This window comes from Bicyclus anynana, chromosome 14 (genome assembly GCF_947172395.1).
Source record: "Bicyclus anynana chromosome 14, ilBicAnyn1.1, whole genome shotgun sequence".
Lineage (NCBI taxonomy): Eukaryota > Metazoa > Arthropoda > Insecta > Lepidoptera > Nymphalidae > Bicyclus > Bicyclus anynana.
In genome coordinates this window covers 14,948,006-15,069,901 of record NC_069096.1, presented here as the reverse complement: position 1 = coordinate 15,069,901, position 121,896 = coordinate 14,948,006, and the positions used below count along the sequence as shown (strand labels likewise).

Sequence of the window (121,896 nt, the reverse complement as noted above, 5' to 3'; positions counted from 1 at the left end):
CTCATTAGATTGAGGAAGGATTTTTTTATTTTGTACGATTTTTACATATAGTGCATACCCTAGTTAAAATCTTTGCACAAGCCACTGGCTTCGTGGTACGTCTGTGCCGTTAGGGTAGTAACTAGACACGGCCGATGTCTACCAGCAGACCAGACCGGAGCTAATTAAAAAAAAAAAAAAATCCTAAACTATTTCGAGCTGGGAATAACACCCAGGACTCCTCTGTTAAGAACCACAACACTACTCACAGCGTCAAAGAGGTCGTTTAATTTCTTGTTAAAAGCTCGGATTATTTGTTCATTGTTTATCTAAATAAAAGTAAGGGCTTACGCCACATTAACGGAAAAATCACTTGTTTATTGGTTGGAGCTTTGTCGTATGCAGCTAAAAAAAACTGAAGTTTGTGCTAAGGTAACTAATAAATTAGGTATAGATACATTGTGTATAGGGCTTATTGGATAAATAATTTTTATTATTAATCTCCTTTAAAGAAGGACAGTCAGGATTCTAACCCATGACGAATCACATAGCCTAACCACTAGACCAACGTGACAGTTATTTATAATAGCATACTCTTACTAGTAAGTGTTCGTAGTAAGAACCAATTTAATATGCGTGTATTATATCTCTAAGTCTATTTATGTATCAAGGAGATTTGATATCACCTCTATTGTTCATCTTGTTTGAGAATACTCACGGACAAATGGACGTCACTGGACCCGATCGAACGCTGCTAATAAGACAACACTATTATAACACAGAGATTGTTATTTTTAGCTTTTTAACCGAAGTCAAACAAGAAGTGGTTTCTATTGCAAGAGGACAATGACGGGACGCCTTGGTTAGTATGGTATCACGTATGGGTTACTTTTTATCCCGGTATTTCCAAGGGTTCAACGTACATGCAAAGGTATGTACCACCCACCTTAACTCAAGGCTTAAATGAAAATTTTATGGAAGAAAAAACACATATAAGAGTAGGTTATCACATAAGAGTAGGTTAACACCACTCTACGCGTATAAAAAGCATAACATACATACATCATCATTATCAACCCATATTCGGCTCACTGTTGAGCTCGAGTCTCCTCCTTGGCTGACTTCACACACGAAGAGAATTAAGACAATTCTCTGGTATGCAGGTTTCCTCACGATGTTTTCCTTCACCGTTTGAGACACGTGATATTTAATTTCTTAAAATGCACACAACTGAAAAGTTGTAAGTGCATTTCCCGGACCGGATTCGAACCCACACCCTACGGAATCGGAGGCAGAGGTCATATCCACTGGGCTATCACGGCTCATACATGCATCATACATAAACATTATAAATTGCTTGGGCAGAGCTCCTTGCCTGTGGGAAAGTAATTAATCATAACTGAAGCTACTCAACTTGAGCCAAATTAATTCATTTATCGATTTATTCGTTAAGAATACACAGATAATATAATCATGCATTCGACCATTTCTGGCATAGAACTATTTATAACTAAATAATTAAAAAGTCAATAGAAATTAATTAACTAAATCAAACTTAATTGTGAAGGTATGTATAAAAATTAAATTTTAAATATCACAAATAAAAGTATTGCTTATCAAAATGTAATAATTAAATTAAAAAAAAATCATAAATATTGTGTTGGTACTTACAACACAATATTTATGAATTTTTTATGAAATTAATACTAATTAAAAAAAAATTCAATAACAATATATTAAAACAAACTTTAATCTTTAGTTTAAATAAAATAAAATGATACACTTGACAAAATATAAACGCTCAAAATTGAACCTAAATCGTTTTCCGTTATAAATTAAGATGAGACAATCCCAAGTATCCCAAAACGATTACGCAATAGCATAATATCTCTGTATTCCATTAAACAGAACTGAACAATGAGTTATCCAAGCGAAACTCGTTTTAGTTATTAACTATACTGAAAAGTTAATTAATCCTGGAACAACACTTAGTTGAAACTAAACCGGTGAAATGAGATAGAACAAACGCTGTACAAACGGAATGATGTTCTTTCGTTACTACATGTTTTTGACAAGATGTTAATATTATATAGTCGTAGAAGTGGGTGCGAGAGGAATACCAGTAATATTTGACGGCCTCCGTGTTTTCTAAATTGGCCCAGGTCTAGCTGATGGGATATTCCCGTGGCTTAGTCATCAGGTGGCGAGTCGGAAAACCGTGGGGTTTTAGTCGGTTGAACTCCGACATAACCTTCTTGCCTCCCCGTGGCGAGAAGATATCCATGAGGATTTCCCCACGTTAAAAAAAAAGTCTAGCTGATGGGAGACTTGCTAGCCGTGGCTAGTTAGCACCCTACCGACAAAGACGTACCGCCAAGCGATTTACCGTTTCAGTACGATGTCGTGCAGAAATCGAAAGGGGTGTGATTATCATCCTAAGAACGTTTTCATTGCATCATCACTTACCATCACGTAAGTTTTTAGTCAAGGGCTTGTAAAGAAAATAAATAAATATGCTATTCCTGCTTCAAAACCTTGACTCGCATTGCAACAGCATTGTAGGATCTTTATTCCTCTTCTTTATAGTAGAACACCTGGTCTTTAAATGAGTAAAGTGACATAAAACATAATATAATTATGACGATCCAAAGATTTTCTGGCGCAGTTTATGTTGCTGCGGTTCTCAAGAGGTCCTGGATTCGATTCCCAGCTCGGGTCAGTAGATTTTATTATTTTCATGGCTCAGGTGGTAGACATCGGCCGTGGCTAGATAGTAGTTAATTTATTTACCGGCAAAGCGTACCGCCGAACGATTTAGCGTTCCAGTACGATGCTACGCAGAAATCGTTAGAGGTATGGGTAGAATAAACTTGTACCTTTTCCAAATATGCCCGCTCTCGCCTTAGATTGCATTGTCACTTAACATCAAGTGAGACGGCAAGGGCAAACTTGTCCTAAAATAAAAAAAAATTGCAATCGTCAAAATTATAAGTGTAGTAAGGAAACTACAGCCTTATAAGGATTTTCTAGGGTTGAGCAAACGAGGCGCGCACTCTGCGATGATATAATCCCCGTCTAATAAAAACAAAGAAAGCTTTTTGAAAATTAAAACCCGGGTTTTAGACGTTTTCCGTTTAAACGTAGGATGCCAGAAGAATGCTCCTTATTAACTGAATATTTTCCGTACGCCAGAGAGTTTTTATATTTAGTACAATTTCAGACACTCCCAAACTTTTTATCCTTTCGACTGCCATTTTATTTGATACTAGCGGACGCCCGCAACTTCATCCGGCCTCAGACCTCTTCAATTCGGCCCTGTCGCAAAATCGGTTCTTAACAGACGTATACTAACTATAAACTACCTCCTGCTACGCGAACGCACAAGATTTCACCCATCCAAAAATTGTCTAAGACGCACAGCACAGCATGTTGGTGACGCAAACGCACGAGATTTTCTCCTATCAAAAGTGCCCAATGCAGCTGCAGATTGTACTTCAAAAGTACAATCATCCATAATTTCGCAATTATGATATTAGTTAGATATTGATCTTTGCTACTAATATATCCACAAAACACTTTTTTCTTAATCTACTCAATATAAAACCTCAAACCATATCACAAAGCTACTCATCGACAATGGTATGCCACTGCACGTAATTAGCCATTATATCACAGTAGCATAAAACAACTCCTTGTGCGTCAAAAGCAAACATTCAGAGGAACAATGCACAAAGATCCCGGAATCCAATTTTTCGCACCAACTCCGGTGGCTGCGAAGCGAAATCAACAGTTTTGCGCGCGCTTCAAGCACTATCTCACCCCTCAGTCATACTCAGCCCGACGCGACGGGAGTACGCCTTTACCCTCGCGTCCGATGTACGCACACGATTCGAAATTCGAATCTTAGAACGCGTATTCTATTTAATTTTTATTTCGATCGCGTTCGTTCTATTTTTGAATAATATAAAAACATTTTTATAATTTTATAGTAAAAACTTTTTTGTGTAATTTAAGTGTTGTGTTTCGTGGACATATGTGGTATTTCAATGATGCTGGATAGATATGGACATTATGGTATCGGTATGCGAGAGAATGGTGATGACGATATGATTAATAAGGACCCGATACGGCACTGAGCAAGTAGCGGCCAGGTTAGTTGTTTTTTTTTTATTAGATTTAATATTAGAAAATCCGATGATTAAGTAATCAATTGGTAAAGTGCGGTGAAATTTCATGTAGGTGTCTGATGTTCTATAATTTATATTTATACCACAATTATAATTGTAAGTAAGTCGTGGGTTTTCGTGCGTGGGTAAGGAAAAGAATTATTCAAATTTTTTATTTGAGTCCGCGATTTTTTCTATAACAATTGATCGTTTTAAAGAAAATCGCGAGCATACAAACATAATATTATAATTATTATACTATACCTACTGTTTGAATTCAGAACCTCGATAAAAAATGGGTAATTTAATAGTTTATACAAATTTTTTTTTGGTTTGCGGTATCTTACGTAATAAGCACTACTTAACAAATTTTAACGATGTATTTAAAAATGTAATAATTAGTAGAACTAGTTAAAAACCATAAGTATAAAGCAAAGTACAAAATAAATACCTTAGCTCATTGAAAAAATTATAAAAAAATCATAGAATTTACCTTAAAATAAAACACAATCTTAAGTAATGCCCTTGTTATAATTTTTCAGTAAATTCTTGTTAACGATAAAATTGTAGTAACAAAACTGCCTCTCTATTAAAATGCTCAAATGTTAATTACTCAATTAACAGACAGATAAGCACGCTTTCGTTATAATTGTAATTTGTAATGTTATTCTAAAGGTCAACAGAATGAAACGAAAATATAACAATTCACAATTATAGAACAAGAGCCTACGCTCGCCAGACCTCCCATAGAATACCTCATTTTATGTACAAACGAAAAGGAGATCTAAACACCCTTCGTCTTACTAGATACGGGCCTACGTTATTTTAACCGCACGTCTTCAAAGAGTAAAAAAAATCTTTCGAAAGATTGGGTGATTGGGCTCTTTTACGACAAGATCCCCAAGACAGTAACGTACCTGCCAATGCATAAGTTTAAGCAATGTGTTAAAAAAACATTTACTTAGTCGCGGTTACTACTCAATTGATGAGTTCCTTAATGATAAAGATGCTTGAAGGCCGTTGGATCAGCATCTAGATTTACACAGGAAGTAAAACTAAAATAAATTTTGATTATGTTGACATTGTAAATGGTTATAATATTGTATGATTTATTTGAAAAGAGTAATTGTTGAGTTTCTTGTCGGTTCTTCTCAGCAGAATCTTCATTCCGGACCGGTACGGGATTCTTTACAAATAGTTAATCTTAACGTTTAAAAAGCGCTTTAAACTAAGCCTATTTGAAATAAATGAATTTCGAATTTTATGAAGGCTGAAATTTTGACAACTTAAGCTTCTAAAAAAATACCATATTTCTACGGTACCCAAAAATAGAGCTTGGGCCGTGGTTGTGCTAGAAGATAGCTCAAGGATACAGATTTTCAATATTCAAATATGTATTTTTTTTTTATATTTTCTACAGAATATCATGTCTTCAGTCCCCAGTCACTTGGGCAACCCTTCAAAAAACACCATTAAAGTTTTTTTTTAAGAAAAGGGTCTTCGCGAAAGGTTGTCCGAAGCTAACGGTTTAGTGACTGGAGGCGTCATGATTTCTCATTTTCCGTAGAAAATATGAAACCATTACGTTTAACTTTTCTGGATCAGAAGCCTCGAAATGGTCATCTTTAATCAGCTATCGTAATTACTAAAGGTTTGAGCATAAGTTGACAAAGTTACAGTCTTAATTCAATGAGGTATGTGTGACTATGACAGGCTCTAGTGCTTAAACAAGAGTATAACAAATTATAACAAGAAAAATGAGTCGGTGCTACCCAATTCTGTTAAATATGATCGACCGATTAAAGTGATTAATGATTGAGTACTTTGTCAAAGATAATTTTTCTTATAGAACAAGACCGTTATAGCCTGATCTTTTTCATTTAATAAAAACTGAAAATTGATTACTATTGATGATTATAGTAATCAACTATAACTATTTTCCATAAGATAAATAATAAACTGATTAAATACAACCTTACTAACGAGATTACCTTTAAGTGGATTATTGAGTCAAATGTAAATGTTTCGTCGATGTCGTCTTAATAAATGGTCTTAAAGAAAATCTTCAACCAACACCATAGAAAGCTTTTGCTTTGCTGTTAGATTAAATCTTAATCCCTTGGTATTTAATACGGCGTTTTCCTCACTTTGAAGTAAAATCGCTGTTTGCTTCAAAAACAAAATAATTAAATCAATTAGATGGTCTTGTCTACAAGTTGGTATCGCTTTTTTTATTAATTTTAAAACATATATAAATGTAGGTAATATATAAATGTACCAGAGGTACGGTACGGTAAATCGGGGTACCTTTTAAAAATTCACGAGTTTTACGGATACAAATACATACGAGTAATTTAACGTACTCAAATAAACATTAGGACTAAAAAACCACATGAACGGGTTACCTACGAGTAAATTTCAGTCTTTTCTACTGAAATAAAACAAATGCAAGAAATGAACGTCAGCGAATAAATATGCATGTTAATAGAACCAAGCATTAATTACTTATTGAAATAATAGGACATTATGATATAAGTGCGGTAAGTTAATAATTACAGCAGAGGCGATATTGCAATAAAGAAACAGAGGCTGTAATTATCCAAGCTCACGTATGTCATATGATCTTTTATAACACATTTTCGCGTTAACACACTTTCTGAAATTAATTTGCATCTATGCCTGTTTTTTATTTGATGACATTTTGACACGATTGTCATTTTTACAAAAAGCGAAGTGCGAGCACCAGCGTCTTTTTTAACCAAAAAACAGCCAGTATTACTTATAAAGTAAAGTATTATTTTTGTGTTTCTGTAACAGATAAATGGTTGCCATTTGTCAAAATTTAATAATTTTGACAAATGACAACAATGAAATTAAAGAATTAAATGTTTATTTATTGTATTTTATCTCACAAAATTAATTTTATTCATAAAATCTTGAGAACTTTTCTTACATAAAGACTTTTTGCTAAGATTTAAAAAGTACCGTTTGTTTTTAGGCGGATGATAAAGGTTTTATATTATATTACAGCACATGTGCATTTTACTTTTCATTACGGCACATGTACGTAATGAGATACATTACAATATTGAAATTGTTGAAATAACAGATACTTTACGAGCAAATGTGTTATAAACTAACATATAAAAAACATAAAGCACTTAACTCATCCTGGAATCTATGTTCAGGATATTTTCTTGATATGACATATTCAGAAGATAATTGTAGAGAAGAATACTGACATCTTATTTATTTCTTTTTTCTTTCTTATATTTAATAGTTTCGATAGAAGTAGGCGTTATTTTGCGTAAATTATAAAGTACTAGCGGACGCCCGCGACTTCGTTCGCGTGGAATTCAGTTTTTCACAAATCCCGCGGGAACCATGGATTTTTCCGGGATGAAAAGTAGCCTATGTGTTAATCTAGAGTAAAATGTATTTCCATTCCAAATTTCAGCCAAATCGCTTCAGTAACTGCAGCGTAAAAGAGGAACAAACTTACTTACACACTTACATACTTGCACACAAACTTTTGCCTTTATAATATTAGTGTGACTAGCTGACGCCACGCAGTTTTACCCGCGTGGTACCCGTACCGTCTTTTCCGAATACGGGGATAATAATAGCCTTCCTCGATGAATGGGCTATCTAACACTAAAAGATTTTTTCAAATCAGACCAGTAGTTCCTGAGATTAGCGCGTTCAATCAATCAATCAAACAAACAAACTCTTCAGTTTTAAAATATTAGTGTAGATGGGAGTTTGAAGAGGAAAATTGCATTCGTGAACCCAGCACCTAGTGATCCGAAGACATTTAACTAACCACTGGGCTATATACGAAGCAGTTATATACAGGATGTCCCGTGAATATTACGACATACCTTACAGGGTGACAGCTAACATCAAGGCCTATTAAAATAACGCAATATACAAAAGTAAGCTGAAAATTTACGGCTTTTAAGTTATATTGGTTTTTGTACAAAATACACAAATCCCTACCTACCTTCAGTGCAGTTTAGTCTTATCATGTGCTGAAAAATTACTTAAGTGTTATATTTACAAAATAGCGTAATATTTACGGGACACCCTGTATATTATTATTATCAACCCAAATAATATGCGGCTCAATGCTTAGCTCGAGTCTCCTCTCAGAATAAGAAGGGTTAGGCCAATAGTTCACCCCGCTGGCCCAATGCGGATTGGCAGACTTCATATACGCAGAGAATTAAGTAAATTCTCTGGTATACAGGTTTCCTCAGGATGTTTTTCCTTCATCGTTATATTTAATTTATTAAAATGCACACAACTGAAAAGTTTGTGGTGCATGCCCCGGACCGGATTCGAACCCAAACCCTCCGGAATCGGAGGCAGAGGTCATATCCACTGGCTGGGTCATATCACGACCCTGTAAGATAGAGATAAATATGTGTCTAATGTAATATTATTTCATGCATCTCTCTCACACACAAACTTATTATGTAGCTTTAATTCTCACATAGTACAGCATCTGCACTTTCTCAAAGCTTGGAGTTGCTAAAAGCTAATGAATGTTTAAATTCATTAAGGAATAATGGTTGCTTGCACGCTCTACATACTACTTAGATAATAATTGTTACATTTAATTACGCCACGTTATGTGAACAAGCTTATAACTAAGGGGCCCGTATGTGATCGAATAAAGTTAATTATCACGCCTATATAAAAAGGCGAAAGTTTGTGTGTGTGTATGTTTGTTACTCTTTCACTCCTCTACTATTTTAACAGAAATTTCGAATAGAGATCAATGATCCTGCTAAGGTTATTGAGCATGGTACTGAAGTCATCCAGAGATCCAATGTCATCTCTGCGTGATCGAATCAGGAATGAGGAGATCCGCAGAAGAACCAAAGTCACCGACATAGCTCAACGAGTTGTGAAGCTGAAGTGGCAATGGGCGGGGCACATAGTTCGAAGAGCCGATGGACGTTGGGGTTCCAAAGTGCTGGAATGGCGACCCTGCACTAGAAAGTGTTGGTCGACCCCCACCAGATGGACTGACGACATCAAGCGAGTCGCAGGGATTCGCTGGATGCACTTGGCCCCTGTATCGTGATGTTTGGAAGTACAAACGGCCTATGTCCAGCAGTGGACGTCCATCGGCCAATATGATGTTGATGATGATGATGGATGATCCTTATGACAATATTTTTTACGACAACATTTCGGAAATACTTGTAGTTTCTGAGAGATTTGTGAAAAATAAAAATTCTCACATGCAAAATCGCTAGTTATAGGTAAACTAGTACTACTACTATTTATACTAATATTATAAAGCTGAAGAGTTTGTTATTTGTTTGATTGAACGCGCTAATCTCAGGAACTACAAGTCCGATTTGAAAAAATATTTCAGTGTTAGATAGCCTATTATCGAGGAAGGCTATATATTATCCCCGTATTCCTACGGGAACGGGAACCACGCGCGTGAAACCGCGCGGCGTCGGCTAGTTATAAATAAACTTACTTTTTCTAAACATCTCTAAAATAAAAATTTAATAAAAAATACCATTTGTATTTTTTATTAACACACAAATTATTTTATCCAATTCAACGTGTAACCACGTTAAAGTTTTTTTTTTTTCATTCTTTACAAGTTAGCCCTTGACTACAATCTCACCTGATGGTAAGTGATGATGTAATCTAAGATGGAAGCGGGCTAACTTGTTAGGAGGAGGATGAAAATCCACACCCCTTTCGGTTTCTACATAACATCGTACCGGAACGCTAAATCGCTTGGCGGTACGTCTTTGTCGGTAGGGTGGTAACTAGCCACGGCCGAAGCCTCCCACAGGCTAGACCTGGAACAATTCGGAAAACCTCAATCGGCCCAGCCGGGGATCGAACCCAAGACCTCCGTCATTAAATCCACCGCGCATACCACTGCGCCACGGAGGCCGTTGAGATCAGTAAGATACAAATTATTTATTTAAAACGTGTAACGTTAATACATGAGTTACTTATTAACAAAATACGTACGTACTTTTAAGTAACGCTAGACCGCGACTTAGGCAACTTATTTCCACAGGTGCTGTAAAGTCTTGACTTAATGAAGCACACCGTAACATTCACTTAATAATAATTAAATTATTAATTATTATCTTTTTTTTTTATTCTTTACAAGTTAGTCCTTGACTACAATCTCACCTGATGGTAAGTGATGATGTAATCTAAGATGGAAGCGGGCTAACTTGTTAGGAGGAGGATTAAAATCCACACTCCTTTCGGTTTCTACACGACATTGTACCGGAACGCTAAATCGCTTGGCGGTACGTCTTTGTCGGTAGGGTGGTAACTAGCCACGGCCGAAGCCTCCCACAGGCTAGACCTGGACCAATTCAGAAAACCTCAATCGGCCCAGCCGGGGATTGAACCCAGGACCTCCGTCATTAAATCCACTGTACATTGCGCCACGGAGGCCGTTGAGATCAGTAAGATACAAATTATTTATTTAAAACGTGTAACGTTAAGACATGAGTTACTTATTAACAAAATACGTACGTACTTTTAAGTAACGATAGACCGCGACTTAGGCAACTTATTTCCACAGGTGCTGTAAAGTCTTGACTTAATTAAGCACACCGTAACATTCACTTAATAATAATTAAATTATTATCACACAAGTTTAGCATCTACACCTCCATTAGAACTAATGTGAGCTTAATTTCATCAACCGGTAATGGATTGCTTGCACGAACGACGTAAAATTCACGAGATTACGTATAAGTGGATTGTTTGATACGTCGTACATCATTGCTTAAATCATTTAATTACTCAGAAATGGCTTGACTTTGAATTTTGTATTTTTGAAAGAAAAAAGAAAATAAATTTATTCAAATCTAAAAGTTACAGACAGTCAGTACCCTATCCTTATGACAGCATGTCTGTCTGTAACCCTTAAAAAGAAAGGGTGTACAGCTCAGCTTATGCCGTGCACTACATACAAGCATAACACACGGCGCTGATTTTCAGCTTTTGGCGCTGATTTTGAGTAACGGACGAGGTTTAACTCGACGTAATTTTATGGAAATGTCTGAGAAATGTTTCATATTATTTCTACTTTTTTATAAGTTACTAGTATACTATACTATACTACAGCCTTTCTTGATCTGTTTACCAACGAATAAATTAAAAATGAAGGTAGAAAACGTATATCATTTCATAACTTATTTATTTTAAATTAAGTATAGCTTATAAAATAATATATCAAATATATTAACCATATCTAATTGTTATAGATTATTAATCAAATTTTAAAAAAGTTAATAATTATTATTAGGTGTAAAATGACTAGTGATTTATACCCTTATTTTTATTTTTTTTGTCGATAAACGGTACTCACCAAGAAAGGCTTTAGTATAGTTACTAGAACATTTCCATCATAACGTAAGATGGAAAACATTGAGTTGAAAAAGTTAGTAATGAGTGTAGGAAAGAAAGTAATAATTTCACAAACTACTATTAAGAATCCAAACTATCGTGAGTATCATAAATTAATATGAGTCAATCAAAATATGAATTAATTTATGTTAAAACACGGTTAAAACTCACGAGACACAACGTCGGAGTATGCCCGACGAGTTTCGAACCCATAAGGGGTCCTTAGTCATGAACTAGTTGCGCTTTGCAAAACGTTATATCACATGAAAGTTTCAGACTGAGTCTTTAATTCACAAACAGTAATAATCTCTTTATTCAAACAACACTACTCATACCTCATCATCATCACTACCATCCCATATTCGGCTGAGGTCGAGTTTCCTATCACAATGAGAGGGGTTAGCAGACTTCACACACGCATATAATTAAGAAAATTCTCTGGTATGCAGGTTTCCTCAGGATGTTTTCCTTCACCGTTTTAGACACGTGATATTTAATTTCTTTAAATGCACACAACTGAAAAGTTGGAGGTGCATGCTCCAGACCGGATTCGAACCTCCACCCTCCGGAATCCGAGGCAGAGGTCATATCCACAGGGCTATCACGTCTTTTACTCACACCTACCTGCTTTATATTAATTGAGTATTTACGCAAATACATGTTTTAAATAGGTAAAAAAGAAATTTGATATGAAAAGGTGGTCATATAACTTCAGCGATCTCTATAATTTTCACAAAACAGCGGTTGTTATAATATCTATGCTTCCATTAACGCTGAAGTGAGCTTTTACTCATTAAGCAGTAATGGGAGCTTCCACGAACGGCGTGATGTTCAGGAGATTACGTATCCGCAGGCTATTCCCTGTAAGCAGAGATATTATAAATTAATTATTAACTTCTGCCGTCGGCTTAGAATGCATGAATAGCTCAAGCTATGAGTATAATCATCATTATTGGCTTATTTAAACGACTTGCGACTGGATCTGCTACGTAGATACAGTCATTAGTTTGTGTCGCTTAGGTCAGGAGGCCCTGGGTTCGTGAAATATTTTCTGAGCTTTTTTTCTTTTAAGTAAATTTCCCTTCGAGGCACGGAGTATAATAACAACGTGAATAAAAATAAAAATTAATAACTATAACCCGACTACCTAAAAAGCTGTATAAAAGGACGAAATGAGAAAATGTATCAGATAGAAGTCGAGAAATGCATAGGCACCAAAATAGTGAAGATAGAGCCATGGTCGCGCCCATTATACAGAAGTATAATGAACCGACTACGTAAAAAGCTGCCTAAAAAAGACGTAATGAGAAAATGTAAAAAAGTCGAGAAATGCATAGGCACAAAAATAGTGAAGGTAGAGCCATGGTCGCGCCCATTATACAGAAGTATAATGAAATTAAAAGAAAAAATATCACTTCTTAAAATTTAAAAGATTAATCAATGAAAAACAATCATTCTCAGTCGCCATTGTTGACGTAGAACTGCGGAACACTATACCACGGACACGCATAAATACATGGACTTCCAAAATTACATAAATTACATAAATCCAAAATTAATTAAATTACTTATCTTCCTTTTGGCTTCTAAAATTGTATACCCTATATTTAGAATATAGGCTATACAATTTTAGACTATGGATTTTCCCCTAACCCGCACGACTACGTCAGAAGAATAAGCTGGAATCCGTCAAGAATCACAACCCCCGCGAGGATGTAATTAATCTTTGATAAAGAAACCCATTAATCAGCCCATGGGCCTTGATAACCCTAATTCCACGCAATGTTGAAGATTTCCGAGCGGTATCGGATATAAGGCTCGCCTTTTATCTTGAAAGGAACACTTCCCTAATAAATATTACTGACGTCACGAACACCATAGAAACAGTAAGATTTTGGGTGCTATTTTTTGATATAGAATGGGGATGATGACTAGGTTTGAATATATTGATTTTTATGATACAGTCGGGTAAATAGGGTCAATGTTAACTAATTTATACATAAAAAGCAAAGATTGTCTGGATATTTGCAAAATAAATGAGATTATAAAATTTCAAAATCTATTAAAAATATTTTATCGTAATTAGATGAAAATTCATACAGTTTTAGCTTCCTTACATTAAATGTGACATTTTTTAATATATAAACTATAAGCATAAACGCACAAATAACAAAGATATTAGTAATTTTGTTTGAACGCGCATACAAATCTAACGATCACTACATTGCCTATGACGTCATTATTTGAAGCCATTTTGTATGGGGCGTTTTTCAGGGACCCGCGGCAGCGCCGCAAATCTGACCCTTTAAATCCCTGTAGCTTCGAAAGTAATGATCGCAGATACCCTGTTCCTTTTACAAAATTGCTTTACTATTAGTATACTTTTAATTTATATACAATTTAAAAAACTGTCATCATCCCTATTGCAGATTTCGTAATAAATTTATATTTTTTATACAACTAAAATGTTTTCGTTTTATTAATATCCATTACACATGATAAACTATGGAATGGTAAAACCTTCTACCTTCTTCTACTCTAAGCATCATTATCAATCAAAATTCGGCTAACTGTTGAGCTAGAGTCTCCGCTCAGACTGAGAGGGGTTAGGCTAGGTAGTCAACCACGCTGGCCAAATGCGGATTGGCAGACTTCACACACGTAGAATATTCTCAGGTATGCAGGTTTCCCCATGATGTTTTGCCTTCACCGTTTGAGACATGTGATATTTAATTTCTTAAAATGCACGAACTGAAAAGTTAGAGGAGGACCTCCATAAGTTTATAAAAGCTGAATGTCAGCTACCATTGATAAAGTGCCTATAAAGTTTGCACCATGGTACCAACTAACCCTGTGAATTAAAGTCAAATGCGTTTAGACTCGTTTATAGTCCGACCGAAACTGGTTCTCTGGCCGAAACCGAAACCAAATATTCGGCCGTGGCTGCATTTTCGGCCGAAACCGAAACCGAAACTCACGTGATGAAGCATAAAATTCCTTAAAATACTGAAGTTTGGTGCATTTTACCTATTATTCTACTATAATTAGGACATAAATGGAACCACAGTATATTAAGTTTGTTCTAATCATGTATGTAGCGGACGCCCGTGACTTCGTCCGCTCTTAGGCTCTCTTTAATCCAGACCTTACAGTAGTATCGCTGTAAAAATGGAGTAACTTCTCCCGTTTTCCCAACATTTTCCTTCACTGCTCTGCTCCTATTGATTGTAGCGTGATGAAAAGTATATAACCTGCCCACGAGTATGAAAAATAATTGTACCAAGTTTTGTTAAAATCCGTCGAGTAGTTTTTGTTTCTGTAACGAACATACAGACAGAAATTTTACTGATTGCATTTTTAGCATCAGTATCGATCACCCGCTGATAGTTATTTTGGAAATATTCAGAGTTAACCTTTCTACAGATTTGTTATAAGTATAGATAATATAAGAAAATATTAATTATATTTTTATTATTTTTAAATGAAGTTCTCATAGCAAAATGTTTATCAGTTATCAATAATCAAATCACTAATTGTTATTGTTTCATTAATTACTAAGTATTGGTATTTTGAAATCTTATTAATTAATAATTTGCTTTGTAGGTATTTATAAAAAAAATCAGTTAATTAAAAAAATCAGTTCCATCAAAACATAACCTTAATTTTCGCGTCGGACGATAACGCTCTAACTAAGTTTTGTTGTGCTTGCTACATACATAGCTATCTATCCGAACGGCACACTACTTCCGAAATCAGTTTCAGTTTCGGCAAAAGTTTCGGCCTATTTTAGCCCAAACTGAAACTGCCGCCAAAACTTGAGTTTTGGCCGAAATTCGGCCGAAACCGAAACCGAACTTTCGGTCAGACACTAGTTTACAGTCAACATTCAAAAAGTAGATCGTTTACCAACATGAATTCCAGTTAAAATCAAAACAAAAACAAACATGTCTGTTCTTACCTTGTTCTAGTAGCTTTGTGCTATTTATTATTGTTTCTTGTTAAAATACTGTCCCTCGTTTCATAATATTATTTGTACGTGATATTGACTTTATAACTGATCTTGGTACGTCAACTTGGACTACTGTTTCATCAAGTTATACGTAATATTGACTCTTCAGCATCGATTTAATAAGTCTTAGAAAACTTCGTCGTCATCAACCCATATTCGGCTCACTGCTGAGCTCGAGTCTCTTCTCAGAATAAGAGGGGTTAGGCCAATAGTCCACCACGCTGGCCCAATGCGGATTGGCAGACTTCACACACACAGAGAATTAAGATAATTCTCTGGTATGCAGGTTTCCTCACGATGTTTTCCTTCACCGATTGAGACACGTGATATTTAATTTCTTAAAATGCACACAACTGAAAAGTTGGAGATGCATGCCTCGGACCGGATTCGAACCCACACCCTCCGGAATCGGAGGCAGAGGTCATATCAACTGGGCTATCACGGCTTAAAAAACTTACAAGGGATAAATTTACTAAAAAAAATAAAGATTTTTTCATTTTCCTATCATTTCCATTTACCATTAGGTGGGCTTTCTACTCTGTTTATTACAGACTAGCTGACGCCGCGCGGTTTCACCCGCGTAGTTCTCGTTCCCGTAAGAGTACGGGGACAATATATAGATTATAGCCTTCCTCGATAAATGGGCTATCTAACACTGAAAGAATTTTTTAAATCGGACCAGTAGTTCCTGAGATTAGCGCGATCAATCAAACACACAAATTCTTCAGCTTTATAATATTAGTATAGATATAATGGTATTAGAACTTTAGCGATAATACATACAAGTTATTACATCATAAAGGATATGGAAATAGCTACCGTAAAACAAATAAATTCCCAACATATTGAATTAGAGGTCTATGAGTAGTAAGGGTACTACAATAGCATCATAAATAGCAGAATACTATAAATAGTTTACCCTATCATAGTTTCAGAGTTTTGACTATGGCCATCAGATTAATTTTACAACATGTAATCGGCTACGCGATGGCATGGTAATCGACAACAAGTTGGGTAATCGATTAATTATACTACATGTAATCGATTACACGATGGATAATCGATTATCCTCTCGACCGCTCCCGAATCCCGTAAACCTCTTTATTTGCAATCAATCAAGGATAACCGGGGTAACTCCGTTAACAATGGGCCTGATGCCGTTATCTTAGCTCAGTCTATTGTAGCGTTGTCTGGTGAAACAAAACAAGGGAGCCCAGCGCAAACTTGAACATAAGCCAGCCATTTTTGTTTTATATATTGTGTTACGCGCGAGAAAATTGGGATTCTTTTGAAAAATATTTTTTGTTACTGAAAGAACGTATGGTATTTTATTTATGAGAGAGAAAATCCATTGCATACATCTGGAAGGGCAAGCAAGGAACAAGAGCAACTCACGTCTTCTATATTCTTCTACTCCGCACTGCAATGCATGCATTCTACAGAATAAATCCCCGTATGACGTACCTGCTCCTTAAAATAAATAAAATTGTAACAGTTAATACGTCGGAAAAAAACGTCTTACAAATGCAAATGAGCCGAGAAAGGTGAATTTTGCATAGAAAAGCTTAACTTTAAATTCTCCTATTGCACTGAACTGGACTAGTTATGAATTCTGCTTATAAATGACTGTTTCGCCAATAAAAATGTAGTCTCATAGGTAACAAACTGTAAGACAGAAACTGCTTCATACAAAATGTATGTAACGTACTTGTACATAATATGTATTCTGTAACGTTTCAAATCTGTGCCCCGCCCGGACCATATTTACGACACGGCCCGGTCTATATAAATCATCCCTAAAAGAACTTCGTTCCAAAAACATATTATACAAAAACACGAGCTTCCGCTAGTGCTATAATAAGCTCTAATAGCATTTTAACTCGTGTATAATGCTTGGAACTAGGTAGTTCGGTACCTCAATAGGCCGACATTGGGCGAAGTTAATAAAATCCGTTCCATTGTGATCCAAAGAACGGCGTTGACTGATTGATCGCTAATAAATGGGCCTCTAAGCGTCTCTCGGGAGATCTGGGGAGATTTTTCGATTACTCGCCGTACAACCAAAACTCTGAGTACTTTGTATGTATTGTATTTCAATTATATCACATTTAATACCAAAAATTGTTTGTACATGATGATTGTTTCAAATAAACCCAACAATACAAAAATAAGTCTGGAAGTCTGGACTTTATAAAATACAGATAGCATGGTTACAAGCGATAAATAACATTGTGGCTATGACCTGTCTACTGATTGGTTTGAAGGCGGTGCCAAGCCAATTTGGCTAGTAAGTTTTATTTTATTTATTGTGCTGTGCTATTTTGGCTTTTAAACTAAACTTCTTTTACTGAACCTATTTTCGTAAAAATATTAATTACAAAACGACGAAATTATCTCCTTTATTTACGGAGAATTGCCTCTTGCCTTTCCATTTCACGTTTTTTTCACTTATAAAGATTTAAAACAAACAAACACAACTGCTACTAATATATTATTAGTCAAGATTTCACTACAACTGAATGGTCAGCGACCTCGCAGTATTCAGCAAATAAAGAAATTGAATTTACAACGAACTACAAATTTATTTTCCCATTTTCCAATACTGAAACATTCTCAGGAGATGCTGACTCGGCAATGTATTGGACATACATTACACATACAACAATGCCAAAAGACTGACTCTGCAACTGAAAACTGTGGAGTCAATATTTGATAATGATCCAGTATCAGAGTGAAACAAACGTTTAGAATATCCCATAAAGCTTTCCTGAAACTATTATATATAAAACCTACATCCATACTAGTTTTTATACAATGTGTTTGAGTGACTATGCCTATGCGAATATTCCTACGAGTTTTTCAACAGTTTCTTTTCATTTATCTTAATACTATTTATTTTTAATCCTCTCCTATATAAGAGTGAACACAATAAAAAAAACGTTCAGATGTATTCAGCCGTTCTCTATCTTAGATTTACAAATTATTTATTTGCATACCTATTCTTTAGTTTTGTTCTATAAATAATAATTATTAATAGCAGTATGAAATGTTTCATACATGAAACTAACATCATTGACTAGGCTACACTTTAATTTTTGTTCTGCTCTTCCGCTTTATAACAATGGCAGTTGATACACTGGTTTAAAATGTTAACATCTTTTGTACGTGTATCTTGTAATTAATGAATACATTTGAATTTTGGAATATAATAATCATATACGTATAAATGCAAGTAGTTAAAAGCAAAAGAAATTGCCCATTTCAGATCCACTCTAGGTCCACTATGTCATTAAAATTTAAAAAATACAAGGATTTTATTAAACTACATTAAAATAAATAAATAAAATTAAAACCCAAGGTTTCGATTAAAACAAGATGGCGCCCCTAAAGCAACTATGACATGACAATTGACAGCAAACGTCAAATCGACTACTGCATTGAAAACGTCATCAATCCGCCATTATTACCCATAATAGTGTTGCATTTCTTGGGAGATAATGAATATTTATTTCCGCCAGGGTACAATAACTGATCCTGGGCTCCATACACTTTAGGACCATCTCCTTTCTTCTATTAATAATTGAATTGTAATAAATAGAAATGTTACAATACCTTACTGTAATTGATCGATTACCCAAGGGGACTCACATTAAGCATCGCTCAGTATCACTAGAGATAATCGATGATACGCCGCGCCAGCAAAACTATACGGCCATTAGCACCCTCACAGACTCTGAGGAGACGCAAGTGGCTGCTCGAAACTTGGATTGGGCCGAGCAAAAAAAGTTTGCCACCAACTTTTACTGCCACCTAGGTAAATGATCCTTTTTAATGCTACGTCACTTTTTAACCCGACTTACAAAGAATGCTATACTAAAGCCATACTCGATTAAAAATAAGGGGATAAATAGCTAGTTATTTCATACCTAGTAATTAACTTGTTCTTAAATTAATTACAATAAATTGGCTTATTAGCTTAGAACAATTAGATTTAATCGTACTTAATGTCTCGAATAACATTATACATAATTGTTGACGGCCTCGGTGGCGCAGTAATATGCGCCGTGGATTTAGAATACGGAGTTCCTGGGTTCGATCCCCGGCTGGTCTTATTGAGGGTTTCTTCCTCATTCCTTCCTCAAGAAAACCTCATTAATTAATAATTTATTATTTTATTTTAATTAATTTGAATTTGTTTATGTTTCTTTATATTAGCTGTGGCGTCACAAGGGTCTCAGCTGAAAATCAGGCCGTGTATTATACTTGTACGTAGTGCACGGCATATGCTGAGCTGTACATCCTTTATTTTTTACAGCCAGGCATGCTGTCTATAGGGTAAGGTATTGCCTGTAACTTTTAAATCTGAATATTTTATTTCTTTCTTTTCTTTGAATTGGTCCAGGTCTGGCTGGTGGGAAGCTCCGGCCATGGCTAGTTTAGACCGCCAAGCTATTTAGCATTCCGGTACGATGTCGTGTAGAAACCGAAAGGAGTGTGAATTTTCATCCTACTTCTAACAAGTTAGCCCACTTCCATCTTAGATCACTTACCATTAGGTGAGACTGTAGTCTAGGGCTAACTTGTAAAGAAAAAAAAAATATAGGTAGGGAATGACATGTGTTTTATTTCTAGTTGTTTGTCTGTAAACAGTGCACGTGTGACTTTAGTATAATGTTACGAGTATAAGCATACGCCTCAACTCAATGGTAAAGAGACCGGGCTTATCACCGAGAGGTGGTGGTTCGATCGCTGCCCTGGACTATTGTCGTACTCACTCCAAACGAAGCCTTTTCCGACTAATTGGTGGGAATGTATGTCACATTAAAAAAAACGTAAGTTTTTTTTGTGTTTCGCGTCTGCTGCATCAGTGGCTAGCTAATAACACCTGGTACAAGGTAATCAGCTGAAAATCAGAGCTGTACGTCCAATATTTGCTTGGTACATTCAGCACAATGCTGAGCTGGATTATTTTTCATGGTTGGGCCAAATATGACATAGTGATGTTCAGATTCTTAGGCTACTTTTGGTTTTTGACTAGCCTAAGTGGTCTGGGTATCAGGCATTACAATAGTGTTAAGGTCTTAAGTGTGGCACAATTTTAAAAATAAATGTTTTTTCTTTCTTTTCTTTTTTCTTTTTAATGTATCTACGGATGACGTGGTCCAAGAATTACGTTTATTATAATAATGTATGATTAAACTGTTGTTGTTTTAACTAATAGTCAAACTACGTTTCAAAAGTACAAACGTCACCTTAATGGCTCCACGGAAGATCAGCGCGGTGTCCTCACGGACAGAGCATTATGCTGAGTGGAGACCCTTTTAGGATCACATCATGCTAGTTTAATATATTTTAATTATTGTTTTTCTCTCTTTCCTTCGTATGATGTGTATTCTGAATAAACTTTTCTTTCTTTCTTAAAGTGCTTATAAACTATAATTTTGATTTTGATTGATGATTTTGAAGTTTCATTAGCGGGTGCAGGCTTCGTCTAATTTAGACTGGATGTAGTTCAATAAATTCTACGCTTTCAAAGTCGCCAACGTCCGTATACTAGCATAGTACAGTATAGTATAATGTAAGTCACGTAGACTCAACCCCCCACCCCCTCCTTCTCACCCGCATGTGACGCAATACGTGAATGGATCCTTATCTGGAACAGAGAAGATATTGCAATCAAAACGAGTATTGGGCTACCATTTTGTACCTAATATACATCATTTGGTATGATTTTACTTATTTCAGAACTTCGTACAAAGATCGTGCAAAAGAAACCAAATTCCTAAACAACGAATAATGGGTATTAAAAAAACCGGACAAGTGCGAGTCGGAATCGCCCACCGAGGGTTCCGTTCGTAGGACCATTTTTTATAATTCAGGAGTCGAATTGCGCAAGTTTTGCTGAGCTTTGCCGAATTTCAATAAATGTTTTTTAAGATTTAACTACAAATGTATAGTTTTGAGATTTTTTTCTTGTACAGTATTGTCAACTTGTGATGTTACTTCCAAAATTAGTTCTAGGTCAACAGGAAGTACGAAATATGCGGTTATGAATAAAATTTAAATTTCTATTTGATATTTCTACGCATTCCGCTAATAAAGGATCTTGACAGACAGACAAACAGACAGAGAGACGGAGAACAAAGTGATCTTATACGGGTTCCGTTTTTTCCTTTTGTGATAGGGAATCCTAAAAAACAGAATTTTAGAATCGAGGAACTAATGACGTCTGAGGTTTCTTAGGGTCTTGGTTTTTTAAGCGATCTAATAGGGATCATAGGTAGTAGAAGCTATTTAGAAGTTTTTTATATACGAGTAAGTTATTACGCGATTTATTTGAAAATTACGAATGAAAAAAGGCAATTGCGGCTACGCGGCTCCGATTTGAAAGTCATGAACTGCTTACTTACATTAAATATTCAAATGAATGAATGTTTTATTGAATCTGAATCAAATATTATTGAATCGTCATTTTGAAATCATATTAAGATAAAGTTTGTTCACTCAATGGCTTTCTTTGATTTTTTGACTTATTGTTTTATTATAATTATTACTATCAAGTACTTTTATTAATTTATGTAATTAATTTTTTTTAAACTGAAAATATTAACAACTTTGTCTGTGCTGGTAATACAGGATGTCTGTATGGTGGTTAGTGTCAAACTGCAGCCGCGTTAGTTGACGTTCTGACGGCTTCCGTGGCGCAGTGGTATGCGCGGTGGATTTACAAAACGGAGGTCCTCGGTTCGATCCCCGGCTGGGCCGATTGAGATTTTCTTAATTGGTCCAGGTCTGGCCGGTGGGAGGCTTCGTTCGTGGCTAGTTACCACCCTATCGGCAAAGACGTACCGCCAAGCGATTCGCCGGTACGATGCCGTGTAGAAACCGAAAGGAGTGTGGATTTTCATCCTCCACCTAACAAGTTAGCCCGCTTCCATCTTAGATTTTATCATCACTTACCATCAGGTGAGATTGTAGTCAAGGGCTAACTTGTAATGAATAAACAAAAAAAGTTGCAGTTTTCGCCACCGGGTCAGAAAACTTTGTGGCGCTATAAAGTCATACCACGGCAAAAACCACCGTAATACTTCAGCACACACAGTATTATTCATTTAGGCAACTTTATGGTCCAGCGACGGATCTCCAATAGACACAAGAAAAAGAAAAATTAATAAAGAATTTAGTCATTTAATATTTAATAAATATATAAATCCCGTAAATTCCCCAAATCTCCCAGGGCACGTATGAGCTATTCTGCCCTGCGGCGAATTTTTTGGCACAACGTGCTAAAACTTTGCATAATATTTCACACGGGCCTTTGTTTGTGGATTTTATAGGTTCCGCGGCGTAGATTTAAGGATTATTCGACTCATAAAATGATATATGTAAGTTGGCGCGTAATGTTTCTCTTGCAAATTTTCCAAAACTCAAATTGTAATGGACTAAACTGTTGGCCATAGATTTTACTGCCTTTATCCGTTATAAATACATTAGCATTTAGGTTATTTGAGACGGACATTAATTACGGGACACCCTGTTTAAAATTCTCGAGTAGCGGTGTTTGCTATCAATTTTCTCCGAAACGGAGAACATTTTTTATGAAATCTTGTGTGCATGTCGGGTAGATCTTAAAATCGGCCAACATGTATTGTTCATACTTCTTAATGATAAGAGTGACCCACCCCAAAATTTATTAGGCAAAAAATTTGCTGAGTCAGTTAGTATACCTATATTGTAGATATTTAAGTACCAACTCGTATTTTGTAAATACTAATTATGAATTTAGTTCTTGAAAAACGAATCCGCCCAAAAAAGGTACGTTTCACACTTTTTATAATTATTTATTGTTTCACAATAATTCATTGTTTGTAATCTCAGACCATCTACCATTTACGACCAGTATCGCACTCAAATTCACCAACAAAATTGTCTGCCGTTTTTTGTGGGGGACGAGGTAAACTCACACATCGAAAATATTTAACACCAATAAATATATCTAGTGTCCTTACACTACACACAACTATAAATTTTAAATCGTTTACACGTGTAGTTTTAACACAATGAAACGTCAATTCTATAGCTGCAGTTTGTATGAACGCGTTAGATCATGATCATATTTGAGTTTGCAATGTTCTTCCGTCAAGTAACGCTTCTACTTACGCCCCGCGGTTTTACCCGTGTCCCTTTATAACCTATTGTTACATGTTCCTCGATTACAGGTGGTATTAACATTAATTATATATGTTATTGTGGACGGAAGGTATCAGTGTTGGTATAAATAAGAGGGTATTTGATGACTTGATCTCAGACCTCAGTTTTTTGTTAGGCAGCGTAGACGCTGTCATGCTGCCAGTAGCGTTAGTGATTTTGTGCAATAATGTTTTGTGTTTTAATTATTGATAATGTTTTGTGATGTAAATATTGTTTTTGATAAATTGTTTAGGAAGGTGACTATTAATGCATTCTTTAAGAATCCTTTAAACTAAAAAGAGCCTGTTCTGGTCAGGTCACAAGTCCTGGGGCCTGCTCGAGGTGTTTCCTCTACCACAAAATAATGGTACAATCACTGTCGCTGCTACCCGTCACGTTATACTATATTATTAAGTAAAAATGCTATGGCTTATAATGTTGAAAGTTTTAAAATCGGCAGAGTACTTTTTGATTTAAATAGTATCAAACAATCAAATTTTACAACTTTAGATACATAAAGATTTAGATTTATTTATTTTATTTGTCGTTTGTTCCAAATAGATCAAGAACAAACATACCTTGAAATAGTAAACTATAACATTATTCTGTTTAAAATGTATGTACTGTCCGATTATACCTACTCGTATACATATACGAGTAGGTATAATCGGACCCAAAGGCCGACATATAGAACGGTGTCAAGGTTAAAATAAACCTTTATTTTAGTTAATGAGGGAGGACAGCGTAGTGTTTGGCAAAAATTTTCGCTAAGTAATTTATAGTATAGTTGTAAAACTGCCTCATAAACTGGAATAGTAGGTATGTTCGAACGACAATATCAACTTATCATGAATATTCGTGCGTTCTGGGCTCGGTGTCGGTCTTTTGACGCGAGTCAAAGGCCACAGGTGGATAATATTGCAAAGGATTAATCGCAGTATTGCCAACTTTGTTTTTACGAGTCCACAAATTATGGTATCGTAAGCTATCAGCATTATAAATATGAAAAATTATAATTTATTTGACTAAGTAAAAAAAAAGAAAAGCCAAGTATATTATAATCCAGTGCCTTTGTAGATTTCCGTTAATGAATTCAAACAAAAATAACTTTAAATAGTTTAAAAAACTAAAAAACACGCTTTTAGCATGCACTAAAAATTACAAATATTGGATTTAAGTCACGTGACAATTTTTTCCGTATTCTTGACAGCAAACCTTTTCATTTGATATCCATATCATGGGGTGGATATCAACCAGCCAGTCCACCATCTTGGGGACGCCGCCATATTGGATTTGTAATGACGTATCTTAGCTAGTCATGTATTGTCATCAGAACTCAGAGCGTGTGTAAAATTTCATCCTAATCGAAGACCGGGAAGTGGATCAAATTAAGATTCCAAGATTTGATTTTCTTACATAGTTACAAGTAATTAGGGAGGCCGCTATATTGGATTTGTATTGACGTTTCTTAGCTAGTCATGTATTGTCTTCAGAACTCAGAGCGTGTGCAAAATCATCCTAAGCGAAGACCAGGAAGTGGGTCAAATTAAGATTCAAAGATAGGAAGAGAATAATAAACTTTATATATATATTTACTAAGTAGATACAATCCGTAGGCTGCAACAACGTCAATGGGGTTCCATTAATTTGCTGGTCTGCGGTCCTCAGCCCTCGGTAATTTAATTAAAATGTTCAATTTAGCCGTGTCGTTTTACAAGTGCGGGATCAATCAATGTTGACATCCGTTTTGGACGCTCTTTTTCAACTATACAATTCATCTCATTATTTAACGCGTTTACCAGAATTGCAAGCATTCATTCTGTGGCCGATTTTATTGGTTGAGTTTAAAGCCTTTAATTAATTCCATTTAAAAGAAATTCTTTTGACATTTTTAATGGATTGACCTGTAAACGTTGAAATTCATTAATTTTAAAAGGGAAATAAATGAAATACGATAAAGAATTTATTTGCAATTTTTGGAGAAACCCTATGCGAAGGTGATTACTGTCCTTTTAATTCATGTCTTTACCTATTAATGCAATCACTATTTTCTTTTTAATAATACTTTGAGATGGTTTCGACGTGGCATTACCGGAACGCTAAGTCGCTTTGCGATATATCTTTGCTAAGTAAGCTGGCAATGAAAACTATCCTTGGCCGGTGCCTACCATAAGACCAGACCTGAGCTAATTTAGAAAATATAAATAGCCAACCAAGACTTATATATTGAAATTCACAGCATTTCTAACTGCATCAGGAATTTTGAATTGGGGCATCATAAATTTCGTGATTGAAAAAATTTTATTTAAAATTCAAATTCATTAATTTCAACTAATGAATAACAAGCACTTTTGAAACATCAAGTTCAACGGTTTGTCGACAACCAATATAACGAAAAAAATGCCCAAAAAAAAATACAAAAAAATGTGACTGAAGATTACCACGGGAACTCACAAGAACACATCAGAGAACGGCAAAAAGTAACGCTTACACAAAATATGAGTTAAAATAAAGTATGTCCTTTTATTCCGGCTTATGGGATTACATCGTCCTATTAAGTTGAGCCTGAAACATTACGCCACTCTTGAGCCGGGCGCGGGCAAAAAACGGAATTAACCAGAAAGATGGTGTGCCCATAAATAAGGTGCTGTCAGAATCACATCGGCGGTACATAAATTTGCGTTAATTAAAGATCAGGCCGCGATAGAAGGGGCAATTATGGTACGCGTTGATTTTTAATAGGCCCACAGATGCCCCAAGTTGGGGCAAGAGATTATATTTTAAGGAATTTTTAACCGACGTAAAAACGGCGAAGTATCCATTCGACACGTATACCTATATTTACTCGTATGATTCTTATTTTGTTTGATTGATAGTTTCTTTGCTGTCGGATCTGTATTATTAAGTTACTAACTGGTGCATTTCGTAGTGATGTGATCCTCAAGGTCCTGGATTCGATTAAAATCCTTAAAATCTAGGACCTTAGTAGGCACGGGCCATAAATAGTTACCATTGCCATTGCCGTTCCGATATGAGTAGGTATTTCACCGAGTCATAACCGGCAGAAGTATGGGTAGAATAAAGTTCATGTACATATTCCAAATAGTCCAGAAATAGTTCTAGACTGTATTGTCACTTAACACTAACTTGTCAAGTGAAATTGTTAAGCCATATTCTTTAAGTAATTACATCGGCAACTCTTTAGTCCAGAACAAAATAATGCTGCATGGCTGATATAAGAAAGGCTTTAGTTCCTAGAACAATAGTTAAATTAGTACCCCTTAGACTAAAATGCAACAATGCTACTTGGTGGCAGACATAATTATACGGGGTACAATTACCCAAACATTCAGTAAAATTAGCACTACTATATACGAACACCTATTTATATAAACTCACTAATGGCAGGTACGTACTGGATTCACCAGACTTAATTAAAATATTTCTTTTTTTACATTTTCCTATCTTTCTTATCTTTCCATTCTTCTGTACTTGTTATCTAATTTAAAAACAGCTTTAATTTTCCCCGTGGAAGACGTTTATTTTCTGCGAATGGCACATTCCATTTGGAGTACACATTGTTGCATGTACAATAAGCATTGTTGCTTTGGATGCCGTCTCTTGCATTCATTCCCAGATTATTTTGTAAGTTCTTGTTAGACTGTGAGTTGAAACTGGAGACAATGACTTGAAAGGCTTATACTAAGAGACGGTGGACGAATCACCATTGTTGTTGATGCTGTACCGCTTCTCTTGGCTAAAAGTACTTTGGGTATTCTTTTGAAACGAAGTTCTTCTATGCGGCTTACAGTAGAGTGAACTGGCAGAAATTGTCTCATAACACGCATCAGTTCCCATTCCCGCCCATAGCCCGAGATGGCATGGCGATGTAAGTGGTGAAAGAATTATTAAAATCCATCGAGTAGTTCTTGTGTTAAATCGTAACAAACAAACAAAAACTTTAAATTATACAGTAGAAATTATTAGATGAAATCGTGATTTTAAAAACACACAACCGAATTGTTTTGAACACAGCCGAATTATTGTACATGAATACGTAGTTGATACATTACGAGTACCTGATTGATACATGATTGAAATCCCCAGCCAAAGCCCGGGTAGGCATAGTCGCGGCCGGAGGACAATAACGCGCGCGGCCGGAGGCTGCACATATATTTCTAGCGCTTCCCTCTCCATTGCATATGACTTATCATAATTTTAACCTAACGTTTATAAATATTTTATTCTTCAGCTATTCAATGGTGTAATTTTGGATAGATATAATTGTTACGTAGCTACAATAGTAAATTTTATCCCACGATTTTCGTACATTATTTTTTTTGGAATGACGCCCCAATTTAAAAGACGGATTCACGTAAAAAGTACTGTTTTTTACTAAATTGTAAAATTTCTTAGGATGAAAATACAAACTATATCACGATCACTTTTATATATCAATGACTGGGTCTCTGACGTCTTAAAGTTCTCTCTTCTTCTCTTCTCAGTTGACATGACATAACCTTACACGTGAAATAACAGAAAAATAGTGGTCTTTAATGTTAATAAACATAAACCAGATTTGTATGTGTAAACATAGGTGTATTGTATTAGTATACATGAGTGCAAAAATGCCTACCCTGAGAACTCAATACGAATCTGTATTAGAGAACTTGTTTCCATTTTGTAATTTTTACGATGGCTAACCTTATTTAAGAACTTTATGCACACCACTATAGCCACAAGGTGCAGAGGTGAAGCTTTGATTATTACGAACGTTACTTGCTTAGCCATTCTTGTTGGCGTGTATTGTGTTTTTGACGCGTATGGAGCGAACGGCCCGTACTCTATTGTGCAGTGGGTAATTGACGGCTACCGGCATTTCAATGGCAAGGAGAACGTTTTCAATGGGAGCTAATAATAGCAATAACCACTTAGAAACTTTTGAATGTATGTGCAATAATTTAAAACAAATAAATACATTTTTGAAGTGAAAATTTAATAACGATAATTTCAATAAATTTTAATACACTAAAAATTAGAAGAATGCGCGTTTTTTCGAGGATTCAATCATGAAATCCTGTCCTGATGAATTCGAAAACAGCCTGAAAAGTATACCCTAAAAATATTTTTTTAAATCGGGTAACATCTATAAGTAATCGGAGAATATACTTACCTAAATAAAAAAAGAAAAATAAAATATTGCAACAAATTAAGAACCATCTCGTTTTTTTAAGTCGATTAAGGTAGATGTCTACGACCTCAGTTGGTAGTATTCTGATTCTTAACGAAGAGGTCCTGGGTTCGATTTTCAGCTCGGTTAAGACTAAGAATTTACCCCTACGGACGTATCGCCAGGCTATTAAGCAGTCAGGTACGATACCGTGTAGAAACCGTCAAAGATAGAATTAACGAGTACTTCTTTCAAGTTAACCCGTTAACCATCTTAGACTGCATCGTCACTGAAGATCAGGGGCCATAACCATGTGGCAAGTCGATTCTCTTTCTACAAACGCTAACGCTTCGAAAACTAATAAAATGTATGAGAATGACAGATGATCACGTGACCTATCGATAGTAAATGACATTTTCATACATTTTATAATTTTCGAAGCGTTTGCGTTTGTAGAAATAGGATCGCTGTGTCATATGGCAACAGTCTTAGGCGAGATAACATACAAGAGCTAACTTAGCACTAATCAAAAAAAAATCCGTGACGTACGTTCAATAAAGGATAGGTCATATTTTAATAATGACAGCTACTTTAAAAAAAAACATTGCAATCTGAACAACACCTAAATTCATCAGAAAGATCTTTATCCGTTATCTAGGGTAGGTAGAACAAAAAGCTGGCTTGAAATATCGCCAAAATACCCGTTTCAATTCTGCATTCCTGTATCTCAATAAATTCGCCCGTCCTCGGCGATCTCCAGCAATTAATCCGTTTCATTCCCCAATAAGAGTTATGGGATATTTAGACTTCACGATTCCATGGGTAAACTTTACGGAGATTACCTTTGCAATTGTTCGAAACGGTTTGAAATCACATAAATTCGTCTTTTACGATCGGATTAGGTGAGTTTAACGGGATATTTTCAGGTAATTTATATTAATTATACGTACCTTTTGATATCTATAACCCTGATAATTATATATATATTTGTAGAACCCTTTTAGAAAGAAATCTATATTAAAAATTTACATGTCAAATTGCGTATTATATGTTCAATAATGTTATCAATTTTAATGAAATTTGGTATGGATTGATGACATTCATCAAAGTCGGTTTCACGGTTAAACCGGAACGAGGTACAACTTTCGCATATTTTATAATATTAGGCGTTTGGATATTATTAAAACTACCTAAGAAATTTGAATATTGTACACAGACAGTTTGCAAAATTTCAATATTTTAACCCATTTTCATATTACGTAAACAATCCCATTAAACGTATTATAAGATATTTTTATCAAAGTATTCATCAAATTCTATAAGACATAGGTAAAAAATAATATAAAAGAAGCTTATAAAGTCCACACCATCAATCTTCTAGGACACTATCTGTTATAAAATAAATAAAAAACCTTGCTTACTTCTATTTCAATTAAAACAGTAAAACTTTTTACATAAATTTACACTACACTACTTCTAACTGTTGAATACCCTCCTACCTAATTTACATAATAATGACCGGAAGTTTTCACTTTTAGCGGTAAGCTGAAAAGTTTACGTTTCCGTTTCCGGAAGGTTGCTAGGGGACTAGTTTTTCAACTAATTTATTTGTTTACACAAAAAGAAGGTTTTACGAAAATAAAGCAGAACGCAGAAAATTTGTGAATTAAATAAAATAAAGTAAACAATTCATCATCATCATCATCATTAACAACCCATATTCGGCTCACTGTTGAACACAAGTCTCCTCTCAGAATGAAAGAGACCAAGAGGATGCCTTGGTCCATCACGCCAGCCAAATGCGGATTGGCAGACTTCACATAGAGAATTAAGAAAATACTCATGCAAGCAGGTTTCCTCACTATGTTTTTATCAGCCTATTTTTAACCCGACAAGGCTGTCGTCAATTTAAAATAAAATATAGCCTATGACTCTCACAATTAACGTGGTTTTCTAGTGATACAAGAATTTTCAAAATCGATTCAGTAGATCCAGGGATAACCCCCTACAGCACCATAAACTTTATCTCTCTACAATATAGTACAAATATGCGTCTTCGTATTATTATCAATTTTTGTTTTGTTTGATCTGAGGTTTAATTATGAAAAAAGGAATATTTTGTATGCGAATTATATGTAGCAAAAACTAGGTACACCAATTCAGCTAGCATATATATTTCCTAAGTATACGTACTAACACTCCGTTTCTACATTTTCGTTGTACGTACGAATATATTGTACATATATATATGAAGATACTTTCTCTATATCAGTCCCATTTTTATATTATTTTATGTTCTTAGAAAAGCTTTGTACTAGTTTTGTAATACAGTCATGATATAAATATAATAAATTTCTTCGCCGTGGATAATTTTTCAATGAATATCGAAACAGTACATTGTAATGTACATAATACGACATACTTTTACGTGTTCATACATAAAGGTGGTGTTCCATTGCTGCGAAGGTGTCTTCGAGTTCTATTCTCACTCACTCACGACAGATAGTTCTATGGCGGACGTCTGCGACTTCATCCATATACGATGCGGAGTTTATTCGTTTCTGTATATCGGTTTATATACTTGAATTTCATTAATTATTTCGGTTTTAACTGAAGTAATATGGCAGACAGAAGAAAGCAAGAAAGAAAAAGTAAATTGGCTATTTAATTTAAAAATGTACCGCTTTATCTAAGTACTAGCTGACGCCGCGCGGTTTTACCCGCGTGGTTCCCGTTCCCGTAGGAATGCGGAGATAATATATAGCCTATAGCCTTCCTCGGTGAATGGGCTATCTAACACTGACAGAATTTTTGAAATCGGACCAGTAGTTCCTGAGATTAGCGCGTTCAATCAAAAACAAACAAACAAACTCTCCAGCTTTATAATATTAGTATAGATAACTCTCCTAGATTAATAGCAAATGAATGATTTTTATTATTCATTTGCTATAATATTTCAATAAAAACCACGAAACATTTCCCCATACTTCCATAACATACATATCAGTGGCATAACTATAGTGTGGCAGCTCATAAAATGTCACGGGCCCTCGTCTGTAAGGGAATCTCACCTGATGGTAAGTGATGATGCAATCTAAGATGGAAGCGGGCTATCTCGTTAGGAGGAGGATGAAAATCCACACCCCTTTCGATTTCTACACGGCATCGTATCGGAACGCTAAATCGCTTAGCGGAACATCTTTATAGGATCGGATCAGGATAGTAACTAGCACGGCTGAAGCCTCCCACCAGCCAGACCTGGACCAATTAAGTAAACCTTAATCGGCCAAGCCGGGAATCGAACCCAGGATCTCCGATTTGCAAATCCACCGCGCATACCACTGCGCCACGGAGGTCGTCAAATTTCGTCAAAAAAAATTCTGGGGCCTCATCTAACTCACAAATGGAACTCGTGGTACAGTTACGCCACTCATTCAGGTATACATTATTATTAGTATGCCTTTGAAGGTTACATTCGCAGCAGTGGAGAAGTCGCTTTACGTTATCTACATTACCTTACATGGCAGCAATGTCTGAAGGGAATACCGTTATTTCGCGACACAAGAGTTTCGGGGAAAATAAACGAGAGAGAAAATTCTTTGTGCGTCGATCGCGCCGGGAAGCTGTCTGAAGGAAAGCCTTTTGACATCCTTTCAATTTCGACACCGGCTTGGGGAATTATGTGTGCCTACTCACCTACTTATTACAAACATTAAGTAATTCGGTATATTACATAGGTACCTACTTTTATAGAAGACATATTTAATATTTAAACCTTCATTAGAATATTTTGTAGGTACCTACTTAATCATATTTATCAGCATATTCTTGACTCTATCTATTCTCTCTCTATTTTGCTAATTTTGGTGGCCCAGTAAAAAAGAGCGTCTCTAGAGCAATCGAATGATACCAACTAAACACCATTTGAGCGAACGAAACAGTATCAGCTGGCCTATTTCCTATTTTGGTTTTTATTAACAACCCATCAAAATAAAAAAAAAAACAAATTAACTGACAAAATTTCATCCACATAGTATGATACAAATTACAAATGTCATCCGGTACTTACCGTTATGATACTTTGTTGTCCACTTCAATAAGTTGATAACAAAGACCAAAATAGTGAATTAGGCCACAGAAATGACAAACAATGAATGCTGCCGAGCGGAATTATTACGACACGACATTGTACAAACCACGTACGACATTGTCTTACTAAGTGTCGCCGCACACGGGCCACACGCGACAGCCACAAACGCCGCTACAAATAGCAAGAAGGGGCCACAAAAGTAGCAGAAGCGCGCGACAGCCACTTGTTGCCAGTGGTCGACACTTGTAGTCTGTGGCTGCTTTTTAACCCATACATGCAGTATCATAATCGCGCGATTTGCGTGTTGCGGCGTTTTGTGTCGTTGTTTAATGACCGATGCGCGCCACAAGAAGCGAGCAGCGACGATTGTAGCGTATGGCGGCCACTAGCGTCGACCGTATGCGGCGAGTGTATATAAAATGTATGAAAACTACAGGAAATATCAGCGGCGTTTTGTGGTTGTAGCCAGTGGACCGTGTGCGGGAGCCCTAATTCATATAAAAATAATTATTGTTCATCATCATCATCATCATCATCATCATTATCAGCCGATGGACGTCCACTGCTGGACATAGGCCTCTTGCATCGACTTCCAAACAAAACGGTCTCGAGTAGCCAGCATCCAGCGGCTCCCTGCAATCCGCTTGATGTCTTCTGTCCACCTAGTGGGGGGTCGACCAACACTGCGCTTTCCGGTGCGGGGTCGCCATTCCAGCACCTTGGGATCCCAACACCCTTCGGCTCTTCGAACAATGTGGCCTGCCTATTGCCATTTCAGCTTCGCGACTCGCTGAGCTATATCAGTGACTTTAATTCGTCTGCGGATCTTCTCATTTATGATTCGATCACGCAGAGAAACCCCAAGCATAACTCGCTCCATCGCCCGCTGAGTGACTTTGAGCCTTTTTATAAGGCCCATAGTTATTTCGCTAACTATAGCTGACTATAGTTATTGTTTCGTACAAGAAATATGGCCAAATCCATGACACAGCCACACCCTAATTGTTTTATAAACTTGCACACGATATAGTTCTAAAATGTATCTCGTTTAAAATAAAAAAAAAAACTTTGAACATTGAACAAAACATAAAACCAACCCAACCCGTCGAGAGTGGAAAATTTACGGTGAAAAAGTTTTTCACAAAAGCGCAAACTTGAGGACAGTATTATCCAAATTAGGTTAATAGTATTCAAGGGTTAAGTGTAGTGTAAATTTATGTAAAAAGTTTACCGACCCTAATTAAAATTAGCCTGGAGGGGCTCTTCTATTTTATCTCGGAACAATTATAATTGTCATTGAAATGGCTATCGAATTACTCTTGAATTTTGGAAAATGTCTTCTATTTCACATTAAATAAGGCTCACATTTCAATGCTTAGCTTTGAATTTAGTTTGTATTAAGTTGCTTTAAACTTACACGCCAAACTATGGACTTGAAAGCTATGTAAAGTGAAAATAAATGTCTTTCTAAAGTCTCTTTACCTGTTACTTAGTAACGCGACTAGAAAAGGTTAATGTATAAATATATTATCCTTTGTTTAAAAGTGAAAAAAGTGACTCATTTTCAGCTTAACTTAAAAAATTAAGATATTCTGGGAACCAAAGCCAGACTCGGAATTCGGAATATTCTAAATATTCCGAAATATTTCGGAAATTCCGAAATATTCCGAAACATCAGATGAAAAAGGTCCAGTGGTATTGTGTTGAATCTATCGATTGAAATGGCCGAAACACGCAGCGTAGTAATACATTCTTCTAATCAGGTAATAGTAGATATTATAGGGAAACTGATAAATATGCATCCATGTCTTTACCTAATGGCTTTTTCAATGGCGCATTCAATATTAGCTTTACCCTAATAGTGGGGTTGTCACGAAAAATTTTACCAAAAATGCCGTTATAGAATTTGTGAGTGCCGTTTAGTTCAATATCAATTTTTGCAAGACCTCCCAGGTTTGATTCCCAGGTCAATTTAGGATTTTATACTTTCTAAATTTAATGAAGTCATCGTCATCATCATTAACCACCCATGTTTGACTTATTGTAGAGCACGAGTCTCCTCTCAGAATGGGAAGGGTTAGACCAAATAGTCACCACCCAATGCGGATTGACAGACTTCAGACACCTAAAGAATTAGGAAAATTATCAGGTATGCAGATTTTCTCACGATTTTTTTTTTTTTTTTTTCACGATGTTTTTCCTTCACCGTTTGAGACACGTCATATTTAATTTCTTAAAATGCACACAACTGAAAAGTTGGAGGTGCATGCCCCGGACCGGATTCGAACCCACACCCAAAAATCAGAGGCAGAGATTATATCCACTGGGCTATCACGGCTCTAAACAATAAGTATAGTTAAGTTAAAATAAGACCTTATTCACATTTTTCAAACTACAAGGCCCAAGCACAAGGTCTGTAGGTCGGTAGGTAATAAATCTACCAGTGTCCACTAGCTTTATAATTTATTTTCATTATATAGCCTTTTTCAGACAAGGACAGAAGGCGTCTGAGCTCAAACATCTCACGTGACACGGTCATTTATATTGACTTCGGCTCATTTAACCGGCTTATCGGTAAACACACAAATAGGTTAATATCTACAGTATCCATTACAGGAGTAGGTACATACATAATACTAGTGGGCGACCTCCTTAAATAGGCTCTCTTTCAAAATTCGTTCATAACGGATGTCTACTAACTATTAATTATGAAATACGTCTAAAGGTCGTGGCTCATTAGACTCAGCTGGGACCCACCCGGGACCCGACCCGCACCGCCTCGTCGCTAGGCGTCCACTTGTCGTCGACAGATGGACCACGGGTGGACGCCGCGTTGTCCACCCGTGAACTTCGCGTGGTCAACGAATTTCCGAAAGTCGACAGGTAGCCCACGGGTAGACGCAGGCAAGCATGTCAACAGCGAGCTATCATCGAGTGGTCCACTCGAGGTTGGCGCGTGGACACCTGGCGTTCGAGGCGATCCGGTGATGAACCGGAGTTGATGTGTGAGCGCATGCCCATACAAATTCATACGAAGAATACTAACCACTCGAGGCGAGGTGGTGTGAGTCAGGTCTCGAGTGGGTCTAATGAGCTATGACCTTAAAACTCTAAACCACGTTAGCCGGCCAATACCGGCCAAATGCGTGTCTGGTCACGACCAGTGTATGGTTCCGTAGTGGTATGTCACCAATGCCTACTTAAAATAATGGCTTTTTGTTCATATACGTCTATGCTACTTTGGTGATTTTTTACGTATCCATAAATAACGATTTATCTGGCAGGTGTGATGTGGTCACTTGCGTCAAACGAAAATTAGGATTTGACTCGAAAATTTGTGAAAATTATACAGATCCAATGTGTTGCTACCAAGTTGAATTAAAGTATGATTTTTCGCAAACAACTTTAAAGACAGATTTATTTGGTATTGAATTTGTCTATTAACCAAAGTAGTAAAATTCTTGAAAAAAAATTAAATCGTTGATTTATCATAACATTAAGTCTGAACTGATTTTTTTCGTCAACCTACTTACAATATATTTATTGATAAGTTATAAAAATCTTTTCATCCAATCTTCCAATCGAACCAGCTCGGCGAAGGGAACATCTACCATGACGTGTGTGATATGTTGTGTTGTATGTGTAAATACTCGATGTTTCCCGTTGGATGCATATTAGGTATCCCGCGGATCTTTTGTCTTCGTCATGATCCTGGCATCTTAAGACAGGTGACGTCACGTCTAATTTGAATACAACAAGCCATTACGTTAATATATTACAAACATTTTACACAAGTTGCAGGTGTTATCTTGCGGAAGTTCATTATGAGCAAATATTTTGGTATATTCGCCAAACTCAGTAGGTAATTAATAGTCGAAACGCTAAATCGCTTGGCGGTACGTCTAGGTAGTGCCGGTAGGTTAAATGGCCATGGCCGAAGCCTACCATACCAAATATTTAAGTGGCAACTTCTGTAAGCCTGCTATATTCATCATTAACAGCCCATATTCGGCTCACTGTTGAGCACGAGTTTCCTCAGAACTAGAGGGGGGGTTAGGCTAGTAGTGCACCTCGCTGGCCCAATGCGGATTGGCAGACTTCATACACGAGAATATTTTCCTTCGAATCAATGACAGAGGTCAATCCACTCAGATATCACGACTCCGTGCTCTCTTATGAATATAGTGTTATTAATATTACTAGTGGACACCCGCGACTTCAGCTTCGTGACTCGCTGAGCTATATCAGTGACTTTGATTCTTCTGCGGATCTCCTCATTTCTGATTCAATCACACAGAGAAACCCCAAGCATAGCTCGCTCCATCGACTGCTGAGTGACTTTGAGCTTTTTTATAAGGGCCGCAGTTAGCGACCAGGTCTCAGATCCGTGAGTCATCACTGACAACACGCACTGTTCGAAGACTTTCGTCTTCAGGCACTAAGGAATTTCGAAAATTTCGAAATTTGACCTGTGTGCCTAGTGGGAGATTTCAATATTTTCATACTGTTACTATCACGTTGACGTTTTCGCAAATTTTATATGGAAGTGAAACAGTTTTGCAGTAGTGCCACTAGATGGCGCTGTTTCAATTCCTTAGAAATTCGCGTTTACGTTACGTGACAGTAACAGTATCAAACTGCCACTAGGCCCTCTGTTACAGTTTTATTATAAGTATAGTTATAAAAGTTTACACAGTGAGGCAGTCATATGAAATCATAGATTTCTTTACAGCACATATTCGAAAAATCCATTCAGCAGGAAATGGGTCATACGGCCCTCAAACGGATGGAATATTTTGGTAAAAATATACGTAACATTTACAACATTTATTGTACATGCACATTTCTCTCCGTATCGCGCCTCGTTTGTCTTCGTCAGCGGGATGATGATCTCGGTGCCGTCGGACAGGCCACGTCGCCTGCAATTTGGAAGTAAACAACCATTATATTGATATATTACGAGTATATGGGTTGTATAAATATTTAAACACACAATTTAACGTATACCTACTATATAACAATTTAGATAGCAGGATACGGTAAACAAAAATTAGCAGCGGCGTCCATACAGATTTGGAGATTTGGGAGGGATTGGCAGACTTCACATACGCAGATAATTAAAAAAAACTCTGGTATGCAGATTTCCGCGCGATGTTTTCCTTCACCGTTTACGTCACATTATTTTATTTACTTACAATGCACACAACTGAAAAGTTAGAGGTGCATGCCCCGGACCGGAGAGATAGAGAGCCGTGATAGCCCAGTGGACCTCTGCCTCCGATTACGTAGATTAGTCGATAAACTATTGATTAAAAGTTTCTAAAATTAATTTATTATGAAAACGGCTAAAACTCACGTGATATAACGTCGGATGTAACACTCAACATTACAAGCTCGAGTCTCCGCTCAGAATGAGAGGGGTTAGGCTAAAAGTCCACCACGTAGAGAATTCAGAAAATTCTCAGCTATGCAATTTCCTCGTGTTTTTCCTTCACCGTTTGAGACACGTGGTATTTAATTTCATAGCACATAATTGAAAAGTTGGAAGGGCATGTGCCGAACCGGATTTGAACCTTCGACTGACCTAAAATAAAGACTCTCTAAAACAATTTTGAAAAGCTGCCTTCCTTCTGGATGAGTTATCTACAACGCGATGGAATGTTTACGCTAAAATCATAATTTTATTATTTCGGTATGGACGGATTAGTGAATCGTGCCAAAATTGTTAATGCGCGATAGCAGAGATTTGCGCGATAGGTTCCGTCAGATCCAGAATTTGTGATAATCATGTACTTTTCACAGGATGTATTTTTTTTAATAAGCCAGCAACTTTTTTTCAGTGTCAATAAAATGTAAATTAAACAAATTAAACAATAAAAATATACCAACTTGAAATTTTAAAAATTTAAAATATACCTAAACAAAACATTGTTAAAAAATCAAGAACCTAGAGCTCTAACTGTGCTGAGTAAAAAAGTTATACTGTAACAAACTTTCCATACAAAGAAAAGAAAATTGTTATAATGTAATTTTTTAATTTATTACAATATGCATGTGAATAATCTATACCATTATAATATATTTTTTATTTCATAATTGGAATATTATGACACGAGATTATATAAAGATTGTTAAACGTCAGGGAGTGTGAATGCCGCCTGAAAAAGTACGACCAACATAGTACAGTAATATAAACTCATTCCTGGAGGGACGCTATATCAGTGGATGTGGAGAGCCAGAAACAACATTCTAAACAGTCATCTGATCGGATTAGGGTCCAGAGACTGATCTCTGATAGACAAAGGAACAAGAAAAATTAAAGCAGTCTTCGACACGGCGATTAGACGTATTGTACGACTCTACGAAACTCGCCCGAATCGAGACGAGCTGCTCCGAAATCGGACGAATACATAAGCAGCTGTTTATGAGAAAGTATATAGGTGTAAAAGTATTTATGTACAACAGTGAATATCTGTACTTGTAAAATTTGTGTATAAAGTGTTTTGAATATGAATGAAAAAAGTGCATTTATTATTAATGAAGAAAGTCACGAAAAAATAGTTAAAGAAAATGAGTGTGTACTCTATATACATACATTTTATTATTATCACAAATGCATTATTAATTTTGAATTGAAAATATGAAAAAAAAAAATTATAATTGCATAAGTTGATACAAAATGCTATGCAATAGCTTTACCGCGGCAGTCCCCGAGTGCCACACGTCCTTTTTTTAATCTTTTAATAATCTCATCTTCTTCCATATCACGGCTACAAAAATTCAGGCTTATTATAAGAGACAAAACTGGAAGGCCACGCCAAGGCCAAATCTGGGAGGCCACGAAAATCGAGTAGCTCAACGCCATATACATATATAATTTTCAATTTTTTTTTCAATACTCTTATTTCTTTGATCATGATCTTAGAAAAGTATTGTATGCCACTGCACCTAATTAGCGATTGAAGCACTCGTGCAACTAAGGCGCCCATTACATGACAGTGGCACAATAACTATTTTGTAATCCATACTATAGTTAACAGTTTGATAATTATGATAATTACATAACAAATAACTAACAAAACAAGTAAAACTAACATTACATATACCTATCGAGTAAAGTGACCTTATCGTAGAATGGGAAAGGTTGAGGGAACGTTTGTTCTAATCAAAGGGTCAAAGGTCACGTTAATCTTAATAACTCCTTTATTCGCAACATTGTTGGTTTTTCTTCATTGCTTAAGTAAATCGAGCACAGTCTAAGAGCTAACAATTGTTTTATGAAAACTCCAAGTCAACTGATTAAAACATACTTTTAAGGGTGCGCAGAAAAACTTTAACAAGTTTATGTCTGCACCTTTTAATTTTTATCATTGCAATTATTATATATAATTAAATAAAAATAAAAAAAAACAAAACAAAAAAGCCTGATTTTATTGAAACACAAACTAGAGCCTGACTAAGTAGTATCTACACACATAAACTAAATCAACCACTTTGCTTATGAGCGATACTTAAACTAATTTAGACAAAACATTTAATTTCATTTTTTTTAGAAGCTAAGATCATACCAAGATTACAAAAGGGGTACCTATATATCTAGTTTCAAATTTAAAACTACCCCGTCTACAGCGGTATGACCTGCAGTTTCCAGGTCAAGTTAAGTTAGCAAAGACTTTCACTAATTAAGTCCTGAACTTCCTGAACTGAAACTCCTGGGCCATCCATATAACACGTAGATTCTCTTTTTACAAACGCTAACGCATCGAAAATGAAAAAAGTGTGGGAATGACATTCGCTATCGAAAACTTGATCACGTGACCTGTCGATAGTGAATATCATTCCCACACTTTTTTCATTTTCGATGCGTTAGCGTTTGTAGAAAGAAAATGCCACATGGCTTTAGGCCCTGACTTGTATAGCCAATTGTGCAGCCAAGCACTACATGCTTACAACATGCATCCTCGCTTATTGTCGTAAACTAATTTGTTATAATGACGTCATGAAACAGTTGAAATATAGACCATCATGACCGTCAGGCGTTTTGGTTCGTATTGTCAAAAACATATTTAAAAACTAAAATTTTCATGTAATCTCGAAAAAATATGTTTTTTTTTGTCTATTTAGTACAATAATGAACTATTTAAAACCATTTTAAAACTATCAACTAGCCTATAGACACCTTGTAGACAAGCGTTCTATCGTATACTGAAACTTCGTATCAAGCTTAATTAGTTATATCCAAGCGCTAACAAACATAGTATTAAAAAAACCTCCTTTAATCCAATTATAGTTGAAAAAAAATCTCTAAAACAGGGCAACATAATACAGTGGGGTACACAAATCTCACGAGATTGGAATTGCTTAAAAATTCTAATTTGCCAGCAACGTCGTCGGTGAATTCATAATAGGTAACCACTGCGGGCGACGAGGTCGTAATTAGATTTTCAATTTAAATATGCGATGACGTAACGATGCATTTTTCAAAAATTTTAACCATGAAATAAAAAGCTTCAAATACTAAATAATCGAATACGGCTACGTTGTTACTAACCAGATGTTTTTTTACTGTTGATTAATTAATAATTGTACAACTTAACAGCCACAATGTCCTACAATCGAGATGAAGCTACTCACTAAAAATTAAGTTGTTGTAATCAGTTGTAAAAAATGTTGTACGGATCCTTGACTAGTAGTCTTATTCTTATTATTTTGATATTATTTATGCGGGCTACAGACTTGCAGTTTTAACTCTATAGTCGAACTGTTCAGTTCAAACGTCCGAGTGTATCAAAACTGTTATTTGTACAGTTAATAATTTTAATTGAAATATCGATTAAGTAAAATTGTTCAGTTAAATCTGCGCAATTAAAACTGAAGGTTTCTAACCCGCATTATAGACCCCGTAAAGGATCAAACTTTTCTACAAATCAAACGTGTTTGTCAAATAAGTTCCGTCATTCCTCAACTCCTCATTCCTTAAGTGGTGTAGGCAAAACTGAGATCTGTAGCCGTCATACATAGATAGAAGATAGAATGAACTCGCATTTCCTTCCTTCCTGCCGGTCGAAATTCGGTCAAGACATTTTTGTTCTAAATTCAAATATATTCAGATTTTTTTTTATTTATTTTATCAAATTTATAATCACAGTCGGTCATCATGTTTCCGGTCTAATAACTTTATTATCATTACATTAGGCTTAGCTGAAAGGCGTAATCTTAGAATATATAAAAATCCGCCAAAATTTGAATGGATTATTTTTCCGCATAATTTAACCGGCGAGATGTGAAAACTTGAAACATTACGTTAGAACAAAGAATCTTCAACTTAAACCGAAGGCGGGCTTTTCGAAGTTTTTCCCAATTATAAGGCTGCGAAATTGTAAAGGCTATTATAGTCATCGTCTTCGTTATTAACCCATATTCGGTTCACTGCTGAGCATGAATCTTCTTTTAGAATGAGGGGTTAGGCCAATAGTCCACCACGCTGGCCCAATGCGGATTGGCAGACTTCACACACACTACTTCACATAGTACTTACTTGTAATTTATGAATATTATTTAAGCTGGTACATACCACGATAAAACGAATGAATTTTGACTTTGACTTTGAACAACTACGAAATAAGTTTAAAATCATTACTTGTAATTTTAAAAAGCCTCAACTGCTCCACAGCAAAAGTGACGGACTTATCACCCAGGGGTGGTGGTTCGATTCCCGCTCGCTGGTCTATTAACGCCCACTAACTCGAGGAGAAAAACATCATTAACATTAACAGCCCAAAAACGTCAACTGATCAACATGCATGGACTTTCAAAGAAAATTGTCTCGAGGCGCCATCATCCAGCGGCGTCCTGAAACCCACTTGATGTCCTCAGTCCACGTAGCCTATGTCAACCAACACTGCGCTTTCTGGTGCGGTGTCGCCATTCCAGCACCTTGGGACCCCATATTTAAATATACACGGGAAAACTTGGAAAATAAAGTCCCAACAAAAGAGGTTGTGTGTTCTTCTTCTTCTTCTGTTCATGGTCATAATGCTTGTCGATGTCCGTAGATCCGCTACAGCTACTTAAAGTTTTGGCTACACGTATCAATTAGGACGAGTAGATGTAACTAAAACATTAGGTTTTCTACACATTGATTTGACATTGACAATGTCGGGAGCGCCGTTCCTATAAATACTTTGCCTTGAGGACTGAGGTTAACTCATACCTACTTGTTAACTGGACCGCACCAACTATCATTTGATATCGACACGACAGTTTATATGTTTGACCGTATCTTATATTACGTTACATTTTTAATTGAATACAAATTCATCAGTGATTCCCAAAGTGGTCAATATTGACTCCTAGAGGTCTATGACAAACTGCAAGGGGTCTATGTCAGCGAAAAAAATTTGGGGGTCCAATAAATAAAAATGGTTCCCACGATAGTGGATCATAACACATACACTGATAGTACCTATTTTTTACATCATATTATCTTATAATATCAAAACATATACATTATTTTAAAAGTAACTATGAAGTAAAAAAATATTATATAATTATGTTTATAAAATTGTGGGATACAGAAAATCAATATGAAATAAGTAGGGGGTCTACCCAACACGGACAAACATGGCAAGGGGTCTACGACACAAAAAAAAGTTTGGGAAACTCTGGTCTACATGATAGTTTAAAAATTTACCGCTTGACTGCGACGTAACCTGCTGGCCTATTTACTAATTAACAAGCTACTAAAATAAACATCAAAGCAACTGAGAAATGTCATTTACCTACTGTATGTTGTATGTTGTATGTGTACCTACCGGATGACAATTGTTACAGAGAATCTCAATTTCGTGTAATGTCAACTAACATACGTCAAAGAGAATTCGCCTGCTGATATTAAGCTGGGTACAGATTGGTGCAATGCAACATGCAATGTAATATTCTGCCTTACATTGTGTAGTGTTTGTGTATATATACACCGGTAGTGGGCGAGAGCGGGAAGTCTGTCTCTGGCATCGAGAGGAGGCGGACGTGTGCTGTTGGCCATTATAGTGCAGTGGTGAGACGGTGACTTACTGCTATTACAGTAAGGACAAGGATCCTTACAAATTGTATGTGCCCTGCTGCCTTGGATGTGTGGCGCGCGCGGTACGCGCATTGACTACGAATCCGAATCAGAATCATGAAGCTGAGTCCTGCGCACACTGCACGCCCCTTTGTGTATCATAAACTGACAAATCTCGGATCGAACCGCGCACGAGGTGTAACGCTCGAAGCGTGACGCGCGACCGCAAGGCCTCCAAAATATGAGCATTTGTGATACATTGCAGCAATGTGGACGTCAAATTCTTGCATTGCATGTTGCATTGCACCAGTCTGTACCCAGCTTTAAGTGACAATATAGTAGCGAACTAACTTAGAAAGGTCACAAGTTATGCAATGACAAGTTACCCCTTGACTGCCATCCCACCTGATGTGAGTGACGATGCAGACTAAGATGGTATCTAACCAAGGCCCATGCCTATCACCAGACCAGACATGAGCCAAATCAGAAAATATCAACAATCTCGAATTGCCTTAAGCTGGAAATCAATACAGGGGAAACGCAGTTTCTATACAAACTTGGGCCCAAATTATACGAATGATACAGAGCTGAAAATTAGCTATAAATTAGGACAATTAAAGGAACTCATTAGGCCAACTTTCAAATAAATCTACATTTGCCGATTCAGTTAAATTACTTGTTACAGGTGGGCAATAATTTGTATTTCTTTGACATATAGCTCATTGCATTATCTGTAACTGACAAGTGACAGCTTAAATATCGGCATTGGATTTGGCACAAACTTGACACTTATAATCAAACTCTATTAATAATGATATTTGACATTGACATCTCATTCATTGACTGACTTTGACATTGATAGCCCGCGTTTGCCGATTCCGGAGGGTGTGGGTTAGAATCCGGTCTGGGGCATGTTCCTACAACTTTTCAGTTGTGTGCATTTTAAGAAATTAAATATCACATGTCTCAAACGGTAAAGGAAAACTTCGTGAGGAAACCTGCATACCTGACAATTTTCTTAATTCTCTGCATATGTGAAGTCTGCCAATCCACATTGGGCCAGCGTGGTGGACTATTGGCCTAGCCCCTCTAATTCTGAGAGGAGACTCGAGCTCAGCATTGATTCGAATATGGGTTGATAATGATGATCATGATGAATTTATAGTTTAAAGATAAAATGTATTTTTCTAAACATAAGACAGAGAGAGAACAAATCTATTGTTGATAAATTTTATTGTTAACTGTAATGAATTGTTGTAAAATTCATTCCGTTTTAAATGCGCTATGTAGTAAATATTATTCAATTTTCTTCAGCAAATTAAGAGCTCGTCCGCATTCAATCAAGCAACTCAATTAAGATAACCCGATTACCCTGTTCCGTCTCTGTTTCAATATCTAATATTTGAGTCACTTTATAACATTACCAATATTTCTACAACTCAATTTGTCTATTTGTCTATTATCATTGTCAGCCTATCTAAACGGCTCACTACAGGACCAGGCTATCTAGGAAATTTAAAAGAAAATATGGAGTTTAGATCAACCACGCTGCACCAATGCGGCATATTGGGTTTATGGCTACCTATAATGTTTTAGTTTTTAACGACCACTCATCATAATCATTATCAGCCTACTAATATAGCCCACTATAGGGTCAGGCCCCGCTCCTTTTACGAAATGGGTTATGTATAGTCCGCCGACCGGCACTTAACCAGCGTGGTGGGCTTAAACTCCATGTCTAGGAGGATGGCCTGGCCCTAAACAAAATGATGATGATTATTTTTAAGCCTCAAAAGTCATGATTCATTTATTTCAATTAGGCTTAGTTTACAAGCATTTTTGAAAGGTCAAGATTATGTCATAATTTAATTTAATTTAATGGTGGTAATAATAGTCGAAAACTTAAAACTAAAGTTACGAGGGTTCCAAACGCGCCTTGCTCCGAGAAGAGCCCACAACAAACTCAGCCAAGGTTTTTTTTTGTTTACCCCCATTTTAAAAACTTATTTAAAACTAAGCACACAGTCGTATATTACAGTTTAACGCCAAGATTTTTTATCATTAATATAATCATTAACACTATAATAAGCCTTTCCTTCCTTTCTCAAGTTTTCTTCTGTTCTACTCAGCTGATAGTGGTTAACATTTTCAGCAGTAGAATCGTGGGTGTAAGAGTCATAAATCCCCTCTTCTAGGCCATGTAGTGAGCTAAAATAGGCTGATATTAAAGACGCCTCTAAAGCACAATTACGCAATAACTCGTACAAAGTCGTTCGTACGTTATAAACCATTTGTCTCGACGTCAGTATGATTGTCTTTTGTTGTAATTCCTGTCGCATTACTTGCGACCCGACGAACACTATTTGTTCAAGGGTTAGTTATTTACAAGTTATTACAAGCTTTTTTAACACATTCACAGTGTACATTTCAAGTATTAGTTCAAGTTTAACCTTACTAGAATTTCAAAGCATATTTTTAAACAATTAAACTGACAGCTGCTATATATTACAGACTTCTTTACCGCCTTCGAAATGATTTTGACAGGTTCTTTATTTTATAAGCGGCTTAAAACTCTGATTATCGCCGGCAGCTTTCTTGTGATTAGTTACTTGCGTAACTGTCAAAGCGAAGCTTAACTGCATGTGCTACTAATTATATAAACTACTTCGTTTTTATTTTGTTTTAGATCTAAATACCTTGGTCTGTAGCCATGTTGCACGTCAATTCTCTTACTACAAACGCTAACGCTTCGAAAAGTAATAAAATGTATTGAAATCACAGATCCGATCGACAACTTGGTATCGTGATCTATCAATAGTGAATATCATTCCTAACATTTTGTTAGTTTTCGAAGCGTTAGCGTTTGTAGAAAAAGAATCGATAAGCCACATGGCTACACGCCCAAGTAACTGTATTCAAACGATAAGTATATAGGTACTAAATAAATATATAAGTACTTCATGGTCATCTCTCTACTATGACTTTGTACACGGCAGCCATTATTAAAAAATATTGTATCTTAAAATTATATCTATACTTTTATATAATAAAGCTGAAGAGTTTGTTTGTTTGAACGCGCTAATCTCAGGAACTACTAGTCCGATTTGAAAAAAATCTTTCAGTGTTAGATAGCCTATTTATCGATGAAGGCTACAGGCTATATTTTATCCCCGTATTTTTACGGGAACGGAAAGCACGCGGGTGAAACAGCGCGGCGTCTACTAGTACTGTTTAATTGTATATGCATTACACGTGTTGTTACAAGATATAGGTACAACTTTGTCACACTAACGTGCGGTAGGTAATTTGTGTTTAGATAGTCTCCCGTTTGATGCGACAGATAAATACGCACATTATATTAATAACTTTATCCAAATTATATACTAAGTAACGATAAATACTTTATTTGTATGTTTGACTGAATTATAATTAGATATTATATAAAGTTAGCTCGACCGCAATGGAAAGAAATTGCCCAAGATATAGAGAAATGGCAATCCTTGGAAGAGGCCTTCACCAGAGAGGGGTATAAATATGATTATAAACCAAAAATGGTACATTGTAAACAATTTTCGTTTTTGTTAGTTTAAATTTTATTTTTAGTTTAAGGTACCTGGTATGGTAATGGTAAGATTTATTTAGTAAATAAAAGGCTTTTTTATTTTTATTTTTTATTTATTTATTTTCATTATGATGCATATTATATAAACTCCTCCATGATATCTGACAAAACATTAAGACGACCTGAATACCTCGAAACTAACTGTACATACTTCATTGCCATCTCGTTACAATTTTTTTTTTTTTTTTAAAGAATATTTGCCATATCTTTTATAATATGACCAATATTCCCATTCCCCTCCAACTAGTCGGGAAAGACTGTGCTAGGAGTGGGTACGACAATAGACCAACGGGGCGGGGAACCGAACCTATGAACATGTCATCCATACAACAGATCTATATTCAATGTTTTATTATATACAGTATACGCATTACACGTGTTGTTACAAGATATACAACTTTGTCGCAGTAACATGCGGTAGGTAATTTGTGTTTAGATAGTGTACCGTTTGATGTGCGCCAGAATTTTGATGGCGGCAGATAAATACAGTAGTGGCGGAGGCACCATTATTGTTCGCTGTAATTGATGACATGTTATCCTTAAGAACAGCTTATATACGTGTACATTGAAAGCCTGTCATCGACAGACCTTCTGCATTTTATAGAAGCAGGGGTGCGATTCCGCTATTTTTTAGTCGTTGACGAACTTTTCGCTTATAAAACATCTTATTCGAATTTAAACTTACTGTTTATAGGATGCCGATACAGATCATTATCTAGCCCCAAATTGCGTAGAATTGCCTACCAATACTCTATGGTAGTAAGGTGACTAACTTTCATCTACCTATACTATTCAAAAGATGAAAGATTTGTTTGTTTATTTGAATTGAACAGGCTCCAAAACTCATGGATTGATTCGAAAAATCCTTACATCATTAGAATGCTACATTATTCCTGATGATCATAGGCTATATTTAATCCCCAAATTCCCACGTGAATGGGTGCTATGCCGATGAAACCGCGGAGCGTCTACTAGTCTTAACTAATATTATAAAAAGGTAAAGTATGTAGGGGATAATCTCTGGATCTACTGAACCGATTTTGAAATTTCTATTACCACTAGAAAGCGACGTTATTTGTGAGTATCACATGCTATATGTTACGTCTGATCTCACAAGAAGAAGAAGAAGTACAAGAGTGAACCCGTGGGGCTTGTCTTTTATAAAGGAGGAAGATCTAGCTAGTGCACGCTCATTAGTCCACGAGTATAAGTGGTATGATAGTTGTTTGATGTAATGGATGATATGTTTTGTTTTCGAATGACATAGAAATCGTCGGTAAATAGCTCTTATTGAGAAAGCTACAGTCGACTAATGATAAAATAATGATGATTACATTTTCTTTTTTATTTACAAGATAGCCCTTGACTACAATCTCACCTGATGGTAAGTGATGATGCAGTCTAAGATGGAAGCGGGCTAACTTGTTAGGAGGAGGATGAAAATCCATACCCCTTTCGGTTTCTACACGGCATCGTACCGAAACGCAAAATCGCTTGGCGGTACGTCTTTGCCGGTAGGGTGGTAACTAGCCGCGGCCGAAGCCTCCCACCAGCCAGACCTGGACAAATTAATAAAATCTCAATCTGCCCAGCCGGGGATCGAACCCAGGACTTCCGTTTTGTAAATCCACCGCGCCACCATGGAGGCCATAAATGTTGAATTTAGAGCAAATTATCGGCGGATACTACACTTGAATATAATAAGTAGTCATTGAATTTTGTTACGAGTATAATTTACCTACTAGCGGACGCCCGCGACTTCGTCCGCGTGGGAATTCAGTTTTTCACAAATCCCGCGGGAACCAAGGATTTTTCCAGAATGAAAAGTAGCCTATATGTTAACTCTACTCTAACTCTAACGCTCATGGTATCATCTGCGTATTTCTTCCCTGATATGGGAATGAAAATATGGCCTGTCTATTTCTAAAAGACTTTTTTAAAATCGGTTCAGTAGATTTAGATATTAACCCTTTTCAACCTCGCAAACATTCGAACTGGCTAAACATTGTATTTGGATGGATTAAGATAGGGGATTAATTTCTAAATCATATTTAATTTAAATTGTATGCGAAGATCAATATTAATTTAATTGAACTCAAGACGTCAGTATTGAGCGTCAGTTCATGCACAATACGCGGAAGAGGATGCGGGAGCGGATATAGTAGCGGGTGTTTGTTGTTGATGGTTGATTGAACAAGAAAATGACCCACTTGGCTTGGGTTTGTAAGTATATTTATTGAAAAACTGTCACATATTTCTAAAATTTCTCCAAATCAGATAACGCTGCAGCTGTCGCTTCCGCTTCTGCCACCGCACCCACTTTTATATGTGAACCTACTAAGACATCGTAACAAATAGGTCAGAGCTTAGAGTAGTAACTACTATTTAGGTAACTTACTGCCTCAAATTGATTGCTACGAATGAGTTCACTATAACAATTAGTAAGAAATAGAAATCCCCATCGCTTACGCTTTCGCCCCCGCTACCGCCACCACACCTGCTCGTGTACCTGAACGTAGACATCGCAAATATTGACTCAAATTGATTCCTAACAATGAATTCACAGTGTACACAATTAGTTAGAAATCGCCATCGCTTCCGCCCTCGTTCCCGCTACCGCTACCGCACTCGCTAGTATACGTGAACTTACTTAGACATCGTAGCTAGGCTAGAGCCGGGAGTAGTATTAAATGTACTGCCTCAAATTATTTTCCTAACTATGAATTCACAATGTACACAATTAGCAAGAAATAGAAATCGCCATCGCTTTCGCTCTCGCTTCCGCTACCGCTACCGCACTCGCTAGTATACGTGAACTTAGACATCGTAACTAGGCCAGAGCCGGGAGTAGTATCAAATGTACTGCCTCAAATTGATTCCTCCCAGTCGGTGAGATCGGACGATTTAATTACACGGCGCGATTAAGTTGTTCTCAGTTTCAAAAGAGATTTTATTAGTTTACATTATTCGCCTCGCTCCTTGTTCGCTGACAGTAAATACTCAGTTAGGATTCGTTGATTCAGGTCTGTTGAATTATCTTCTATAGACTGTCCAATCGATTTCGAATCAAAACCCTTTTAAATTATGTCCGTTGAGGTAATATATTTGATTTTATTTTTGCAAGCTCGGTCAATTTTTTTAATATTTTTTTATTTTTAGGGTTCCTTACCTCAAAAGAATAAAAAAACGGAACCATTATGTTTATCTCTCAAGACCTTTTATTTAGGGCGTATTTTAATTAGAAATAAATAAAATATGGCCAACTTGTCATCTCTATAGCTATTGAGGACTTGGAAAGTTAGTAGCACCCTCATGTCTAAAAATGTCTAGTGATATGGGCGGTGGATTTACAAGACGGAAGTCCTCGGTTCGAACCCCAGCTGACTGAGGTTTACTTAATTGGTCCAGGCCTCGCTGGTGGAAGGCTTCGGTCGTAGCTAAATACCCTACCGGCAAAGATTCCGGTACCCGTAGAAACCGAAAGGGGTGTGGTTTTCATCCTCCTCCTAACAAGTTAGCCCGCTTCTATCTTAGATTGCATCATCACTTACCATCGAGTGAGATTGTAGTCAAGGGCTAACTTGTAAAGAATAATAAAAAACTATCCGTCTCGGTCATTGCTCATTGAACTACATTGGGCATTAAAATAGACTGATAATTTATCATTTTAATTAAGGATCTACTTTATCACAGACACATTCACACAATCCACATACACATAGACACAGACATACAGGTGATAGACACACACTAAAATGAAAATGAAATCAAATGAAATTTGTTCTCAAAACAAAGCACCATTGTAAAAGACTTAATTTAACAATAAATTTCATTTTATTTCATTTCACACAAATTATAACACCTCTCTTTTTGTCAGAGGTTGAAAATAATTGCAAACAAAGGCAGCTCGTTGCCTTCTATTAAATAATTTGTTTATTTTATTGACACAATTGCTCCTGCGAGGTTTTCGCAAGCCGGCATTTTGCGCCGAGCGTTTAATAGGACGCAATCAAGGTGCTACACTTGGCACGATCGCGTGATTTCACACTTTATTTGTATACAGGGTGATGAATTTATGAACTAGAAATTGAAACAAATAGATTATAATTTATGTATTTGTTAATTCGCTTACTACTGTACTGGCAGACCTTGACGTGCTTCGCTTTAACTTTCCCATTGGCTAGTTGATAGTTACGCATCAACCAATCGCAAGAAAGCTTTCGGCCACAAACAATCCGCTTATATTATAATATGTAATGCCATCGTACTGGTACGTACATTATATATTTCGATGATAGACGTAGATGATGTCATAAAACATATTTTTTTATATCGTAACAAAGTAATCAGAACCTAATCTAAACATTAATTTTATCTGAATAGTCAATAATTATTTTCAAGATACACACATAATCCTACTTTTATTATTTAATTTATAAATCATAAAAAATAGTAAAGAAATACTTTATGAATTACAAAGTAAATTAAGAATCATATCTTTATATTTAAATTAAATGTAAACCCGGATTCGGCTGCAGCGAGGCATATTTGTTTTTTTTCCTTTAATCTCCTCCCAACCTTTCTCATACCGCAGTATGCATTACTTCAGAAAATGGTAGTCTATTACGCTTTGTTATTCGCCTTCTGGCCTAATAATTGATAGGTTACCCGACGTTAAGTAGAAGACTTACTATAAATATCACGTGTCTCAAACGGTGAAGGAAAAACACCGTGAGGAAACCTGCATACCAGAGAATTTTCTTAATTCTCTGCGTGGATAAAGCCTGCCAATCCGCATTGGTAGAATATAGGCCTAACACCTCTTATTCTAAGAGGAGACGCAAGCTCAGTAGTGAGCCGAATATGGGTTGATATAAAAAATAACGTGTTTAAATTATGGAAAGTTCACCCCTATGTGGTGAATAAGGATTGAAAGGTTACACGAAAGAATATAGAACTACAAAGAATATAAGCTCGAAACGAAAATTGTTACACCCTGTATAGCTAAACAGCTTTTAATTTGCGCCCCCACTTGGAAACAAGTTTCACGCATATTAAGCATTTTATGGTTTAAAGTTAGCAAACATAAGCAATTACCCACTCTCACAAAAGTATAATTAATTACATAATAGTCAATAGGGAATAATTGATTTGATTTATTTTTCTATTCATTGCGAAACACCGAAAGTCTTATAGTAGGGGAACCGAAGAGGGCATTTTTGCAGTTACTTGAGCGCGGCAGATGAACTTATGGGAGTATACCTTGCACGTTGTTCAGTACCTCCACCAAGTATGAGCTCATAATATTGGTGGGTGCGATTAGGGCAACCAAAAAAAAACCTAACTTCAGAAATACTCGACCAGCACGTCAGATTAAGATAAGGTAGGTGAGTTGATAGCTAAAAGGTGTCCATTTCGAAAATCTGATAATTTGAGCGTACCGTAATGGAATGGGAGGGTTTCAAAGGTGCAATAAAAAATCCTTATATTTTTGTTGCGGTTAATTTTTTACTTATTTAGAATGAAATAATCTCATGAATGATCGCTCATGTTTTCTAATGATCTCTAGCTCTCTGGCGCAGTTGGCAGTACTTTGGTTCTCGAAAGAGAGGTCCTGGGTTCGACACCCATAAGTCAGTTCAGAATTTTATATTTACGAAATTGACTCATGTCTGGTCTGCACCCTACCAGCAAAGACCGTAAGTTCCGGTACGATGTCGTGTAGAAACCGAAAGGGGTATGTATTTTTATCCTACTCCTAACAAGTTAGCCCGTTTACATATTAAATTGCGTCATCACTTACCATCAGGTGAGATTGCAGTGAAGGGCTGATGTACAAAGATTAGTCAGGGAGTACTCGCAGTTTATAGTTATAGCTCGGCAAATTCTTTCGTAACACTCCCAATAGTCCGCGCGGGCCGGGGGGCGTGTAGCGATGAAAAAGAAACCCACGACTGATGCTCCACAATGCCCCGCACGCACGATTTCACACCCGCGCAGCATTTCCCCCCGTCTTGCCAAGCTATAGTAGAACGGGTCTTGCGACAGACGGATTTTAAAGGTCTAAAGGCGGACGAAGTGCAGGCGTACTAAATAATAGCAAAATTTCACATATTTTACAATAAAACTCAGTTATCTAGGCACGATTATAATTATACGCAAACAAAGCACTCAGCTGAATGACAGAACCCTTAATGAGCGCAATAAAAGGCAAAACGGTCACAGAGAATGCAAAAAATGCATCTCGGAGAATTTTCTAGGTCGCCCGCCTCTTCAATAGAGAGATTTATACCCTATTAAAGCATTTACATAGCCTCTATAGACGTGCCAACTTCCAACTTCAACTTAAGTTGGCTGTTTTTAATGCCCGAAACAAAAGAGGAGTGTTTTAAGTTTATCGTGCGTGTGTGTGTGGATATTAGTTCGTTATCAACCCATATTCGGCTCACTGCTGAGCTCGAGTCTCCTCTCAGAATGAGAGGGGTTAGGCCAATATTCCACCACGCTGGCCCAATGCGGATTGGCAGACTTCACACACGCAGAGAATTAAGATAATTCTCTGGTATGCAGGTTTCCTCACGATGTGGAACCTCCGGAATCGGAGGCAGAGGTCATATCCACTGATCTATCACGTAGGATATTAGTACCTAGCCAATACCAGGCGGTTTCACCCGCGTAGTTCCCGTTCCCGTGAGAATGGGGGATCAAAATTTAAAATGTTTCAACTACAGCAACTAATTGTGTCGTTTCAACACCATAATGTTTATAGCCTTATACTCGTAGTATTTGAAAGGCGACTTGATTTATTGCCACATCTATAGCGGCGTTTCAATAGAATAAGGCCCTCCATTTTTTTCGAAAGCAACATTTTACCGTTTGATTGGTTTCTTAGCCATATAATAATTGGTACAATTTTTAATTAAATGTCGTCTAATTTGCGGTTGTCAATTGACTTTTTACACGAACGAACATAAAAGGAGAAGGCGTTTCGTTAATTAAATTTTATATTGATACAGACGGACTGTCTAAATAGGTATATGATACCAACGCCTGAAAAGTGTTGCCCGCATATCATGGGAGTGTTAATAACGAACTTGCGAGGCTTTAAGTGTGATAACCATACCTTATCAAATACCTAAATCATTACGATTATACCTATGTAATACAAATGCAAATGTGTATTTGCGCTTTAACGCCTAAACGATTAAACCGATTTAAAAATCCTTTTACCAATAACAAAGCTGCAGACTAACGACCGTTTTCCGATAGTAATTGTTATTATTATTTACTATAAAAAAAAACGAAAAAAAAAATTTATTTTATTTAAAGATTTGTATATTAATAAGTAATTTGGCAAATAGTAAGTACTTTTTTTTTAAATGTACACTGTAAACAAAACTCAGCAATAATGGCTTTTTCATTTTTGTTTTTTATTTTTTTATTTTTATTTATTTATTTTTATTACCAGCGAACGAGAGAGCGAAATAGGCTTCGTGAACTCCCAATTTTCCCATAGGAACGAGAACTATGCGGGCATCTGCTAGTACATAATATTGAATGTCACGGTTGATTCTCTTGATCATACACACTCTTGTTTCTGATAATCTCATGAGAGGACCTCTATCTTGTTGATTTTACCAATTTGCCGACAATTATTGTGAGTGCCTCACACAATTCGGCGCGGGTAAACGAATAAACCCAGGCTCCAGCCCCCAGGGGAAAGGAGTCTTCGTTGTACTCCCAATTATATTGAGTGCCGTCTGAATTACGGAGATTACACCCACGTTGTGCTGAATATGGCATGTCTTTTTAACCAACCCCTGTGGAAAGGAACATGGATTTGATTTTAAGTTAACTACTTTTTTTATGCAATATAGGCTTATAGAAACACACAAAAACAAAAGATGTCACAAAAATAATAAAAACTTTAAAATGGAAATGGTCTGGACATACAATCAGAGGGAAGGAAAAATGGTCAAAATCCATAATCAACTGGTATACAAGCCACAAGAAAGGAAAAAAAGGTAAACCATTTTGACGATGGGCCGATGACATCAAAGCCGTGGCAGGTGGTACATGGACAAGAACTGCACAGGATAGAGAAAAATGGAGAAAGTTGGAGGAGGCCTTTGCCAACAGTGGCATACATACAGACAGATGGATATTGATGCAAAACAAATAATTAAGTGTGTAATATAGTGTAAGGAATTAAATATAATATTTATGTTAAAAAAGTCAGTAATAGAATACTTAAGATAGATAATAATTTTAACTGTAATACTGTCTGAATAAAAGGCTTTTATTATTATTATTATTATATTAATATAGGCTTACGCTTGACAATAATTAAATAAAAATTAAATGGATGGAAAGCATTAATGCGGTCTAAGATGGAGCGTGCTTACCTAGAAGATGCCTATTCACTCTTGCTTTGAAGGTGTTTAAATTTAATAGTGTCAGGAAACAACTGTCGGAAGGGCATCCCAAGTTTATGCGGTGCGAATTATTAATGTGAATGTAAATCGTTCACGACATCCACTATATATGGATGCCAACGTTCGGGATGTCTTGCGGTTCTGTGGTAGAAAGGAGAACGAGGTACTAGATAATGAAGTTCTTGCGCACACTCACAAAAGTATATCCGGTAAAAAACCAACAGTCGAGCTACATTGTGACAATGTTGCAAAGTCTGCAATTTTGCCTGTGTCAATACCAATTATCTAGTGCGTCGACCTACCGAGTCTAACACATATTTCTGATATTTTAAAGAGCCACCCCTAAGGTGAGGTTAATTCATTGAGACAAATATCATTGTATTCCATTGATTCACCGTGCGGGTGCCGGGTCCTTCGTGTGGTAGAAAGAAAAACTCCGAGCTGAGTCCTGGACTTGTGACCGATTGGTGTAGGATTAAGGACGTCCTAGACAGTAAAATAACACTTGTGTGTTGTTCCCTAGCTAAGTTGGTTAGATACTACTAGAACAGCTTTGGATACCTGTTCTATTTAAATATACGGCTACAAGGTTTGAGAACTGGGCTATGAAATACTGAACTTTCTTTTTTCAATCCGGAGTTGCGAATTTGGCACCTTAAGTCCTATGAGTCTAAATTCCATAACCCCTCTTTTGTAAGGAGCAAAGCCTGGCCCTTTAATAGGCTGATAATATTAGGCTATAGAATATTGCAATCTAAAAGACGGAATTCGGGTTACTTACTAAAACCTGATTGTAACCTGAATTTACGCCCTCTGAATCAAAGCCAGAGATCATATCCGCTGGACTATGACGGCTGTAAGGAACAAATAGTCTAATAAATAAAAACGAACAGTCCTTGTATGTAATAAGTACGTATTGATAATTCCGTGAATCTCGGAAACGGGTCACAAGATTTACATCAAATTTTGTATTAAGATAAGGTTTGCTTTTTAAGTTTATCTACATAATGTCTTGCCTCATACATATTTTTACATTAAATTTTACGCAAAGAGTGACATAATCAGTTAATCTCATATTCGTTTATTTATCAGTCTATTTTAACAGTCTACTACATTTCCAGGCCTCTCTTCTTATAGCAGAGAGGATATGGAGCTTAGACCCACAACGCTGCTTCGAGGCGGGCTTAGGGTGATAATATTCCTTAACGACCATTATGATTTATGAGATATTAATAAATCATCGGGAATTAGTATTCATCCGAAGCACGGGGTATATACCACTAACTAACATGCTAGAGCTAGAGGCTTGCAACGATGCCCCCAATTCCAACGCTGATTGAACATCTAAATGCCAAAAAACGTCCTTTACGATCCTGACGATGACATAACGAACTACAATGCTTCCCAGGCAGTAAACACAAACACAAGCTACACTGCATTTTCGCCGCTAAATATGAGGTCACCGATATCTGACGTCACCCGGACGTAGGCTTTTTAACTCACGATCTCGGGGGCGCCCGGACTGATACACTCAGGCCAAAATACCCTTCCCGTACGGCCCTCTAAGTCGAGGACCGAGTCTCAGAGGAGACACCGTTGCAGGGTCGTTCCGCCCATTTACTCTTCTTCTTCCTTCGAGCCCCTTCAGTTGATGCTTCTGTGCTCGCCCAAACTCTCCGGTCCCTGAGGACCCATTAAGGACTTACACAGTTAGAAAAAAAAAACTTCCCAACTCCGGGAGAATTCGAACTGATTTTTTTTAGAAGAAAAAAAATCTTAGTATATCATAGCCCACCCCAGGATTCGAACCTAGGATCTTGTAGGCTAACCAATGTGTCAAAGAGGCAACAACAAATCTCAGAGAGCATTCACATATTTTGAACCGACTACGCCAAAGCAGCAATAACATTTTCTTACATACTTGCTCATCTAAAACCTAGCACAAAAATCTCTTTGCGAAATTTTCTTTACAGACTTGAATATTTTCTCGTGTTACGCTTTCGCAGCCATCCATTACCCACGCTATCGTTCACATTTACTGCAGGAATCTGTCTGTTGAACTTTGAACCTTACGTTTTAGGGGATGAGATTGTTATTGCAATGTGTAGTGTATCTGAATATTTACCGAAGTCACAATTTACGGTGTGTTGGAGTATTGTATTTATAGTTTAGCTAGAACAAACATTGCACTTTTGGTAATATGTGAAACAAGGTCCCAAAATGTTAAACTACTTAGGCAACTCTAAAGGAGGTTCAATAAAGCTTTATTGTTTAAATTTTGGCATTTCCGATCACTGTCTGGTGAAGTACGTTTCCAACTTTTACCCTCCTGCCTCCAACCCCAACATTATTGACATGGTTAATTGGATTGGACAGGACGATTGGAGGCGATACAGGTCAGCAGACTGTGGTTTGTTTCTCTAGCAATTACCCTTCGAGCTACAAGAGCGCCATTTCTGAGGTGACGCGTCAGGCAATGGAGTACAAATAGCAAACTCCCTCATGGTACTACGTCAAATTTGAAGTTGTGGAAGGATAAAAGCAGCCGGCGTTTGTGGGCGTACTCACGCGTACGATCGCTTGCGTAAGGAATCAGATGTAAAACAATTAAAAATAAATTGCAATATTTCCGCAAAGTCGTAAAAAAGGATCCTAAAAAGGGCTTGTTTTGACCGCACTAACCACTTATGACGTAAGCTTGCTATGTAGCATGGCTTTCCCTTGCGCAGTCAAATTGAATCGAATTTCTGCCGCCTTTTTTCGCTCTGCTGAGACCAGATGGAACACAGACCCTTACTGCTACAGACAAAGCAGAAAATTTACGTAAAAATTCTTGAAACGCTTCACCACCTGACCTTCCATCGTACGACTCTGTTATGCCGGAAGTATGTATTCACTAGCAGGAGGTTTTTAAAGTCCTACGTAGCCTCGACGTTAATAAGGCTAGTGGCCTGGACGGAATAACTGCCTGTAGTTTTGCGGAATTGTGCCCTTGATTTAGCTCCAATTTTCACACGCCTGTTGCGCCTCTCTCTTCATACACCTCAAGTCTCTAAATTGTGGAAAGTTGTGAACGTGCAATCAGCACCACAAAAGTCGCGCTGACCCGGCCAAATATAGACCAATAGCCATCACTTCCATACTCTGCAAGGCTATGGAACGGGCTCTTAATGGCAAGCTCCTTACATATCTAGTGGCAATGGACCTCTTGTCAGACCAGCACTATGGCTTCGTAAAAAAATATCCTGTTTATAATATTAGCATAGATATAGAAATAGATACTCCTATACCCTATTTCCTTTACAAACGATATCAAAACCTTCTGTTTCAAATAATTGTTCGCTGCTATTTGATGTGAAATGTTAATTACATGCGAATTATTTTCGCCCATTGACTTAGATAATTGGGATGCTGAATTCAGCGCCGGACCGAGGTAAATTTTAGAATGGAGCGAGATCCAATTATGGCGCCTTTCCTGTTTGCTCCTAACATTATATACTAGGGACGTTTGAAAAGTTCGTAGCCTAATTTTTATCGGAATGTCATACATTTTTTACCGACTTCAAAAAAAGGAGGAGGTTTCTCAATTCGACCGTTCGATTTCGATTCGATTCAAGGCGTTTAAATCATAAAGATTTTAACTACATTTTCAGATACTTCTTTCAGATATTCAGGCTTTAATTAACACAGCACTAACTTGGTACCGCCTTCAAACTGATCAGAAGGTAGCACATACAATGTTATGTTTCGCTTTTAATTTAATGGAAACTTTTTTATGATTTTAAGGTCGGTTGTTCTTTTTTATTTTTTTAAATTACCCTCATGTTAAAGCTACATTATTCAATGTATAGCTATATTAATAGAATAAAATTTTATGCATTCATTTGCATTCGTTACGTTCCCCACGCGATCCCGTCAAACAAATCGTGAGGTACTCGTATTTTTTAACATGAAAAAAAAATCGAGTATCTTAATCTTAATAATAAACTTAATCACTGCAATGAAGAACTTGAAGAAGAAAGGTTTAGCAAAAAAAAAACATTTATGAAGTCATGTTAAAAACTGAAGGTGAATTAGGGCCTTCGTATATATCGTGAACTTTATTCGACCTTTTTCCCGGTGTCGAACAAAGTTCGCGGCCGAAGGCCGCGCGTTTTTTGCGCTTAGGTAAAATGCCCAGCCATAGTCGAAATAGTCGAAAGTCCTATTACAAACCCCCGGCCGAAGGCCGGTCCGATCTTAATGAAACAAAGCCTATATGTAGCCTGGACTATGCTTAATCTATTTGTGAAAACCGCATCAAAATCCGTTCAGTAGAACCAGAGAATAGCGGGAATTAGCATCTCAACAGAAGGCAAACATCACATGATCGCCTTGGCTTCTTTGAGTTGAACAAATACGCGATCGACTGACGAATTTTCGCAACTGCTTGGAGTTGTTTGAGGCAGATACTTTTTTGTATATTTTGTGACCATGGTTAAAACCTGAGTATATTACTTTACTCCAGAAACAAAAGTAGAGTCTAAAGAGTGGACACGACCAGGATCCAATGTTCCAAAAGACAGAAGCGGTTTTGTTTTTGTAATTACGGTGGATTACTAAAAAAAGGCGTAAATATAAACTCTGCTTAATAGTGAAATCTGCTGCGATGTTTAAGAGGACAAATTAAAGAAAAATGGCCATGGTCATTGAAAAGAAAAGTTTTGTTTCATCAGGATAATTTGCGAGTTTCTGCTATGCTTTTAACAAACGTTTGAAACGTTTGTTAAAAGCATAGCAGAAATTCATCAGTATAATTTAGAATTCTTACCTTACCACCATATTCATATGATCTAGTCTCGTCTCCATCAGACTTTTATCTATTTCCGAAGCTAGAAAAAGCACTTATCGAGTTCAAAATTTTTATGAAAGTGGTCTATGCATTTTCTAAGAGTTTAAAGAAAAAAAATAGCTGGTATTGAAATGTTTCCAGGCCAACAAAATAAGTGTATTGAGCTCTAAATAAAGTTGAAAAATAAATTAAGTAATAAATTATAGCTTTGTAGTTTCCTGGTTCACTTAGGCTACGAACTTATGGAACGCGAAGATTTTGACTATACTCAGACCAATTGAAAATCAGGCACAATACCGTCTCTCGATCACGTAGTGCCCGGGTGCAATCATCACCCTAGCGCCCCCTAGTACCTATAGAATCCGCGCGGCGAGTGGCGCTTGGGAACCCCTGAGATCGCGGCACCCGGGTGTAACGCACCCCCTGCACTACAGGTAAAGACTCTAGCTCACGTAGCGCCCGGGTGCAATCATCACCGTAGCGCCCCCTAGTACCTATAGAAACCGCGCGGCGAGTGGCGCTTAGGCGCCCCTGAGATTGCGACACCCGGGTGTAACGCACCCCCTGCACTATAGGTAAAGACTCTCTAGCTCACGTAGCACCCGGGTGCAATCATCACCCTAGCGCCCTCTATTACCTGTATATACCCGGGTTAAAATCAACGCACTCCCTGCACCATAGGTAAAGAAAGACGCCTCTATTAGAAGTAAATTCGCGCACGTCGCGTTCATCTCTTCGCTTTAAATATAGACTATCGACAAGAAATAAATTTTTTTTCGATCTTGTCTTTACCATTTCGGCGCCCCCTAGGATTTGGCGCCTGGAGCGACCGCTCCGTTCGCCGTATGGACGGTCCGGCCCTGGCTGAATTGTCTAACAACATTGGTAGACGATTTTGCGTATTTAGAAATCCACTATGGCGTGTATTTAAACGCATATAAAGCGGATTTATAAATCTACTATGCTGCAAATTTATATGCAAATTTAGCGTATTTAGAGGTCTACTCTCCTAGCGTATTTTACATATATTTATATTAATAAAATGCTGCAAATTTATACGCATATTCTGCTAATTTATACATTTACAATGCTGCATATTTACACCACCGAAAAGCGCAGTGATAATGACGATATTGGTTCACATTTGGCGTATTCTTTACTCACTAGTTTAGTTTTTAGGTTATTGAGTCCGCTCTGACATTGTAACCTGCTGAACTACCCCCGCTAAGAATTTCTGAGAATGTTTGTGTACACTGCTCAGCTATACTTATACCATGCCATTGTAGCGGACTCAAATTTTGGCATACTATGAGTATACCTACCTGTGTGTATTACCTTCGGTAGCTATTAAACGTTAATACAGATGCATGAGTATAGGTTGGTACTTAAGAGTGTGCAATATGTAATTTGGTGGTTACAAATGGTTCTGGATCTCAGATTCTGGAAAAGTTAGGAGCCTGATATTTGATTAAATGATATTTCAAAGTGTTAGCTTCGTTATGACTATACAAAATACACAATTTGTAAAACTTTTCTCGATAGTTTATTTTTTTGAAAAATACATGTTTTGCTCACATTTTGCTTTCAATCTCAGGAAAAGCAAACTTATTTTCTTAAATTTTTGTTTTGCATAGAAAATTAGGTATATATTTTGAACACGGCCATTTTGTTTTTCGTTATATTGTTTAATTTACTTGCAATTAGGTAAAAATGGTTTTGGCGCTCACGTCATAAAATTTGCATCGCGCGTCAATCGCTCCGTGCTTTTCACTCACGTGAAAATCATAATTCGGCGTCTCGTTTGCGCTTCGAATTTTATCCATATCGTACCGACACGCTGCGCGCTCTTAAACTAACATCGCATATAAAAACTATTCAGGAATTCCAACAAATTCAAATGTTAACTCCCAAATTCACCACAGTACAAACTCCCTAATTGGCTACCATACTTACCCAATAAAAGAGCATGCACTGACGAACTTTTTGCCTTCATAAAACGAGGTATTCTAGTATGGCAGATTCTCGTTTTTGCCATTTTCAAACGGATTTAATAAAATAATGATTTTAAACTTATTTCGTGGTTGTTCATTATGAATACCACGATAAAACGAAAAAAATTTAAATCGGGAAGATGGTTTCAAACTAGCCAGCGAGTGGTTGTAGAATTGTGCAAACCAAGAGGGCGCCGCGATACGCATAATAACAAAAGCGATGTCGTGAGTGTGGTTTGCCTAAACAGCCAAAAAAGAGGGTAGATCGATTCTGACCCTAACAGCTGACTTCACTTCTCATCTCGCAACTTCAGTCCCGTCGTGACCACGATCCATGCAACTGGGTCGAAATATTAACAATAAAAATCTCGTCGTTTTATTGTGGTATGTACCCGTTTAAATAACATTCATAGATTTAATAAAAGCCTAAATTTGTATACCCTTATTAATAGGAATTTTGTACGAAAAGAGTCCGGAGCTCTTATTCCCTAATTGGTCCAATCTAGTGGATTGATGTTGCGAATTTAATATCAGTTTCCAAACTACGCAGAAGTTGACGGAGGGAAAGATTTAGAAGCCTTTGGAATTTTATTCGCTTCGTTGGCTGTTTTCTCTGCGAACGGAATAATCTTCAAAGTATCCTGTCTTTAATTAGTCAGTAAGGTATTAATTTATATATCAATTATATTAATATATATATATATATATATATATATCAATTTATGTAATTTTTTCTATAGAAACTTATTCTATAGAACGTTTTAACATTGTTATCCTAAGCCCGTTAATTTTAAATATATGAGTAGTGTGGTGGATTGTAGATGGTCGTAGTGTTATGTTATATAGCCAATATAACCTTCTCCGATAAAACTATTAATTAATCCAGGTCTGGCTGGTGGGAGGCTTCGGCCGTGGCTAGTTACCTCCCTACCGGCAATGACGCACCGCCAAGCGATTTAGCGTTCCGGTACGATGCCGTGTAGAAACCGAAAGGAGTGTAGTTTTTCATCCTCCTTCTAACTAGTTTTCCCGATTCCTTCTTAGACTGCATCATCACTTACCATCAGGTGAGATTGTAGTCAAGGGCTAACTTGTAAAGAATAAAAAAAAATAAACACCAACATCAACGCAAACATTTGTATGGGTTAATACAGAACCTCCTTTTCAAATCATTCAACCGACTTTAATATTAGATATAATAACACACGTTGGACTTAAATACTACAATATATATACTAATATATGACAAATATTCTTTTTAAAAAAAAAAGTTATTATAAAGCTGAAGAGTTTGTTTGTTTGTTTGAAACTACTGGTCCGATTTGAAAATTTATTTCAGTGTTAGACAGCCCATTTATCGAGGAAGGCTATAGGCTATATATTATCCCCATATTCCTACGGGAACAGGAACTACGTGGATGAAACCGCGCGGCGTCAGCTAGTATTAGTATTGATTAGGAATAGTTTAAATAAAAACTGAACTCTAATCTTACCGAATCACCAATTCGCATTCGAGACTCATAATTTGATTTATCGATAAAAGATCTTAATTCAGCGTCGAACACCTTATCTCTTGATTGAACCAATTTCGCGGACCAATGGTACGAATTTAATATCGGCCCCAGAACTTTCAAAGATTGGGAATCTTTGAAATCTTCAGTAATTTCGTTCGACGCGAAATCTTTTCTGCCTGTAGAATATACCGCGGCATATTAGAGCTTGCTACGAAGAAATCTATATTTAGAACTCATCTATGACGCAATCAGTATATTTTGATATAAATGAAATTACAAATCAGTAGACGAGCAGAAGAAGGCTCAGAGTCACACAGCGGGCGATGGAACGAGCTATGTTGGGAGTATCTCTGCGTGATCGAATCAGAAATGAAGAGATCTGCAGAAGAACCAAAGTCACCGACATAGCTCAACGAGTTGCGAAGCTGAAGTGGCAATGGGCGGGGCACATAGTTCGAAGAGCCGATGGACGTTGGGGTCTCAAAGTGCTGGAATGGCGACCCCGCACTAGTAAGCTCAGTGTTGGTCGACTCCCCACCAGGTGACCTGACGACATCAAGCGAGTCGCAGGGATTCGCTGGATGCAGGTGGCTCAGTATCGTGATGTTTGGAAGTCCCTATAAAAGGCCTATGTCCTGCAGTGGACGTTCATCGGCTGATATGATGATGATGATGATGCGACAAGCAGAGAATTAATGTAGGTGGTGATGTCAGAGCCAGACTTCATCATTATTAACCCATATTCGAATCACTGTTGAGCACGAGTCTCCTCTAGGCCAATAGTCCACTACGCTGGCCCAATGTTGATTGGCAGACCTTACACACGTAGAGAATTAAGAAAATTTCAGGTAAACAGAAACTGCGCAGGTGAAATCACGGGCGTCCACTAGTATAAAATATAGACAAATAAACAGCCTTTTTGTCAGAAAAAAATATATCGGGCACGAGCCGAAAATAAGGCTAATGCCTTCACCTGAACTTTCGAAACTAAAGAATAGAGAAAAGGGAGAGAAACAGAATAAAGCGATAAATCGGAGGAAAAAACATAAATCTCTTTCACGTAAACAGTGAAAGGTGTTTAATATTAAATTGATGAGGGAAAAAACCCTAATGGCTTTCTTTGTAGTTGCTAATAAGAGAAACTAGCAATATTTTATTACCACTAAAATAAAAGCAAAAATGTTTGTATGCAATTTTGCAAAAGTTAAGACAAACGGCATTTTAAATTACTCTTGGCTGTGCGGCGTTTGTTTTTTTGCAAGAAAGAAAATGTAGCTATTAGTGATTTATGAAGTAGCCTCTGAACAGCCTTGATAAAATGGATCCTTGCTTGTTTTGAAATATTATGGTTTTGTTGCTTGTGTTTCAATATAATTCTGTAGTTATCGATCTACCTTGTTGGTCCAACTGTTAAATTATGTGGTATTGGATCACAAGGGTGTGGCAGAGTTCTGGTTCAGTTGTCGAAGTTTGAATTTTTTGTTTCTTCTATAAGATTTTCTGTCAACATTTTCAGCCTGGAGTTGGGAAATAATGGTGTAATACCCCTGTGCCTTGAAGAGCATGTAATTCGGCTGTAATAATTAACTATTCGAATGCTCAAGTAAGTACAAAATTACGGCTCTCTAGGCAACAAAAAAAAATTTGATTGAAAAAAAAAAGATGTTCATATAAGGTGTGCCATATTATCAATTGAAGTCAAACCAGAATGGAAGACATCTTAACAAATTAAAAACCATAACCAACATCTCGGAGCGCTCACATTTTAGACAATAGAGATTTTTGTAACATAATACAAAACGCTTTTATTCTTAAGTGTTTTGTAAACGCTCGAAAGCACTCGCCGACATCAAACGTTGGAATAAAGTCGGCATTCCACTGCAGCTATGTCGCTTGAAATATATATCTCAACGCGAATAATATTACATATTATATCGGCTGAGAAGACTAAATTCCACTTCTGATAACCGAGAAGCCCTAGACTTAGAGCAGATTCTAAGCTTTACATGTCAAGAGTGGCAGATACACAAAGTAACAATATCGATCATTACCGGAACGACCGCTTAACTTACTAATACAGTTCTACCCTCTAACTACAACACTGATCAAGTATAGCGCTGATACTATCAGATGTATGCCAGGATTATCTATCATAGGGCAGGTAGTCAAGCACGAGCGGATCTCAGACTTGCAACTGATGGCAGTAGGGTTAAGGGGCCTCTTTACGACTAGTCTATGCTCTTCATCTCCGCTCGTGTTGGCTCCCAGCTAAGGTACTAACAATGCAATACTATTTGCACCGGACGGTAACTCACTCACTCACTATATTCACTGACTCACTATATAACTTCTACATCTCTATCACTATTTCACTATGCTTATCAATCAATCAATTTATTTATTTGCAGATACGTGCATTTTATATACAGGTGGTCGGTAGATGATTTAAAATTTACATCTTTACAATAATGTTATAAGTTAACATTTTATAATTATATTATAAAATGTTATAAAAAAATTAAAATATGTATGAAAATAACAATTTTAACGTGATGCTATTGGTCGAGAGTCACACTATCAATCTTTCACAGTGCCATTTATTTAAACTGTAAATAATTAAATCCCAATAACATGAAAACCTGATTCTATTATTATCGCAATAATTAACGTAGATTTTGCTAACCGATCTAATAACTCACTCGCCGACACATACATTTAAGTGTTAAACGAACGCTTTAACAATAAGTTTTATTGCCTACTATCGCCCCGTGATTTCACCCGCGTAGTTCCTGATCCCGTCATAATAGGGGGATAAAATATAGCAAGGATTACAATTACTAAGCTTTTCGGTTCTTCGAATTCTCAAAACAAGAAAAAGAGTGGAATAATTTTGCAAAAATCACGTTTTCTAGTTGGCAAATCTTACGAAGATTTGTTCAAAAATATTTAGGATCTTGGCATAGTATACAAGAATGTGGTTATTAATGAACAAGCCGGCTCCCCGCGCCTAAAATTAACTTTACGAGATAGCGTCAATCTACATTGAAAGAATGTAAATTAATAAAAAACCGTGCAACACTCAGTCACCCAAATATTATAATGCGTATACAACACCTGTAGGTATTCGTATATATAGAACATAAAAAACCTCCCCCTTATGTTTATGACTTCTGACTACCGAAGTCAGGGGTCATAAACATAAGTAAGGCAAAAACTTCTCGTCCCATTGGGACCAGGTTCACGCTCCACTTACCGATTTGTTCCCATTTCAGATCTATATCCTTAGTACGTGATAGCACGTCGAAAACATTGACGGTATTAAAGTATCGAAACGATAAAGCCCTCAAGTATTTCTCTCTTTACACATTAAGCTCTGCCGTCTGAATTTGGTTGTAAAATTCGTATGTACAGCATCTAAAAAACATTTATAAATATGTAATTAAAATACATTTTGTTTGGATAAAACAGCAATCTTTTTAGAACTTCTTAGACAAGATGTCTTTTTTTAACATTTTAGGTTAACATATATTTACTTACTTTACGATAATGTAATAACGAAAATAACGTTTTAAACAGTAACTTTATGTATTTTTCGCTTAAAACTTCAATAAAACCATCATATCATGCGAACCATCTTACTAGGGGTGAATACTGAATGTTCTACATGACCAATTTCAACGAAACTCCAGCAAACTATTATTGTATTTAGGTGTATACGAACCGTAGCACGAGTATGTGTTTGAGCTCTTAATTTGAAAACTGAGAGAAACTGATCACCCATAAGTGGGTTTCACACGGCACTATGACATAAAGCAACATTCCAAATGGGTTTTTGACGGCCTCCGTGGCGCAGTGGTATGCGCGGTGGATTTATAAAACGGAGGTCCTGGGTTCGATCCCCGGCTGGGCAGATTGAGATTTTCTTAATTTGTCCAGGTCTGGCTGGTGAGAGGTTTCGGCCGTGGCTAGTTACCACCCTACCGGCAAAGACGTACCGCCAAGCGATTTAGCGTTCCGGTACGATGCCGTGTAGAAACCGAAAGGGGTGTGGATTTTCATCCTCCTTCTAACAAGTTAGCCCGCTTCCATCTTAGACTGCATCATCACTTACCATCAGGTGAGATTGTAGTCAAGGGTTAACTTGTATAGAATAAAAAAAAAGTGATCCGAATTTAGCTAATCCACTGAGCGCACACATAATGCACAATTATGTATTTACTTACATTATGTAAACTCATGTTTATATAGTTTGTGTTCAGGAAGAGTATTCCTGAACACACAACATGATATTGTAGACACTATTTAAGTATCAATAACTTTCGTTGTTTACTACTAAATGAAATTAAGACAATTAGCCACTATTGTTCGCCTCAGTTTCGATGCGCTGGTAACATATTTAATAATATAAAATCTTTGCCTAATGAGTACTAGTCGAGGTATTTGTGACAGTCAAGCGATACCTAACTAACGTTGAATAAGAATATAAATATAATATTAAAGAAATATGAATTTTGTTTTATAAAAATAAATAATAATAACACTCCTTTTAGTTTACGACCTCTGGCTTATGAGTCATGACCCATAAAAAGTCATGGGTCATGAACATTTATTAAGTAAGGTAAAAACTTCTTTTCCCATAAGGACCGTTTACGCTCCGCACACATTTTGTGCCCATTTCGGCTCTGTTCCACTCCACCGCGCTTCGTGAAATTGCAGAAAACGTGTGTTCGATATTATATCACTTACCTTTAGATGCAAAATTTTAAATTAATTTACTCGTATTTCAAGTAGGTTTAGAGTTGAAACACTACAAACAACAGGTTAATTCACTATCTTTGACTTTGTATGCTATGCTTGGAAATTGAGATTCTTTAGATTAGGCTAATAGTCCACCACGCTGGTCCAATGCCCAAAGGCCCAATTGGTAGACTTCACACACGCAGAGAATCAAGAAAATTCTCGGATGCAGGTTTCTTCACGATGTTTTCCTTCACCGTTTGAGACACATGATATTTAATTTCTTAAAATGCACACAACTGAAAAGTTGGAGTTGCATGCCCCGGACCGGATTTGAACTTACGCCGTCCAGAATCGGAGGCAGAGGTCATATCCATCTCGGCCGAATATGAGTTGTTAATGATGAATGACGTCGTACAAATGTAATAACAAATCACAACATTACAGCGCTTACGTCAAGTTTTACCCCATATTTCCACGTATTATATAATGATTTTCGTTTAAATCTCGTCAGCCATATTCTAGGTACCTCTGAGAGGTACTTATTTGCTCTTGCTCTGAGTTTAATTAGCGGTGTGTATTGCAGGAGGGCGAGCGGCGGTGCCACGATGAACGCGTCGGCTGCACTCGGGATCAATGACTCCAGCAGTAAGTTTTTTTTTATTCTTTACAAGTTAGCCCTTGACTACAATCTCACCTGATGTTAAGTGATGATGCAATCTAAGTGGAAGCCAGTCCAAAGTCAAAGATCAGTCCAGCCAGTTTGTTTTTTTTTTATTGTTTACAAGTTAGCCCTTGACTACAATCTCACCTGATGGTAAGTAATGATGCAATCTAAGATGGAAGCGGACTAACTTTTTAGGAGGAGGATGAAAATCCACACACCTTTCGGTTTCTACACGACATCGTACCGGAACGCTAAATCGCTTGGCGGTACGACTTTGTCGGAAGGGTGGTAACTAGCCACGGCCGAAGCCTCCCACCAGTCAGACCTGGACCAATTAAGAAAATCTCAATCGACCCAGCCGGGTATCGAACCCAAGACTTCCGTCCTGTAAATTCAGCGCGCCACTGCGCCACGGGGGCCATCGAATCTATCTTAATGGAATTCTCACTGGAAGAAAGTGCAGGTTTAACATATAGGCTACTCTTTATGAAAAATCATGGTTTAAAAATATAATTGAGGTTTTCTTAATTGGTCGTGGCTAGTGACCACCTTACCGGCAAAGACGTACCGCCAAGCGATTTAGCGTTCCAGTACGATGTCGTGTAGAAACCGAAATGGGTGTGGATTTTCATACGCCTAACAAGTTAGCCCGCTTCCATCTTAAATTGAATCATCACGTACCATCAGATGAGATTGTAGTCAAGGGCTAATTTAAAAATAATAAAAAGAAAGATCAGTCCAGCCAGTCGAATAAACCCATGGTTCTCGCCGGATCTGTAGAAAATCAATTTTACATGGACGAAGTCACGGGCGTCCGCTAGTTAATTAATAAAGTGGAAAAAGGTATATTGTGTTAATATTATAACCTAAAACATGATTGACACCCACGCATTATAATTAAAAAGTAACACAATTTACTTGAGCTTGCTTGAAATAGCAAGTTTATTATACTAGAACGGAAAATATTCTTGCTTGTAGCAAATTTTTCCAAGTTTCAACCTCTTTTTAACGTTACTGTAATATTTTATTATTATGTTTAAGCCGTGATAGCCCAGCGAGCCGTGATAGCCCAGTGGATATAACCTCTGCCTCTGATTCCGGAGGGTGTGGGTTCGAATCCGGTCGGGGCATGCACCTCCAACTTTTCATATGTGTGCATTTTAAAAAAATTAAATATCACGTGTCTCAATCGGTGAAGGAAAACATCGTGAGGAAACCTGCATACCAGAGAATTATCTTAATTTTCTGCGTGTGTGAAGTCTGCCAATCCGCATTGGGCCAGCGTGGTGGACTATTGGCCTAACCCCTCTCATTCTGAGAGGAGACTCGAGCTCAGCAGTGAGCCGAATATGGGTTGATGACGATGTTTAAGCCCAAGGAAAATTTGTAAGACTTCAACGATAATAGCTTTGAAAGAAAATTTAGTAAAACATATTTTTAAACGTTTAAATTTTATATTATGACTTATTTTACCAGTTTGAAAATACATTTTAACATAGTACATTCGAAAGTGAGTGCTTTTTCAACTGATCTACACAATTAAAACGATTTTTTCTCAATCCTTTCATCAGTATTCCAATGCGAACACGAATTACATGGGTAACACAGTGGTGTATGATAATGGACTAACTGTTTAACCTGCTTCGAAGGGACGGTTCTGAAACACCAAATTCCAAAATTCGCATTAAAATTAATTATTAAAAAACTCAGTTCATGGTCGACCCAGGACTCGAACCTAGTACTAGTAGTAGTAGAATCCGGTCCGGGGTATGCACTTTCAACTTTTCAGTCATGTATATTTTAAGAAATTAAATATCACGGGTCTCAAACGGCGAAAGAAAGAAAACATCGTGAGGAAACCGGCTTGGTGAGCGAAACTCATGCTCAACAGAGCCTTAAATGGGTAGATAATATTGAATATTAGATATATTAAGGAGTAGGTGTCAATAAGCCAACAGCTTTGAATTCCCGTTGAACGCTATGTCAAAGCAAACCAAACCAAACAGAAGTCCTTGAGCGCAAAGTTAGCAAGTTGCGAGTAGTTCGTATTTGTCTGCAACTCGCTGCCTGACTTTCAATCCGGTCAAATGGAAGTGCTTGCTTCAGTCATATGTAGGTACCTCGTAGATGCATATTAGTTTTCTAGGTTTTGTTAAGGCTTGTTTCAGAACCGTGTGTCGCCTTGGAAAGGTAAAATTACAGTAGTTTAATATGTTCATAGTGACAAACATGCATACAGTTTATTTCTTACTAAATAGTTTTATTTACAGTAACATCATCATTATCAACTCATATTCGGCTCACTGCGGAGCTCGAGTCTCCTCTCAGAATGAGAGGGGTTAGGCCAATAGTCCACCACGCTGGCCAAATGCGGATTGGCAGACTTCACAATCTGTAGATTTATTATAAGTATAGATAAAATGGCTATCTAATTAAACGCGTTACTCTGTAAGCCTACGATACAAAAACAAATCTAATTGATACCTCAAATACTTTTAAATTGTTCATTTTTAAATATGAATTTATATGATCAAGCACCTACTCATCGTTTGCTGTTATCCTCTCGACCTAAGAACGGAGTAACAAAGTTAATTCGAGTTGATCCGATACGGTGGCATTGCAATTCAGTAATCGCTCTTTACAGCCGTATTACTTCCAAAAATGAATTATAAAGCAATTTCTTGGCCGCTAAATAAAATATCAAATTATGATTGTATTTATTGATGTAATTGAACTTTTTTAACCAAAATATCCAAAAACAACAATAGTTGTGGTTTGTTGGAACGTTAGTCTCCAACGGCACAGTAAGCTCTACAAGTTCTTTTCGCTTAGTTTGTTTGGACAAAAGGAAAATGTCTGGTCTAGATCTTGAAGTAGCGGCATATCATCTGGAATTTTATAATGTTTTTCATACGTAATACGTAACAACGTATACCGTGAGCCGTGACAGCCCAGTGGATATGACCTCTGCCTGTGTGTGTTCGAATCCGGTCCGTGGCATGCACCTCCAACTTTTCAGTTGTGTGCATTTTAAGAAATTAAATGTCACGTGTCTCAAACGGTGAAGGAAATACATCGTAAAGAAACCTGCACACCAGAGAATTTTCTTAATTCTCTGCGTGTGTGAAGTCTACCAATCCGCATTGGACCAGCGTGGTGGACTATTGGCCTAACCCTTTTCATTCTGAGAGGAGAATCTAGCTCAGCAGTGAGCCGAATATGTGTTGATAACAATAATAACAACAACTTAACGTCACAAAATTAATAACAGATGAATATAATACATACGCACAATCATGGTCTGGAGAAAATATAGTCACATAATGAAATATCTACAGAAACTCGTATAACAATGTCGTAGATTTTCTCAGACCGCAAAACTTTAAAGTCCATCCAACTCTCGTGGTTTGTCGAGTTTCAAAATGCATTGAAATCTGATATCCTTCGGCTCGTAATAAAATATTTTCGTATTCAATTCAACAAGTCTGGAAAGTTTTGCAACAAAGTAGTTACGTTAGTAGAATAGCGGGATATTAATTTTGAAGTTCTACTTGGTTCTACTCATGAATTCATTGCCATAGGTTTGTTGTCCTTTTAAAAAACCTCTATATATTTTAATCTTTTACTAATTGACTTTGTAGTGTTTGGGTATATATACACCGGTAGTCGCAGAGAGTGGGCAGTCTATCGCTGGCATCGAGAGGAGGCGGACGTGTGCTTACTTACTGCTATTACGGTAAGGACAAGGGACCTTACAGACTTCTTAATAAGTAAGTTATTAATTCAACCCGTATCTTTGTATTATTGTTAAAATTGTATAGTTTTAAAATTAACTTCTTTAAGAATGCTTGATTTGGCGAGTAAGCTATTGAATACGTTACAAAAAGTGTAATCGGGTGTTGTGAACGAACTTTGAGAGAGAGCTAAATAAGTTTTACTTCATTCGTGTAGTTAAAAGCACACTCGTTTTTTTTATGTCTGTGTTTTCCTTTCCATATTCTTTGTTGCAATTATGTATTGATTGTTATCTTCAAAGACATGAATTGGTATATATTGTTAAAACTTTAGAAAAGAATTAGTTTTTACTTGTATTTTTTTCAAAACACAGCCAAACTGTTTCAAGCTATTATTATTTAACCTAAAACAAAAGTTTCGCTTTGAAAAAATGCCAAGTTCCGAGTGCATTTAAAAAGGAGTCTAGCGAAATATTGTATTTATTTTTCCACCGTAAATGTTTGTTTGGGTTTTGGCATCAGATGTTTTTCGCAGGAAGCCACAATATATTGTAACAAGTAAACGCCCCGTGGCTTTACCCGTGTAGTTACAGGCACCTGACTTTAATATGGCCTATATTACTCAATTGAAATGTAGCTTTCTACTGTAACAATAAAAAAATCAAATCTTGCCTCTTATATTAACTAACATTATAAAGAGGCAATGAGTTGCGTCCGATATGTACAATGCGGATTTGCGGAGGCCTATTTTTATATTCTTTACAAGTTTGCCCTTGACTACAATCTCACCTGATGGTAAGTGATGATGCAGTCTAAGATGGAAGCGGGCTAACTTGTTAGGAGGAGGATGAAAATCCACACCCCTTTCGGTTTCTACACGGCATCGTACCGGAACGCTAAATCGCTTGTCGGTACGTCTTTGTCGGTAGGGTGGTAACTAGCCACGGCCGAAGCCTCGCACCAGCCAAAAAAAAACCACCAGGCCTGCCATTATATACTCCGTCTACGTTGTGAAGAGTCTACGAGTCCTTACACCGATGTGACATTTACTACGAGTATAACCTCCAATGTCATTAAATCGGTTGGTCATTATATAAGGCAGTAATAATAAACTGATTAAACTGTATTTATATTAAGGCAGTTATCGCGTCGGCTGCCATTATCTTCCCCTCTCACCTGCCCTTAACCGCTTTATAGACACTTATAGAATTTACGCCGACGTGGCCCGTTTATAATTGGAAATCTGGGCTTTGTTTACGAAAATATAACGTAATATTTACATTTTATCATTCGCCGGCACACCCGGTGTAAACGACCTTGGCTTTGTCTTATTTTGATACCCCCAAATTGTTTCATTTATTATCTATTTTGTGGGTAGATGAAGAACGTTTATTTTATTTGGAGAACATTATGTATCTAATTTCGTATTCATTATACCTAAGTAAACTTTGAGTTGGGAAATTGGTGCTCTTAAAAAGTGGCCCGTGCCACTGAGAACTCGTCAAACTCACTGCTGAGCTCGAGTCTCCTCTCAGGATAAGAGGGATTAGGCCAATAGTCCACCACGCTGGCCCAATGCGGATTGGCAGACTTCACACACGTAGAGAATTAAGAAAATTCTCTGTGTATGCAGGTTTCCTCACGATGTTTTCCTTCACCGTTTGAGACACGTGATATTTAATTTCTTAAAATGCACACAACTGAAAAGTTGGAGGTGCATGCCCCGGACCAGATTCGAACCTACACCCTCCTAAATCGGAGGCAGAGGTCATATCCACTGGGCTATAACGGCTCTTAAAAACTTACTTAGGCAGTAACAACACAATACTACGTACCTTGGACTGCTACTGCGTAGACCTATACGTACAGTAGTGTTCACGAAGATTTTGCTTCTTTTTCTGGTACAAATATAGTTTTTTCTCTATCAGAGGCGTTAGGTTATAGTGTTGCTCTTTGTTAAGTTAACCCTATCATATTTCCTATCAGATATCCTGAGAAATCCTGTCTGAAACCCTACTTCGCAGGAACACTTCAAAAAATACCGCTAAGGATCACAGGTCTCAAATGAAGGCTTGCCGAAAAGCTAAGGGTCTGTCAACATCTCCTGAGGATGCTCCGGTTTCGGGGTGAAAAGTACGTAGAGAGTATTTTGTCGGACCTGGGTGACGTTGTCGCATGGGTTCGTCGGCTTTTCGCGGAGGATAACAAAATAAATAAATAATTATATATTCATGATTAACTTTCGCAAAGTAACGCCTGCTTCTATCCAATATTATACTTGGATGGTTGAGGGTCTGGACCGTTGAAACCTGTCTTCCAAAGTTAGTTACAATCCTAGCTCCAGAATTCACTACCATACTTATCTAAAGTAGAAAGATGGGCTGAAAAACTTTGTAAATATCTGAAAAACTTTCTAAATATCTGAAGATCTAACGCACTCTCGTTATAGGAACAATAACAAATACTCGTATGCTACCACCAATTTAGTTTTTCCTTCCAGTTTCATTACTTCTGTGCACAATTTTCCGATCACGTCAACGATGGAAATGTCCTGCAATTTTCGAATGTTTTCAAAAGTCTTAATGGTCCATCGTATCGTTGCTACTTCCGAAACGGTTATTGAGTCTTTGGCTGCACGAAATGGACATTCGCCGAGGATTTGTAAATAGCGATTTCGGCCAATATCACGGCTTCCCTTTATGATGCAAACGCAAACCTGCATTCAAGTAGCTTTTGCACGGTCGACTCGAAATAAAAGTGTTCCATACCAATTTACAATCACAGTAACGAACGTTGAGGCGATTTATACTCGGATAATGTTAAAGTACCCAAAAAGCATGCTTCATTCCCTCGTTCTCTTTAATACTCGTAGGTATATTAAACTTATGTCAATAAATTGTTTAAAAGTTTGTGTGTGTGTATTTTTTCTTCTTAAGCCGCGACTATTAAATCAAATTAACTAAAATTTAAAATGTAGATAGATTATTCATTAGATTTTTTTTTATTGAGAAAGAATACAATAAAGAACATAAGTTAACACGTGGAATGGTGGAAAGAATACTGGCTGCATTTCCGCGTTAGACAGCCAGGCTGATCCTTTATGCAAAAAATGAGCCAGCCCTTCTGTCACCAGTCGAGACAACTAGCCGCGGTGAAATGATTCGGTAAATTTTTTGGCACTACGACTCCATGGCCCAAAAGTCTCCAAGGCAAAAGGTACAAATATGTAACTCTCTGTCAGAGAGGCATACTTGAGCCACTTACCGGTTTCATTAAATTAACATATTTATTTCGAAAAATCCTAGATTCTCACGGAATTTGTGAAAAATAGAATAGGGTCGCGGACGTCTACGGGTATATGATGTACTAGCTGATGCCGCGTGGTTTTACCCGCGCAGTTTCTGTTCCCGTAGGAATACGGGGATAATATATAGCCTATAGCCTTCCTCGATAAATGGGCTATCTAACACTGAAAGAATTTTTCAAATCGGATCAGTAGTCTGAGATTAGCGCGTTCAATCAAACAAACAAACAAACAAACTCTTCAGCTTTATAATATTAGTATAGATTAGCAATCACCCCGCGGTTTTTACTGCGTAGTTGAATATAGTCTCTGACATTCACAACTCGTTTTGTGAGTGAAGCTACGTTTGACGTTCTATTTGTAAAACAATTTTCAAAATCAGTTCAGTAGATCCAGAGATTAGGTCAGGTACACCTACACCCTAAAAACTCTACCTCTTTATAAGTTGTTTAATAGCTGTCCGCAGAAGAACCAAAGTCACCGACATAGCTCAATGAGTTTCGAAGGTGAAGTGGCAATGGGCGGGGCACATAGTTTGAAGAGCCGATGGACATTGGGGTCCCAAAATGCTGGAATGGTTACCCTGCACTAGTAAGCGAGTATTGGTCGACCCCCCACCAGATGGATTGACGACATCAAGCGAGTCGCAGGGATTCGCTGGATGCAGGTGGCTCAGTATCGTGATGTTTGGAAGAAGAAGGAAGTGGACGTCCATCGGCTGATATGATGATGATGATATCGTAAACAATTTTTTTTCCTTCTTTTTAATAACATGCCTAACATTGAAAATTTTTGGGAAGAACCAATTAAGACTATTAATAAAATCTGGAAGAAACTTCATCTCATATTGCTAACATTTACAAGGGTCATTCGAGTGGAGTAACTAACTGGCCGACGTTTTATTGTTTCTGTCTACATTTCTGTTTATGGCATCATATTTATGAAGGCTTAAAAGGCTTTGGAGCAGTTTTATTACACGATTTTTGCTATCTGACCTTTATAACTGTGATTTACAAACTTTTAACCTCTATTCAACCTACGGAATGAAATTTTGCGAAACTCTTCCAACATCAATTACGATTTTAGTATCACAAAATGAAGATTGAATATATTTTTAAAATCTTTTAATCAAGCCATACCTATATTTTCTATTAAAGATCAATAACAATAACTTTTACGTTTAATTAATACGTACTTCAAAATGGTAATAACAAAAACTAGCTGAGAGTTTAACGCGTAGTCGACGAAGATCTCAAAATAACTTGGAACTAAAGTAAATTTACGCCTAGGTATTCATCACCATTCGCTTACTGACGTAAAGTTAACACATACATCGATGAAACTTAGAATAAAAGTCACTTGTCTCCTTTTACTCACTACATTGTCCTCCACGTTTTTTTACAGTTTACAACTTAAAATAAGTAGTAGCATTTTTTTATTTTTATTTTTTACAAGTTAGCCCTTGACTACAATCTCAACCGATGGTAAGTGATGATGCAATCTAAGATGGAAGCGGGCTAACTTGTTAGGAGGTGGATGAAAATTCACACTCCTGTCGGATTCTGTACAGCATCGTACCGGAATGCTAAACTGCTTGGCGGTACGTCTTTGCCGGTTAGGTGGTAACTAGCAACAGCCGAAGCCTCCCACCAGCCAGACCTGGACCAATCAAGAAAACCTCAATTGACCTAGCCGGGGATCAATTCCAGGACCTCCGTCTTGTAAATCTACCACTGCGCCACGAAGGTCGTCAAAAAATTTATGTTGTAAAAAAACCCGACTGCATAAAGTATAAAAAAACTACGCTTTCTACAATTTTGGACTGAGCTTGTTTTTTTTCTTTTCAGTTTTTTTACACTTTATGCAGTCGGGTTTTTTATTTGTTTAATTAATTTATTTATTTCGCACTTTTTAGTTACGATAGATGGTTAATTTCGGATTTATTTATTAAGTTTATTACAAAGTACGATAATTTATACGTCCAACCGAGGTTAAGCAAATATTCAAAAAATTCTACGGAACGCTCGGTGGGCGAATCTAACTCGCACTTAGCTGACTTTTATAATCAATATATTTAATTTACTCCATTTTATACCTTCACTTCACAAACCTCCTCGCACCTACAGTAATAAATAATAAATAAATATAATATAATGTTAACCTAACCCAAGATCTTTTAAACTACGGGTTTTGGTGCGGTTTTAAACAATAGATAGAGTGATAATCTATACTAATATTATAAAGAGGTAAAGTTTGTAAGTTTGTAACAATTTTTTGAAATGGGGTAATCTTCGGAACTACTGGTCCGATTTTAAAAATTCTTTCACCAGTAGAATGCTACGTTATCGGGGAGTGCTATAGGCTATTTTATATTTCTATCATATATAACTACTGAGTTATCGCGGGTTTTCTCTTACAGGTCGGACCGAAAAACTTACTTATTCGCATGCGCTGCCTCAACCATTGCGTATAACTGAAATAAATGTATGGAGGCTTTTTGAACCTTTAAAAGTTCTACAAAAAAGTCCGCGACACCTTATATCTATCTTTTATATTTTAGCAGATATAGTACCTTTAGTACTTTAATAAATTATTTAAATTTTAAATTAAGTCATTATTTACACAACTAAACTTAAACCCTTATCAAAATAAATTATTTAATAATCACAAGGATATTATAGAGATAAGATTTGCCTTTTACAGTATGTTAATTAGTTATATAGTTTCGGAGATAATACAAAATTTATGAAAGTCGCAGAAATGCCGCTATATGACGCCCCGCGGTTTCAATTACGTGGTTCCCGTTCCCGTGTGAATATGAGGACCAAACATAGCCTATGACACTCGCAAATAATGTAGCTTTCTATTGGTAAAAGAATTTTCCAATTCGGTCCAGTAGATCCAGAGATTACCCCCGACAACCACACAAACTTTACCTCTTTATAGTATTAGCATAGAAGTCGCTTAGGAAATTATAGTCTTTTGGTCATTGCACCACGCACAAAAGGCTGGACCAATTTTGCTGAGGGTATCAAAATCAAAAATCAAAAATCATTTATTTCAAGTAGGCTCAGTTTACAAGCACTTTTGACACGTCAGTTGACTATTTGTAAAGATTCTACCACCGGTTCGGAAGGCAGGTTCTGCTGAGAAGATACCGGCAAGAAACTCAACAGTTGCTCTTTTGAAAAAGTCATACAGTATTATAATTTACAATTAATAACAATTACTGTTTACATTTCTTATAGTTTTACTTTCTGTGTGAAGGTGGAAGCTGATCCAACGGCCTCCAAGCATCTTTATCATTAAGGAACTCATCAATGTTGTAGTACCCTCGACTAAGTAAATGTTTTTTAACACATTGCTTAAAGCTATGCATTGGCAGGTCCATCACAGTCTTGGGGATCTTATTATAGAAGAGTACACCCAAACCTACAAAAGATTTTTTCACTCTTTGGACGATATGCAGAAATAACTAACTTATGCCCGTGTCTAGGCATAGGATAGGGGTAGGGATAGGATAGGGGTAGGGAAGGGGTAGGATAGAGGTAGGGTAGGGGTAATTTAGGGAAAGTGTAGGGTAGGGTACGGATAAGGTAGGGGTAGTGTAGGGTAGGGGCAAGGTAGAGGTAGGGGAAGGATATGGAACGTATAGGGTAGGGGAGGAGTAGGATAGGGGTAGGGTACGGGTAGAGTAGGGTTATACTAGGGGTAAGGTAGGGGTAGGGTAGGGGTAGGGAAGGGGTAGGGTAGGATAGGGTATGGATAGGTTACGGGTAGGGTTAGGGTAGGGGTAAGGTGGGAGGAGGGTAGGGTTAGCGTTAGCGGTAGGGTACGAGTAAGGTGGGATAGGGTAGGGTAGGGTTGGGTAGGTTTACGAGCAGGGTAAGGTAGAGGTAGAGAAGTTTACATCAATTTTTACGCGGACGAAGTCGCGGGCGTCCGCTAATAGTATTATAAAGAATGTAGTAGGAAAGAATGTAGAATGTATGTAGGAAAACAATCGCCTACACCTACACTTTGCATGTTATCCAGGGAACACGACCTACAAAGTGGTTTCACACCTACACCTTGCTGAAGCGTGGGTGTTAAGCCACAGGTCGGTATTTACTCCGGCAACCCATGCAATTCAAACGACGAATAAAGAAATAAGCAGACAATAGTACTTCCCCGAACGAATTATGTCACAAGAAGCTCTACTATTTCATATTCTCAATAATATTGCCGTAATAAAATATTAACCATATTATTGACTGTGTGCAGGCTCCCTATCACAGATACTTCCACACATCAACCCACGGTCCTGACCCTTTAGGGATGCTGGATATAACATTTTACATAAATTGGAAGGTCAACCTCCGTCTCCAATTTACGGAAGTTGTCGCATAAAATTGTTTGACATCCACAGTTTTGACTTTTTAATTTTATATTTTTAATTTTTTTTTATATTATTATTTTTCATAATAAATGAATTTTATTTTATTTTATTTATTTTACTAAATAATAATGTTGTATTCCAAAAACCTGAACTGAGGCATTGTGGTGGGTCTAAGTTAAGTTTATTTGTAGTAAGAGAGCTTTAAGTGCAAAAAAATTAAGGTCTCTTGGAGCGTCTCGAAAGGTCTCACGAAGAGTTGCCACGAAGCTATGAAGCCTAGTGAGTAAAGACATAATTCCTAATATATTTCTTAAAAAAAATGTGTTTTATATGTGGAAAATTGAGGATTTGGACTCTTAAATCCTGCTTCCAAAGCCGTCATAGTCCAAACTACCCAACATTGTTAAAAGCATAGGATGACAAACATTCAATCTCTCGTTCTATAAAAAATCCCTCCTACTAATATTATAAACGCGAAAGTTTGTATGGATGTTTGTTTGTAAAGATGTTTGTACGGATGTTTGTTGTTTTGTTTTGAACCGATTTGGCTGAAATTTGGAATGGAAATAGATTTTACTCTGGATTAACACATAGGCTACTTTTTAACCCGGAAAAATCCATGGTCCCCGAGGGATTTGTGAAAAACTAAATTCCACGCAGACGAATTCGCGGGCGTCCGCTAGTAATAATATACTAAGACTAATATTATAAATTCTAAACTAAGAAAGGCTGTCTGTTACTTTTTCACGACTACATAACTGAAGCGATTTGAATGAAATTTGTTTTCGAGATAAATTGAACCTTGAAGATGGTTTATCCCAGAAAAATCGATGTGGGATTAGAACGAACGTAGTCGCGGGCGTCCGCTAGTATTCTATATTATGGAATGTTTTTAAGGAAATTTTATTAATATTCGTTCAGTATTACCCTCTTGACGCGGTGGATTTCACTTTATAGTATGCACATATTGATTAATCTGTTTTCAATTCATGGCACGCTCATCTTCAATGGCATGCCCCCATTCTCATGGCTGTCACGTTTTGTGCATAAAATCATTTTTTATTTGGCAAATGTTTGGCAGGCACCCTTGCTTTAATACTTTAGGAATAATCGAAAAAAATCTTCGAAAACTAATTTTATGTTCAGTTTGACTTCTTAAATGTAAAAATGCACTGCCTATCAAGAAAATTCATTAAATTAACCTAAATTGGACAAAGGATTTTTTTCCTTTGTATGCCTTTTGTTTACCATCTAACCTATGCGTATAGTACTTACCCTAATTAAGAATCTTGAGCACGCTACTGATATCGAACTATCACGTAATAAAATATCGAAAAGTCACGGGCGACCGCAAGTCGAAAAATATACACATTTATTAAATTATTTATTTATTGTTCTGTTTCATTTGAAATTATTTACGCAAATGAACCTTGATTTACAATTCGTAACGCATTACTATGGTGACCGGGATTTACTATTTTACTCCAATCCTTGAGCTTCATCGGTTCATTGTAGCTATCAACTTTAGAAGGCAGAGCTTTCTAAAATTCATTCGACTTTCATTTGAATCTGAATGTCAATACTAAAAACTAAGCTAGTGTCTAAAGACATAATATTCGATATTCCTAGTTACTGAAACTTAGTGTCTTCCGCAGATGAAGTCACATACGCGCCCACCGAGTGGTTCGACGGCAACTGCTCGTGGGTGGACGCGGTGTCGTGGGGCTGCAACGGCTCGCTCAACGCGACGCAGCCGCGCAACGCGACCGCCACCGACGTCACGTCGCTCGTCCTCATGGCGGTCACGTCCGTTGTCCTCGCGCTCATCATCTTGGCTACTATTGTCGGTGAGTCACATACAGTCCACCGCGTGGCTCGACGGCAACTGCTCGTGGGTGGACGCGGTGTCGTGGGGCTGCAACGGCTCGCTCAACGCGACGCAGCCGCGCACCGCGACCGCCACCGACGTCACGTCGCTCGTCCTCATGGCGGTCACGTCCGTTGTCCTCGCGCTCATCATCTTGGCTACTATTGTCGGTGAGTCACATACAGTCCACCGCGTGGCTCGACGGCAACTGCTCGTGGGTGGACGCGGTGTCGTGGGGCTGCAACGGCTCGCTCAACGCGACGCAGCCGCGCAACGCGACCGCCACCGACGTCACGTCGCTCGTCCTCATGGCGGTCACGTCCGTTGTCCTCGCGCTCATCATCTTGGCTACTATTGTCGGTGAGTCACATACAGTCCACCGCGTGGCTCGACGGCAACTGCTCGTGGGTGGACGCGGTGTCGTGGGGCTGCAACGGCTCGCTCAACGCGACGCAGCTGCGTGGCACGACGTAAACCAGCCGTGGAAATACGTGGTAAGTGACTAGACCTGAACAAACTTGGAAATATCAACCCCTAAACTATATATATGGTATGGTATGGTATGGTTCGGTACATTGGGATCTAGATCCACCCAGTTACAAAACAACAGCCGTACGCAAAATACAGCAGTATTAGATTGATATATTTTTATACTTGTATAAAAATCCCTATATGCGAACTTTTGTAACAACAGTAACTGAATAACTTGCTCCGTCCCGTAAACCAGAGATGTCTATGACATCGTCAAAAAACCTTCCCTCTCAACAATAAAAAAGTTACGCTGCCATCTTGTCTTATCAAATTTAGGGAGAATGAAAAAGCCATTTGAGATCACTCCATAAAATTGTTTATACGGGGCCTATATTCATCTAATCATATTGATATCAATACAAAATTTGGCAGCGCCGTGCTGGCGTCCTGCCAAATTAGTAACGAGAATGGGAAATCCAGGGGAAATTGCCTTCGCGAACCGACGCACGATTTTTGTTCTCTGTTATGGCCAAACATTTTTTTCCGTAGACATGCCAATTCTTTTCATTCAACTTTAAAACTAAGTAATTTGGCTTGGTAATTATTTTAACTTTAAGTTTAAACCCAAGTGTTTTCGTATTCGTATATTGCCGTTTATTTAGGAGATTCATCCTACATATTAATTAATGTAAATTAATCCATGACATTCGCATGGAATTTGGTTATTATTAAGTTACTCTTTGAATTGTTGGTAGTTATATTTAACTAAATAATATGATTGTACTATTTTAGGATGCAAGTATACATAGTCTAGAAAATTGTGATCGAACCACCCCACCTTTAAGGCTTTAATAAAAAAATCGTCATCAACTAAGATTTACATTTGATATTAAAGTGGTAATGTAAGCGCTTTATCTAAATGATAATCCAACATTACCAAATACATTCACGGTGATTTGTATCTCCCCTTATTCGATAACTTTCCGCTCTATTGGATAGGAGAGTAAAATATCGCTTCAAAAAACACGTCTAACCTCCTTTTTTTCGAATAAAAACCCCCCTCTAATCAATTTCACAAACAAGTTAGAAAGAGCGGCACGTCAAATGCGTCTATATGCGGGAGCTGCCAATTTGCCTCTAATGACAGAAAAGTTAATTAACACACACGAATGTGGATAATTAAATTCTATTGGTCGCGAGCACGTAGTGCGAGTTAAAACAATTGCAATAAAGTTGAACACGCGGGCTTTTTCGAATTAGTCAAATTCGATTTGCGCGGACTTGAGTAAGGATTTTGAAAACAAGTCACGCGTTTATAGTTTAGATGCATGTGTAGACCACACTTTTGTCATTTTGCGAATACTGAAACTTTGGCAGCTCATGTTCCTCAAAGATCGATACTGAGGCTAATAATAGCGGCAAAATTTCTTAATTTCATTTAGTTGCATAGTAAAGTAGGTATTACGAAACATGATTTTCAAAATGTTTGCACTCCACATTATGTACATAACTACCTAATTCTCTGAGTAAAAGCGAAACAAAGAAAAGTAAACCTTGCATAGAAAACTTAACATAATCTTATTACACGAACCCAACTATAATTTATCATCATAATTAAATGTAAACATAGACATCGTGAGTGATTTCATGTTTAATTCCAGAATTTACGACCATTTCGAAAACATTCCGAATTTAATATTATTTACCGACTTTCTTAACTGTTTGCTCTCTACTTTGAAATAAAAAGTAAGAGGCGCAGAGTTTCTTATTGTGTTATCACTAACAATGAATACTTATTTTATAACACATTTGCTCGAAAAGTATCTCTTATTTCACCAATTTCAATATCGTAATGTATCTCATTACGCACGTGTACCGCATTGTAATTTAAAATGCACATGTGCTGATAAAACCAAACGGTGCATTTTTTTCAAAGCAAATCTTATCAAAGAGTTTTTGTCAGAAAAGTGCTCAACATTTTATGAATAAAATAAACATTTAATTCTTTCTTTTTAATAACTTTGACAATAAATGACAACCATTTATAATTAGCAATAACACAAAAATATTACTTTACTTTATGAGTAATACTAGCTGTTTTTGGTACATTTGCCTAAAAAAGCGCCGGTGTGCGCACTTCGCTATCTGTGCAAAAATGACAAGCGTATCAAAATGTCATTATATAGAAAACAGGCAAAGATGCAAACTCATTTTCAGAAAGTGTGTTCAAAGTGTGTTTTCTCGCAAATGTGTTATAAAACGTCGTATGACATACGTGCGCTTTGATAATTACAGCTTCTGCTTCCTTACTAAAGCTCTCGCCTTCGGCTCTAGCTTGCAATGTCGCCTCAATTGTAATTTTTAACTTACCACACTTATATCATAATGTATATTCATTACGACGATATATTTAGCATCTACGAACATCCTTAAATTATGTTGAACCAATCACCCAAACTTATTGTATCGAAAAAGTATCTTGTTAAAATAATAATATATCCTTATCCTCTTCTCATAGTTCTTCTATGAGTGATCTTCTCTACTAATCTCTAATAGCCACAATTGACGTTTAAAAAGTCCTTGAAATAAACGAATTATGAATTTTTGAAAACAAATTACTAATACGCAAATTGAAAAAGGTTTTATTAAAATAAATTAAAACCAATACTTAAAAATACTTATCAAAATTTTGGTAGGGTGCCCATCACGCAGGCAGCATTCCCGCGTTGAATTAAATAAAATAAACCTAAAACTGAACAGCAAGTTTTTTGTAAAGAATAGTGGCCAAATGTTGTTTTAAATATCCCTTCTTATCAATCAGACAACAATAGTCTAAGGCGAAAATCAAACCTATGACCATCAGTGTTAAATCTGGATATTCCGAGGAGCAATTAAGGCTTAATTATACCATTTTCAGAGGAAGAAAACACTTAGTCCTTTGTTGTACTAAATAATTGTTTGAAGTTTCACAACAGGTCTGTGAAAAGCAGGTAATTACCGGCATTGAAAAGTTAATTGTTCGATGGAATAATTAACTGTCACTTAGGTTAATATAATTTATGCCGATCGGCCATTTTCATGTTTACCCGTCTGGGGCGAAAGTTTGTGAGTGCTTTGGTCTATACTACGGAGTTTGGGTTAACCATCCTTTAAATAGACCTCTATGGGATCAGGCCTCCCTGTTATAACAGGGGATTTGGAGCTTAGACCCACAACGCTCATTCAATACAGTTTGGTGGGCTTAGATATAGGTGAGGTATTCACATTGGTACCGATAGCTTAACTTGCTTACCGAGACTACTGTACCACAAACTTTACTTTCCAGGCTTTTTACCAAGGATTTCTGAGAAAACATAAAGCTCAACATTTCATACTTCTGACCCAGGAATCAAACCTAAGACCTATTCGAAGCCACATAGGCTAACCACTGAACCAACGAGGCACTATCAGCAAAACAATCGAATAGTTAACGTTGTAAATAGTTATTTACTGTCATGTAATGAGGGTTATTGTAACTCGAGTGCTTTGTTTTTGCTTGACAATGAGGCAAAGCCGAATTTCACAATAGACAGCATGAGTGCTACAATGGCTAATTACGTCCAGTATACAATAAAATAAATAAAAGAATTAACTAAACTTGGTAAATAATATATAATTGATGTTAAGCATATAACCATATCATTTTTTATCAGCATGGCCTCCTAAATTTAGTCTCGGTGTGGCCTCCATTTTGTCGATTTGTTTTCTTCTAAGGAAGCCTGAATTTTGGTTGCCATGTAACTATTTAAATATTTAAAAAAAAATCATTGTAGCATGGTTTACCCGTGTGGTGTGATAATGTTACCAAACGACCTATAGAAATTAAAAGCTTTGTGATATGGTTTGAGATCTTATTTTGAGTTGATTACAAAATGGGAGTAGAAAAATATAAAAAATCGCACCGCCTTGCTATCCAAAAATAATGAAAGATAATTATACAAATTAAAATAATAGGTAGCTCCTGAAACGAGTATTATCAGGTATTTTAGAGATAATGACCGTCGGTTTAACAGGCTTTCATGAGGAAAGGTAAAGGTCAAATTTGATCGCGGCTTGGATTGGTTTATAATGATTTGGGTAAATGTTCCTTGACCTTCCACTTACTATTAAGGCTTAGTGTATAGCTAGATGGCACTTGTTAATTCATCATTATTATGAACCCCTCTCATTCTGAGGGGAGACTCAAGCTCAGCAGTGAGCCGAATATGGGTTGATAATGATGATGTTATTTTGGGATTGTCGTCATTAACCCATATTCGGCTCACTGCTGACCTCGAGTCTCCTCTCAGAATGAGAGGGGTTAGGCCAATAGTCCGCCACGCTGGCCCAATGCGGATTGGCAGACTTCACACACGCAGAGAATTAAGATAATTCTCTGGTATGCAGGTTTCCTAACGATGTTTTCCTTCCTGAAGGAAGGATTTTGGGATATAGAGCTTAAACTGACCACGCTTTTTCAAGTACAGGTTGATTTAGTAACAATCGCTATCAGGTTTTAATGACCGAGAGTTATGGCTTAACATAACCTCCGAGACACGGTGTACCGGCGTTTTAGCTACTAGCTATAAATATTTAGAAATTATTAATTATTTTAATTGAATACCTACATAAGCTACATTCCTAAAGATTTTCGTTAATAGGCGAATGAATTAATAATTGTGAACAAGAAATTCTATCTTCGAGCCTACAGTGAAATTATTAGACCAAAAAGTCGATGAATACTCAAAGAAAACTTTTCAAGCGTTAAGATCTAACTTGTGCTACTTGGTTGGTTACTGATAAGTTAAATGTTTCATTGTATATACTTAGATTATAATTCGGCATTACCTACTTGCCAAATTTCATAGTACTCGGTACGAAAATTACCTACCTTATATATATTTTTTGATTCTTTTGAGCGTATAAATAGTCTATATATATTTTGTTTTTTCACAGTTTCAAGGGACTGTAGACCTGAGTATCTACGTGCATATTATTATGGTTTTAATTTAAATTCGATACTTCTACGCGTTTCCTAGATAAAGGGACTTGACAGACAGACGGGCAAATAAACAGATAGACAGACAGTTAACAATTGAAGCCAATAGCTTATTGATAAATGGGCCAGACTAATCACCGAGGACATGGTTCGATTCCAGCCCGTGACTATTCCTAACACAGTATTTTCAGATTCAGACTAATTGGAAGAAAATAGGAATATAGGTCATAAAAAATTCAAAAAATTATTTATTTTAATTAGGCATAATTTACAATCACTTTTGAAACATGAAGTTATATCATAATTTAATGGTGGTAATTAACGTCGATAACTTAATAATAAAGTTACGAGGGTTGGGAGGAGCCCACAACAAAGTCAGCCAAGGTTAGGTCAAAATATATTATATAAAAAAAAAAACAAACAAACAAGTGATCCTATAACGGTTATTTTTTTCTTTTGTACTCGGAAAAAAGAACCTCAACTACCTAATATAAATTGGCCAAAATCGCAGCATTTAACTTCCCACAGTACATGACAAGGGTCAGCTTATTATCACTACAAGGAGTATCCTACAGGGAGCGCACTCGGGTCCACACATTCCAATTTCCCTTTTCATCTGCCAGTGGCTTAGCTCTTAATGGATAAGGGTAGAGATTTAAAATTCATTCCTTGATTTCCACAGTAATGCAATTTCCATGCAAACTACAAAACTCGCCCCTAAATGTCTTGCTTGTACAAGACATTTGAAAGTTACAGATAGGACAAAAAAGCGTTGCATATCTTACTCCTTTATTTCGATTTGGATAATGAACAATAAATAATGAAAAAAAATAAAGGATAAAAGTGTAATAACTACTAGTCGTATTTGATAAGTTTTTGGAGCTCACACGAGTAAAATCCAGAAGCAGAAGTAATTTGTTCAAGCGTTACAAAAGGCGTTCTCCTTAGATGTGGTTTTAGAAGAATAATTTTAATATATGTCAATGAAAACTTAACGTGATACTGAAACTAAAAATGCATTTGTCAAAATCTTTTATAATGACATCAAAGAGATGAAGAAGACTAATGTTAAAGTAACAAAATATTTTTTATGAAGTGTTTTTTTTATTATTAAATATTGTGTGATTGTGTAGGACTATAAATCCGTATAACATATATGGGAAAATGGGAAAAATATATTCATTATTAACTCAACTATATGTTTAGGTACATTTTAATACAAATAAATAACAAACTGACTGAGGAGATATGAAGAAATGGGTCTCGACTCTACGCCATGTACGTTCTTTTGTTTCTAAGAATTACAAAAGACCCTAAACTCGGCACATGTTTACTTTTACGATACTGTGCCTATTTAAATTGTATAAATTACAACTGAGCTGGTCGTTCTATAGATATAATTCTCCGCAAACCTTAGTCAAATGTGGTCGCTTAAAGCAGTATGTCGTAGTAAGCAATATCTTAAAAAAAGACAATGTTTTTGATGAGACATACAGGAAGAAAATTTTTTTAGTGCGGATATTTTTATATTTTGTACATAAACAAAATTTAATGATCACGTATTTTTTCTTTTTTTTTTAACTCAAAAATAACAAAATTATCGTTAGCTAAAGTTATTTACTTTTGAACAGAATTTTAGGGTCACCCTATTGTGCGTTTATTTTATTTTCGTTTGATACCTAAAGGACGTCACCAGATCACTTTTAAGCTGAATATATCTGGTTTAGTAATAATATGTACATTATTTTGTTATTTTAGAGACATAAATTTAAAAAAAAATTACATAAAATGTATCGAATTGTTTGTAGATTTATATTCTATTAATGATACAGAACCACGAAAAAAAATATCCGCACTAAAGACCGAATCACCCTGTATATCATTCAGTCGGGACTTTTGGTTATAGTCAATATAACCGCTATGTTGTTCTAAACGATATCGCCATAAACGGTTTAACTGTATTTCTGTACTAATGTAACGCTGCATATGTTGAGTTAATACACTCTTAAAAAATATATTTTTACACTCTTAATTTTTTACAACCAGCCATTTTAAAAAGTTACGCTTGAACATAAAAATGTTTAAGTACGAATATGTTCAATTAAAACTTTTTATAATTGCCCGCCTCAGCCTGCCAGCCAGCAGAAAAATATAAAATATTTTTAAAGAGACACACGTAACCTTGGTTCTTCATTAATTTTGGTTTATTAACCTTAAAATATATACATTTGAACCTTATAGAAAATAAAGAAATATTTAGGAATAGTGCACCTGGTCAAGCTTCGCTTTGACTTATGTGCACACTTATTTCCTCCTACTAAATATTTCAAGTATAACGTTCAAAGGTATTTCTATACTAATATTATACACCTGAAGAGTTTGTTTGTTTGTTTGATTGAACGCGCTAATCTCAGGAACTACTGGTCTGATTTGAAAAAATCTTTCTGTGTTAGATAGCCCATTTATCGAGCTATAGGCTATATATATCCCCATATTCCTACGGGAACGGGAACACGCGGGTGAAACCGCGTGACATCAGCTAGTATTTTATAAGAATATAGATATATATAGAAGATATATATATATTAGCTATCTTCGTTTTAAATTTCAGCCAAATCGGTACAGTAGTTGCGGCATTAAAGAGTAACAAACATGACAAACATCCACACAAACTTTCGCGTTTATAATATTAGTAGGATCTAATATTATCTTAAGGTAAATGTCGATCTGTCCTTTAGTTAAATCTCTTAGCTGCTAGCCTTTAACCCCGATATAAAATTGGGAGTCACGTCTTGAACTGTGAGCCGGGCGACGATGGAAATGTTGGAGTTTCCTTTCACTGTCTTTTATTGTTTAGGTAAATAGCTGATAGAGGGGATTTTCATGTCTATATTATGCTTCTGTGCGTCACTATTTTGTCCTCGCGCCCTTTATTATAAAATAGTCGACGCCCCGCGGTTTCATACGCATAGTTCCCGTTCCTCTGAGAATCCTGGAATGAAATATAGCCTATGACACTCACAAATAATGTGGCTTTCTAGTGGTAAAGGAATTTTATAAATCGGTACAGTAGATCCAGAGCTTACTCCCTACAACACCACAAACTTTACCTCTGTATACGGTACCTTTCGTAATATAGATATGAAACCAATAGATCAATAGATATAGATATGTAACCAAGTGCACACTTGTAACGAATAAACCTAAAACTTCTGGATCGATCTTTATCACTAGAAAGCTACGTTATCAGTGAGTAACATGGAGTAAATTTTTACTAGTACTCTACGGGAATATGTAAAACCGTGAGTTTCTGATAATATATAATATAGGTACAGAGCACTCCAAATCTGGAGCAATATCAATTACATTCGACAATTATTTCGGTATAATTGTTTCTAATTGCTCATTATTACTTCGCATTGCCTCGAGCCTCGTACCCCCGCCCCGTCCACACGGCTGTAAGAAGACCCACACACCAATCTGACCATAGAAAGGTAAGGTAAACAAATCCGATGGAACCATCGATCGTAGATCGTTAGATGGGCCGCGTCGCGGAATTGTCATTGGTTTCGAACATTGAGTACGTCATCACTCGTAACACATTTCTCTTTATTCATGTTGTGGCTTGTGTTTTTACACTTCCAAAATGAACACGAAGGCATAATTAATGGATTAAAATAAAAAAAAAACAGTTAATATTTTTTTTAATCCACGTCCGCTCACAGCATGCGCTTGTTACGTACTAAGATAAGATGTGCGTGCACGTCTGTGGGTAATGACATAAAATTCTGCGGTATTTAGTATGGACGGGCCCATCTAACGATTTATATCGATGGATGGTACAATCACTGTCCCTGCTACCATTCACGTCATACTAGCCTGTAATAGGCCGTTGAAATAGTCCGTTAAAGATATCCGTGGAACCATTCAGGCTTAAATTGACTCGCACACATTAAGCAGGGTGTGTTTATTGTACAAACACGTCTGACAGACACCTCTCTGCTCTCTGCACGGTTACCGTCCGACCTCTGTAATCCGCGCAGGATAAACCGTTAACACGTTTGTTGAAACAATATTGTGTTGCCAGGCATAATATACGTGAAACTTCATCCACGTGGAAACCCTGACATTTTTTATTATGAACTAGCGGACGCGACTTCGTCCGCGTGGAACTTAGTTTTTCACAAGTCCCTCGGGAACCATGGATTTTCCGGCATAAAAACTAGTCCATGTGTTAATCTAGGCTATAATATATCTAAATACCAAATTCCAGCTCATTCGGTTCGAGGCGAAATCAAGGCGTGAAAGAGTAACAAACATTCATATCATCAAAATCATCAGTTTTCGCAAATCTCGGGAAACCATGGATTTTTTCGGTATAAAAAGTAGCCCATATATATTATATTAACCCAGAGTAAAATCTATTTCCAATACAAATTTCAGCTAAATCGCTTCAGTAGTAGGGGCGTTATAGAATAACAAACATTCAAACATACATCCAAACATCCATACAAGCTTTCGCATTTATAATATTGGTAGGATTAGTCTATCTATTAATTAAAACCGCATTCGTTCCGTTGTGTTAAATCCTTTCACAACCCATATATGACACACTGTTGAGCACGAGTCTCCTATGAGGATGAGGGTTAGGCTAATAATCAAATATAAAAAATATAATAATGAATAAAAATATGAGTTTCCCAAAAACAGTATAAAATATTTTTAAGCCGTCATATACATCTTATAGTGGCCGCTAATTTAACATTATCACCCTAATCCCGCCAACCTATATTGAATAAGCGTGGTGGGTCAAACTTTTATATCCCCTCTTCTATAAGGAGGAAGGTCTGGCTAAAATGGGCTGATACTTCTGAATCTGACCATGTCTACTCCTCTGACAGAATCACAACAATACTTGGCGGCACCAATAAGCACAGCGTAGATATTCCTTGGAAGCAGCGGCGTGCACTTTATATATGCCTAAACACAATGCATACCCTGAGGATTCATTGTGTCCCTGTATTGGAGGAGAAATTTCCTAGTTAAAAATCTTGTGCACGCCACTACTTGGATGAAATCTAGCACAAAAAGCCCTACTGAAAGTAAACTGATACTTAACTTAGTTAAATAACTTAACCTTAAACTACAAGTGTACAAATATTCTAGACAACGTTTGATAATTTGCAAATCGTTACTTTATAGGTTAGTTGGTTGCTCGGAATTCATTTCCAAGGATTGGATTCAATTAAATCAAGAATCCCTATGACAACCCGCTCCATATTCATAGCGGGCCATGAATTTGTAACTGCAAATAATTCACAACCACCTTTAGCTTTCAAATAATTACATTTGTGGTGTACGGTATATAGTAAGAGATCAGGCATTAAAAATATATACCCTCATCTAGTATTTAATTAAGATAAGAAATAAATAATAAGATGGAAAATATTCACATAGACACATTGCATGTAGTTTATTTTATTTAATTAATTTAATCTCCTTTCTTCATTCGTTAATTTTAAAAAATCGTACACTAGTAAATAGAATATATACCCAAAATAATTTAAAAGTATAGGTTGCCTGCTTTCACACCGCAACTGTGGGGTTGCCAGATATAAACCGTTAAGTAATGTTATTTATAATACATTTATGTCAGAAAAGTGCTCAACAATTTATAAATAAATATTAACTTTGTGAGATAAAATATAATAAATAAACATTTAATTATTTCATTTTAATAATTTTGACAATAAATGTCAACCATTTATCTGTATACACAAAAATAATAATTTACTTTATTAGTAATACTGGCTGTTTTTGGTGCATTTATCTAAAAATAACAAACGCTGGTGTGTGCACTTCGCTATCTGTGCAAAAATGACAAGCATATCAAAATGTCATCGTATGGAAAACAGGCAAAGATGCAAATTCATTTTCAGAAAGTGTGTTCAAAGTGTGTTTACTCGCAAATGTTTATAAACGTCGTCTTATGACATACGTGCGCTTTGATAATCACAGCCTCTGCTTCCTTACTAATAGCTCTCACCATTATATACCCTTATCAGTTATTTAGACGTCTAAAATGTCGAATGAAAGCTTATTTTATGCTTTAACTGTATTAGGTGCCTTTGATCTAGTACATGGTTCCCTAGATTTTGTATATGAAAAATGTATTTGGCCGCAATTTAGCTAACCAACCATTTTATTATCTATCATTTATTTCATAGCACAAATGAATAACAGATGAGGGTATATATTTCTAATGCCGGATCTTAGCCCAATACCGAAATATTCATGCACTAGTTTTGCGTCAGAAGGGGTGAAACAAACCAAATTAGGGAGAAACCCCACAGTTCAGAAACAACCCTTCATATGTCCAATCTCAATGAAACAAAGGCTGTATGTTGTTTCAAGCATGTTTAATCTACGTGTGACCGCATTAGAGTCCTTATTAAAATTCGTTTATGTAACTCGCAAATAAGTACAAGTGCTGTTGACAATTCTGCTCTTTTGTTGTGACTCTACTCGTATTTTTTTTTTCTTTTTTTATAAATATACTTAAACAATACACATCACTATCTAGCCCCAAAGTAAGGATACAGAGTAGCTTGTGTTATGGGTGCTAAGATAGTTGATATTATAATATTAATATACATTTATATACTACATATAAATACTTATATAATGAATAAATACACACAGACAGTATTTGAGTATGTCGGCGGAGCAGACTAAATTGTACTTCTGATAATGGAGAAGACGTAGCCTCAGAGCAGTTTCTAAGCTTTACGTGTCAAGGATGACAAATACCCAAAGTAACACTATCAATCATCACCGAATCGATCGCTTAACTTACTTATACAATTCTACCATCTAATTACACGTAATCAAGTATAGCGCTGATTCTTTCAGATGTAAACCAGGAATAACTATCGTATGGCAAGGAGTCAGTCACCAGCGGATGTCGGACTTGTAACCGATTCAAGTTGGATTGAAGACGTCTTTTACAGTTAACTAATACTTCCCATTCTCCGCTCGTGTTGGCTCCCAGCTAATTAAATAACAATGCAATGGCCTTACTTCTATTACACTACACTCTCGATCAAGTTATCAATGTTTTCTTAAGTGCGCTTTCATTTGAGACTCACTCGAGTATATTACAGACATTCGGTTAATCTTCCCTACTTTCACCCACCACAACTTTTAAACGACTTCACCGATTTTCATCAGACATATCTAAGAACACTCGCACGTAAGTAACCCCTTTAATGTACAAAACTACGAGTTATTTGAAATCGCTCCTCCGTTCGGCATCTATGGTGCCACAGACAGAGTGACAGACAGACAGACACGTCATACTTATAACACCCCTCTTTTTGAGTCGGAGGTTAAAAATACCATATCTCGCAACTTAGAAATTTATCAATCATACTGTATCAACCTGGATATGCTCGTAGTAGATGCATTATAAATCTTTTTATATAATTCAAAAAAGAAATAGAGATCTTAAAGATCATAAAGGCAAGATGTGATGAGTATAGGTAAAAAAACGGAATTTTCAAAATCGGTCCACAAATGACGCAAATATCGCTAAATATACATAAAAAACATACATACAGAAAGTAGAACCTCCTCCTATTTGAAAGTGGGTTAAAAATACTGAGCCTAATTCGGTCCGCTATTACCTATTTTACTTCTTTTTATTCATATAGCCTGTTAGGCGTTCAATTTTTATTCATTCAGGCTCTATGATAAATATGATTAAAACTTTCTAACGCTGGGCGGTTTCATCCACGTGGTTCTCGTTACCTTAGAATAACGGGGATTATATATAGCCTTTCCCGATAAATGGGCTATCTAACACTGAAAGAATTTTACAAATCGGACCAGAAGTTCCGCATTAGCGCATTCAACCAACTAAACAAACAAACAAACAAAACTCTTTAGCTTTATAATATTATTATAGATAATGCCTGAGGAAAAACGATTATCAAGCCTTGAGGTTTAAGTGGAAAAGCGATAAAGCGTTTACTTTTCACATTTTTGATTTGATCAACCCATAATCGACTCACTGCTGAGCTCGAGTCTCCTCTCAGAATGAGAGGGGTTAGGCCAGTAGTCCGCCACGCTGGCCCAATGCTTCACATACGCAGGGAATTACGAAAATTCTCTGGTATGCAGGTTTCCTCACGATGTTTTTCCTTCACCGTTAGAGACACGTGATATTTAATTTCTTAAAATGCACACAACTGAAAAGTTGGAGGTGCATTTTAATTTTAAGGGCCGGATTCGAACCCTCACCCTCCGGAATCGGAGGCAGAGGTCGTATCCACTGGGCTATCACGGCTATTATTTCACATTTTAGCTGTTCATATTACAAACATAGAAGCTACTTATATGAATGTAGTATTGCTAGTTCACGGCGTCTTGCTGTTCTATGGTAGAAAAGTGAACAAAAAACAAGATTGTAAACATTCTAAACCGTTTTCTTAATAAATAATAAAAATTTTAATAAAAAAAATACAACCGACTTCAAAACCTAAAAACGTACACACTAAACTAAAAAGCGAAAAATAACATCATAATATGTTCTACCTGCTGATCAGTATGAAGTCGGTGCTAAGCCGGTGATGTATTAATTCAAGCCATGTGAGCATATCTTATAGATTTAGATTTTGCAGACAGTGTTGTTTCATGTGGTCCTGTCAGAAATGGCTTAAATTAAGACAACACCGGCTAAGCACCGACTTCATACTGATCAGCAGGTAGAACATATTATGATGTTATTTTTCGCTTTTTAGTTTAGTGTGTACGTTTTTAGGTTTTGAAGTCGGTTGTATTTTTTTTATTAAAATTTTTATTATTATTCAATTTTTAGTATAAAATTCTCTCATCTCAAACGAATACATCAGACCCCTAATGACAGTCACAACCTATCTATGTGGAAAGTTCTCATCAATACAAATCAAGCCCAAACACAAGGTAACTGCTGTAAATCGCCGAGGAGTTCCCTCGTCTGTTTTATGGCTCCATCATCAGATCGATTTTAAACCTTCATGAAATTGTAGTGCTTAAAAGTACTAAATGGAAAAGTTTACGAACACACTAAACACCCATATAATTTTCGAAAGTTCCCCTCAATTTCTCCAGGATTCCATCATCAGATATTGACATGATGGCAATGGGACCAAATGGGGACTATACCGTTTCAAACAAAAAAAGAATTTTTGAAATCGGTCCAGGCGTCTTTGAGTAATCGGTGTACATACATAAAAAAAAAAAAAAAATACCGACGAAGTCGGTTAAAAATATGTGTTCTTGTTGACAGGTAATGTGTTCGTGATAGCGGCGATCATAATCGAGCGGAACCTGCAGAATGTGGCCAACTACCTGGTGGCGTCGCTGGCAGTCGCCGACCTCATGGTGGCGTGCCTGGTGATGCCTCTCGGCGCTGTCTACGAGGTGAACTGTCCTACTATACTACTATCCTACTCAATATTCATCATCATCACAATCGAGCGGAACCTGCAAAACTGTACCTGGTGGCGTCGCTGGCGGTCGCCGACCTCAAGGTGGCGTTCCTGGTGATGCTTCTCGGTGGAGGAACCTGCAGAATGTGAACTATTCTACTACATACAAAATACATCATCATTAGTGGCAGCCAGCTTATAGATCCAAAAAATATACTGCCTATCCTGAAGACTCCTGTATTACCTGTCTTGAAGGAGGAATTTTCTATTTTGTACAATTTTACGTATAAGTAACGGTAAGTACCTTAAATCATTGTTCACGTCACTGATCATCATTATATGCGACTGGAACTTGCAGAATATGGCCATGTACGAGGTGAACCTACTACCCTAGTTAATTTTCTTCATCTTTGTTATCAGCTGATTGCCTCCCACTGCTGGACGTAGCCCTTCTGGTCCTGAGTCACTTATGACAAGCAGCTCCCTGTAGAACGTTTGATATCTCCATCTAAGGAAGTAATCTCACCATTCTTCTCTCTCTCTGGAAAATTTGTAGTTAACAAATTTTCCAACCCCGGACTACTGAAAATTTTTTAGATGAAAGAAAAATTTATATGTCAAACCAGAACTCTCACCCAAAACCTCCTAACCTATAGCCACACAGGTTAATACGCCATTTTTATGCAATGGTGTTACTGACTCTTAAACTTAAGAAGTCGGACGCTCAAGATCGGGCAAAGTGCGAGATTAAGCCGGAAAGCGGACCCCATTGGGACCACGCTAAGAAGAAGAGGTGTTACTGCCTCTTTCTTACAAGTTCCTCGATTACAGGTGGTATTTACATTCATTATTTATGTATTTTAGAGGAGAAGTATCAGTGTTAGTATAAATAAGAGGGTATTTGATGACTTGAGCTCAGTTGTTTGTTAGGCAGCGTAGACTCTGTCATGCTGCCAGTCGAGATAGTGGTTTTATACAATAATGTTGTGTTGTAATTATTGTTTATCATAAGTTGTTTAGTGTGGGCATGGAAAACTTGTTGGGCAGGGAAGGTTAGTGTTGATGCATTCTTAAACCTACTCCCTACTCCCAAGTCACAAGTCCTGGGACCTTTTCGAGATGTTTCCTCTACCACAAAATAATTCTACAATCACTGTCACTTCTTATAAAATAAATACTTATCAAATACTTCTGACGATGCATATTTGATCAATTCATCCCTGTCTGTCGACTCACTGTTTATTTACCCGCTGCTATCAAAACGTCTGATCTATTTTTCCACGCCAAGCGACTGCAGTATCTAATAGTGAATTGCAATTTCCCTCTAGTTTTACTGTTGGTTGAACTCATCGGGACTGTAAATGTTGATTCGAAGTGAAAACTATTAGTGAATACTAAAAAGAAATTATTACCTTACTTAAAAAAACATTTGCATTTTTGTGACGAAATTATTTTTAATTAACTAAAACATATTAGTATGTTTTTTAATTTAATTTTTATTGAAGCTGATATATCTACTAGAAGGTGCTAATTTGTGATTAAGAGCGGTTGGACTCATCACAGAGGGTGGTGGTCCGATCCTCACACCTCGGTAGAGGGTAGGAGTGGGTCTATTGTCGTACCCACTCCTAGCACAGTCTTTCCCGACTAGTTGGAATGGCATGGGAACATTGGTCATATTATAAAAAATATGGCAAATATTCTTTTTTTTAAAAAAAAGTTGATTGTGTATACTGAGTTATGTATTTATTTAACAATCATCTGTGAAAAATTGACGGATCATTTAAGATTACACATGCTCTAAAATAGCATGCTAAAAACGTGTTATTAAGTATACTTCATACGAGCATGCTTATCACCTGTTTACATTTGCTAGCAATATGCATGCTAATTTTAAGTATGCTCCTGAATAAGCATGCTCAAAGCAAACATTCCAATTACACATGCTAATTTATATCTATCGCTCTCTGTCTACAGTATCGTGTTAGACAGGGAAAGATGAAGCTGAAGAGAATACATAATAGCAATGCTGATCGACTAGCATACTCAATAAGCAAACCTGTTCAGACGCGCTAAAAGCACGCCCCCTTTAAGTAGCAAGCTCATAAATCGCACGACTGTTGATCCTTGAGCAAGCTTGAAATGAGCATGCTCATTATTAACAATGTTGCGATACACATGCTAATAAGTAACAACTGCTCAATAGTAGCATGCTTTCGTGCTTGAAATGAGCATGTGTAACAGTAGCTTTAAAGATTTATCAAATTCTTATTTCAAGAAAATTAGTGTTAAATCAAAAAAAATTAAATCCAATGTCATTTGTTTCAAGTAGGCTTAGTTTTCAAGCCCTTACGGAAATCAAATTTGAGTATTTGTAAAGACTATGCCGTGGGTTCGGTAGACAGGTTGATATTTTTTTTAATTTATTCATCAGGTCAGTCAAGGCTGGATCCTGGGCCCGGAGCTGTGTGACATGTGGACCTCCAGCGACGTGCTGTGCAGTTCTGCGTCTATTCTTCACCTTGTTGCTATAGCTACTGACAGGTATGACCTACCCTAGGGTATAGCTTGACAAATTTGTTTGTAACACTCCCGATGGTCCGCGGGGGCCGGGAGGGGGTAGCAATGCCCCGCGCGCACTACTTCATACCCGCCCGCCCGCATATCATGGGGGTGTCATCAACGAACTTGCAAAGCTTTAGTACTCTTTGTTCACTTGCATATAGTGTGCGGTAAACTTCGAGCCCGTTCAAAAAACTAAGCGGCTTCTTAGGATATGAAAACATATCCCAGCAGGGTAATAGCTGTTGCAATGTCAGAGTGGACTCCAAGTTTGGCGCATATTATAACAACCTTACCAATGCTCTTTGAAAGTGTATAATTCTAAAATACTTCAATGCATTGTCGGATAACACTTTTTATTGTATTCACTTGTAATGGATACTTGAAGCTCCGTTCGTCTGAAATTTTATTTTCACTAATCCCGCAGAAAAGAAAAAAGCAGTGTGGATTTTCATCCTCCTCCTAACAAGTTAGCCCGCTTCCATCTTAGACTGCATCATCACTTACCATAGGTGAGATTGTAGTCAAGGGCTAACTTGTCAAGAATAAAAAAAAAAAAGAAAACGTGAGTTTAGGGACAAATAAAGGGTACAATCTATCTTTATTCCAAATTTCAGCCAAATTGGTTCTGAAGTAGCGGGAAAGTGAAACAAACATACACACACACACAAACATTCCCCTTTACAATACAAGTATGTTAAGTATTTAGAATGGTATCATTAGAATTTAAATTATCGTGAGTGTTGTAATGAAATTAACAAACGTTCATTAATAAATAAATATGTTTCGAACCTGTACGGAGTTTATTTATAAGCTCATTAAGAACCCTAGGGCTCGTACTAGGCGGCAAGTTCACGTGAATAAATCCGTTTATTTAATCCATTATTCCAGGGATCTAATTCGTTTGGAGTATCTTGTAGAGTCTAGTCTAGTAGAGTTCGTGAAACTTAATTAGTTTATATCAATATTGATAGATTCCTTTTGAAAAGTTGGTACTATGTTGAGTTTGATGATAGTTTAAAAACAATACAAAATATAGGTACTTCAAAAATATTTTCATTCACAGGTATTGGGCTGTAACAGACGTCGACTACATCCACATAAGAAACGAGAAGAGAATCTTCACTATGATCTTCCTCGTTTGGGCCGCCGCGCTCGTCGTGTCTCTCGCTCCCCAGTTGGGCTGGAAAGACCCCGACTACCTCGCCAGAATAACCCAGCAACAGAAATGCCTCGTCAGTCAAGACCTAGCGTACCAAATCTTCGCAACATGCTCAACCTTCTACGTTCCGTTAACCGTGATACTCATATTATATTGGAAGATATTCCAAACGGCACGAAGACGTATCAGGAGACGAAGGGAACCGCCGCCTCCACGTCCAACATCAGCGGACGGGGCCCCACCATCCGGCCGTCCCGTACAATCGGCGAGAGACAGGCGATTTGTTAAAAAGAGATTCCTCAATCTGAAGAAATGCAATCAACGGACGCGAGCGGAGACTTTAGCGGCTGCTCTGTTACTAACAGAAGGTCAGAGCACATCCACAGTAGACACCTTAGATGAAGAACCCCGCACAACAGCTTTCACTATCAACGAAAAGGTGGCACCGTCAGTGTCCCCAGAAAAGTCCTCCTCAACTGTCACGAATGGATCGAAACCGGAGCGCGCTATCATACCCGCTCCCTCTCAGAGAGAGAAGAAGGAATCCCTCGAAGCGAAGAGGGAGAGGAAAGCTGCGAAGACCCTCGCAATAATCACTGGAGCGTTCGTCTTTTGCTGGCTGCCTTTCTTCATAATGGCGCTAGTGATGCCGATATGTCAGACGTGCGTTATCAGCGATTACCTAGCCAGTTTCTTCCTCTGGCTCGGCTACTTCAATTCGACCCTCAATCCTGTGATCTACACGATATTCAGCCCCGACTTTCGGCAAGCGTTCGCCCGTATACTCTTCGGCACGCACCGACGCGGCCGTAATAAAAAATTCTAACGAAAATAACACTACCGTGTACATTGTATATAATCGAGATGTAAGGCTCTTTAAAACGGACTATATTTTATCCTCTACTTGTATTATATTTCGGCTTTAAACTGGCTGCACACGCATTTATATGCTCGAAGCATTAAAGTCGTTATGTGGTTCGGCATTCAAAAAGCGCGAATGTGGAAAATTTACAAAACAGAATAAATTCTTTTATTGGATAGTTTTGAAACAGTACTGTATTTCAATATGAAAATCCGCCAAAAGTTACGTTAATTCAATAAAAGCAATACAGTGTGTGTAATATTAATATTTTAGCTGCGATATATACGAGAGTATTACAGTATAAATGCCGTAACCAACTGATAATATAAGGTTGACATTTGTTGACTTGTTAGATGGAGTGTAGTAAAAATTAGTTCTATGTTTATTTATGTAATCTTCATGAATATGCTATTGAATATGTATCTTCATAAAGATAACATAAATAAACATAAACCTATTGCAACATACATATTATGTTATGTATAATGTGTCATATATTATCATTTAGTTTTGATGTCCCATGCTTATATAACCCATGACTCACAATAAACAAACATACGGGATTTCTTAAGTAGAAGAATAATATTGTCATTTGCCATTAAAAACTAAGAATATGCAAAATCATCAAATTGTTTTTCTTAAATCAATAGAACATGTTAAAGGTACGTTCTTCATATAAAATATTAGAAGACGCCGCGCGGTTTCATTCGCATGGTTCCCGTTCCCGTAGGGATACGATGATAAAATATAGCCTATAAATGGGCTATCTAACACTGAAATAATTTTTCAAATCGGACCAGTAGTTCCTGAGATTAGCGCATTCAATCAAACAAACAAACTCTTCAGCTTTGTACTATTAGTATAGATAATCAAACGGCTGTCCGAAATTGAGGAAACCTAATCTAAAACATATATTTTCATCTAATAAATACTATTAAAATTCATAAACTTAAAATAAAACTGTTTCTGTCTCTACTGCAATTTACATTCGCTGTTTTGAATGCTAAACGACGTTTACCTAACATCGTCGAACATTTACACGTGTGTGAAGCCAGCGTTATGTATGTTATACATACTTCAGTCTGTAGGTAGTGTAAATATAAGTTAGCTAAACGTGTAAATAATACAAAGTTATATGCGATAGCAATGTTGGGAATTGTTTTTTATAGTTTATGTAGCCGCGACGGCGTCGGTCCAGAGTCCAGGTCGACACCGCCGCCCGCTCTTGCGTTGTTTCCAGTGACATTACGAAATAAATATTCAAATTATATCACATAAAAGACTTTTATTACACCCCCACGAATACTGTCGATCGTTAAATATCATACGAGCAGTTATTTCTGGTACTCTGCTCCCGTTAATGGATAAAACTTAATTATTATAGTATCGTATGCGATAAACATAACGTAACTACTTACTCTACTTATCGAAAATGTTATTAGGATTTTTTCGCAAGCTTTTATTATGGTCTATGACTCAAGTTATAGTCATTTTATAAACGCTGCAACTTTGCCCAATTTTCTAAGTAAATAGGGTTAAAAATATGATAAAAGCTAAAAGTTTGTACCATAGTGGCTTCGGCCCCGTATGTCGGAGAGCAGTGAGTCCCTGTCATTATCATTATCTAGTGCTAGTCATTATCATTATCTAGTGCTAGTGCTACAGGTTTTATATATTTATTTATATATACTTTATTCATCATTATCAACCCATATTCGGTTCACTGCTGAGCTCGAGTCTCCTCTCAAAATGAAGGGTTAGGCCAATAGTCCTCCACGCTGGCCCCAATGCGGATTGGCAGACTTCACATATGCAGAGAATTCTCTGGTATGCAGGTGTCCTCACGATATTTTTCCTTCACCGTTTAAGACACGTGATATTTAATTTCTTAAAATGCACACAACCGAAAAATTTGGAGGTGCATGCCCCAGACTGGATTCGAACCCACACCCTCCGGAATCGGAGTCAAAGGAGGAACAAAGATTATTTGATTTATTTGTATAATAAATTTAGTTAGGTTAATTACTAGTAATTTAAAAATTATTAGTATTTAGTTAATGTAAATAGTTGTAAAAGCAAACTTAAGTTGAAATAAATAGTGAATAGGACGGCAAAAAAAAAATAAAGCAAAGACGGTATTGCTTGTAGCATTATCTGCCAGACAAGCTTAAACATTATCACCCAAGTTTGCTACGAATACGCTACGGAAAGCTACGAATCCCGTCTTGTAAGGAAGGAAACAGTATTGTAAGTTGAATCCTAAGGTGCTGGAAGGGCGACCCCCTATTAGGTGGACCGATGACATCAAGCGGGTTACATGAAGCCGCTAGATGCTACTCAAAATCTTGGAGTTCTTACAAGAGGCTCATGTCCTGCGGTGGACGCCCATCGGCTGACAAAGATGTTGATGATGAATATATAAAAAGGCCTGATTCTGTAGTGGGTCATTTGAGTAGGCTTATTTTTGTACCAACATAGAATCAACTGCGTAAAGCTATTGATGATCTTCAATAGCTCAACGGTAAGATAAGAGCGGTTGGCCTCATCACCTCCTAGTTAGGGGTGGTGGTTCGATCCCCGCCCCGTTGGTCTATTGTCCACTCCTACCCACTCCTAGCACAGTCTTTTCCGATTTCTTGGAGGGTAATGTGAATATTGATCATATTATAAAAAATATATGGCAAATATTCTTTTTTTTTTAAAAAAAAAAAGAGGCCTTTTTCTATAATGGTTCATTTGAGTAGTCTGATTTTAGTACCAGCATAGAATCAACTGTGTTTTCGTCGTCGTGAACACGAACTTGTTGTTTTTTTTTGGAAGAATATTTAAATAAAACATGACTATAAATTAATCACGTAGTGTAAGGTTGACTGAAGTAGTAGCCTAGCGTTATTACCTACCTAGTATTATTATTACCTTAGTAGTATTACCTCAGAGACGACTATACATACTTTTTTAGAATTTAAACTATCGTGAGTGTTATTCATATTAATTGATTATGAATCATCAATCTTATGAACAGTATTATTTTTTATTCTTTACAAGTTAGCCCGTGACTATAATCTCACCTGTAAATCGCTAAATCCTTAGGCGGTAATTTGCTGGTAGGGTGGCAACTAGAAACCTCCCACCAGCCAGACATAGACCAACTAAGAAAATCTCAATCGGTCCAATCGGGGATCGAACCCAGGACCTCCGTTTTGTAAATCCACCGAGCACACCACTGTGCCACGGAGGCCGTCAAAAGTATGCGGGTATCCTTATGAAAGTTGCAAACGCTATAGCCTACAAAGAGCCCACAACAAACTTCGCTTTTTTTTTATTCTCTGCAAGTTAGCCCTTGACTACAATCTCACCTGATGGTAAGTGATGATGCAATCTAAGATGGAAGCGGGCTAACTTGTTAAGAGTAGGATGAAAACTAAATCGCTTAGCGGTACGTCTTTGTCGGTAGGGTGGTAACTAGCCACGGCCGAAGCCTCCCGCCAGCCAAAGACATTATCATTATTTTAATAACAGAACATATCCGAACAGATGTATCTCGCCAGATGTGTATCTGATATATTAATTGCTGATATACGGATAATCCGTAACCAAACATATTTCGATAATTAGAAAGATAATGAGATGTCAGCCGCGGATACAATACACCAATTATTTTATCAAATGATTTACGGTGAACATCTTTATGCTACAATAATAATTATGTATCACAAATACACTCAGAGGCATAACTATCCGCCCACTTTAATATACTCGCATCATAGTTTATATTATCACTAGTAGACATCCGTGACTCAGGTAAACGACGACCTTTCTGGTGCAGTTGTAACAGAGGTCCAGGGTTCGATTCCCAGTTCGAGTTAATTCAATAATTTCTAAATTGGCTCATGTCTGCTCTGGTGGTTGGCATCTGCCCAGGCCTCAATGGCGTGCACAAGGTTTTTTACTAGGGTATGCACTGTAGGTAAAAATTGTACAATATGGAAAATTTCTGCTCGAAAACAGGTATGTAATGTATTATCAAGGTATGCATTGCGTTTATGCATCTCCGAAGTGCACGCCACTGCCTGCCCTCACTGTCCTACTGGCAAAACGTACCGTCAAGCGATTTAGCGTTCCGGTACGATGCCTCGTAGAAACAATCAGAGGTATGGATAGAACAAACTAGTTCATCATAGACTGCATCGTCACTTACCATCAGGTGGCAGTCAAAGGCTAACTTGTCATTGAGTAAAAAAAACAGTTTTTCTCGAATCTTGCAGAAACCAAGGACATTTCTAAAATGAAAAGTAGCCTATATGTTAATACAAAGAATACTGAAATCCGTTTGATGCGATGCGTACGATGCCTACTCCTCGGACCATGGCGCGTTTACAACCCTCGTAACTTTAATTTTAAGTTTTCGACTATTATTACCACCATTGAATTAAATTAAGTTGTGACATAATCCTGACATTTCAAAAGTGCTTGTTAACTAAACCTAATTGAAATAAATTAATTTTTAATTTTTTTTTGATGCGGATCTGTGGACGCCTACGTTTAAAAGAATGATCAATTGATCAATTTTGCCTAGTACTTTTTTTTCGCCCAGTGAGAGCCGTGATAGCCCAGTGGATATGACCTCTGCTTCCGATTCCGGAGGGTGTGGGTTCGAAATTCGAATCCGGTCCGGGGCATGCACCTCCAACTTTTCAGTTGTAGAAAGTTGCATTTTAAGAAATTATATATCACGTGTCTCAAACGGTGAAGGAAAATATCGTGAGCACACCAGAGAATTTTCTTAATTCTTTGCGTGTGTGAAGTCTGCCAATCCGCATTGATCCAGCATGGTGGACTATTGGCCTAACCCCTCTCATTCTGAGAGGAGACTCGAGCTCAGCAGTGAGCCGAATATGACTTTTTTTTCTGCAACAAAATGATTTTTCAGTTATAAAGGCTAATAATATATTTGTTTTAATTTTCTCTGAGTGTAGCAAATTATTGTTGTTGTAAATATGAATTACTTAAACGTAAATAATGTTTGTTTTTCGGCCTCACTTGTTTTGTAAAATATATATATTAGAGTGGAAAACCCTGAAAAATATTCATTGTGTCCGAATATTCGATGTTCCAGTAGTTCCGCTGTAGAGTCGTAAGAAATCATTAAAAGTTTTAGTCACAATTTATCTGAGTGTGATATGTGATGGACCTGCCAATGCATAGCTTTAAGCAATGTGTTAAAAAACATTTACTTAGTCGAAGTTACTTCACTATTGATGAGTTCCTCAGTGATAAAGATGCCTGGAGGCCGTTGAATCAGCTTCCACCTTCACACAGGAAGTAAAACTATAAGGCATTGTAATATTGTTATCAATTGTAAATTATAATATTGTATGTTTTTTTTCAGAAGAGGAACTGTTGAGTTTCTTGCCGGTTTCTTCTCAGCAGAACCTGTCTTCCGAACCGGTGGTAGAATCTTTACAAATAGTCAACTGACGTGTCAATAGTGCTTTGTAAACTGAGCATACTTGAAATAAATGAATTTTGAATCTATACTAGTATTAAAGGAATATGCCTAGTTGCATTACAACAATCAAATCTTTCATCTTTCTAATAAATACTACCCGACGCCATGTATATTCACCCGCGTAGTTCCCATTACCATGAAAATATGAAGATAAATATACCTATGACACTCTCAAATTACATAGCTTTCTAGTGATAAAAGAATTTTCAAAATCGGTTTAGTAGATCCAGAGATTAGGTCCTACCCCCTAAAAACCGTAGGTAAGCTTTACCTCTTTATAATATTAATATAGATGGATATAGATTTGCGTTATGACTGGTTATTATCGCAGATCTACCCGAGATAATACCGAGATAACTTTGGGTAAGTGTTGTACTACATAGTACTAGCTGACACCGCGCGCTTTCACCCGCGTGGTTCTCGTTCCCGTAGAAATACGGGGATAATATATAATCTATATATTATCCCCGTATTTCGTCTTTCGACGCCTTCGTTTATAAATGGGCTATCTAACACTGAAAGAATTTTTCAAATCGGACTAGTAGTTCCTAGATTAGAGCGCTCAATCAAACAAACAAACTAACTCGCTTTATATTATTAGTATAGATTGCGGTACCCTGGTTCTACATAGCTCATAGGTTCTGCGGAACCCACTTTAGGAATCGCTGTCTGATTCAATAAAACCAACAAGCCTACCGCACCGCCATAGGCCACCGCAGTTTTGAGCACAACTTTGATTGATTAGCTCGCTAATTAAATATGTTTCTTGCTAAATTAATTTCACCACCAGTTTCAGTAACAGCAAAGGAAACTTCAAATTGCCCAAGTTTGTTCAAATAACTAACAAGACATTGCAATAGGGATGTTGGACTAATCAAAATGTTGATTATTTATATTTATAAATGTCGATTATTTAAATTTACAAAGTAAACAACCTTTAATTTTCGTGTATTTGTTGAAGACTCAATAAATAATTCTTAAATAGGACACAATCTCAAACAATTTAAAACGATGATCCCGCAAAAGTTATACAGAGTCTTATTTTGTCGATTATATTGTTGTTTATAAATAAAAAATACAAAAACAGTTTCTATTATATTAAAAACTCGCCAAGTGCGTCTATTTTTTTTTACTCTTTACAAGTTAGCCCTTGACTACAATCCCACCTGATGGTAAGTGATGATGCAGTCTGAGATGGAAGCGGGCTAACTTGTTAGGAGGATGAAAATCCACACCCCTATTCGGTTTCTACACGACATCGAAGCCTCCCATCAGCCAGACCTGGACCAAGAAAATCTCAATCGGCCCAGCCGGGGATCAAACCAAGGACCTCCGTCTTGTAAATCCACCGCGCATACCACTGCGCCACGGAGGTCGTCTATGGTCATGCGCAGTGTAGAATTTCGCAGTTCTACATCAACAATACTGACGATGGTGGTTTTTGGTTGATCGACTTCAACTCTTTAAATTATATTCCTACTTTACTGTGATAATTTATTTTTAATTTATATTTAGGTATTACTTCTGCGATTTTATTCACATATCCATAAACAACCGCTTAGCTGCCACACTTGAATCTAATATTAAATTAGCACTTAAAGCTTAATATTTGTCTAATATATCCGACATTGAGAGGTAGTTTTTGAATTTTAGGAATGAAGTTTAGAATTTTTGTATGTTAGGTATAGGTGCTTACTCCGATAAATCGAACAAAATTAGATCATAAGCACACAATACTTTTTTGAAAAACAGTAACGAATGGATTCACTTACGAAAGGAGTTTTTTAAACTATTATCTCCCACGTTTACCTCACATACTCATTATTCATCTTCACAGTAGTCGGAAATTATGTTACCGGGAAAAAGCATCTCCCTTAATATCCAAAATTGTACAGTTTGTACATTTATTTCTTAATTAAAATAAATCATTGAATATTGTACTAAACTATTTTATTTTCTCGCAATCATAGTGAAAATCAGAGTGTAACACGTGGGGCTAAACCCATTATAAACTCGGTTTTTATTTAGCGGCAGCAGCTAAAAATACCTTGTTTAAAATGGGTCTTTTTAGCCCCTTGTATATCCCAATCTTCCAAATTAAAATTGGTTGACAAAACATTCTACCGAAGCCGCCGACAAAAGCTAGTATATAAGCACAATACCAATTTCTAAATTCGCAGTAAACGTTTTATAGGTACACATTAAACGCTGTCTAATCGAAACGCGAATCAAATTCACATAAAGATGTTTTATTAAATCATTTCCCGAACGCGTTTCCCTCTCTCCCTTCCACTTGTTCCGAGGTCGGCTCACAACAATAGCTATATTATAGCTTGGCAACTTCGTTCGTAACACTCCCGGGGGGCGTGTAGCGATGAATGAAAAACCCACGACAGACGCACCTCACTTCCCCGCACGCACGATTTCACACCCGCGCAGTTTCCCCTCGTCGCCCGCATATCATGGAAGTGTCATAACCGAAGTTGCCAGACTATACTTTTACTGATTGTTACTGATTATTTTATGTATATTCATATTTAGAAAAATCTCATGAAAAATAAGAAAAACTAAACGACACAATTGTTTTTGAAAACCTCAATCGACCCAGCCGGGGATCGAACCCAGGACCTCCGTTTCGTAAATCCACCGCGCATACTACTGCGCCACGAAGGCCGTCAAGTTTGACGAAGGAATGACTCCTTCGTAGCTCATTTATCTATAGTCCCTCGGATACTCACACATATAAAATTCTCGTGTCGAGGTGTTTACTACCAAACCACCGTAGGATCGTACCTATGTAACTCGAAAACATAGTCTTTTCTTTAAAAAAATATTTCCCCAATCTCCTCTATTGACGGCCTCCGTGGCGCAGTGGTGGACCCAGGACCTACGTCTTGTAAATAGAAAACGTAGGTCCTGGGTTCGATCCCCAGCTGGGTCTGGATGGTGGAAGGCTTTGGCCGTGGCTAGTTACCACCCTACCGCCAAGCGATTTAGCGTTCCGGTACGATGTCGTGTAGAAACCAAAAGGGGTGTGCATTTTCATCCACCTCCTATCTATTTGCCCGCTTCCATCTTAGATTGCATCATCACATACCATCAGGTGAAATTGTAATCAAGGGCTAACTTGTAAAGAATAAAAAAAAAAGAATCCGCCACCATCCAAAAAAAGCAAAAGCTTCTATCAGAAAAAGACAACGACAATACTGCAGTACGGCGACCAAGTGTCCCGATATTGGTTCGAATTTCGAACACGTGACCACGTAAAAATACAAGCGTATTTGAAAACCCCACTCAAACTAATACCAAGTAATATTATTGACTGACACCCAATAAACGACTGATATGGAAACAATTCGCAAACTCATCGCCTCTGTCATATAGGACTACGATAAGTAATGGTTTTGTTGAGACAAAGCGTTGAGATAAAACTGAAAAGACACTCCGACCCGCGTCACGGGAAATAGGCATGCGTCTCGGCCATTTTTTCTTATTCCTCGACAGTCCTTAAGAAAATTGTAGAGGTTACACAGTATGAGCGATAGCGTTTTACCATTTTGAGTATGAGGAAACGAATATTTTAGTATTTTATGGAGTGTGGCAAAAAGAAAACTTCTGAGCAGTCTGACACCGGTGAATGTTTAAGGAATTCCTTTCTAACATATTGACACTCTGAATATATAATAATTTATTTATTTTGCTATCATCAGCGAAAAGCCGACGGAAACTTTGCAATTGTACGTTTTAGAGTCAACATCTCCTGAGGATGCTCCGGTTTTGGCGTGAAACGTACGTAGAGAGTATTTTGTCAGACCTGGATGACGTTGTCGCATGGGTTCGTCGGCTTTTCGTGGATGATAGCAAAATAATCAAATTATTATATATTCATGATGAACTTCCACAAAGTAACGCCTGCTTCTATCCAATTGTTAGCACCCGTTGACGTTGGTTGTACCAATTATTTCATATGCAATAAATCGTCTTATGCTATTTTTGTAGCGCTCCGGAAATATAATTATACTAGCTGACGCCGCGCGGTTTCACCCGCGTGGTTTCCGTTCCCGTAGGAATTCGGGGATAATATATAGCCTATAGCCTTCCTCGATAAATGGGCTATCTAACTCTGAAAGAATTTTTCAAATCGGACCAGTAGTTCCTGAGATTAGCGCGTTCAATCAAACAAACAAACAAACAAACAAACTCTTCAGCTTTATTATATTAGTATAGATATGACACTATAAACGTTTTCTTTCACAATTCCCGCGAGAACCATGACTGTTTAGTAATTGAGACATAAAGTAACAAACATACTTATACACACACATCTTTCGCCTATATAATATATAGGCGAAAGATGTGTGTGTATATTTATTTGTCGGATGGGATATTTTATTTAATTTTTCTACAAGTATAACCGCTATCTCTCAGTTAGCATACCCGCCGCCAAGGGAGCCCATCTGTCGAGGCAGACGGCGCAAATAAATTGTGGTTCAACATTCCGACCTCTGCAATAACGGTGACAACTGATTTCACTGTATTTCTTACTGTAGTCAGCTCGTTATATTATGTACTCCCTTCGGGAATATTTACTCCAGAGAACATCTAGGACGGAGTGAATAGGATTGATAGAGTCTAGCTTTTTAATTTTTACTTACTATTACCATTTCGAAGGGAAACATTTTTGTATTTTAATGAGCGACAGTCTAGGTGACCAGATGTTAGCGATTTAGTTGTAACTTTGTTAAAAATTTATAATAATATCTTGGTCATAATCTATATCTATATCTACTCTACTTGTTAACGCCAAAATGTGACGAATTGATAGTGTGGACGAGACCTATATTAGGCTAGTGCGGACTTAACCTTATAATCATTACATCATCTGTGAACATTACAGTTTTATATAACTTTATCTATATTGTCTATGAAAAATTTGTATATAAAGACAATAGTCGTTTTTCTTCTCACCTTTTGTGATCCTGCAAAATATTTAAAAGAGATCCTGTAGTCAGGATCTTATTGTGTAGATTCAATAATTTACTCTACTAATTAAATAAAGAGGTAAGTTTGCAGTACTGTAGCGGAGTAATCTCTAATTTGTTTTTACATCTAGAAAGTCACGTTATTTGTGAGTGTCAACTATATATTATCCGCGTATTGTCACTACACGGGTGAAACTGCGGGGCTTAGACTGAAATAAGTCGTCGTCGATGAATATAGGTTAAAAATTTGTTTTTTTTTGTCCTATGGGCATTACGTGTTGGTCAGCGCAGAGCTGAATTTCTTGCGCTGGTGGCGCTGCTGTCTGTAAAGGTGAATTGTCCTATAGGTGATATTGTTAAATAACAATCTTAAACCTATAGGAAAAATAAAAACTTATGGGAATGGATTTACCGCCATTTGTAGGACTAGTTAAAATACCTACTGACAATTAAAGTCCTGTTTCCACAAAGCCAATAACGCGAAATTCCGCGTCATCTCATCAAAATCCCAACGCAAACAATTTGCTAATCAGCCGCCGCTTACAATAACAGCATTGTGTTGTGAGGGCAATTGAGCTTTAATCAAAATAACTTGTACCGTAATAGTACATAATGTAATGAAAACAAACTGTAAATAATACCTACTAATAAATAAATTAATTAAACAAATAAAAAAACCCGACTGCATAAAGTGTAAAAAAACTGAAAAGAAAAAAAACAAGCTCAGTCCAGAAGTGTAGAAAGCAATTAGAAAACAGTCGATTTTTTTCACTTCGAGTCTATAGCATCTCACAGTCGTCTTGTTATTTTTTTTTAGTTTCACCTATCTAAGAACACTTGGGTTATTAAGACAAATCTAAAGATATCCTAATTATTAAATCCGTTCAGTGGTTTGGAAGATATGAGGTAATAAAGAATATTACATACATACATACAAGATACGCGCGAAAAACTTAACCCTTCTTGCAGTCGGGTAAAAAACCAAACACGTGCGAGTCGAACTTACCCACCGAGAATTCCGTAGGATTCGAATTTCGATTGCATACTTGACATTTCAGACATACAGACAGACGGATAAAATGTTCGTATTAGTGAGTTGTTGAAATGTTCGAATAGTCAACCAAAATATGTAAAAGTAATATTTTACGCTATATTGTTTAACTCTCATTTATTTATGTGTCTTGTTTTTTAATTTTTAACAATATTAATATTAAAAATTTATAAAAAAAAAATCAAGCCCCCGCTGCGGGACATTTGAGAGCCCAAGCAACCGACGGTCAGGACTCCAGAGTGAGGAACCTCCTCAGAATACGTGCCGTCTCAAAAATAACTTGCCTTCTGTATCCGACTCTTGATCAAACAGTTAAGTGAAAGCTTCTTCAGAAGTTGGTCGAAGCTTTTCGCTATAAGACTATAAACTTAAACAACACAACTATCGGAACAATAATAGTTGACTTCTTTACTATGCACTGTATTTCTTTAATAATAATTATTGTACATAGATAAGTAAAATCCATTCAACAGTGTTCATCCAATTCCTTTCCGAATATCTTCCATATTTCAGCAACTATTTGTAAGTACCGCGCATGAAATTCGCTCAAAGTTGACTACTCTAGTTCCGTTCACCGCCGCAAAATATTTTGAAGTTCCTGACTGCTTTGATAGTGTGCTTACAATGTAAGTTAGCCATTGTAATATACTAAAAGTGTTAAGCAAAATTATGCAAACATAATCAATTATTATCTATATTAACATCCTACTAATATTTTAAACGCGAGTTTGTATGGATGTTTGTTAGCTACTAAACCGATTTGGCTGAAATTTAGAATGGAAATAGATTTTACTTTTCATCCCGGAAAAGCCATGGTTCCCGAGGGATTTGTGAAAAACTAAATTTCATTTTGAAATAAAGAAGCTGTTACGAGCATTCCAACTGCATGAAAACAAGATCGCAATTTAATAGTATATTATGATATAAGTGCGGTAAGTTTAAAATTACAGCCGAGGCGATATTGTAGCTCGAGCCAGAGGCGAGAGCTATTGTAAGGAAGGTATTGTATTGTAATTATCAAAGCGCACGTATGTCATACGACGTTTTATAACACATTTGCGAGGAAACACACTTCTAACACTTTTTCTGAAAATTAATTTGCATCTTTGCCTATTTTCCATAAGATACAGATTAATGGTTGACATATATTGTCAAAATTATTAAAATTAAAGAATTAAATGTTTTTAATTATATTTTATCTCACAAAGTTAATATTATTCATAAAAAGTTAAGCACTTTTCTGACATAAAAACTCTTTGCCAAGATTTAAAAAAGTACCGTTCGTTTTTAAAGGTTTTATATTACATTACGGCACACGTGCATTTTACTTTACATTACGGCACATGTGCGTAATGAGATACATTATGATATTGAAATTGGTGAAATAAGCGATACTTTACGAGCAAATGTGTTATAAATGACATTTCTGATATTATTATCTACTTCTATGAATTTACTATTCAACACAAGTAGGTTACATCCTGAACAGTAACAGTGAGAGGAGAGATGCGATCACCCTAACTTTTTGTTCGGAAACAAACTTTTTTACAGTAAATTACCGCTGGAACGGAAAGCATACGGAAAGTCGTTATTTGCGTGCTCAACTTGTTTTCGAGGTTTCGGGGGCAAAAACAAGGCCAAAATTTGATCCAGATATTTAACATAAATTACAATGTCTGCACATTGTAGCTTCAGATTTTCATTGAAATTGTATTAACAAAGCAACGATAGTTTATTTAGGCAAGTAACACCAAAGCTCAGTGCCTAGACAAATATGATTCATTATAAAAATCGGCAAACTGGTTAGGAAACATATTATAAAATACAAAACACTACAAAAAAATATCGACGGAGGTCCTGGGTTCGATCTCCGGCTGGGCCGATTGAGGTTTTCCTAATTGGTCCAGGTCTAGCAGGTGGGAGGCTTCGGCCGTGGCTAGTTACCACCCTACCGACAAAGACGTACCGCCAAGCGATTTAGCGTTCCGGTACGATGCCGTGTGGAAACCGAAAGTAGTGTGGATTTTCATCCTTCTCCTAACAAGTTAGCCCGCTTCCATCTTAGATTACATCATCACTTACCATCAGGTGAGATTGTAGTCAAGGGCTAACTTGTAAAGAATAAAAAAAAATCCAGCTTCCTCTGTAGGATATTTGACAAGCTCCCGGCGCGGTCAATTCTTCAGAGGGAGGAACCTCACAATACGCGCCGTCTCAAGAATCACTGCCTACTGTAACCGATCTTCTGTATTGATCCAGCAGTTAAAAGTTTCTTAAGCGGCATTTTCAATTCAGGAAAAAGGCGCAGATAGCTATAGCGGGTCTCTAAGGATGCTTTTGTGGAGCTATGCAACACTGTGTTTCTGTAATCAACAATCAATTCTGCTAAAAAAGGTTTAATGCGTGTGTTGGAGCATTGTCGTGATGAATAAGCCACCGATTTCCCAAAGTTGCGGCCATTTTCTCTTCAACGTAGTACTCTATCTTAAGCGTCTGGCCTGTAGACGTGTATTCGTGGTGCATTATGCCCTCATAATCGAAAAGAAACAGTCATTATAGACTTGATATTACTTCAACATTGATGACCGTTTTTCAAACGTGGCTCGCAAGGAAACTTCTACTGTGAAGATTGTAGTTTTGTTTCAGAATCATAATCATAAACCCATGTCAGTAATAACCGCACAAATATTACCGAGATTAAAGGATAATTGTATGCAGATTCGCTGTTCGATTTTTGGGAATAAAAAAATTGCGACGATCGCAAAAATTCCGTTGTTTAAATACAAGCTCATGTTTAATAAAGATGTCGTGTAGAAAACGAAAGGAGAGTGGATTTTCATCCTCATCAACAAGTTAGCCCGCTTCCACTCTAGATTGCATCATCACTTACATACACTTACCATCAGGTGAGATTGTAGTCAAGGCTTATTAGTTAAAAATGAAGCTGCACAGGAACTAAGGCGTTTTAGCAGTATCTTGGGCTACTAAAGAGAACGATAAGGGTTGCTGGTGACGTTCGTACCATCCAGGGGTCGTCTGATAAAGATATGAACGTAGGTCGGACACTGTTGGAACATACGGTACTATTCTGTTACGATGATTTGTAGAACTCGCAAGTGCGAGTTTCGAATTTGCCTCTATATTTCTCATTCTACAGCATCGTGTTAGACAGAGAGGACGGAATAGGGAACATTTACAAGAATAATTCCTTTAATTTTTATCTGTGTGTATGTCTGTATTAAAAAAAATTCATCTACTTGAAAAATGTTTTAACAATAAAAACATTTTTGGTTAATGCTAAGCCGACGATGTCGTCAAAAGGAATAAAGTTTTACTTTACAGTCACAATGAGGGAATCCTCTATAAAGGACGGTCTTTATAAACTCGTCGACGTAATTATCAGAATTTCCTAATTTAAAGGCTCGGATGTTTCAAATTGTTGCAAGCGGAGCGTTTAATCCTTTTGCCCGAACACTATAGTCTGAGAGCTGGTTGTTTTAAAGTTACGAAGTTGTTCACGATGCGCTTGATTTTAACAGTTTTGCATAATTGAATAACGAATATTAAACCGAGCCAATTTTGCTGGATTTGTGAAGGGTAAATAAGTGTGCGTTATGCAATAGAAAGTTGGGTTTTCTTTGTTGGGAAGCGAAAATTAATTAAAAATATATTGAAGATTTAAAACTAGTTCCGTATTTGTAAAAACGTAATAGAATGTGAAATATGGGTAAGTTATTGCACACATGGCCTAAATTATGGCCTACAATATGGGTATCTTTAAGTCAAGAGAGAATAGGCATCTTCTAGGCAAACGCAAACAGTCGTATGTCCAACTATGGTCGCCCAGTGCTGACAATGATGACGACATTGACGTAACCATAAGATTTGTGTCGTAACCTACTTAAAAGGAGTTTTTACTCGACCCGTAGGTATATGTAAATTTGAATACAAATATTCAATAAATTTTACCAATTTACAAAAATAAGGATGTTTCAGAGAAGCTTTAAGTTTTTAATTTAAGGGGCGGTTCGTTTGTCCTTATAATACAATAAATATTTTTTTATTAAAAATAATATAATAATTTTATTATCATAGCAAGTAAGAAAGGTAAACAAGGATACTTTATTTTATTGAAATTGAACGTAAGGAAAAAAGATCTGCACCAGAGTAGTCAAAATATTTAGGTATCCGCTCTTTGCCTATAAACCTTTACAACGGGTTCTTTGAGCGAATTTAATTAATTTGTCGCCAGAAAACCAATGCTTTCACAAGTTTAGTTCTTTTTCAATCTCTTTGTGTCCTGCTATTTTACCTTTTGTGTTGTAATGATATAAATAGCTCCAGTGGTGCGTCGCTTGTCTCTACAAGGCGATTTAATCTTTTAAAATACCTAACTACTCTTAAAGGAATTGCTCTTAAAGTAACTTCTATAATAGGGTTCTGTAGTCAATAAGAAAACCATAAAGCAAGACAAATAAATAGTACACAAACGTTTGAAAATTATTTAAATAAAGTAACAAAGCCCACTATTATTTGTTTCAAGTTGGCATTTGTGATGTACAAATATATAATTATACATTTTTAGCTGAAATGAATTCCTAAAATAAAAAAAAAACAATGTCTAACAAAGGCTGATTCAAAACATTTGTCAGGACAACTTAGTTAACAAATAAAACTGTAACCAATATAAGAGAATGACCTTGAGTGGAGTCACGCACTTGTGAACGTTGTATGTAGGGTTAAAGGCACCTTTGACAGATATCTAACACTCCCCTTTTCCACTCAAGTCACTCTCCCCGCTTATCCCAAATGACCCATAAAGAATTACACAACAAGTAATGTGGACGGCTCGAACACCACGAGCACACTGAAGCCGACCGGCCGACAAGCGCCTTATATATCGCAAGTCGTTCCCGCCAACTGATCGCAACCCCTCTCTAAATCCCTAATCTTTACAAAACATGTCACGCCACCTAGTGTCGGCACAAGCCAACTTGAGATCGAGCGACGTCATATCCGTCCCAAACTACTATTTCCAACACAGTAATTACAATTCTACACGTGGCCCGACACGCACTAGGCCGGTTTTGTTAGTAGTCAGTCAGGATTTAACTATACTTACATCATTAAAAAAGCGTGACGGATTCCTCTAAAAATGCCCCTGCTTGGTTGTAAACTAGCTAAATCTCCACCCCTCTGTATGTGCTCAATAGTTTAGTTACGAACATTGAACACACGTATTCAATACACACGTAATTAGTTACGCCCTCTGTACAGCTACACCGGATCGTGCGGTCAGCCGCAACCGCAGCCAACGTCTAACAGTGTAACAATTAACTACTAATGACACTTGGGTACGTGGACGATATTTAGACGAGCTATTCCAGCTATTCCTAATTGATGTTTATAGCTCGACTGTGTTAAACTCATCATCTATCTTATCAAAATAATCTACTATGTTGAAAATATGCGGCTAATTTGTTTTTAAAATAATAAATTAAAAAATAACATTACGGCAATGTCCTCTAAATAAATGCTCCCTTTTAATCCAAAACGAACCCTCCATGCCTAGATTCTACGCCGAGCCTGTCAATAGTTTAATTACGAACACTGAACACACATATCGAATACACACGTAATTAGTTACGCCCTCTGTACGCGGCTACACCGGATCGTGCGGTCAGCCGCAAACCGCAGCCAACGTCTAACAGTGTAACAATTAACTACTAATGACACTTGGGTATGTGAAGGATGTTTCAGCCGAGCTAAATGTATGTATCAACTGTGCTGGACTCCAGTTCGTCATCTATCTGATATTTGTCTCTATCGAAATTAGTCATGACACAGAACAAAAAGCGCTTAAGTTTTATACAAACAATAATAAAAGTTCCAATCGCACCTTGGTCAGTGAAGAGCCCACTGTGTTAATGATAATTTTAAAAATTCAAATTCAAAATATTTTTATTCATTATAACACTAATTGTTCTTTTAGAATCATCATGAAATAATAAATGATTGTATTTTAAGTATATTGTTATAAAAAATGTGGTAATGTCGTATACCTAAAATTAAACGCAATTAAACTTACGAGACGCCCCTTAGTCCGAGAAGAGTCCATAACAAACTCAGCCAGGGCTAGCATAATGTCCGGGACCAAGCATTCGTTTATTTTATTTTTAAAAGTAAAATGTACACCATATAATAAAAACACGATCATTTTATCACATACGTAAGCAAAAAAACACTGTCTGTTATTTAAAATGTGTCCATATTAAGGTACTTTTCACACCTAAAATGTGTGTCAGAATAATAAACCGCAAAATTTTAAAGCGGTATCGTTGCCGGGGTTAAAAAAATTTCAGCACATTTTATTATACTGATATACTTTATTTTCACTGAAAATATTTAATATTCTTACTTTATATTTTGTGTTTACGATGATTTTACGATATAAATCGATTATTTCGAACGTCTCAACTCGCGATGCCTACTCGTATATTAGAATGATGCTATAAGTCGAGGTACCTATGTATGTTTTACCTAATATACCAAGACATTTATTCAACGAGTCAAAAAGATCCACGTCTGGGAATTTAAAAATGACCTTCCCTCGACTGTTTTTCGTTTAAGTATGTTCAAAAATGTATTGTGAGTAGGTCGCCTAAAAAATTCCTGGCCAAACTGTTTTATTAGACTGTCTAATGTTAATTGGCACTATATTATGGGACATCAATTACCACAAAGCGTTAGCTTTTAGCGATGTCTGTTCTGTGGATTCGACAATAAAACTTGTTGAAACTAATGTGACGAATGCACTAATGGCGAATCCAAAGATTGACTTTTAATGCTTTAATAAGTAGAAACATCGATATCTTGTCCAATTAAATAAGACGATTTTAGAATTTATAGTATCGTGAGTGTTATTAATTTTATATGACTATGAAATTGGGCTTAAACTCACGTGATACAACGTCGGAGTATGCCGGTCTAGTTTCGAACCCATACTGGGTCCTTAGTCATGAGCTGGTTCTTGCAACGCGGCACGAACTGCACTAACTACGTGAGTACCCCGTTTTTTAACTTTAATAATTTTGACAAGAGATACAGATAAATGTCAACCATTTATCTGTATCAGAAACACAAAAATAATAATTTACTTTATTAGTAATACTGGCTGTTTTTGGTGCATTCGTCTAAAAAAACAAACGCTGGTGTGTGCACTTTATTATCTGTGCAAAAATGACAAGCGTATCAAAATGTCATCATAAGGAAAACAGGCAAAGATCTTAATTCGTTTTCAGAAAGTGTGTTTAAAATGTGTTTCCTCGCAAATGTGTTATAAAACGTCGTATGACATACATGCGCTTTGATAATTACAGCCTCTTTCTTTTCTTTTTTTTCTTCTTTTTTTTTAAAGAATATTTGCCATATTTTTTATAATATGACCAATATTCCCGTTCCCCTCCAACTAGTCGGGAACGACTGTGCTAGGAGTGGGTACGCCAATAGACCAACGGGGCGGGGATCGAACCACCACCCCTCGGTGATTAGATCGACCGCTCTTAAAGTTGAGCTATTGAACCTCTGCTTCCTTACTATAGCTCTCGCCTTTGGCTTGGCTGCAATATCGCCTCGGCTGTAATTTTCAACT

At 36.9% G+C, this 121,896-nt stretch overlaps 1 protein-coding gene across 1 annotated transcript; it reads left to right on the top strand.

The window, feature by feature from the left end:
• Positions 1–3,821: 3,821 nt before the first annotated feature.
• LOC112045050 (5-hydroxytryptamine receptor) lies at positions 3,822–103,972 on the top strand. The gene is made up of 6 exons (XM_024081105.2): positions 3,822–4,130; positions 69,796–69,857; positions 82,948–83,139; positions 97,976–98,109; positions 100,552–100,661; positions 101,746–103,972. The coding sequence occupies exons 2-6, from the start codon at positions 69,818–69,820 to the stop codon at positions 102,665–102,667; spliced, it is 1,398 nt and encodes a 465-aa protein (XP_023936873.1). The 5' UTR covers positions 3,822–4,130; positions 69,796–69,817; the 3' UTR covers positions 102,668–103,972.
• The last annotated feature ends 17,924 nt before the right edge of the window (positions 103,973–121,896 follow it).

Bases quoted from the DNA above. Each gene is read 5' to 3' on its own strand.
- LOC112045050 (XM_024081105.2), top strand. From the start codon at position 69,818: ATGAACGCGTCGGCTGCACTCGGGATCAATGACTCCAGCA. The intron at 83,140-97,975 runs GTGAGTCACATA...TCTTGTTGACAG, and splicing joins CATCTTGGCTACTATTGTCG to GTAATGTGTTCGTGATAGCG. The intron at 98,110-100,551 runs GTGAACTGTCCT...TTTATTCATCAG, and splicing joins CTCTCGGCGCTGTCTACGAG to GTCAGTCAAGGCTGGATCCT.